This window comes from Zea mays, chromosome 5, assembly GCF_902167145.1.
Source record: "Zea mays cultivar B73 chromosome 5, Zm-B73-REFERENCE-NAM-5.0, whole genome shotgun sequence".
Lineage (NCBI taxonomy): Eukaryota > Viridiplantae > Streptophyta > Magnoliopsida > Poales > Poaceae > Zea > Zea mays.
The window spans coordinates 4,830,874-4,939,009 of NC_050100.1; the positions used below are offsets into that span (position 1 = coordinate 4,830,874).

Genomic DNA, 108,136 nt, shown 5'->3' on the forward strand with positions numbered 1-108,136 from the left:
AAACACATTAGTCATAGCATATATAAAAGAGACATGATCAAAGGTATACTTATGAGCTATGTGTGCAAGTTTAGCAAAAGAAGTTCCTAGAATCAAGAATATTGAGCTCGTGCCTAAGTTTGGTAAAAGTTTGTTCATCAAGAGGCTTGGTAAAGATATCGGCTAATTTATTTTTAGTGTTAATGTATACAATCTCGATATCCCCCTTTTGTTGGTGATCCCTAAGAAAATGATACCGAATGGCTATGTGTTTAGTGCGGCTATGCTCAACGGGATTATCCGCCATGCGGATTGCACTCTCATTATCACATAGAAGAGGAACTTTGGTTAATTTGTAACCATAGTCCCGCAGGGTTTGCCTCATCCAAAGCAATTGCGCGCAACAATGGCCTGCGGCAATGTACTCAGCTTCGGCAGTAGAAAGAGCGACCGAATTTTGCTTCTTTGAAGCCCAAGACACCAAGGATCTTCCCAAGAACTGGCAAGTCCCCGATGTGCTCTTTCTATTAATCTTACACCTCGCCCAATCGGCATCCGAATAACCAATCAAATCAAATGTGGATCCCCGAGGGTACCAAAGCCCAAACTTAGGAGTATAAGCCAAATATCTCAAGATTCGTTTTACGGCCGTAAGGTGGGATTCCTTAGGATCGGATTGGAATCTTGCACACATGCAAACGGAAAGCATAATGTCCGGTTGAGATGCCCATAAATAAAGTAATGAACCAATCATCGACCGGTATACCTTTTGATCGACGGATTTACCTCCCGTGTCGAGGTCGAGATGCCCATTAGTTCCCATGGGTGTCTTGATGGGCTTGGCATCCTTCATTCCAAACTTGGTTAGAATGTCTTGAGTGTACTTTGTTTGGCTAATGAAGGTGCCCTCTTGGAGTTGCTTGACTTGGAATCCTAGAAAATACTTCAACTCCCCCATCATAGACATCTCGAATTTTTGTGTCATGATCCTACTAAATTCTTCACATGTAGATTCGTTAGTAGACCCAAATATAATATCATCAACATAAATTTGGCATACAAACAAATCATTGTCAAGAGTTTTAGTGAATAAAGTAGGATCGGCCTTGCCGACTTTGAAGCCATTTGCAATAAGGAAATCTCTAAGGCATTCATACCATGCTCTTGGGGCTTGCTTGAGCCCATAAAGCGCCTTAGAGAGCCTATATACATGGTTAGGATACTCACTATCTTCAAAGCCGGGAGGTTGCTCAACATAGACCTCTTCCTTGATTGGTCCATTGAGGAAGGCACTCTTCACGTCCATTTGGTAAAGCTTTAAGCCATGGTAAGTAGCATAGGCTAATAATATGCGAATTGACTCAAGCCTAGCTACGGGTGCATAGGTTTCACCAAAATCCAAACCTTCGACTTGTGAATATCCCTTGGCCACGAGTCGAGCTTTGTTCCTTGTCACCACACCATGCTCGTCTTGCTTGTTGCGGAAGACCCACTTGGTTCCTACAACATTTTGATTAGGACGTGGAACTAAATGCCATACCTTATTCCTGGTGAAGTTGTTGAGCTCCTCTTGCATCGCCATCACCCAATCCGAATCTTGGAGTGCTTCCTCTACCCTGTGTGGCTCAATCGAGGAAACAAAAGAGTAATGCTCACAAAAATGTGCAACACGAGACCGAGTAGTTACCCCCTTATGAATATCCCCGAGGATGGTGTCGACGGGGTGATCTCGTTGGATTGCTTGGTGGACTCTTGGGTGTGGCGGCCTTGGTTCTTCATCCTCCTTGTCTTCATCATTTGCATCTCCCCCTTGATCATTGCCGTCATCTTGAGGTGGCTCATCATGTTGTTCTTCCTCTTTATCAACTTGAGCCTTGTCCTCATTTTGGGTTGGTGGAGATGCTTGCGTGGAGGAGGATGGTTGATCTTGTGCATTTGGAGGCTCTTCGGATTCCTTAGGACACACATCCCCAATGGACATGTTCCTTAGCGCGATGCACGGAGCCTCTTCTTCACCTATCTCATCAAGATCAACTTGCTCTACTTGAGAGCCGTTAGTCTCATCAAACACAACGTCACAAGAAACTTCAACTAGTCCTGAGGACTTGTTAAAGACTCTATATGCCCTTGTGTTTGAGTCATATCCTAGTAAAAAGCCTTCTACAGTTTTAGGAGCAAATTTAGATTTTCTACCTCTCTTAATAAGAATAAAGCATTTGCTACCAAAAACTCTAAAATATGAAATATTTGGCTTTTTACCGGTTAGGAGTTCATAGGATGTCTTCTTGAGGATTCGGTGTAGATATAACCAGTTGATGGCGTAGCAGGCGGTGTTGACCGCCTCGGCCCAAAACCGATCCGGTGTCTTGTACTCATCAAGCATGGTTCTTGCCATGTCCAATAGAGTTCGATTCTTCCTCTCCACTACACCATTTTGTTGTGGGGTGTAGGGAGAAGAGAACTCATGCTTGATGCCCTCCTCCTCAAGGAAGCCTTCTATTTGTGAGTTCTTGAACTCCGTCCCGTTGTCGCTTCTAATTTTCTTGATCCTTAAGCCGAACTCGTTTTGAGCCCATCTCAAGAATCCCTTTAAGATCTCTTGGGTATGAGATTTTTCCTGCAAAAAGAATACCCAAGTGAAGCGAGAATAATCATCCACAATAACTAGACAGTACTTACTCCCGCCGATGCTTATGTAAGCGATCGGGCCGAATAGGTCCATGTGTAGGAGCTCCAGTGGCCTGTCACTTGTCATGATATTTTTGTGCGGATGAAGAGTGCCAACTTGCTTTCCTGCTTGGCATGCACTACAAACCCTTTCTTTCTCAAAGTGAACATTGGTTAATCCTAAAATGTGCTCTCCCTTTAGAAGTTTATGAAGATTCTTCATCCCAACGTGGGCTAGTCGGCGATGCCAGAGCCAACCCAAGTTAGTCTTAGCAATTAAGCAAGTGTCGAGTTCAGCTCTATCAAAATCTACCAAGTATAGCTGACCCTCTAACACTCCCTTAAATGCTATTGAATCATCACTTCTTCTAAAGACAGTGACACCTACATCAGTGAATAGACAGTTGTAGCCCATTTGACATAATTGAGATACGGAAAGCAAATTGTAATCTAAAGAATCTACAAGAAAAACATTGGAAATGGAGTGGTCAGGAGATATAGCTATTTTACCCAATCCTTTGACCAAACCTTGATTCCATCCCCGAATGTGATAGCTCGTTGGGGATCTTGGCTTTTCTCGTAGGAGGAGAACATCTTCTTCTCCCCTGTCATGTGGTTTGTGCACCCGCTGTCGAGTATCCAACTTGAGCCCCCAGATGCATAAACCTACAAAACAATTTTAGTTCTTGACTTTAGGTACCCAAACAGTTTTGTGTCCTTTGGCATTAGAAACAAGAACTTTGGGTACCCAAACACAAGTCTTGGAACCCTTGTGTTTGCCCCCAACAAACTTGGCAACAACCTTGCCGGATTTGTTAGTTAAAACATATGATGCATCAAAAGTTTTGAATGAAATGTCATGATTATTTGATGCATTAGGAGTTTTCTTTTTAGGCAACTTATCACGGGTTGGTTGCCTAAAACTAGATGTCTCACCCTTATATATAAAAGCATGGTTAGGGCCAGAGTGAGACTTTCTAGAATGAATTCTCCTAATTTTGCTCTCGGGATAACCGGCAGGGTACAAAATGTAACCCTCGTTATCCTGAGGCATGGGAGCCTTACCCTTAACAAAGTTAGACAAATTTCTAGGAGGGGCATTAAGTTTGACATTGTCTCCCCTTTGGAAGCCAATGCCATCCTTGATGCCAGGGCGTCTCCCATTATAGAGCATACTTCTAGAAAATTTAAACTTTTCATTTTCTAAGTTATGCTCGGCAATTTTAGCATCTAATTTTGCTATATGATCATTTTGTTGTTTAATTAATACCATGTGATCATGAATAGCATTGATATCAACATCTCTACATCTATCACAAATAGACACATGCTCATCGGTAGATGTAGAGGGTTTGCAAGAATTAAGTTCAACAATCTTAGCACGTAATATATCATTCTTATCTCTAAGATCGGAAATTGTAACATTGCAAATATCAAAATCTCTAGCCTTATCAATCAATTTTTCATTCTCATTTCTATGGTTAGCAAGAGAAATATTCAACTCATCAATCCTAGCAAGTAAATCAACATTATCATCTTTAGGATTGGAAATACAAACATGAGAATCAACCTTAGCAATTAATTTAGCATTTTCATTTCTAAGGTTGGTAATAGTGTCATGGCATGTGCTTAGCTCACTAGATAATTTCTCACATTTTTCTACCTCTAGAGCATAAGCATTCTTAACCTTAACATGTTTTTTATTTTCCTTGATTAGGAAGTCCTCTTGGGAGTCCAAGAGATCATCCTTTTCATGGATGGCACTAATTAGCTCATTTAGTTTTTCCTTTTGTTCCATGTTAAGGTTGGCAAAAAGGGTACGTAAGTTATCCTCCTCATCACTAGCATTTTCATCACTAGAAGACTCATATCTAGTGGAGGATTTAGATTTAACCTTCTTTTTGCCGTCCTTTGCCATGAGGCACTTGTGGCCGACGTTGGGGAAGAGGAGTCCCTTGGTGACGGCGATGTTGGCGGCGTCCTCGTCGGAGGAGGACTCGGTAGAGCTCTCGTCGGAGTCCCACTCGCGGCATACGTGGGCATCGCCTCCTCTCTTCTTGTGGTACCTCTTCTTTTCTCTCCTCTTGCCCTTCTTGTCGTTATCCCTGTCACTGTCACTTGATAATGGACATTTAGCAATAAAGTGACCGGGCTTACCACACTTGTAGCAAACCTTCTTGGAACGGGATTTGTAATCCTTCCCCTTCCGTTGCTTGAGGATTTGGCGAAAGCTTTTGATGATTAAAGCCATCTCCTAATTGTCGAGCTTGGAGGCGTCAATTGGTTGTCTACTTGGTGTAGACTCCTCCTTCTTCTCCTCCGTCGCCTTGAATGCCACCGGTTGTGCTTCGGACGTGGAGGGTTCATCAAGCTCGTTGATCTTCTTTGAGCCTTTGATCATACATTCAAAGCTCACAAAATTCTCGATTACTTCCTCGGGAGTCATTAGTGTGTATCTAGGATTACCACGAATTAATTGAACTTGAGTGGGGTTAAGGAAATTGAGAGATCTTAGAATAACCTTAACCACCTCGTGGTCGTCCCACTTCTTACTCCCGAGGTTGCGCACTTGGTTCACCAAGGTTTTGAGCCGGTTGTACATGTCTTGTGGCTCCTCCCCTTGGCGAAGACGGAAGCGACCGAGCTCCCCCTCGATCGTTTCCCGCTTGGTGATCTTGGTGAGTTCATCACCTTCGTGTGTGGTCTTGAGTAAGTCCCAAATATCCTTTGCATTCTTCAACCCTTGCACCTTGTTGTATTCCTCCTTACTTAAAGAGGCGAGGAGTATGGTTGTGGCTTGGGAGTTGAAGTGCTCGATTTGGGCCACCTCATCCTCATCATAATTTTCATCCCCTACGGATGGTTCCTGTGCACCAAACTCAACAACATCCCAAATACTTTTGTGGAGTGAGGTTAGATGAAATCGCATTAAATCACTCCACCTAGCGTAATCTTCACCATCAAAAGTTGGTGGTTTGCCTAATGGGACGAAAAGTAAAGGTGTATGTTTAGAAATGCGAGGGTAGCGTAGGGGAATCTTACTATACTTTTTGCGCTCTTGGCGCTTAGAAGTGACGGATACCGCGTCGGAGCCGGAGGTGGATGTTGATGAAGAATCGGTCTCGTAGTAGACCACCTTCCTCATCCTCTTCTTCTTGTCCCCACTCCGATGCGGCTTGTGGGAAGAAGATTTCTCCTTCTTCTCTTTGTGGTGAGAAGAGGATTTCTTCTCCTTCCCTTTGGAGTGTGAAGAAGACTTCTTCCCTTTGGAGGAGTCCTTCTTCCTCTCCTTCCTCTTGGTGCGGGACTCTTCCGATGAAGTGCTCCCGTGACTCGTAGTGGGCTTGTCGCCGGTCTCCATCTCCCTCTTGGTGTGATCTCCCGACATCACTTCGAGCGGTTAGGCTCTAATGAAGCACCAGGCTTTGATACCAATTGAAAGTCACCTAGAGGGGGGTGAATAGGGCGAAACTGAAATTCTCAAAAATAATCACAACTACAAGCCGGGTTAGCGTTAGAAATATAATAGAGTGCGTAAGAGAGGGTGCAAAACAAATCGCAAGCGAATAAAGAGTGAGACACGTGGATTTGTTTTACCGAGGTTCGGTTCTCGCAAACCTACTCCCCGTTGAGGAGGCCACAAAGGCCGGGTCTCTTTCAACCCTTACCCTCTCTCAAACGGTCCCCCGGACCGAGTGAGCTTTCTCTTCTCAATCACTTGGAACACAAAGTTCCTACAAGGACCACCACAAGATTGGTGTCTCTTGCCTCAATTACAAGTGAGTTTGATCGCAATGAAGAATCAAAGAAAGAAGAAAGCAATCCAAGCGCAAGAGCTCGAAAGAACACAAGCAAATCTCTCTCACTAGTCACTAAAGCTTTGTGTGGAATTTGGGAGAGGATTTGATCACTTTGGTGTGTCTAGAATTGAATGCTAGAGCTCTTGTAAGTGGTTGGAAGTGGAAAAACTTGGATGACTTGAATGTGGGGTGGTTGGGGGTATTTATAGCCCCAACCACCAAACTAGCCGTTTGGTGCAGGCTGGCTGTCGTATGGCGCACCGGACAGTCCGGTGCACACCGGACAGTCCGGTGCCCCAGCCACGTCACCAAAACCGTTGGGTTCCGACCGTTGGAGCTCTGACTTCTGGGCCCGCCTGTATGTCCGGTGGCGCACCGGACATGTACTGTAGAGTGTCCGGTGCGCCAGCATGGGCGTGTCTGACCTCTGCGCGCGCTGGCGCGCATTTAATGCGCCGCAGGTAGCCGTTGGCGCTAGAAGTAGCCGTTGCCCCGCAGTTACACCGGACAGTCTGGTGTACACCGGACATGTCCGGTGAATTATAGCGGAGCAGCCGAAGCGAATTCCCGAGGCTGGCGAGTTCCGGAGGGCGCTCTTCCTTGGAGCACCGGACACTGTCCGGTGTACACCGGACAGTCCGGTGAATTATAGCGGAGTCGCCTCTGGAATTTCCGGAAGGTGACGAGTTTGAGTTGGAGTCCTCTGGTGCACCGGACATGTCCGGTGGTGCACCGGACACTGTCCGGTGGCACACCGGACAGTCCGGTGCGCCAGACCACAGGTGCCTTCGGTTGCCCCTTTGCTCTTTTGTTGAACCCAATACTTGGTCTTTTTATTGGCTAAGTGTGAACCTTTGGCACCTGTATAACTTGTACACTAGAGCAAACTAGTTAGTCCAATTATTTGTGTTGGGCAATTCAACCACAAAAATTATTTAGGAACTAGGTGTAGGCCTAATTCCCTTTCAGGAACCAATGGGCATCTCGACCTCGACACAGAAGGTAAGTCCGTGGATCAAAAGGTATACCGGTCGATGATAGGCTCTTTGCTATATTTATGTGCATCTCGACCGGATATAATGCTTTCCGTATGCATGTGTGCAAGATTCCAAGCCGACCCTAAGGAAGCTCACCTTACGGCCGTTAAACGAATCTTGAGATATTTAGTTTATACTCCTAAGTTTGGGCTTTGGTATCCTAGGGGATCCACTTTTGATTTGATTGGTTATTCGGATGCCGATTGGGCGGGGTGTAAAATCAATAGAAAGAGCACATCGGGGACTTGCCAGTTCTTGGGAAGATCCTTGGTGTCTTGGGCTTCTAAGAAGCAAAATTCCGTAGCTCTTTCTACTGCCGAAGCCGAGTACATTACCGCAGGCCATTGTTGCGCGCAACTACTTTGGATGAGGCAAACCCTTAGGGACTACGGTTACAAACTAACCAAAGTTCCTCTTCTATGTGATAATGAGAGTGCAATCCGCATGGCGGACAATCCCGTTGAGCATAGCCGCACTAAACACATAGCCATTCGATATCACTTTTTAAGGGATCACCAACAAAAGGGAGATATAGAGATTTCATACATTAATACTAAAGATCAATTAGCCGATATCTTTACCAAGCCTCTTGATGAACAAACCTTTAACAAACTTAGGCATGAACTAAATATTCTTGATTCTAGGAACTTCTTTTGTTGATTTGCACACATAGCTCATTCATATACCTTTGATCATATCTCTTTCATATGCTATGACTAATGTGTTTTCAAGTCTATTTCAAACCAAGTCACAGGTATATTGAAAGGGAATTAGAGTCTTCGGCGAAGACAAAGGCTTCCACTCCGTAACTCATCCTTCGCCGTCGCTCCGAGCAACTCTCCATCTTTGGGGGAGAGAGCATAAGTCCAAAGCAAAAGGACTCCAGCTTTGGTATAATCTTCACTCATATTTTATTTTCCAAAGGGGAGAACATAGTTAACAAGGGCTCAAATGACTCCGTTTTTGGCGATTTATGCCAAAGGGGGAGAAAGTGTTAGCCTAAAGCAAAAGGACCGCACCACCACCTAATTTTAAAAAGAGTTTTTCAATTGGTATGATTTTTCAAATTAGTATCTCATTGTGTTCAAAAAGGGGTTTCAAAATCAATATCCTAAAACCCTCTTGAACACTAAGAGGAGGATTTCATTTAGGGGGAGTTTTGTCTAGTCAAAGGAAAAGCATTTGAAACAGGGGGAGAAAATTTCAAATCTTGAAAATGCTTCGCAAAAAATCCTATTTATTTACCTTTGACTATTTGCAAAAGAACTTTGAAAAGGATTTACAAATAAATTTGCAAAAACAAAACATGTGGTGCAAGCGTGGTCCAAAATGCTAAAAATGAAGAAACAATCCATGCATATATTATAAGTATTTATATTGGCTCAATTCCAAGCAATCTTTGCACTTACATTATGCAAACTAGTTCAATTATGCACTTCTATATTTGCTTTGGTTTGTGTTGGCATCAATCACCAAAAAGGGGGAGATTGAAAGGGAATTAGGCTTACACCTAGTTCCTAAATGATTTTGTGGTCGAATTGCCCAACACAAATAATTGGACTAACTAGTTTGCTCTAGTGTATAAGTTATACAGGTGCCAAAGGTTCACACTTAGCCAATAAAAAGACCAAGAATTGGGTTCAACAAAGAGAGCAAGGGATAACCGAAATGTGCCCTGGTCTGGCGCACCGGACTGTCCGGTGTGCCACCGGACAGTGTCCGGTGCACCAGGGGACTTCACTCTGAACTCTTCACCTTCGGGAAAATCCAGATGCGCTCCGCTATAATTCACCGGACTGTCCGGTGTACACCGGACAGTGTCCGGTGCCCCAAGGAAGAGCAACTCTGGAACTCGCCAGCTTCGGGAATTTGCTCCGCTATAATTCACCGGACATGTCCGGTGTACACCGGACTGTCCGGTGAGCCAGCGGAGCAACGGCTACTTCGCGCCAATGGTCACCTGCAGAAGCATTAAATGCGCGCCAAAGCGCGCAGAAATCAGGCACGCGCGAAGTGGCGCACCGGACACTCTACAGTGCATGTTCGGTGTGCCACCGGACATCCAGGTGGGCCCAGCAGTCAGAGCTCCAACGGTCGGAACCCAACGGCCTGGTGACGTGGCTGGCACACCGGACACTGTCCGGTGTGCACCGGACTGTCCGGTGCACCATGCGACAGACAGCCCCACCAAACGGCTAGTTTGGTGGTTGGGGTTATAAATACCCCCAACCACCCCACATTCAAGTCATCCAAGTTTTCCACCTTCCAACCACTTACAAGAGCTAGGCATTCAATACAAGACACACCAAAGTGATCAAATCCTCTCCCAATTCCACAAAAGCGTTAGTGACTAGTGAGAGTGATTTGTTGTGTTCTTTTGAGCTCTTGCGCTTGGATTGCTTTCTTCTTTCTCATTCTTTCTTGAGATTCATACTCACTTGTAACCGAGGCAAGAGACACCAATTGTGTGGTGGTCCTTGCGAGAAGTTTTGTTCCCGGTTGATTTGAGAAGAGAAAGCTCACTCGGTCCGAGGGATCGTTTGAGAGAGGGAAAGGGTTGAAAGAGACCCGGTCTTTGTGACCACCTCAACGGGGAGTAGGTTTGCAAGAACCGAACCTCGGTAAAACAAATCCGTGTGTCACACTCTTTATTCGCTTGCGATTTGTTTTGCACCCTCTCTCTCGTGGACTCGATTATATTTCTAACGCTAACCCGGCTTGTAGTTGTGATTAACTTTGAGAATTTCAGTTTCCCCCTATTCACCCCCCTCTAGGCGACTTTCAGGAAAACAAAACACTAATTGTCAAATCCAAGCCATGACTCATCCATATCCGTAGACGCGGACTATTCGAATAGGTTTTTAACTTTGCACAGAGGTGTACACTTTACCCACTAGTCCGGTTTCTACAATCTCACCGTCGTGAGATCCGAATGCCGAATCTCTCTCTTTCCTTGCACGTCCTTACCTTAACGATTATACCGGAAGGAGTCAGAACACCACCATGCCCAAACCGGACAAAACATTCCCCCTTCTTATTCTCCCAGTGCTCCCCAGCCAGCATAACCCTGGGGTTTGGACCGTACAAGTTCAGATCAAGTGACTGCCCATACAGTCTCGAGTGGTTGTACTTGATAAGAGTATAGGTAAGGAGTGATGACAAACCGGTCCTTAGGCGAGAGGGACAATCCTTCATGCTCACACCTAAACCAGCTGGGCCATCACCTTAGGCTCTCCCCTAAACTAGGGAGTCCCTGATCATCCCGCTCAAGGGTGATAAGGGTGATAACCCTTCATCATATCCATTTTGAAAAACATTTTCTTTTGAAAACTCACACCTTTTATCAAATCATTTGTAACAAATATGTCAAGGAGTATAAAGATTAATTGCGGCAAGCGACTGGGTGGCCATAATAACTTGTCTGAAAATCATACCATGCATAAAATAACAGGCTGAGGGTTGTGGTTGAAAAACATAGGTAATTTATGCATCAAAGGGATTCAATGAGCTTGTCATTGCTTTATCCGGCGAAGGGGTGAGAGCTCGCGGAACTGGATTCTAGCTCCACCGCCTGGCGTAGACTTGCAGAACTGGCCTTCACGAGACGGCACGAACGCTCCGGTAACTATGGAACATGAACAAGCAAACATACAAACCAACAAGTATACCAACAAATATTTAGTATAGTGGTTAGAATAGTGATATATGGATGGGTAAAGTCTTGAGCATAATCTGTGTCATGTGTGTTGTATTACTGGTGATGGAGCGGAGGTGCTTACCAGGAGAGTGGATTGGAGGCGAAGCGACATTATGTGCGTAGCCTGCAGAGCGAAGTAACTGAGTGGGTGGGGGTTTGCCTTGGCTGAGGGTGTTGAGTGTGTGGAGAGGGAGAGGGTAATTGGGTCTATTTATAGCTAGGTATATGTGGTGCAGTACAGTAGAGTTCACTATTGGTGAGAATAGTGACGAATGAATCGTCTGACTTAGTCTGAATAGGGAAATTATAGGTAGAATATGGGACAAGAGTATTTTGGGAGTTTTCTAGAATATGAACCATGCTCAAGGGATGACATGGTTGGATAGGGAATAATTTGATAGAAATTTAGAAACAAGAATTATTGGAATATGAGTTTGGAAGCCTGGTTCGAAGGAATCTCAAAGTTAAGCATGCTGAACTTGGAGAAACTTGGGATGTGTGACCAGATGGGAAGTTCTTATTGGAAGTAAAATGATAGTCACTGGAGTTCGTATGACTGGAATATTGGTCTGGCTGGTCTTAGGTGAGCTGGACAGCATGATGGATGAGCAGTTGAAATTTGGGGTGATCGGATGATCAATGAATAGTAACGATGAATAGTAACGGTGAATAGTGACGACAAAAAAGAGACGATAGATATCATCGATGAATAGTCGTATGAACGAACGATGAACGATGAATAGTGACTATGAACGAAGGATGAATAGGAACTATGAACGAACGGACGAACGATCGATTGATCGAACGAACAAACGATCGGAATTTCGGCAGCATAACGGCTGAACAGAGATTATTTGGACGAACGAACAGATGAACGATGAATAGGGACTATGAACGAACGATGAACGATGAATAGGAACTATGAACGAACGATGAACGATCGAATGATCGAACGATCGGAATTTCGGCAGCATAACATCTGAATAAAGATTATTTGGACGAACGAACGGACGGACGATCAAACGATTGGACGAACGGATGAATGAACCATGAACGATCGGACGAACGATCGAACGATCGATCGAACGAACGAACAAACTAAGAACAAGTGGACGAACGATCAAAGAACGACCGAACGATCCTTGTGCTAGTGTGTGCTTGTGTGGGAGGTGGAGTGAGCGTGTGGGGAGGGAGGGAGAGAGTTACCATGAAATGGCTTGGGGTGGCTTGAGAGGAGGCCCTTTCCCCTCTATTTATAGGCTCGGTGGGGGATTAGGGGGAGGAGGCGAGGATTAGTGGGAGTATGCGAGGATTAGTGGGAGATAAGCATGTATTTGTCTCGTATAAGTGAAATTAGCTTGTAGAGCTCACCGTATGACACCGGAGGCATATGTATACGTATGGGCACGAGGAAAATTATGAAGAAAAATATTTGTAGGGACTTTAAAAATGATTCTGAAGGTATTTCTCGGGAGGGAAATATTTGGAGAATTATCGGTGGAATATTTGGGCATTATTTCTGGAAAGAATCAGAGGGGATCACTAGGGAAATTTTTGTAGGATATTTTGAGGAGGATTTTAGGGAGAATGTAGACCACTATATTTTATTTGTTGATATCAACTTGCAAACACAAACGAAATTAAAATTCATTTTGAATTTAGAGCGAGTTTGAGAAAATTTCAAGATTTGATTTTTTGGGATGCTACAAACCGTTGTGGGGGAAAGAAATTTAAAAGGAGAAATTTTGCTAACATGTCGTGGTAGTGTGATATATGGTGGAAATTTAGAGGAGACCGCTGCAGACAGCCTAAAAGAAACAATGGTCTCCTTACTAGCTTAGTTGCATTCTTGAGGACTCTTGGCCACTAAATCCTTATCGACGGGCTCTACTAACCAACATGCAAGATGATGAATGGCTACCACACTCTCCCTCAGGGATGCCATTGAGTATACCATTGTCCTGCCTACAAAAACACAATTAAGGAGGATCATGCTTGTGCCACATCATTAGAAGTCCCCTTTGTGGGGGATGGATATCTCCCGGGTCACCAAGAAGTGGACTTGCTTCTTGGGCCGCCTGAAAGGCCCCAATAAGTCATCCAAGGGACACATCGTGGGCCTCGATAGAAGGTAACTGAAGCCGACTTAAACTCCCATGTATCAGATTAGCGAAGCCAATAGAATGTCGCAAGACTCGGTCTGCACATGCAGGTGGGCGCGAGCTTTGCGAAAGAGCCAAGTCAATGCTGGAAGACTCAGCGTAATCACAACATGTAGTGGATAGACTCGCATAAGTACTCTGATCTGTACACGGATATCTCCTCAGATGGCTATATAAGGCTGAGGGGGTACCCCTACAAAGAGGTTAGAGCCCGCTAAATCGTTAAACGACCATCATCTCCTACCTCCAGCAATCACCTTTAAACCTTTGAACTCAGAGCAATACAACCCCCAAAACCCATAGGACGTAGGGTATTACACCTCGTGGCGACACGAACTTGTATGACTCGTTGTGTTCCATCGTGCCCTGCACGAATCATCGAGCTTGAAAGTCGCCTAGAGGGGGGGTGAATAGGCGAAACCTGAAATTTATAAACTTAAACACACGCTAAGGCCGAGATTAGCGTTAGAATTAAATCCGAGTGCAGAAGATTGTTTCTCTTGCCGCAAGTTTCTCAAATGATGCGGATGACATTTGGGAGCAAACTTAAATCAATATTGGCAAGGAAACTTTAGAGAGAGGAAAGGGGGCAAAAAATCAAACGAGAATCAAGGTGAGTAGACACGGTGATTTGTTTTACCGAGGTTCGGTTCCAAAGAACCTAGTCCCCGTTGAGGAGGCCACAAAGGCTGGGTCTATTTCAACTCTTTCCCTCTCTCTAAAATGGTCACTTAGACCGAGTGAGCCTTCCCTTAATCACACGGGTCACTAAGACCCCACAAGGACCACCACACACTTGGTGTCTCTTGCTTAGCTTTACAAAGCACTTAAGAATTAGAATGAGAAAGGAAGAAGACAATCCAAGTGACAAGAGCAACAAAAGAACACAAGCGATCCTCTCACAAGCCCTTAAGCACTAGCGTTGATTTTGGGAACTTTGAGTGGATTGATTGCTTTGATTGTGTCTTGGAGTGTTGCACTTTGCCCTTGCAATGACTGAGAAACTCAGAATGCTTGAATGGCTTTGAATGAGGTGGTTGGGGGTATTTATAGCCCTCAACCACTTCCTAGCTGTTGGCAAAGGCTGTTGGCGATGGACGCACCGGACAATCACTATTCACTGTCCGGTGCGTGCCACGTCAGCGTGTCCATTAGGGTTTGGAGCAGTTGACCGTTAGAGTCGTTTGTCTTTTTGCTGCACCGGGCAGTCCGGTGACCTCTGACTTCTGTGCGGCACTGTTTGACATTGTGCGCTTTTGCAGTCGACCGTTGGCACGCAGGGAGCCGTTGCTCCGCTGGCTCACCGGACAGTCCGGTGGCACACCAGACAGTCTGGTGAATTATAGTGGAGCGCGCCCAGAAGAAACCCAAGAATGGCCTATTTGTTTGCTGGCTGGCCTGGTGCACCGGACAGTGTCCAGTGCACCATTTTTCAGCACACCCTATGTCTTCAATTTTTGATTGAGTCCCTAACTGAATTTCTTTCTTAGTTTGTGTTGAACCTTATGCACCTGTGATAAATGATATCTAGACAAACTAGTTAGTCCACGTGGTTTGTGTTGGACGTCAACCACCAAAATCGATTATAGGAAATGATTAAGTTCATTTCCCTTTCAATCTCCCCCTTTTTGGTGATTGATGCCAACACTAACCAAAGCAAATATGAAGTGTAGAAATGTAACTAGTTTGCAATTGAGATAGATGTGCATAGGTTACTTGTAATTAAACCAATGAAAGGCTTTATGCATATGAATGGATTGCTTTTCTCTAATTTAACATTTTGGACAACATTTGCACCACTTATTTGTTTTTGTAAATCTTTTGCAATTAGTCAAAGGTATAGGAATATGATTGCAAGAAGCATTTTTAAGATTTGAAATTCCTCCCCCTATTTCAAATGTTTTTCCTTTGACTAAATAAAAGCTCCCCTGAATGAATTCTCCCTTAGCTTTCAAGAGGGTTTTTGAAATAGATACCAAGTGATATTATATCAATTGAATTTTTTTCATACAAACTGAGTAAGATACCAATCAAAAATTGACTTAAGGATACCAATTGAAAATTAGATACCACTTGAAAATTCACTTTGAGGCTAACTCAAGTACCAATTGAAATAAACATTAGTGAAAATTTTGAAATGGTGGTTCGGTCCTTTTGCTTTGGGCTTAATACTTTCTCCCCCTTTGGCATTAATCACCAAAAACGGAGAACTTGAGAGCCCTTTTGTATTTTCTACCCCTTTGGGGCCTAATATTTTCTCCCAAATGATAAGATAAATATGAGTGAAAGGTCATATCAATTGAGAGTTAATTAAGTAATGACAAAGGGTAAATGATACCATCAGAGTTGGAGTGGAAGCCTTGTCTTTGCCGAATACTCCATTTCCGTTTCAATCTAAGACTAATCATAGATATATACTCGAAAACACATTAGTCTTAGCCTTGGCACAAGAAGAATAAGAAATATGCATTTGTACCAAATGAAAGAGATATGATCAAAGGTATATACATGAGCAATGTGTGTAATGTTTTAATCAAATTTCTGAGAATCAAGTATATTTAGATCATTCCTAAGTTGCTAAAAGTTTTCTCATATAGTGGCTTGGTAAAGATATCAGCTAATTGGTTGTGGGTGCTAACATAAGCAATTTTGATATCCCCTTTTGTTGGTGATCTCTCAAAAAGTGATACCGGATGTCTATGTGCTTAGTGCGGTTGTGTTCAATGGGATTATCCGCCATGCGGATGACACTCTCATTATCACATAGGAGAGGGACTTTGCTAAATTTGTAGTCATATCCCTAAGGGTTTGCCTCATCCAAAGTAATTGTGCACAACAATGGCCTGCAACAATGTACTCGGCTTCTGCAGTGGAAAGAGCTACTGAATTTTGATTCTTTGAAGCCCAAGACACCAGGGATCTTCCCAGAAACTGACAAGTCCCTGATGTGCTCTTTCTATCAATTTTACATCCGGCATAATCGGCATCAGAATACCCAATTAAATCAAAGGTAGATCCCTTGGGGTACCAAAGCCCAAACTTAGGAGTGTAAACTAAATATCTCATGATTCTTTTTACGGCCCTAAGGTGAACTTCCTTAGGATTTGCTTGGAACCTTGCACACATGCATACTACAAGCATAATATCCGGTCGAGATGCACATAAGTAAAGTAAAGAACCTATCATCGACCGGTATACCTTTTCATCCACGGACTTACCTTCCGTGTCGAGGTCGAGATGCTCATTGGTTCCCAAGGGTGTCTTGATGGGTTTGCCATTCTTCATTCCAAACTTCTTAAGTATGTCCTAAATGTACTTAGTTTGGCTGATGAAGGTGCCCTCTTGGAGTTGCTTGATTTGAAATACAAGGAAATACTTCAACTCCCCCATCATAGACATCTCGAATTTCTGTATCATGATCCTACTAAACTCTTCACAAGTTGACTTGTTAGTAGACCCAAATATAATATCATCAACATAGATTTGACATATAAACAAGTCTTTTGCAACAGTTTTAGTGAAGAGAGTAGGATCGGCCTTTCCGACTTTGAAGCCATCAGCGATAAGGAATTCTCTTAGGCATTCATACCATGCTCTTGGGGCTTGCTTGAGCCCATAAAGGGCCTTTAAGAGCTTATACTCATTGTTAGGGTACTCACTATCTTCAAAGCCGGGAGGTTGCTCAACATAGACCTCTTCCTTGATAAGTCCATTGAGGAAGGCACTTTTCATGTCAATTTGATAAAGCTTAAAGCCATGGTAAGTAGCATAGGCAAGTAATATACGAATTGAATCAAGCCTAGCTACGGGTGCATAAGTTTCATCAAAATCCAAACCTTCGACTTGTGAATATCCCTTTGCCACAAGTCGGTCTTTGTTCCTTGTCACCATACCATGCTCATCTTGCTTGTTGCGGAATACCCACTTGGTACCTGAAAGTCACCTAGAGGGGGGGGTGAATAGGCAAAACCTGAAATTTATAAACTTAAACACACACTAAGGTCGGGGGTTAGCATTAGAATTAAATTCAAGTCCAAAAGAATATCTCTCTTGCTAGGAGTTGCTCAAGGGTTGCGGATGACGTATGGGAGCCAACTCAAATTCACACTAGCAAGGAAACGTTAGAGAGGGAAAAACAAATCAAACAAGAATCAAGGCAAGTGAACACGATGATTTGTTTTACCGAGGCTTGGTTCCAAGGAACCTAGTCCCCGTTGAGGAGGTCACAAAGACCGGGTCTGTTTCAACCATTTCCCTCTCTCAAACGGTCACTTAGACCGAGTGAGCCTTTTCCTTAATCTCTCGGGTCACTTAGACCCTGCAAGGACCACCACACACTTAGGTGTCTCTTGCTTCGATTACAAGTCACTTGAGAAATAGAAGGGAAAAGAAAAAGGCCAAACCAAGCGACAAGAGCAACAATGAACACAAGTGATCCTCTCACAAGCCCTAATGCACTAGAGTTGGATTTGAGGCTTTGAGTGGATTGATTGCTTTGATTGTGTCTTGGAGTGTTGGGCTTTTGCTCTTGCAATGAATGAAGAATTCATAATGCTTGGATGGAAGTGAATGAGGTGGTTGGGGGTATTTATAGCCTCCCAACCACTTCTAGTCGTTGGCTGAATTCTGCTGGCGATGGGCGCACCGGACAGTCCGGTGCACCACCGGATAGTCACTGTGCACTGTCCGGTGCGCGCCACGACAGCGCAATCGTTAGGGTTCTGAGCAGTTGACCGTTGGGGACGTTTGTCTTCTCGCTGCACCGGACAGTCCGGTGCCCTCTAACTTCTGCGCTTCTGACTCTTTTGCGACACTGTTGCTTTTGCAGAGTCGACCGTTGGCGCAGAGAATCGTTGCTCCGCTGACTCATGGGACAGTCCGGTGGCACACTGAATAGTCCAGTGAATTATAGCGGAGCGCGCCTCCATTTTCTCGAGAGTGGCTGGTTCTATATGGCCCTGGTGTACCGGACACTGTCCGGTGCGCCATTTTTCAGCACACTCTAGGTCTTGCTCCATTTTTAATTGTCCCTAACTTGATTTCTTTCTCCATTTATGTTGAACCTTATGCACCTGTAATATATGAATTCTTGACAAACTAGTTAGTCCATGTGTTTGTGTTGGTCATCAACCACCAAAATTAATTATAGGAAATGGTTAACCCTATTTCCCTTTCAATCTCCCCCTTTTTGGTGATTGATGCCAATACAAACCAAAGCAAATGAAGTGAGTAGAAATGTAACTGGTTTGCAATTTGAGATGATTGTGCATAGGTTACTTAGAGTTTAAACCAATGAAACATATGAATAAGAGTGAATGGTTTGGCTTTCATTTATTTAATATTTTGGACCACAGGTTTTGTTTTTACAAATCTTTTGGAAATCTATTCAAAAACTTTTGCAAATAGCCAAAGGTATAGAAATATGATTGCAAGAAGCATTTTTAGGATTTGAAATTCCTCCCCCTGTTTCAAATGCTTTTCCTTTGACTATATGAAAGCTCCCCCTGAATGAAATTCTCCCCTTAGCTTCCAAGGGGGTTTTTGAGATAGATACCAATTTGAAATCTTATTTTCACATATTAATTGAAAATTAGATACCAAATAAAAATACACAAATTGAAATTAACAAATTGAAATTTATTTCGAATTTTTTTGAAATGGTGGTGCGGTCCTTTTGCTTTGGGCTTAATATTTTCTCCCCCTTTGGCATTAAGCGCCAAAAACGGAGAACTTGAGAGCCCTTGAGCATTTTTCTCCCCCTTTGGGGCCTAATACTTTCTCTCAAATGGTAAAAATAAGTATGAGTGAAGATTCATACCATTGAGAGTGACATGAGTAACGACAAAGGGTAAATGATACCGTCAGAGTTGGAGTGGAAGCCTTATCTTTGCTAAAAACTCCATATCCCTTTCAATCTACGACTAAGTATAGAAATACACTTGAAAGAACATTAGTCGTATCCTTGGCACAAGAAGAATAAGAAATATGCATTTGCACCAAATGAAAGAGACATGATCAAAGGTATACCGTATACATATGAGCTATGTGTGCAATGTTTCAATCAAAATTCCTGGAATCAAGTATATTTAGCTCATTCCTAAGTTTGCTAAAGGTTTTCTCAAATAGTGGCTCGGTAAAGATATCTACTAATTGGTTATGAGTGCTCACATAAGCTATTTCGATATCCCCCTTTTGTTGGTGATCTCTCAGAAAGTGATACCGGATGTCTATGTGCTTAGTGAGGCTGTGTTCAACAGGATTATCCGCTATGCAGATTGCACTCTCATTGTCACATAGGAGAGGGACTTTGCTCAATTTGTAGCCATAGTCCCTAAGGGTTTGCCTCATCCAAAGTAATTGCGCACAACAATGGCCTACGACAATGTACTCGGCTTCGACGGTGGAAAGAGCTACTAGCTTTGTTTCTTTGAAGCCCATGACACCAGGGATCTCCCCAAAAACTGACAAGTCCCTCATGTGCTCTTCCTATCAATTTTACATCCGGCATAATCGCCATCGGAATACCTAATTAGATCAAAGGTAGATCCCTTGGGGTACCAAAGCCCAAACTTATTAGTGTAAACTAAGTATCTCATGATTCTCTTTATGGCCCTAAGGTGAACTTCCTTAGGATTTGCCTGAAATCTTGCACACATGCATATAGAAAGCATAATATCTGGTCGAGATGCACATAAGTAGAGCAAAGATCCTATCATCGACCGGTATACCTTTTGATCTATGGATTTACCTCCCGTGTCGAGGTCGAGATGCCCATTAGTTCCCATGGGTGTCTTGATGGGTTTGCCATTCTTCATCCCAAACTTCTAAAGTATATCTTGTATGTATTTTGTTTGGCTGATGAAGGTGCCCTCTTGGAGTTACTTGATTTGGAATCCAAGGAAATACTTCAACTCCCCCATCATAGATATCTCGAATTTCTGTATCATGATCCTACTAAACTCTTCACAAGTTGACTTGTTAGTAGATCCAAATATAATATCATCAACATAAATTTGGCATATAAACAAGTCTTTTGCAACAGTTTTAGTAAAGAGAGTAGGATCGACTTTACCGACTTTGAATCCATTAGTGATAAGAAAGTCTCTTAGGCATTCATACCATGCTCTTGGGGCTTGCTTGAGCCCATAAAGTGCCTTTGAGAGCTTATAGACATGGTTAGGGTACTCACTATCTTCAAAATCGGGAGGTTGCTCAACATAAACTTCTTCTTTGATAGGTCCATTAAGGAAGGCACTTTTCACGTCCATTTGATAAAGCTTAAAGCCATAGTAAGTAGCATGGGCAAGTAATATTCGAATTGAATCAAGCCTAGCTACGGGTGCATAAGTTTCATCAAAGTCCAAACCTCTGACTTATGAATAACCTTTGGTCACAAGTCGGGCTTTGTTCCTTGTTTAAAGGGGAATAAGGTTTAACCTTTTCCTATAAATAATTTTGGTGGTTGAATGCCCAACACAAATAATTGGAATAACTAGTTTGCTCTAGATTATATATTCTACAGGTGCATAAAGGTTCAACACAAACCAATAAAAAGATCAAGTTAGGGCTCAAAAAGAAAGGAGCAAAAGAAACTGAATGGTGCCCTGGTCTGGCGCACCGGACTGTCCGGTGTGCCACCGGACAGTGCCCGGTGCACCAGGACCGTACAACTCTGAACTCGCCACCTTCGGGTTTCTGAGGCCGCGCTCCGCTATAATTCACTGGACTGTCCGGTGTGCCACCTGACTGTCCGGTGCACCAAGAGGAGCAACGGCTACCAGCGCAACGGTCGACTGCAACGGACACCTACGAACGCTACAGTGCGCGGACAGTTCGCGCAGAAGTCAGAGCAGCCGCTAGAGGCGCACCGGACAGTGAACAGTACCTGTCTGGTGCCACCAGAGGACAAAGCTCCAACGGTCGAAACCGCCCGAACCCTAACGGTTGGGTGACGTGGCTGTTACCGGACTGTCCGGTGCGTCCATCGACAGCAGTCACCCCCAACGGTTGTTTTGGTGGTTGAGGGATATAAATACCCCCCAACCACCTCCACTCCAACCATCCAAGCATTCATCACTCCTCATTCAATACAAGAGCAAAGTACAACACTCCAAGACACAAATCAAAGCCACCAATCCGATCAAAGTCCCCAATTCAATTCTAGTGTTTTAGGACTTGAGAGAGGATCGTTCTTGCGTTTCTTTGTTGCTCTTGTTGCTTGGTTGGCTTTCTTCTTTCTCTCATTCTCATTCTCAAAACCTTGTAAGCGAAGCAAGAGACACCAATTGTGTGGTGGTCCTTGTGGGGTCTAAGTGACCCGAGAAATCAAGGAACAAAGCTCACTCGGTCTAAGTGGCCGTTTGAGAGAGGGAAATGGTTGAAAGAGACCCGGTCTTTGTGACCACCTCAACGGGGACTAGGTTCTTTAGAATCGAACCTCGGTAAAACAAATCATTGTGTTCATCCACTTTACTTTTTGGTTGATTTGTTTTTCCCCTCTCTCCTGGACTTGACATTTGTTCTAACGCTAACCCCGGCTTGTAGTGTGTTTAAAGTTGTAAATTTCAGATTTCGCCTAACCACCCCCCTCTAGGCGACTTTCACTTGTCACCACACCATGCTCATCTTGTTTGTTGCGGAATACCCATTTGGTACCTACAACATTTTGATTAGGACGTGGAACTAAATGTTATACCTCATTCCTTGTGAAATTGTTGAGCTCCTCTTGCATTGCCACCACTAAGTTTGGATCTCTTAGTGCATCCTCTATCCTGTATGGCTCAATAGAGGAAACAAAAGAGTAATGTTCACAAAAATGAGCAACTCGAGATCTAGTGGTTACCCCCTTATGAATGTCACCAAGGATGGAGTTGACAGGGTGATCTCATTGAATTGCTTGGTGGACTCTTGGGTGTGGTGGTCTTTGATCCTTAATTTCTTGATCATCTTCCTTGTCTTCATTATCTTCATCTCCCCTCGATCAATGTCCTCCTCTTGAAGTGGCTCATCTTCTTGATTTTCATCTTCATCATCTTGAGCCTGATCCTCATATTGAGTTGGTGGAGAAGCTTGATTGGAAGATGATGGTTGATCCTATGTTTGGGAAGGCTCTTCGGATTCCCTTGAACACACATCCCTAATGGACATGTTCCTTAGTGCGACACACGGAGCCTCTTCATCATCTAGTTCATCAAGATCAACTTGCTCCACTTGGAAGCCATTAGTCTCATCAAACACAATGTCACAAGAAACCTCAACTAATCCAGTGGATTTGTTGAAGACTATATATGCCCTTGTGTTTGAGTCATAACCTAATAAAAAGCCTTCTATAGCTTTAGCAGCAAATTTGGAACTTCTACCTCTTTTGATAAGAATAAAGCATTTGCTCCTAAAGACACTTGGTGTCTCTTGCTTAGCTTTACAAAGCACTTAAGAATTAGAATGAGAAAGGAAGAAGACAATCCAAGTGACAAGAGCAACAAAAGAATACAAGTGATCCTCTCACAAGCCCTTAAGCACTAGCGTTGATTTTGGGAACTTTAAGTGGATTGATTGCTTTGATTGTGTCTTAGAGTGTTGCACTTTGCTCTTGTAATGAATGAGAAACTCAGAATGCTTGAATGGCTTTGAATGAGGTGGTTGGGGGTATTTATAGCCCCAACCACTTCGTAGCCGTTAGCAAAGGCTGCTGGCGATGGGCGCACCGGACAGTCCAGTGGCGCACTGGACAGTCACTGTTCACTGTCCGGTGCGCGCCATGTCAGCGCGTCCGTTAGGGTTTGGAGCAGTTGTTGGAGCTGTTTGTCTTTTTGCTACACCGGACAGTCCGGTGCCACACCGAACAGTCAGGTGACCTCTGACTTCGCGTTCTGACTTCTGCGCGGCACTGTTTGACATTATGCGCTTTTGCAGTCGACCATTGGCGCGCAGGGAGCCATTGCTCCGCTGGACACTCCAAGACACATTCAATAGATCAAATCCTCTCCAAGCCTCCAAATCAACTCAATTGCTTGGTGACTTGAGAGAGGGTGTTTTGTGTTCTTTTGTTGCTCTTGTTGCTTGGAATGCTTTCTCCTTCTCTATTCTTATTCTCATAAGTGCTTAGTAAAGCTAGTAAGAGACACCTAAGTGTGTGGTGATCCTTGCGGGGTCTTAGTGACCCAAGTGATTAAGGAGAAGCCTCGACCGGTCTATGTGACCGATTGAGAGAGGGAAAGGGTTGGAATAGACCCGGCCTTTGTGGCCTCTTCAACGGGGACTAGGTTCTTTGGAACCGAACCTCGGTAAACAAATTACCATGTTTACTTGCATTGATCTTCACTTGATTTGTTTCCCCTCATTCCTCTCTATAAAAGTTCCCTTGCTCATATTGATTTGAGTTTGCTCCCAAACGTTATCCGCATTAATTGAGCAACTCTAAGCAAGGAGAACTATCTCTCGAACTCCAATTTAAGTCTAACGCTAACCTTGGCCTTAGTGCGTGTTTAAGTTTATAAATTTCAGGTTTTTCCTATTCACCCCCCTCTAGGCGACTTTCAAACACATACCGAAATATGCTCCGCAACAACAACATCATCGGGGACATAATTGTCTTTCAAGTAGCCCCAAATTTCAGAGACCCATGCATCGAGGTCTACATGAGCATTCTTAGTTAGATTTGAGGCCCTACTATGGGTGATCCATCATTGCAAGTGGGCAGGGCATTTCTTAACAATGTTGTTGGTGGCCACGAACACTTTTGCGCTGGCTAGGCCCTCCTTGCTCAGTTTAGCGGGTTGAGACGTTGAGTGGTGGTTTTGTGGAGCCTTAGCCCGAAGGTCATAGTAGACATATATGTCTGAGTTGAAGTAAGTGTGGTGAGTTCATCGCCTATCATGTTTTTGCCCTAGGGATGTACCTATAGTGCATGATATCGAACAAGAGGACTAGTTGTTTCACTTTGATGGCATAGGCTACCTGATGCTTTTTGTTACATGCACAAATCCTATGAACCTAGTTAATAACAAGGTAAGAGTCACCTTTGACTAATAATTGGTAAACCCTGAGGGAGATGGCAAATTTTAGCCCCACGATGAGCGCCTTATACTCAGCCATGTTATTAGTGGCAAAGAAATGATGATGTCTGACGTAGTGGATCTGTTCACTAGTTGGGAAAACCAGAAGAAATCTATGTTAGTGTTATCGCGCTAACTAGTACCAGTGATTCCATCTAGAGTTGGTTTGCAAAGGACTTAGGCTGGCCCTAGGTCTAACCCTGGAAAGTCTAATGGGGTCCATTCTGCCATAAAGACTATGATCGCCTGACTCTTCACTAAGTGGTCGGGGACAAATTTGAGGTCAAACTCCGCTAGTTTGGTTGTCCACTTTTGCAATGCGCCTGTTAGCATGTTGATTGTGCAGCGCCACTCTTGGTGTGAAGGAGGTTACCGCTGAGATCGACTTCACATGAAAGAAGTGTATAAGATTTTGGGATATGGCTAGGACCATGTAGAGCCACTTTTGCATCTTCGGGTAACAAGGCCTAGACTTGGGGTAGAGGGCCACTAGGGAAGTGGCCCTAGGCCCCCAAAATTCGGTAGGCCTCTCTTTGTCGCCTTTCTATATGGGCACCTTGGTTTGGCCTAGTAATAAACTGAAAATGACAAGAAAAACAAAGCTCACAAACCTTAAAAATACTAAATGGTGTTGAGTTGGAAAATTGTTGCACTAAGTTTGTAGAAACCTTAATCTAATGTTGATGTAAATGATCTAATTTATGAGTTGAGGGTTTTGAAGTTAAGTTTACTATAAACATCAATGTCTTCTATGCAATTTTTGAGTGTGTCAAAAATATGGATTGGATATATTTATTGCTTATCAAATCTTATTTATCATGCCTATGGTCGTGGAATCAGCTGAGCTTTTTCAAAATTGAAATTATCGAATAAATATTCAAGCTCTAAAACGTCTCAAGAACCACTGAACGATTTGACAATTTTATGTATTAAGAAGAAATTACTATATGAGGTTGATATTAACACCACCATTGATGACTTTATATTAAGAAATGTTAGAAGAAAGTTTTAAGATATTATACGAATAATTTTATAGGTTTTTAATATGATATTAGTTTATACTGATAAAATATGTGTGTGTATTAAGTAAGTAAAATTATATTTATATAGAAGAGGCCTCGATCTTTGAATTTGTCCTAGGTCTCTAAAATGTCATCCGACTTTGTGGGGTACCTAATATTGGCATTGTGGATGTCGTAGCAAATACACCGGTGTACTAAAGGTACCTAAGGATTGCTAGGGCATAGAGAGTGAGCCATGACACCATAGATTATGCATTATCAAGTCATGACATTACAAGTCTAATGCACAAGGATTTTTATTAAGGTTTGGACCATAGAATGCATAATATCCTACATGATCTTCTTGATGATGGGTTACTGAATGAAGAATGTATACAAGATTACATGAAAGGTTTGTGCTTGTCCTTGCATGAACACAACGAGAGAGAGAGGAAGGAGATGTCGCAGTTATAGGGGTGGAACCTCGATGCCAAGATCTATAGCACTGGTCTCGGCATTATGACCTACGATGTTAAGGTATTGCCACATCAGGGCCACATGTGTGTCCACGCTGCTGACGACGTGATGCCTCAGTGCGATAACCTATAACATCAAGTCGCGTAACCTTGGCGATGTGGAGGTCACGATAAAATCCAAACACGATAATAACTTTATTAAAGATGTAAACATAAAATTTTTGATAAAAAAGATAAATAAAATAAATATCATACACTATACGATGATGGTTTTCAGACTAACCTAGATAAGACATGGTGATGATGTCTTTGCAATATAGTTTTTAGACTAACTAAAAGCTACTCCTAAGTAATAGTTGACATGAACTTACGTTTTTTCCTTTTTTTTCTAGTAGATGTGAGGATAAACTAATATAAGCACACTATACCAGTCTAGTTTAAAACGGTGGGTCTAAGATATATAGACCATTCGAAATTGTCTTGCTCACTTGTCGCGACTCCGGCCCATTTCATTCCATTTCATTCCACTCTACATTTTCACCCTGCAAGTCTCCTGTTTCAGCTCTCTTCCCTTCACTCCATCGGCTCGTCTGTACAGCATCCCGTGTAGCGTGTATCCACCTCGTCGCCACCTCAATCCTCATTCCCCAATCCCGTCCGCTTCTCTCCCCGTCCCTTACCTCGCCCAGGAGGGGAGCCTCCCGCTTACAAACCCTAGCCTCTACTCCTCTGAGCTTCCACCGCTCCGCTCCCCATGGAGGACGAGGACACCGGCCCCGGCGATGGGGGCGAGGCCTCTCCTCCGCACCACGTCGCGGCGTCGAGCGACCGGGCGCGCGACATGGTGGCGTCCCCGACCAGCTCGCGCTCTGTGACGCAGACGGTGAACGGGTCCCACCACTTCGTGATCCAGGGCTACTCGCTCGCTAAGGGCATGGGCGTGGGGAAGCACATCGCCAGCGAGACATTCACCGTGGGCGGTTACCAGTGGGCGATCTACTTCTACCCCGACGGGAAGAACCCCGAGGACAACTCCACCTACGTCTCCGTCTTCATCGCGCTCGCGTCCGACGGCACCGACGTGCGCGCGCTCTTCGAGCTCACGCTCCTCGACCAGAGCGGAAAGGGCAAGCATAAGGTGCACTCGCACTTCGACCGCTCCCTAGAGTCCGGGCCGTACACCCTCAAGTACCGCGGATCCATGTGGTAATGATCTAGGAGTTTGTCTCCTTATCTCTTGCTGCCTGAAAGCAGCTTGCGTTGAGTAATGAGTTTACAAGGAGTGGCTAGCTTGGTCACCGCACACCTGCAGAATTAGTTTGATATGAAACAAGTTGGTTGCTGTCAGGTGTCAGGAGATATTCTTAGTCATTAGTCTACATGATACTGAAGGCTTGGCCTGATGCATTTTGCTCAGAGCTGTCTCACTAAGTAACAAGGCCGCAGGTTCAAAGGAGCCTCACCGCTTTTGCAGGGAGGCTTGTCTCGGTTTATCCCTTTCCCAGACTCCGCTATCGTGCTTTTGTTTAGGTGCCTGATTTGAGTTTACTTGATTTCATTCAGTTGTGCTGTGTGCCTGTGGTTCTGTTGTGCTACAACTGTGATCACGCAGATGCCTGCAATGATGTATTTGTTTCAGTCTCATTCGGTTGCTTCCCTTTTTGTGTTAATAATTAATATTTCCTTTGCCCAACCCATTGACCTGTAACTGCTCAATGAGGTTATCCAAAAAATAGTCATGTTACATCACTGCATCAATCAAAATCCATTTTGGAGTGGCATTTGTTTGAATTAATGTGACCAGAGGTAGAATTAATAAAATTAATGTTCCCATGAAGAAACAGTACCATGTTTCTGTCAGACCTGTCATTATTTCTTGTCCATGCTAATAGTATTTATTCAGTGTGGATATTTAGTCCAGGTTTCTAGTTACAAGGGAGTACTTACTAATTTTTTTGGAGATATCTAGCTGTTCCTCTGTATTTTCTTTGAATGGTTGATTAGTGTTGCAAATGAGATATCTTAACGTAGTGCATTAGTTTCAGTTTCCACACTACTTAGAGTTTGTAGATAAACTACATGTTGTATCTTGGAGTCAATGAATTGATGGGAAGGATCTTCTCTGACAAAGGGAACTTCTGGTGAAGGTGGTAGAGACTAGAGAATCTTAACCGATATGCTTACATCTGGGCTTGAAAATCAATGAAAGTGTGAACTTTGTGTGCCTGCTGTTTATTAGGATAGCTTTATGTTGGTTGTCTGGGTTCTCACATCCTATGATAACCAGTTGTCCATCATCCCCTCACAAAGGTGCAGCTGTGCAAGTATATTAATATCGTCCTTTTCTGGCGCTCATATATGCCCAAGTAATTCATAAATAGTACACACATATCTCTTCCAGATTGTTTAGTTTTTCATTATAGAGTGTGCCTGCCTGTTTGATTTTACTTAGACTTTTACTCCCTGCATTTGACCAAGTTTGTTTCTGAAAAATACCCATATTTGATTGTCCTGATTTAAATTTTCAGGGGCTACAAAAGGTTCTTTCGGCGTACTGCTCTTGAGCAATCAGATTTTCTTAAAGATGATTGCTTGAAGATAAACTGTACTGTGGGTGTTGTAGTATCAACTATGGATTATTCTAGGCCACATTCAATAGAGGTTCCAGAGTCTGACATAGGCTTTCATTTTGGAACGCTTTTGGACACTCAGGAAGGTGTAGATGTTATTTTTAGTGTAGCAGGAGAGAAGTTTCATGCCCATAAGTTGGTATTGGCTGCCCGATCTCCCTTTTTTAGATCTGAATTTTTCGATCATGAATTGGGTGAAGAGAAGAACGGAACTGATACGGGGGATGAAATCAAAGAGATCGTTATTGATGACATGGATCCTGTAGTGTTCAAGGTATCTTCATATTTTGGTGTCAATGTCATCCATCCATTTCCCTGTTGACAAACTTGGGATTTTATTTTCATCCACGCAAATATTCCATGTTGCAGGCTGTGCTTCATTTTATCTACAGGGACAATCTTGTTAATGATGACGAGTTGTCTGCATCAAGCTCTGACTGCTCTATCTTTGATCGTTTGTCCGGGAAGTTAATGGCTGCAGCAGACAAATATGAGTTGCCAAGGTTAAGATTGTTGTGTGAATCTTACTTGTGCAAGCATATTTCTGTAAATTCCGTGGCAACTACTCTAGCATTGGCTGATCGGCACCATGCTATGGAGCTTAAATCCGTTTGCCTCAAATTTGCTGCCGAAAACCTGTCAGGTAATAAGACACAACATGAAATATGTTTAACATTCACATGTCGTTTGTAGATATCCTTTGGATTGACATCTTTTGGCATAATTTTGATTTGTGATTTATAACTTAATAGATTTAGATTTGGATAATAAAGAGAAGGCTCTGGGATGCATAGTTTTTGTTATATAAACAATTTAGTATGTTTTTTTCATGGGTCAAGTTGCTAAGGCCCTGTTTGGAAGCGGCCTAGTTTTTAAGAATCCAGTTTCTATCTCCAATTTCTAGGAACTGGTTTATGGAAGAAAACTTTGATGCATGATTTACCTAGGCTTGGCATGGCAAGTGTTGCATGCTGACGAAATGTTTCTCATTGCATAGTAAATTGCATGTGCGTACGATGACTGATTTGTTATTCTTAGCATAGCTGTGAAACTTGGTGGATAGTATTGTGCTAAAATAGTACCGATGGTTATGGTTGTTGGATTACGAGTGATGATAACTCTCTGAACTTAAGTCATTTCTTGCTTCTGTTTGGTCCATTATTATCATGCACTTTCACCGTATTTCACCTTTCGCCTGTTTGTCGCTTTGTGGTGCCGGTGCCTAAATAAGTCTGTTGAACTGTGTATAACATTCCAGATGCCCTTATGTATCTGCAGCTGTGATCCGGACTGAGGGTTTCGACTATCTCAAAGACAACTGCCCATCTCTGCAGTCAGAGATACTGCGGACAGTTGCCGGGTGTGAGGAGCCATGTAGCAGCGGCTTGAAAAGCCAGAGCGTGTGGGCGCAGCTCTCTGACGGCGGCGACACCAGCGGGCGCAGGGTGAGGCCAAGGGTCTGAGACGCAAACCCCGGAAGCACTGACCTTTGTAATCAAAAGCTGTTGTGGTGTAAATGGGACGGCTTTTCTTAATTTTCACTTGAGACAACGATTTAAATAACATGATTGACGTGTTTGTGGTGCTCGCAGTCATTATTTGGTTCTGAATTCTGAGTCTGCCGCACATTAAGGATATTCTCTTTAACCGAGCGAAATGATTTCTTATCGTGTCGTCATCAACGTCTACGTCTTCACAGGCTGTTATTTCTAACTTCCGAGCCTGTCCCGCTTTCAGGCTGTTTGTTAACCAAGCGTAATGACGTCTGATAATGTCGTCACGAACGTCAACGTGCAAGCAGACGCTATGATGAAGTCAGAGGGGTCACCCGGGTTGACAGAAGGATAGTCGCTGACGAGATTAGTACAAAACTATACCGATACAATGCGATAGCCCCTGACAGAACGTGACAACCCTAATTGTAGCTCGAGGTTTTGCTCAACCAAATGTAGCCACCAGGAACTCCTTGTAAATGCTCATGAACTTGGCCACGAAAGCTGCAAAAGGGGGAAAGGGTGAATAAGTTATGCATGGCCTCTGTACTAATAATCATCACGCAAATCTGAGACACGCATACACTAAAAGCATATTCATATACAGGTACCAAATGATTTTGTTCCAGAACAACGGCAAGATTGCATAAAATACACATACAGGCTTACGAGCATTAACAGAAAAAAGTTAAGAACGTACCTTCCAGATGAAAAATAGCCTTTGATCCAAGGCGCATCTTGTGCTCCTGCAAACATAAGGGCTTACAAGTTAGAACTGTGCGATTGCAAGAATAGCACCACGTTAAATCAGCTTAAATATGCCATGAGGCTGTGGTTTTCCGTTATTTGAGAATCCAGGGTGTGATGAACTAAAATTAACAGTGGAATATTGTTTTAAATTATTTACTCACGTAGTGTGCGGCCCAGCGACAGATTTCATATTTCAGATCAGCATCTAACTTCCTCAGTAACTCTGCTAGCAACTTCTGCAGTACTCAAGGGAGAGAGTTCAGCTTCACCATGCAAGACAAGAATGGGAATGAAGGAATGAAATAAAGCACTGAATAAGCATTAATCACCTTCAAAATACTTTCGGGTGGGATACAATTGACGAGTAATTCATAGAATTTCTGGCGTACATCAAATAGCCTGAAATGTTCAGAGCCAAAATCAGATAAAATCAAGTCACTTGCATATATTATGATACAGAAAAAAAAAGTAATTTCAACAAATCCAGAGCAGAAGCTCCACTCATTGAAAGGACAACTTTCTCAAATCTATATTCTGTTTCACAGCATATATTCAATTTTGTAAATATATATAGAAGACCAGTGAAAACATTATGTGCCAGTGCCATATTAATAGATTAGACAAATATGCGCTGGCAGGAAGCATGGAAAACTAACAATGAAGTAACTCAAGGAAAATATAGACCAAAAAGGGTATCTGAACCTATTTCAGTTGGTTGAGGGTGTGAAAGTATATCCAAACCTCCCAAGTTCAAGTCCTCATCGTGGCAAATTTTGGTGCCTAGTTTAATCCCTTCGAAAAAAACTATAGACCAAAAATATTACATAAATATAGAACCGCATGCATGATGCATCAAAAGAGATGTCCTGTAAATAGTGTCATTATATCAGTACCTAAAAGTGCAATGATATTGAGCTATAAGAATCATCTGTTACAAACTCTAAACAGAAATTGCCAAAAACAAATACAAATTAGAGCTTTCCTATCTGTTTGGAGAAGACTGCACTGTAGCAAAGGTCTAGCCATGTGGTGAATGCATTGCACTTTCAGCAAACATAGCATAAGAGAATCTAGTACAAGTTTGCAGATGGACACATTTTCATCCTTCAATTTTAAGATGATGAATAAAACCATACAACAAGAATTATAAGACTTAAATACTTCATACAGCAGAGTTAAAACCTTTTAGGGCTTTGTTCTGTCAGTATATCCGTGGCTATTTCAGACACGTATTGCTCCCAATCAAGAGGAGGCGCCACTTGATTTGATGTAAATGGGTATCTAAGAGCCAAAAAAAATGAAAATGACAATAGTCAATTTTAGCAGGAGGTAAAGGTTAACATAACTGTAAAAGTAGAGGTCCACAAATCAGTAAGTAAGAACACTGGATAACAAATCTTACTGTTGAACTTTGCAAGTCTCAAAAAACAGTATAGCACGTCTCAGATTACGGTTTGATTGTGCTGCGATACGAGCAGCAAATCCAGCTGGAAGAATCAGGTTTTCTTTCTTCCCAATGAATTCTAGAACTTGGACAATCTGGGAAATGAAGAATGGTGTCAGACTTTATTTACATAGCTTGCCTTATCTGTCAACATTTTGGACTTAAGGGAGCAAATCATTAGGAAATGTCAAAAAAAACGGCCAGGGAGGGAAAGACCGCCCTACCGGTATTATATTAAGAGACCGAAACATGATCCTGACCGAGAAAATCCCCGAACCCTGACCCCCCATCACTAGCGGGCCGTCACTGCCCACTCTGCAACGGCCCAACCGAAGGGTGGCACGTAGGACGTAATCCGAGAGCGGGTGAGGCACAGCGAGGGAATTTTTTTATCCAAGCCTGAAATTCGCCCCCCGAGGGGGATCGAACCCAGGACCTAGAGGTGCTACTCGGAAGCCTTAACCATTACGCTAGAGGCCCTTTCGCAAGCATTAGGAAATGTCAACAATGCTTTTCAACACCCTTATGGCATGCTGTGGAGTCAATCAACAACCAAGACAATGAGGCAACATATGAAGTAAAGTAAATGTTAAATGAAAGTTTGGGGCATCAATCACTAACCTGATCTTCACTGGGTGCGTTTACTCGCACATTTAAGCAACGGGATCTTACAGCCTCTGTCACTTTTGAGGAGCTGTTACAGCATAGGATCAGTCTGCATGATGAGCTATACTTCTCCATAGTCCTACGGAGGGAATGCTGGGCTTCTCTTGAGAGCTTGTCAACTTCATTTAACACAAGGACTGGAAATTCAGATAAATTGTGTTAAGTTCCTCTCATGAGGAGGTATAAAATCAACCTAAATATGTTGCATGTTCATGTCTGAGGTGTTGGATCTATGCTATTTGAGGTTTATTATTTTGAAGGAAAATCATTAGTTGATAGCTGATAAGTAAACATACTAGCATCATATGAGACAACTGCATACTATACAGAGACAGTACTTTATGAAATCATGCACAACACTGAATATCAGAAAGAAAGAAAAAAGGTAGCAGCAACTATTTGTGTTTCATCTACGATTCATACTTAAATAAACTGTGAACACGCATGTAATTATTTGTTTTTGTGACGCCCACAACAAATAGGGCATTGGACTAGGTGACTAGGTGTACTAGCTAACAAAGATGTGTATGAACACAAACAAGGTAAGCACCAACCTTTAAATGCTCTCCTTCCTTTGGCATCAATTGGCCTGTTCTTGGCCATCTCTTTAATGATCTCCTGGACAACATACCTGTCCTGAAAGCCAGCATCACTGGGGTTCATCTCTACATGGTGAGCACTTGACAACATCGCCAATTCTATCTCAAGTGTCCTTGTTCCAGTCTGAAGAACAAAAATAGCAACTCAAGGCTCCAGACAAATAATAGCAAACCCAAATTCAACAAACCACAAGATGTTGAAACATGATGTATGAACATACACGTACAACTACCACCTACTGCAAGAGAAACATCTAAATTGTGGTCCTTCTCTATTGCGGTGTTGTGATAGTCAAGATCACATAAAAGGGAATTTCTTATTTACATCCTACCTGACACTGGTACCTTCCCTTATAAGTAACACTATTAACGCACATGTCACTTCTTTAAGTATTTCAATGCATCATCTGAAATGTGCTAGTGTCACTAGTAAGGAAGAGGACGGGGCTATCAAATAACTGGACTTACATCAATTTTCCATGTCTTATTCTCCAGCTTAACCTGCAACAGAGATAAAAAAACCACCCCAAAAAAATGTCAACACCGAAGCATGCCTCAACATGGTAAAAATCTATACAATAAATAGAAGACCCAACAAATTTATAAATAAAAAAATATACACCTTCTCCGCGCCGGCGCCAAACATCTGCTTGATGAGCGCGAGGATTAGGGTTTTCTTCCCGGACCCCGACGGCCCATAGAACAGCAGGTGCGGGCAATCCTGCTCCGACACCTGACCGAACAAAACCACACGTGATTAGAACGGCACAAAAAATAGGGGAACCCCTAGATTAACCGAATACGCGCAGATCACGGGCACTTACGAACTTTCTGAGGTTCCGCGCAACCTGGTCGTGGACGGTGACCTTGTCTAGGGTTTTCGGCCGGTACTTGTCTACCCACAACATCCTCGCCGCTCGCTCGTCTTCACCGCCTCGCCTCGCCGCTAGAGAGAAGAGAGAGATTTGGGGACAGGATTGAGAGGGGGATGGGAGGGGTGTGGCGGGAACCCGGGACTGATGGGCGCGCACTCAGCCGTTGCGACTTGCGAGACAGCAGTTGGCAGACAAGGGTTTTTGCGGGCTTTCCGGCTATCTCTTTGACGGTAGTTGTGTTCTAGTATTTGTCAGTAACCCTGATGCCGGGCCTGCACCAACGAAGTGAGGTGGGCCGTGAGCTTGGTTTCGTCCGATGCTCGTGGAAAACTCCCCAAGAAAGCCCAGTTTTGCAAAGATCTGTGGTGGAGGAAAGGCAACGGCTATATACCCGTTAGAACACCTCCTAGAGAACCCTAACAAATTGTTGCAAAAACCTCAGATTAGGGGCAGTTGTAAAAAAAATACTTAAAACATTCCACCGCCAAGGCAGTCTGCTAAAACCTTCACCTTAAAATTTTTGAAACAGCCAACATGGGCTAGCAGCTATCATAGACTGAATGGCCCCTGCGCCTCCAGCATTTCGTGCGCCGTTGGCAACATGTATGCTTTCTTTCTTTCTGAAAGCGTCAATGCAAACCGGTAGAAGTGATTGTTACTGAGACAAGTAACAAATTGACAGAACTATTATTGAGACAATTAACAAATAGATAGAACTATTACTAAGACAAGTAGCACACTAAGACAAGCAAACTGGTAGACGTGACACACTATTACTGGTCCACCAAACTAAGAAAAGCAAAGACACTTTCTTTCCATATTGAAGCACCTAGTGGAACTTTCTGTCTTTCCAGATGCAAGCATCTAGTACCTGCACATGTAAGCACATTCAGTCACAAGTACCAAGTAATTGTGTAAGGAGATTACGTCACAAGTACTGAGTAATTGGAAACTCCAAATGGGTCACTAATCAGGGTGGGAAAATAAACACTTGACTTCATTCCGTACCGACATCTACTGCTTCTACAATGTTTTTGTATCTATGGATTATGGTTGTAGTAGTCCAAACAATTGGTTTTAGTTCGAAACGAAAAGTCCAAAAGGCATGTGCTCTCGATGGCCAATAATAAAACCATGTAGCCTGGTTTAGCAATGCAGTGAAGTCTGAGAACAGATTTCACTTAAAGTTTGGTTTAGCATCGCAGTAAAGTCTAAGAACATCAGTAATGCATCTTCCACCAACATTACATGTGTATTGTGGACATCCATTTTGGTACATATGTGGACAGCGTACTGTTCAGAACTTAAATGGTACGTGCTAAATTCAACTGCAAGGTGCATGTTCAGGCAGCAATGCAAGCTGAGCTAATACAAGCTACATTCGTAGTGGCAACAAAACAGACGGATCCAACAATAAGTTTTGCGAAAGTAAATTTCATAACTAATTGAAACAAGAGTATTCATTAATCCGACTGTCGATAAATCCAATAAAAAGACTTGATAGATTTAACTTAAACTAAATGGGCCAGTTACTAGTCGGGACAGAATTCCATTGTCAACAACGTTTGTAGTATCCAATTTTCCCACCATTAAGAAATACACCACTTCATTGTCTTTCAGTAATGTTGTGTGTACCGCCGATGCAAGGTGTCGACAGATTCGACGCACCAGAGCGTGCGACCAGCATGCCACACTGCCACCGGTCGCCGAAGCCTATCCCGCCGCCTGCTCCACCGCCTCACAAGCCTCTCCCAGTCTCCCTTCGACTCCTTCCATCGCTGCTCGAGCAGCTTCGACGCGCGAGGCAACAAAAATGCGCGGGAACAACTCCGTGCGTGCGCTGCGGCGATTGGGGGAAAAAATCTGCGACACGAAAATTTGCGGGACCAAAGACAGTGGATACGGGACGCCAAGCTTTTACGGAGAAGATGGGATAATCGTTGGAGCGACAGAATGGGGGTTTTCTTCTATAAACTTTATTTGGGCTGTTTAATACCATCTGATGGGGTGCTCTTAGATAGTAACATTCTATATCCGTATTTATAAAAAAAAAATTCTACACATTAAGTTACCCATATATAGTGGCAGGCATATGACTTTACCCGTACTCATACCCTGGACAGGTTTTTTTACCCATCAGGTAACATGTACCCACTATGGTTAACTTCAAATAAGTTTCAAACTCTAATACGGCAATCAATTAAAATGTTAAACAAACATATAAGTTCAATCTTAGATACAACAAACCATATGATTACATAACTTGATAGTTAAGCAAACAATAGTGGTACGGTGCTCTATTTTTTGTATAGAGTACTTGCTCAATTCTTCTTTTTATCTTGCTCTGTTTTTTTTAGTACGGAGTACGTTTTGTGAGTCTGTAGTGTCCCAAACAAAGGAAACAACGCTCCACTCTCTCTCTCTCGCAGCAAACATAGCGTCAAGATTAAAGACAGAATTTACAAATCAGGAAACAAATCATAGCAGCACCAGTGGTCTAGTGGTAGAATAGTACCCTGCCACGGTACAGACCCGGGTTCGATTCCCGGCTGGTGCAAGTGCAATTATTTTTTCAGTTCCTTTTTTAAACTTATAGTTTTGTCTTACACGCTGCTGATTGCTGAACTCATAAACGGGGTCCTGGTAATTTCGAAATCAAACCTTGCAGTTTATTTTAAGTACCCGTCACATCGCACGACGGGAGCATGGAGCCAGATGAAAGGACAGAAACGTTTTCCCGGTTCTGTTCCTCTCTGAAAATGGAAGACACGTCGCAACGAAGCTAAAAAAAGGCAGGGGGAGGCGCGTGCCTGACGATAGTAGCTAGCTAGCACCATCGAGTTGAAATGAAAAACACGGAGACAACATCGTTTTCCAATCCAGGAGCGTGTTGAATGCCCGATTGGTGATCCTGCCACGTGGTCGGTAACCAGCAACGTGCCGGGTGAAGTGCAAATCAACCCGCCGAAAGCAAAACTCCGTTGGGTTCGCAACGACTCCACCGACGGCCTAGGCGTGCGTATACCTCCTTGGCTGGCTGAGGCAGCGACCCGACCCGCTGCCTCACTCTGGGAATCTGGAACGGGAGGAGCCCACGCTCCCGCATATCAACAAAAAGCCTGTGCCCCAGTGACGCCAATGGCTGATGGATTCGCTGCCGGTTCGTCTGCTCTGCTCGCACGCAGTGGGCGGCAGCATGACACGAGGCGGCAGCAGCGTACGTCGGGGGGGGGGGGGGGGCACGTGCAACATGCACTCGCTGGACTCGAGACTGTGGCACCTCTTCGTCCGGACGTGCACCGTGATTTGAATCGGGGGGCGTTTCCGTAAATTGGTCTAACGCAACGGACGAATCACGAATCCGGCAAGTCGCCGGCCACTTGGGGCCTTGTGCTATTCCCTGGTACGCCTGTCCCCTCTCATTTTTTTGCCCGATTATTAATTTGCACAGTATTATAAATGGATCGGGCGGATTGAACTACCATAGCATGCACGTCTACGTGCCCTTTTCGTTCTACGAAGTGCACGTCATCTCCGTTTTCTGTTTGTTTGTACATACGTACTCCAGGCGTTCGGCCTTCGGCGTCCTGTCCTGCCAGTAGAGTTAGTAGACGTTGAACGCCTGGACTGGGGGAGACGCGCGTGCCAGGCGCCAAGGCCCAGCCCAGCCCGTCCGGGAAACGCGCAGAGCGAACAGCAGCGAGCGGACAGGGACACCGGAGGAGCGCCCCGCCCCCACGTGGGCTCCACGAGTCAACCCGGGAAGCGTGTGCCACGTCACCGAAACGCTCGCGCGTCGAGATGACCCAACCGCCCACTTCCTCCACTCCCCACCTCCGCCTCTGCTTCGCGACACGGCGGCGCTATCCATGCACCGTCCGCCCATCACATCGGCGTAACTCCCACCGATTGCTGCTGCTGTTGGCGGTCCCGAGCCGGCCGCGGAGTTCTTGCCGTCTGCCTCCTCTATAGTACCTCATCTCTGCTCCGGATTCAAAAGCTCCTATTCTTCCACCGTTTGCCTCCTCCCGCGTCTTAATTGCGGTCACTGTCCAGCCGTCGATCTCCCCCCCCTCTTCCTTTCCTCGTTCGCTTCTTGCGATTTTCGTCACTCGCATGTGAAACCTCTCCCTCCCTCCCTCTCCCGCCTCCGTGTTTCTGTCACAAGGATCGGGTGGGGCGGAACCTCGAAACCGCGTTTCGTGTACAGCCTGCCACCCTTCGCACCTCCAACCATCTTCCCTCCGTTTCTTTCAAGTAGCCCTTCCTTCTCAATCGCTTCTCCGCCAAAAAAATCCTTTCTTGTCTGGGGTCCAGCTTTGTCACGAGCCACTGCATCCAGGAGGAGGAGGCGGCGGCGGCGTTACCTGCCCTGCTCCGGTCGACTGGCTCCCGGGAGTTCGGAGCCGAGATCTCGCCAGGCCCCGGTCGGCGGCGGCGTTGTGGGAAACAGGATGGGGGATCTGCCCGCGCTGCGCCTGTGGCTCTGCTTGCTGGCGGCAATGGCGGCGGCCGCGTCGGCGCCGTGGCCGGCGGATGCGCTGGGGATGAACTGGGGCACGCAGGCCACGCACCCGCTGCCGCCCAAGATCGTGGCGCAGCTCCTCAGGGACAACGGCATCAAGAAGGTGAAGCTGTTCGACGCCGACCAGGGCACGCTCAGCGCGCTCGCCGGCACCGGCATCGAGGTCATGGTCGCCATCCCCAACGTCATGCTCGACACCATGACGGACTACGACACCGCCAAGGAGTGGGTGCGCCGGAACGTGTCCCGCTACAACTTCGACGGCGGCGTCACCATCAAGTGAGAACCTCTCTTCTTTTTCTTCTCCTCCTCCTGCTGGCTGCTGCTGCTCATTCATGCATGTTCTGTTCTGTGGTGGCTCGTTCGTTAAGCTTCGCTTACCGCTGTGCTCGTGGCCTCGTGCCCGCCGTCGCTCTTGATGGCGCGACGCAACCGTGCAGGTACGTGGCCGTGGGCAACGAGCCGTTCCTTGCGGCCTACAACGGCACGTTCGACAAGGTGACGTTCCCGGCGCTGCAGAACATCCAGAACGCGCTGAACGAGGCCGGGCTCGGCGACACCGTGAAGGCCACCGTCCCGCTGAACGCCGACGTGTACATGTCCCCGAAGGACAACCCGGTGCCGTCGGCGGGGCGGTGGCGCGCCGACATCGCCGACCTGATGACGCAGATGGTGCAGTTCCTGAGCAACAACAGCGCGCCCTTCACGGTGAACATCTACCCGTTCATCAGCCTGTTCCTGAACGACGACTTCCCCGTGGACTTCGCCTTCTTCGACGGCGGCGCCGCGCCGCTGGTGGACCCGGGCAGCGGCGTGTCGTACACCAACGTGTTCGACGCCAACTTCGACACCCTGGTGGCGGCGCTCAAGTCGGTGGGGCACGGCGACATGCCCGTCGTGGTGGGCGAGGTCGGCTGGCCCACCGACGGCGACAAGCACGCCACCAACGCGTACGCGCAGCGGTTCTACAACGGCCTGCTGAGGCGGCTGGCGGCGAACGCCGGCACGCCCGCGCGGCCGAACCAGTACATTGAGGTGTACCTGTTCGGGCTCCTGGACGAGGACGTGAAGAGCGTGGCGCCGGGCAACTTCGAGCGGCACTGGGGCATCCTCCGGTACGACGGGCAGCCCAAGTACCCGATGGACCTGAGCGGGCAGGGGCAGAACGCGATGCTGGTGCCGGCGCGCGGCGTGGAGTACCTGCCCCGGACGTGGTGCGTCGTCAACACCAACGCCGGCAACATGGACAAGCTCGCCGACAACATCAACTACGCGTGCACGTTCGCCGACTGCACCGCGCTGGGCTACGGCTCCACGTGCGGCGGCATGGACAGCAACGGCAACGCGTCCTACGCATTCAACGCCTTCTTCCAGGTGCAGAACCAGAAGGAGGAGGCCTGCGGCTTCCAGGGCCTCGCCGTGCCCACGCAGACGGACCCGTCCACCGCCGCCTGCAACTTCACCATACAGATCGCCACCACCTCGGCGGGTCACCGGCGGCCGCTCGGCGTGGGCGTGCTCGCCTTCGCCTTGGCCCAGCTGGTGCTGCTCCTTCTGCATTGATTAGGGATAGGCTGGCGCGTTTTTTGCTGTTACTCATGTTTGGCTGGCATTTGGATTATTTGGATAGGACTGGTACACTACTGCAGTTTGAGGTTGCTGCCTGCCTGGCGCCATTCGATTAGTTTGTTGGGTTTTTTTTTCTTTGGGGGCTGAAATAATTGGAGTGGTAGAAAGTGTTGTACTGGAGATACTGTACATGTATACTGCTTCAGGTTCAGGATTATAAACAACAGCAGATGACTGAAGACTTCAGTTCATCGTTCATGGGCTAGGACGCAGGGCTGCAGGCGATCCAGGCTTGCTTGGTCCTAAAGACTAAGGCCTTGCTCGTTTATGTTGGTGGGTCGGAACGATTCTGAGCCAGTTTGTTTCTCTAATTTATGTAAACTTTGATTAGCTGGAACGATTTCGGCTGCAATCTAACATAAACGAACAAGGCCTAATGCTGTCCACATGGCCTGAATCGAAACCCGAGATGCGAAGGAGATCTGGAGATGCACATGGCCTCGAGATCCAGCGCCGAACATGGTCTAGTAGACGCACAATGCTTTTCTTCCGTTGGTGGTTCCTGACATCCTTGTTACCGTGGTGAACGAACAATGACAAAAAAGAAAGAAAGATAGAAATAAACAATTCAAGAACTTTGTCGTGAAACGACGTCGGTTCACAACACGACACCTCATTCACATATATGTACAGTTAGTGATAGGATTAGCAGTCTTTTGCAATCCCATAAGTTTTTAGTGGTCAGTTGTCTCTTCACTCATAAACAAATATTCGCCGAAGAACAACAAAGACGCCAAGGCCTTTGTACCATCAATTGGTAAGCATGGCGAGAATTGATTTACCTTCTCGCACACAGCACATTTTATGATCCGTTCTTCGCTCTTCGTCGCTTTGGTGGAGTTCGTCACACCATTCGCCACCATGGTCATTATGGACAGCGCCACATAGTCTTTTTAACGCATTGGGTTTACGCGATCGACCCTATATCATCTAAAGGTGCTAAGTATCGTTAGGTGGTTTATTATAATGTTTGGTGATTAAATCAACGTCAACCTACTTTTTGGCGACTCTGTTAAGGACATCGCATGAGGATCTATTATATCGGCCCTCAATGGTCGGTTCAAAAGATAGCTCTGTCGTATCTTCCAGCACCATCATTAAGCTGACTTGGGAAACCCTGTCGGCCGAAGAACAACTGAAGTTTGAAGAGCACAAGGAGCAATTGATCAAGGAAGCACAAGTAAAGTTCTTGACCAACTTCAGAGTGGACAGGAACATCAAGGTCGTTTGACAACGGGGCGACTGATCTGGCTTCACTCCGACCTGCCACGACTACCTACAAGGTAAGCGAAACAAACGAAATACAATCTCTTAGAGCTTACATAGATGAGTAGCGAGACCAAATGCAATAGATTAAAGGGGTATGCAAAATGACTATAAAAGGCTTGTGCACGTATTTGATAAATCTACCGTCACAAATTTTCCCTCGCACGAGGTTGAATCAGGAGACAATACATGTGATTCATTGGCTGCAGATTGTCATGACCAGTCACAACCCCTTTATGGGATGCCGACGGACATGTACCCTGGACAACCATAACATCATACGCAAATCGAGGGTAAATCCGCCGATTTGCGCACGACTGGACTGTTCGCACGTGAACGCAGACTATCGAGTCAGCGACGGTCGATCCCGTTGTAGAACCGAATTACTGAGATCCGCACCCGAGCCGCCATGTTCTGCGCAAACCAGAAATGAGCAATTCGGACCGTCCGCATATCTAACCGGACGGTCCGGTGCAGAGTACATAGAACCCTATGAGGATGATTATTATCCAAATGCACATCCGTCTCAGCTAAACCTCCAATCACATCCTACAACGTCCAACGCCTTAATATAACGTCCAAAACACGTTGAGACGAGTACTTTCCAGCCCCTCCTAGAAGACCAGAAGGGAATGACCAGTCTCATGAGCCGCATAGGGTAAGTATTAATGGACCACAAACCCCAAACCAGTGGGGAGGGAAACAACATATTGATATCAAAAAAACCACACCTATATTGGATCGGAGAGTCGGTGGACTCCCACCGGTTGTCATTGACGTAGTGAGGAAATAGATAGCTGGGGCATTTCGAGATAAGCTCGAACTTAGCATGATCCCTTGGGGCAGTCATAACAGAGGCCCTATGATAGCCGATTTAACTATCACCCATACCCACAGAGAACTAGGATACCCGAATTTGCGAAATTTTTGGGTGACTAGGATGAGAGCACGTGCGAACATATAGGCCAGTTCCTAGCACAATTAGGAGAATTGACCGACACATAGGCGTTCCGTGTTTATTTATTTTCATTATCACTAATAGGAACTGCATTCGCATGGTACGCGACGCTGCCTCCTAATTCTATTTTTTCGTGGAGAGATTTAAAACAAAAATTTCATGATTATTTCTTCTCTGGCGATTATGAGTTAAATCTGGTAGACCTGGTGGCCCTGTGACAAGGGAAAGATGAATCGGTTAATAATTACATTCAAAGGTTCTAGGACATAAGAAACCGATGTTTCTATATTCACTTGTCAGAAAATAGCCGGTTCAAAAGAAACAACAAGAAGATGTTAAATTTACATTTTATTTTGACAAGACAAGTGTGATAAAATATTCGATGAGTTAATTAAAATGGCAACATTCAACCGAACACTCTAGCTGATATTTCAGCTATTAGCTATTTTTAGTAAATTAGCTAATAGCTAGCTAGCTAATTCTACTAGCAAATTTTTAGACAACTAATTATTAACTCATTCAAACACCACTTAGCGTAGCAATCGCCCATCGTCATCCATGTACGTCTGCAGCCTGCAGCTGCAGGTGATGTCCGGCCGGGATCGGGGGATGGATATGGACTTTGTTGGGCTGTGGCTACCGCCTACCGGTATCCGCGCGAGTGGTCGGGGCGCGCTTCACGCCCGCTGGGATCGGTGGAGACGACGTCAGACGTGGACCCGGAGTGGACATAGAATCGATGAGGACTGAGGAGACGGGGGTCTCGGCGGCTGCTCATCTCGGCCGGCCGCGCTTTAATTTATTTGGCTTTGGCCACGGCCCGGCCGGCCCTCTGCGTAGCTACGGCTGGCTAGCTGCGCTACGCGCGCGCCAGAGCTTGCATGCCGGGCCGCCGCCCGCCTTCCTTGCCGGCAAGGAGCCGCCGGAGGGCTAGCGGGGCGCGCGCTGAGCTGCCTAGCGCAGCTAGTGATCTGGCCAAACGTCGCTACGACGCGTGCGTGCACACTGCAGACCCATTCGACTCCATGAATCGTTATTTCTCGATCGGCGCTCATGTCACCCACCATCGCTCTAACTTCTTGGGGTAGTTTGGTGGACATGTATCTCTTGTTATTCAATTTTGAATAACAAGTGCATAGGGATCCGCTCTATTTCCATGTCTACCAAATTAGTCCTTATTAGTATATACCTGTCTGTTAGTATATATATACCTGTAGCAGGCTAGCTAGCTCTTTGTTAAGGTTCCATGCATGTATACAAATGCGTCATGCGTGGGTGGGGCAAGATGCATACATATACATGTGTGTAGTGCCTGTTGCTATCGAGTTGCTATAGTGGAGTGGTACTTTGCTAGCTTCGCGACACCTTCATCGAATATATTATATTATATCTATATTTGCCATCATCTCGTGTTTGCTTTGTCTGTTTACGAAACAGAAGGGTCTTGCTAGCTTAGTTTGGGCGAGCCAGAACCGCTCCAAAGGCCCATGTGCATGTGCATGTGCGTGCATGACCTACGGATACGGAATCCATCACACTGATACTGCCCTTGACCTGCACAGTGTGCGTGGCCATCAACGACGACCCATAATTTAGAGAGTAGAGACCCCTAGCTAGCGAGTCGCGCCGATCGCTTTCCGCCGGCGGCCGCCCGTCGTCAGCGCGTGCATCACCAATACGGCCGGCCCCCGGCGCTCTCGGTGTATAAATAGTGGACGATAGGCGCGGCCGGGTGGCGGCTATATGCCTGTGAGTGCCTCCGGCTCTCTCGGTGCAGACGTCCGGGACTAGTACGTGGATCGGGCCGGGGGCAACTCGAGTCGTCAAGAAGGCTGCTACCTGCTAGAGGATGGAGATGGGGAAGGCGGCGGCGGTGGTGCTGGCGGTGAACGGCAAGCGGTACGAGGCCGCCGGCGTGGACCCGTCGACGACGCTGCTTGAGTTCCTGCGCACCCACACGCCCGTCAGGGGGCCCAAGCTCGGCTGCGGCGAAGGTAAGTACGTTGCCCGTCCGTCAGGCCGTCACACTTCTGCCTTTGCCTTTGCCTTTGCCTTTGCCTTTGTGGACTCGCAGCTAGAGAAAGAATCTTCGTCGTCGTCGTAGTAGTAGTTAGTACGTGTAGTGTAGGCTTCACCGTATGTTCACTGCACCAGATTTAACATGCAACCGCAGGCCGTGCCGTGACGTGCTCATATGGATGTACATTTGAAATAGCGAGTAGCATATAGAGGCTGCTGGTCTGGTTGCCCTTTCCAATTTTCTTGGGACGTCAGCCGTCTTACGGACGCGCCATGAAGCTGAGAGCCCCCACCCCACCCAGTCCCAGCCATCTAGCCTGCTTTCTTGCCAAAACACACCCAAGGGCAGACGAAGAAACCAAACATACAGTCGCAAGGCTCACAGCACCCAGATTGAAGACCACTCTGTTTTCGGCAGGCCCGCAGCACCTAGATCAAATTCCTGCTCTTCAGGTCTTCGTCATATATCAGCAGAACACCAGCAAAAGCAGCAAAGAAGGAACCCTTTTTTTCCTCGAAATTTCAGGCTCAGTTATTGCGACCTTCCATCACAAATTGGCACCTTTACACCCTGCATATCAGGTTCGAGGCGGTCAGGTCCCAGATCTGTAACTAACAAACACATCGGGAACAGTAACTGCAGGGTGTGCGCTTTATACAGCAGTACAGCACAACTGTGCCGACCTTAAGCAACTTGCATTTTTTTTATGTTGATCTAACGATGCAAAGATTTTCTGCATGCTTAGAGGGGAAAGGAAGCTAACCTCTAGCATCTTCTCTCCTTTTTTTGTTGAATTTTTTCGTTGTTACAGGTGGCTGCGGAGCATGCGTTGTGCTTGTCTCGAAGTACGACCCAGCCACCGACGAGGTGACCGAGTTCTCAGCGAGCTCCTGCCTGACGCTGCTCCATAGCGTGGACCGGTGCTCGGTGACCACCAGCGAGGGCATTGGCAACACCAAGGATGGCTACCACCCTGTGCAGCAGCGCCTCTCCGGCTTCCACGCCTCCCAGTGCGGTTTCTGCACGCCCGGCATGTGCATGTCCATCTTCTCTGCGCTTGTCAAAGCCGACAAGGCGGCCAACCGGCCAGCCCCACCGGCCGGCTTCTCCAAGCTCACTTCCTCGGAGGCTGAGAAGGCTGTCTCTGGCAACCTGTGCCGCTGCACAGGGTACAGGCCCATCGTCGACGCCTGTAAGAGCTTCGCAGCCGATGTTGATCTTGAGGACCTGGGCCTCAACTGCTTCTGGAAGAAGGGTGATGAGCCTGCAGATGTCAGCAAGCTGCCAGGCTACAACAGTGGTGACGTCTGCACTTTCCCTGACTTTCTCAAATCTGAGATCAAGTCCTCAATTCAGCAGGCTAACAGCGCTCCAGTTCCTGTTTCTGACGATGGCTGGTACCGTCCTAGGAGCATTGACGAGCTTCACAGGTTGTTTCAATCTAGCTCCTTCGATGAAAATTCCGTGAAGATAGTGGCTTCAAACACTGGGTCTGGAGTGTACAAGGATCAGGACCTTTATGACAAGTACATTGACATCAAAGGAATCCCAGAGCTTTCAGTCATCAACAGAAGCAGCAAAGGAATTGAGCTTGGATCAGTTGTGTCCATCTCTAAAGCTATTGAGGTGCTGTCAGATGGAAATCTCGTCTTCAGAAAGATTGCTGGTCACCTGAACAAAGTGGCTTCACCGTTTGTTCGGAACACTGCAACCATAGGTGGAAACATAGTCATGGCACAAAGATTGCCATTCGCATCGGACATTGCAACCATACTACTAGCTGCAGGTTCAACAGTCACAATCCAGGTGGCTTCCAAAAGGCTGTGCTTCACTCTGGAGGAGTTCTTGCAGCAGCCTCCATGCGATTCTAGGACCCTGCTGCTGAGCATATTTATCCCGGAATGGGGCTCAAATGATGTCACCTTTGAGACTTTCCGAGCAGCACCTCGTCCACTTGGCAATGCTGTCTCATATGTCAATTCAGCTTTCTTGGCAAGGACTTCATTGGATGCAGCATCAAAGGACCATCTCATCGAGGATATATGTCTGGCGTTCGGTGCTTATGGAGCTGATCATGCTATTAGAACTAGAAAGGTTGAGGATTACCTGAAGGGCAAAACAGTGAGCTCGTCTGTCATACTTGAAGCTGTTCGGTTGCTTAAAGGGTCTATTAAACCATCAGAAGGCTCAACACATCCTGAGTATAGAATTAGCTTGGCTGTCAGTTTCTTGTTTACCTTCCTATCCTCCCTTGCCAATAGCTTGAATGAATCTGCAAAGGTTAATGGTACCAACGAGCACTCACCAGAGAAGCAACTCAAGTTGGACATCAATGATTTGCCAATACGATCAAGACAAGAAATATTTTTCACTGATGCATATAAGCCAGTTGGCAAAGCAATTAAGAAAGCTGGGGTAGAGATCCAAGCTTCAGGTAGACAATCTTATCCCAATACACAGATAAACATGTTCATAAGTTCACCATACCCTTTTTCTTCAGCATACTCCACAACGAAATCATTTAGTGATCCACCCTTCTGTCATTTGCATCTTAACATTTTTAGCGCAGAAAACTCCAACAAGCTCCATCCCTTAACATTTTTAGCGCCTGCAGTTTCTCTACAAGATAACGCCTTTAATAATATTCCTTTTACTGACACAGGGGAAGCTGTGTACGTTGATGATATCCCTGCTCCCAAAGATTGCCTCTATGGGGCATTTATTTATAGCACACACCCTCATGCACATGTAAAGTCAATCAACTTTAAACCATCTTTGGCTTCACAGAAGATCATCACAGTTATCACTGCAAAGGATATTCCCAGCGGTGGACAAAATGTTGGTTATAGCTTCCCGATGATTGGAGAAGAAGCACTTTTTGCAGATCCAGTTGCTGAATTTGCTGGTCAAAATATTGGTGTTGTGGTAATGTTTCCTAAGTTCCCTTTCACATTTCACAAAACTGTTCTTAAGTTTATGTCTATCCAACCTTGCTGCGTCATGTTGGTTTTTCTATCACTCAGATTGCTCAAACACAGAAGTATGCCTACATGGCGGCAAAGCAAGCCGTCATTGAGTATAGCACAGAAAATCTGCAGCCACCAATTCTGACAATAGAAGATGCAATCGAACGAAGCAGCTTCTTCCAAACCCTCCCATTTGTAGCTCCTAAGCCAGTTGGTGATTACGACAAAGGGATGTCTGAAGCTGATCACAAGATTTTATCGGCAGAGGTGCATACTATGTAATGTTTAAAGGGAATGTACAGTTGACTTTCCCACAAGGCCAAACCACTCATGCTTGGTATTTTGTTTCTACAGGTAAAAATTGAATCCCAATACTTTTTCTACATGGAGCCACAAGTGGCGCTAGCTATTCCTGATGAAGATAACTGCATAACCATCTATTCTTCAACACAATTACCTGAGTCCACACAAAATGTGGTTGCAAAGTGCGTTGGCATTCCATTTCACAATGTCCGCGTAATCACCAGAAGGGTCGGAGGAGGCTTTGGTGGAAAAGCATTGAAATCAATGCATGTAAGTACTAATAAACTAGAGTTAATGTTGAAATTTTTATTTTTGATTACCAATCCACTGCCAACTAATATTCATAATGTGATCAGATTGAGACAAATTGTGCAACGGATAACTATCAATTTTCTCTTTGTTAGGTTGCATGTGCATGTGCAGTTGCTGCATTGAAGCTACAACGTCCAGTTCGGATGTACCTCGATCGCAAGACAGACATGATAATGGCAGGCGGGCGGCATCCTATGAAGGTGAAGTACTCTGTTGGGTTCAAGTCAAACGGCAAGATCACAGCCTTACATCTTGATCTTGGGATCAATGGTGGAATATCTCCAGATATGAGTCCAATGATTGCAGCACCTGTCATAGGTTCTCTCAAAAAGTACAACTGGGGCAATCTTGCATTTGACACCAAGGTCTGCAAAACAAATGTCTCATCAAAATCGTCAATGAGAGCTCCTGGAGATGCGCAGGGCTCTTTCATTGCTGAAGCCATCATCGAGCATGTTGCCTCGGCACTTTCAGCCGACACTAATACCATAAGGAGAAAGAACCTTCATGACTTTGAGAGCCTTGCAGTGTTCTTTGGAGATAGTGCATGTGAAGCTTCTACATACAGCCTTGTCACCATGTTCGATAAATTGGCCTCCTCTCCAGAATACCAGCACCGAGCTGCAATGGTGGAACAATTCAACAGAAGCAACAAGTGGAAGAAGCGTGGCATTTCTTGTGTGCCTGTAACATATGAGGTGCAGCTTCGGCCAACTCCAGGAAAGGTGTCTATCATGAATGATGGTTCCATTGCTGTTGAGGCTGGAGGGGTTGAGCTAGGCCAAGGGTTGTGGACAAAAGTGAAGCAGATGACGGCATTCGGACTGGGACAGCTGTGTCCTGACGGCGGTGAAAGCCTTCTAGACAAGGTGCGGGTCATCCAGGCCGACACATTGAGCATGATCCAAGGAGGGGTCACTGGTGGGAGCACCACTTCTGAAACTAGCTGTGAAGCAGTTCGTAAGTCGTGTGTTGCACTCGTCGAGAGGCTGAAGCCAATCAAGGAGAATCTGGAGGCTAAAACTGGCACAGTTGAATGGAGTGCCTTGATTGCACAGGTGAGGATAAGCTTTGTAAATTCCAATTTTCTCATTGCCATGCCAAGAATAACATCTCATTGTTTAAAACTTTGCCTCCTTCCTTTGAGTCATTAACAAATGACAAGCAATAGCAGTAGTAATTAAGGGAGGAGATCCTACAGTTCTGAGGAACACAGTATTTGTTAGTACTTCAATTGGCCATGTCATTTTGCTGATCACTTGCAGGCAAGTATGGCGAGCGTTAACTTATCGGCACATGCATACTGGACCCCTGATCCAACTTTCACAAGCTATTTGAACTACGGAGCCGGCACTAGCGAGGTACCCCTTATCCAAATTGCACGATAAAGCACAGCAAGCGCAGTTAGCAAGCCAAATTGGTGGAGGCTGCAGCTCAAATTCTACCCAATGCTGACACGTGATTGGAAATTTCAACACAGGTGGAAATTGATGTCCTGACAGGAGCAACAACAATTCTAAGGAGTGACCTTGTCTACGATTGCGGGCAAAGCTTGAACCCTGCTGTCGATTTGGGCCAGGTCAGCCCCAAAACAAAAGCTGGTGCTGGTCCTATTGATCACTTCATCAAAGGAAATACGCTGCTCCTCTAAACATTATTCTTCATTAACACAGGTGGAAGGTGCATTCGTCCAAGGAGTAGGCTTCTTCACAAACGAGGAGTACGCAACCAACTCTGACGGGTTGGTCATCCACGATGGCACATGGACGTACAAGATCCCCACGGTCGACACCATCCCAAAGCAGTTCAACGTTGAGCTGATCAACAGCGCCCGTGACCAGAAGCGCGTCCTCTCTTCCAAAGGTGAGCCTTTTCTCACAATTCAGTCCCCTCCCCTCCACATCCCTGCAGACCGTGTTAGCTGCAATTTGAACTCACCTGACATAATGTGCTTCTGATCTCTGTTTGCAGCATCGGGCGAGCCTCCGCTTCTCCTAGCTTCCTCTGTGCACTGCGCAATGAGGGAGGCCATCAGGGCCGCCAGGAAGGAATTCTCGGTCTGCACTGGTCCAGCGAACTCCGCCATCACGTTCCAGATGGACGTGCCCGCAACGATGCCTGTCGTCAAGGAGCTCTGCGGCCTGGATGTCGTGGAGAGGTACCTGGAGAGCGTGTCGGCTGCCAGCCCAACAAACACCGCTAAAGCATAGATCCAGTAGGCGCTCTACCCATGGTGTGAGGGCTTAATCAATCTGTAAAACACTAAGCGGCGTGACATGCCGAGCTTTCAGTGTTAGCTATGATGTACAGAAGAAGAGGTACCAATGGCGAGTTGTGGCCATGCGAATCAGGATTCAGGAATCATGAACAATAGAGGGGGGGAAATAAAGTAAATAAGTGTTGCGCAGGCGAATGTGGGGACGAAATCATGTGATTTCAACTAGAATTTGAAGAAATTTGCTAGGTTCGTACTACTTACCTTCTGGATATATGGGGTCAGATTGGATGGACCAGCCACCTAGGTTAAGCCTCGTCGCGACTTTCGCTGGCAGCTTCTCCCCCGCGCGCTGGGTGGATGGAGGATAACTTCTCTCCCGGCTATGTTTTGCCTCACACTCCCCGCGCGCTGTAACCTGTAGGCTGGCGAGCAAGTGATGGCGACATCGCGCCTATTCGAACTATGGGGTCAGTGGCGGGGTTGAGAACTTGAGATCAGACTCTACTTGATTTCGCGGGATGTGTAGCTGTGTGCTCTTGCCCATGACGCACGAGAGAGCTGATGCTGTGTGGGTGTTGCCGGATCGCCGCTGCCGTTGGGTTAGGCCCAATGTTTGGCATGGCCGTGGCGGAGGATTTCGGCCGCCAACGCCTGAACCCTGCAACTGCAACCAAGCCTCGGGTAGCCGGCGCTGTCGGCTCTTGACTCTTGCTTCCCGCGACTTGGTCTCCCCTCATTCTCAGCCGGGTTCATCAGAAGCGTTCACTTTTGATCTAACGGATGTCACGCACGTGCAGGTCGCCGCTTTGGTTGATATACTTGCCTCACGCAATTCAAAGTTCTGATTCAAGGTTCGATCAGAGTTAAACTAAAGGTTTAACTTGAGTTATGGAAAAAGTATCAATATTTCAAACTCTAAATACATATACTACGAAAAATTGATATAACAATTCACTAAAAATTCAAATACTTTTGGTGAATAAGTAGAAAAATAAGACACTATAAAAGTAGTTATTTTTAGTTGTTACGATTATGATATGTTCAGATTATATAATCTATGTGTTACATTATATAATCTAGATAGATTATAATGCCAAACAAACAGACCCTAACAATAGGTTGCTAAAATTTATTAGTTTAGTTACTATAGATCAGGCCTAAAAATAGTTACTGGTCTGGATCATATCAACTAATTAATGATCAGGTGACAGACAGTCAGACAGATTCATCAAGAGCTTAGCATAAAAAAATTAAAATATTTTCGATATAATCTTAACTTATCAAGTTAGGGTTATTTGAATGTATTATAGTTAATATTAAGATATTAAAATTAGTTAAAGACGTCTAAATAATTTACCTAATAATTCAACTATTAGCTATTTTTAGCAAATTACTAATATTTAGCTAACTAATTTTACTAATAATTTTTTTAGCCAACTACCTATTAGGTCTAATGTATTCAAACACCCCAAGAGGAATATTGAAATGTAAAACAAATCTACATATGATTGTTCTGGTCTCTGATTGTATATTTACAATTATTGTACGCCTTTCATAGATAGAAAACAAATAAATTATAATATATATTTTTTGTAATCCATAACAAGGTTATCTTCAGCATATTGTTAAAATACTATTTTATAATATAAACTGTAATGTTTATATAATAAAGTTTGAAATATGAGATACGATATATAAGTTGGTGACAACATAAGGACGGAACCTTCTATAGAGGACACTTCCTAATCTGCATAATCAAATGCTTCTAGAGGGGTAGAACGCATCCTAGTTCGGATAATCAAATGCTTGGAATTTCAGGAATGTGAACCTACATGCTTCGAGAGAACGAATGTAGATGTCTGGGAAGGTAGGCATGAAAAAGAACAACTTACCTGTTTACAGTGAATAGCAGAACGAAATAGCACTAGTTAATTTTGCAAACACGAAGCATTGAAACATATAACTGACTGACAAATGAACTATTGTTATTAGTTGACAAATGTGTTCAGTACCATTTAAACAAACTACAACGGATTGATCCAAATACAGTAATGTGCCAGCAGACCAAAAGCTGTATCGCTAATGGAAGATACATCGGTATTACTTGAGATGTTAAGGGCTAGTTTGGAAACCACGATTCCCAAGTGATTTTTATTTTCCCATAAGAAAATGAACTATTTTTTTTTGGAAAAATAAAAATCTCTTGAGAAATTGGGGTTTCCAAACTAGCTCTAAGTAAACAAAGTTTGATGTGATATAGGTAGATTTTTAGCACAAGCAGAACATGTGTATAACTGTAGACACGAGGAAGAACATAATTTCACCCTTTTGCAAGTTATAGCAACACATTTTTTTCTGATATTTTTTTTTGGGATTGTTCGGTTAGGGCTAGTTTGAGAACCCTATTTTATTTTATTTTTTTTTCAAAAAAATTAGTTTACTTTTTCATAAAAAAATAGGATCCTTTGGAAAAATAAAGTTTCTAAACTAGCTCTTAGAGATAGATTGAGGAGGATTGAAGGATATTATATCTTTTTCTAGACAAATTTAAATAGAAAGTAATTAGATCCCTCAATTCCTCCGGTTTAGGTGAAACGGAACATGCCCTTGATATTTAATTTTTCCCCAATCTCCTAATGGAACCTATGATATACCCATTTGCAGAGTTATAGCAACTCTAAGGGCTCAAAACCTAATCCATCGAACATGAATCGGGAACTCGGAGTGAAGGATGCCCCATAAACTCGAAAACTTCATGCGGCAGCATAAGAAAATGGTTGTGTTTTCCAAGCAAAAATCGAATTGCATTGCAAAAGTGCTTCGGTGGGGAAAAAATAAATGAGAATTTCTACCTTCAGCCCTAACGGCCTCATCCTCATTGGGATTGTTGGTCCAGCGCAGCTGATTCATGGATCGATACCAAATCATGAGCTGACAAATCTTCCCTTCAGAGGCAAGGCAGAAGAAACAGTCGGTAGCATCGGCGGCGAGTGTGCGGGAGTCCGGTTGGTCAATCTTGGAGGCGTCATCGTCGGCACGGTGGTCAATCTTGGAGGGACACGTGCTTGGGCCTTGGGAAACAAGCAAGCTAGTAGTAGAAGAAACAAAGGCGCCATTGATGAGAAGACGGAAGGCTGGTTTGCATTTGCCGCTGAGATCTGGTAACGCCTCGCCTCGTCAGCATCTCTATAAACGTAGAATTCAGTTGCTGGCCCCGTTGCTCCTCCACCTGGGCTTCTCTCACCAACACCCGCGATGTCATCCTCCTCGCCGCCGCCGCCGCACGTCGTCGAGGACATGCCCCATGTCCTCCAGCTTCTCAGCGACGGCACGGTGGTCCGCTTCGCCGACTACGACACGCTCCCTCCCCCGTCCGTGCCTCCCGCGCCGCTGCCCGTCCGGTGGAAGGACGTCGTGTACGACGCCACCCACGGCCTCAAGCTCCGCGTGTACAGTCCCAGTCCGCCGGCCTCCTGCGGCAAGCTGCCCGTGCTGGTCTACTTCCACGGCGGCGGGTACGTCCTCGGCACCTTCGCGCTGCCCAGCTTCCACGCCTGCTGCCTCCGCCTGGCCGGCGAGCTCCCGGCCGTCGTGCTTTCCGCCGACTACCGCCTCGCGCCGGAGCACCGCCTCCCCGCAGCCCTCGACGACGCGGCGGCCGTCATGCGCTGGGTGCGCGCCCAGGCCGTCGCGGCGGGGGGAGGGGACCCCTGGCTCGCCGACTCGGCTGACCCGGGCCGGGTGTTCGTCGCCGGCGACTCAGCGGGCGGGAACATCGTCCACCACGTCGCCGTCCGCCGCCTCGGCTCGGCGGCCTCGGGCGAGCTCGACCCGGTACGCGTCGCCGGGCACGTCATGCTCTGCCCGTTCTTCGGCGGGGCCGAGAGGACGGCGTCCGAGTCGGAGTTCCCGCCCGGCCCGTTCCTGACGCTGCCGTGGTACGACCAGGCTTGGCGGCTGGCGCTGCCGCCGGGCGCCACGAGGGACCACCCGTTCGCGAACCCGTTCGGGCCGGAGAGCCCCGCGCTGCTGGGCCTGCGCGACGTCGCGCTCCCGCCGACGCTCGTCGTGGCCGCGGGGCAGGACCTGCTGCGCGACCGCCAGGCGGACTACGTCGCGCGGCTCAAGGCGATGGGACAGCACGTGGAGCATGTCGAGTTCGAGGGTCAGCACCACGGGTTCTTCACCGTGGAGCCGGCCAGCGACGCCAGCAGCGAGTTGGTCCGGCTCGTCAAGCGCTTCGTGTATGGCGACGGCGACGGCAACTCCATCTAAACTGGACTCATGAGCCATCATGATCATGACCTTTGTTGTTAGCTTAGCACGAGTACTCGCGTGACACGAACAGAGCTGAAGTTGGCCTAACCTGCCACGCGCACCAAGCTGGATGTTCGATCAGCGACAAGCCATGTTAGGTACGGCGCCACCATCAGTCCACCAGCACTGTTCGAATCTGACATCAGTTGGCTTAGGCCTATGTTTCCTCCAGCTTTTTATCAGTTCAGATATGAACAGCTAGGAAAGTTTTATTTCACAGTGTCATCGTCGATCTCGCCGATTAGTAAATGAATAAATTTGTGCATGCTAGTAATTGCTAAAGACATGTTTCGTCAACGAGGAGACCTGTCTGGCTGTCCGCCTGTCCCCGACGAAATAATCACCCGGCGCGGCGACCACACGAAGAAATGGCGAAACTCAGCAGCAGTTTCCGCCACCGAATCGCGAAACATCCTAGCGCTGGTTTCCGGCGTTCCACATGCAAACGGCCGCGAAAAAATTATACACGAGACTGCCGTGGCTAGCTACTGTTTCCTGCCGCCGGCGACGTGAAATTCGCACCGGCACCGAATTCTTTCCTCGCACGACTTTCCGCGGCTAGTGGCCGTTCGCCCGTTCACCCTCGACATGGTGGGAGCGTGACGCCGAATCACACAACCGCCAGGCCACCAGCTCCGACTCGTTGCAGTTGGCAGTTGCTGGTGCAGCAGGCCGCAGCGCCTTTCCCTTCCATTTCGCCTTTGCTCCGCCTCCGTGTTAGTTAGTTTCAGAGTTTAGTTAAGTCTGCATCTTTCATTTCAGTGTCTGTAAAATAATAGTTGGCTGAGTCAGGGAGCTGTCCTGATCGCCACGGAGTGGAGGTCCGCGCAAAGCGTGCTCACGTGAGAGTTCATGCCGGTCTTCTCGCCCACTGATGGTGTGCGCGGCGTGGTAGTCATGGCGCCAAATACGGAAGACGCCAGAAGACTGGACTGCATGTGTTGCATCTTATAAATGAAAAAAACCAAAAAGGCGGCGGCTGGTGCGATTTGTTCTGGCCGTCCAAAAAAAAACATCGTCTGAGTACTCTCTGTTTTTCCTCCCAGCGATTTTGTTCGTCTTCTTCCTCAGTTGTTCGACGCCAGCGACAGCGGGTGTTCGGGAGGCGATCGGGACCTGACACTCCGCTCCCCTCCGGAATCGATGTCCTCGTCTCCTGCTCGGTTTGGTACTTTGGTTGGCGTACGGCGACGTGGAAAGCTCACCCGTATAGTAGTAGAATAATGCAATGAGATGGAATGGCCCTCCTGTCATCTCCCCCAGTCACATCTCGACTGAATTATTCAATTCTCAATGCTGCTGAGCAGCTGCTGTGCCGCCGCCGCCGCCTTCTCCTAATCCAGCTGCTCCAACCTAGCTCACGTCGCTTCCAACAGACGCCACCAGTCGTCGCCCGCCCTCGCCCTCGTCTCAGTGTCAAAGCAGGAGGCGGCGGTGCCGCGCGCCCCGCCAACCGTTAGCTCCCGAGTCCCGACGGCGCGGCGGAATCGGGGCTTGGGACTGGGGAGGCGCGAGTCCCCGGGCGCTTACTTCATGCCTCCATGGATCCGGTCGCGGACCCGTCGCCGTCGCGGCGATCCCTGAAGCGGCGGCCGCCAGCGCGGTCGCCGGAGCTGTCGCCCAAGGCGGGTCCGGGGGCAAGGGAGGCGGCGGCGGCGGAGGAGCTGATCCGTAGGGTGGAGGAGCTGGAGGCAGCGGCGGCGCGGCTGCGCGGGGAGAAGGAGGCCGCGGAGGACGCCGCGCGGGGGCTGCGGCAGGAGCTCGACGCCGAGCGGGCCTCCGCGGAGACGGCGGCCAGCGAGGCCATGCTCATGATCGAGCGCCTGCAGCGGGAGAAGGCCGCCGCGCAGATGGAGGCCCGCCAGTTCAAGCGCTACGCCGAGGGCCGCGAAGACAGGGAGCGCGAGGTCCAGGACGAGCTCGCGTCGCTCTCCGACCTCGCCGCCTCCTACCACTCCCGCCTCCAGTCCCACGGCATCGACCCGGACTCCTTCACCGACGAGGACGATGAGGAATCATACGAGGAGGTGGGCGCCGAAGACGTGGAGCAGATCCACATGGCTGCGCTGGAGGTGAAGCCGAACGCCCGCGAGTCGACCAATGGCATGGTGAAAACCATGGTCGTTGGCAACGATGGCGAGGAAGAAGTGGAGGACGCCGAGGAGGAGCCGTCGTCCCCAGTGGAGAAGGAATTCGAGTACACGGTGGACGTTACCTGCGCGAGCACAACGAAACCAGCTACATCTGTGGTTGCAGAGTATGTGGGGGACGGGAACTCGGGGGGATTGTATGCAAGGGTCGAGGCGCTGGAGGCGGACAGGGTAGCGCTGCGGAGGGAGATTTCCGTGCTGCGGGCCGAGAGGGCACAGCTGGTGATGGCCAGGGAGATGGCGCGGCGGCTCTGCTGGGAGATGGTTGCTGAGCAGAGAGCCATCGTGAAGAAAGCAGTAGTCCCTGCGAGCAGTTTCTCAGTACTCGGGATTTGCAAGGTATACATTTTGCTAACAACATTGGCCATTGTCATCGAATTCTTTTCTGTTTAAGTAGCATCGATTTTGTTTCTTAAAAGGGTGCTAAGTTAGGCACATTTGGAGTATTCAGTCACATTGCAATGATTGACTTGGTAGAAAGATTTTCATGTGATTTCTTACGGTGAGTTAGAGGAAATAGTCTTTTAGGGAAGTGAGCTGAGGTGTTATACCGTAGAGTGACCTGATTACACAAAATCAGGGTTTCAGTGTTTTTCTTCTTCTCATATTCAGGGATGACGTAGTGGACTACATGGCTTATAGGCTGAACTTGCACAGTGAAGTACTTCTGTAAAACTCAAAGTGCTTCTAAAATCAAAATATTGAGAGAAAATTTAATTTTTAAGTTTATGTGGTTTTGGTTCTTGGAAAAGTAAAGCAGTTCTCATGGCAGAAATATTTTGCTCTTTTGAATTCCTTGGTGTACACAGGCAAATATTAGCATATTTGAAGAGTTGCCATTTTGATCATCATCTTCGTTTGTACTTTTTGGGTCAGATCTATTAAAGCATCAACATTAAATTTACAAGCTTTTGGTTTAGTTGTTTGGGGCATAAAAGGAAGTTGTCCTGTTATTGTACCCCATATGTGTGTTGTGCAATTAAATTAAGATCCATTGCTGAAGTTGATGTTTGAGTTACTAGACAATGTTGCTCGTGAGGTATTTAATATTCTCCTTGTATCCATTGACGGTATACTAATAACATCTAGTTTGCACATAATGGCGTACATATATTTTCAGTTAACTCTGTAGTCTGCTACTTTATGTGGGTGTTGCGTTTCAGGTCAGAAGGCCCAACTATAAATGTTGATGTACCTGAATGCTGTAAATGGTTTGCTGGTTTGGTCATGCTAAGACCGGGGATTATTCCCTATAATTCTAAAAATATTTTTTTTGTTAAATTTAATACATGCCCACAATGAGGTTCACAAAATGACGCTTGAGTTGCGTTGATGGCATAACAAGTATTTTATATTGTTCTACCTCATATGCATTACACACACTTCAGTAAATATCCATTAATGTAGACCATAATGAAATTACTAGAAAGTTATATCCTCGTATTGTACTGTTTATATATTGATGTTTTGAATGGTCACTACACCTTTTTATAGAAACTTGGTGAAGTGAGAGGAGCTCATTTACCACTGTTCCTGAATATGCGAGTAAACTGTTTGAGACATTTGAGCTTATTTTTAGTCAACCATTTGTTCAAGTTAGATTTTTCTTCAACATGTCAAGGCATGTTGCATAGTATTGAGTACTGAAAAATGATACAATCAAGGGAAATTTGGATCCATACCATTAAAAGATCACCACTTTGGATCCATACCATTACTATCTCACTTACATGTGGGTCCACATGAGTCAATGACATGTGTGGTCCATGGTATATATCTAAAGTTTGGATCTTTTAATGGTATAGATCCAATTGTTCCTACAATCAAACTGCAAATACATTACAATAAAATTTAGTTGCTGTCACAGTTCCAAACCCTTTATATATTGATGTTTTTGCTATCATTTATGAATTTGCACGCCCATAGCATTGCCATGGTCCGTCCTTGAGAAAAATAACAACCATCTTCAATATCTTTTCTGCAGTGGGTGCTATCAACACTGTTCTGGAGAAACGGAAGGTCTACAGCCAAGTAGGTTATGTGTGATGGTTTCATCGTCATCGCGTATATATAGTGGCCCTTTGCACTCTGAAGACGAACTGAACTGGTGCTGTGGATATTTCGTAGGTATACCTTTGGTCTGTCGACTACGTTCCTTGGCCTCCTGCTGCTTCTCGACAGATCCACGTTGTTGAGTCCCTGGCGGCGTCTGCCAAGGCCACAAAGATGACTAAGGCCTTCTCCATACCAGCAGGCAGCAGCCAAATGCTCGTAAATCCATAGATTTAAACAGTTGAGCTTTATTGTGCATGTGTATTGGTTCTTTGGTGTTTCTTTTTTCCTTTTGCCACGTACAGTAATTGGAGCTGTACGTTTCGGTTGTGAAGCTTTGAGGTGCTGTATAGTGTGTTATTCAGACTACTAGGCTTGAATAGCCTGTAATTTGGGGCTAACTGGCATGCTCTGTATAGTGTGTATATCATCGTAAGTTGTGGAACTCCATGTTGTTTTGAGTGGTGGTGGTTTGACGCCAGTCATGTTTTTTTTTCCTGCCGCCAACAATTGATGTCAGCGTTGCCGCTACAAGATGTTTCACTTCTCATTGCTTAAGTTTCTTGCTGCACGAAATCGGCGTTGTGTCTTCTTTTAGGGCAAGTCCAGTTTTCAACCTAACTTCTATGTCAGTTTGGTTTTCAATCGTAGAAACTATCAAATTAGGCATTACATGTCCTTCAGTTTTTCAAAACCAGACGAACTCTTGCTCTGGTTAGTTTTAAGGTGGTTTTTAATTATAAAAATAATAAAAACCGTTTTAGGCTCTAAAAATCCACATCTAACTTATCGTGGACCATAAAAAAAAATTGAATACTCATTCAGTCCCAAAATAAAATTTGTTTGGATAAATAGTAGATTCATGCAATAGTTAATGCATGTGTTTTATACGTGTGCAGTAGCGAATCTAGCCGATAATATGATCGGGGTCATCAAGAGCAGCTTTGCTATATCATATAAATTTTTATGAACTTTAACAGTATTTTACTAAAGGATTTATAAAATTTATCGGGGTCGGCTGACCCCGATAAACCCCCCTAGGTTCGCCCCTGTACGTGTGTATAGATTCATCGTCATCTATATAGACATAAAAACCAAGAGCTAAAATAAATTATTTTAGAACTAATTGAGTAGTTTCTTCTAAGGGTTGTTTGGCGTCTCCATTTTTTCAAACGATTCTCATTTTTCCAAGAAAAGATGAATTAATTTTCTTTGAGAAAATAAAAATCTCTTGGAAAAATAGGGTTATCAAATTAGCCCTAAATGTGTTACATATTTGTCAGGTTCTATTAGAATTTTTTATATTTTTTACTTTTTAAAATAATTATTAAGAGTACCACAACAAACAATAAAATAATATGAACAAAATTAAATAAGTTGTAAACAGTTCTAAATATATCATAAATGGATTGGTAATATTAAAGTAAATAAATTGACACCTTTTTAGATATATTAATTTCAGCGTGTATATAGACATTATCTCTACTACTCTATAAGGCTTCAGTGTAGGCGTGCACACTTTGTGTTCTGCCTCCGACACCCTCTCGCCCGCCCTCCGTCAATCACGCAAGGTCTGCCACCCGACCACCCCATCCGCAGCGCCAACACCTCCGTCGGCCGCCAGATCCGGATCCCGTCCCCATCATCAACGCCTCCGCCCCCGTCAAGCTCCCTCTACGCGTCTGCCTCCTCCTCGGCCTGGATCCGCGGCGGCCCTAGAGCGCGGGCGCGCAGGCACGGCCGGCGCGGCTACACGGCGGCGCGGACGCCGCGTCCCCGGCCCCGGTCATGGCGCGGGTGCAGGAGACCTGCCATGGCGGCACCGGTCCCAAGCCCTAGCCCTGGTGGCGGCGCGGCATCAAGCCCCGGCCCCACCGGCGGGCGTGGTCCCGACGGCGGGCGCGATCCCTGCGCAGGCCTTCTCCTGGTACGCGGTCTGCAGCTGGTCCTCGAGCCTTGCGCCCCTGCGCATCTCCTCCTCATGGCTGGCCTTCTCTGCGGCTAGGAGGCCCTAGAGACGCTCGACCTCGGCGCGGAGCATGGCGGCCTCGCTCTCGTTGGTGGCGACGACTTGCTCGGCGGCGGCGACCTCCTCGCGGGCCTGGACACAACTAGCCGTCGCCTTTTTTGATGTGACGGTAACAATCAGCAAACAAACCGTGAATAACAATCCTCACCGAACTCGCAGCATTCTCTCCTCTAAAGCTCCCGCTGGGCAGCTCTCTGCAAGACATGCTGATATACGACACCGGCGACATTCGCCAGCCGCCCTGCGCCCCGTTCGTGAAGAATGCGTCAGCCATGTTCAGTTTCTCGCAGGGCTGCCTTTGTTGGAGGCAAGAAGTGCCCGCAGATATCTGGGTACGCTTCCTCTGTTTCTTTACTGGTAGTGTCATCCTTTGACGTTGTTTCTTTTGGGTCAGGTTTCGATGATGCTTTTTTGCTAACGCTTGACACAAACTTCTTCAAGTGCTTAATGTAATCTGGATAGAGCTCGAGATTGCAGTGGCCACCACCACTTAACCACACTCCCATAGCTGTTTTCCATGGGAGCAGTCAACGATATCATCTGATGTACCCTGGTGCAAGAAAGTATTAGGTTATGTTAGTCAGAGCAGCAATAATCTACCAAAGCAACTATGATACTGAATTATAACAAACATTGGTTTCTTAAGATGGATATTAGAACTCACATGAATGACAAGTACTGGACAATTTACCAAGCCAATTTTATCGATGTTCTACAGCAAGGAGACAAAAGATCAGTTATTTAGCAACCAACCAACCAATGACTCCAGAAAACAAAAGAATCAAATATACCTTGTAAATGTCAAACCAAAACGTCCGCTTGACAGGATATATTACTCTTAGTCCAGATAAAATAGGACTATGCAAAACCACAGCTCGCAAGTCTGGCAACCGGGAAGCAAGATCAATGGTCGGACCACTTCCAACAGATTGACCATATAAGATTATATCCTCATCTGCTACACCATATTTTTCCTTGAGGCAGTTATATGCTGCTTCAATGTCTGCATATGTATTACACTCAGTGGGTTGTTCAATGGAAGAATAAACTGTCTATTAAGATATGGTTAGGGAGAAAATTATAGTTGCTACATAAGTTATTAGTTAAGCAATCAAAATAAAAGAATAAAATATACCTTCCCTGTAGATCTCCCATAACCAGAATAATCATACCTGCAGCGACATTTATGTCTGTTAAAATCACTTTCAGGGAAAAAGATTGTTCCTAACTTCAACCACAATTGCTTATTTAGCAAAGAGGTTAAACATTGTTCCAAATGGAACTCAGGACAGAAACCAGGCACATTAAAATGCTATGATGCAGATATGAAGTTAATCATATTTCCTTGGGATGGAAGAGCAAGCAATGTTGGATATGCTTTGCAGAAAGAATTTGTAAATGATGCAGATGGTAATTATGTTGTTCATCAATAAAGTTACAATAACATAAAACTTTGGAGTTACCAAAGCTTTTCATGATTACAAATTACAACCATGGAAGAAAATTTTCTTCAGCAGTCACAAAGTAAATCTCCATGTCCTACAGCAAAATTATATATGGGAAAGGGAAAAAATAATCCCTTGAAATCCAAATCTGATGCACATCTGGCGTCTCCCTGCCTAATGCAATCCACCTAGAAAGACCCACTAATCATGCCTCAAAATGCAAGGCACCACCTCATCAACATCGAAAAAGTTCAAGGTGTACAATCCAAGATGCATCCACAAAAATATATTATCTTGCCTCTCTGGCACACCTGCAAAGTCGGTACAGTCCCTATCTGGTGCATAACTAATAATCTATATAGCCTTTCATTTTTTTCCTTTTCATGTGAAAGAAATTACTCTTGCATGAACCGTAAGGAACCCCACCAATTAATCTTGCATTCAGCACTCCAAAGCCCAACCTATTTCTTTCGTTGAACAGGATCTGTAAGCAAATGCACTAGATGCAAGTGTCTCGTTAAGATAATCAATCGAATTTGAGGGAGAAATCTGTAAATCAAGGTTTACTGGTATGAATGTTAGGGTAAGCCAAGAGAGGTTCACCAATTGGAGTTATTGTCTGAAGAACCTACCTGGTGGATCTTCAGGTATCTGGATCAGCTTCGGTACAACACAAAGAGCTACTGCAGACAGACCTTGGTTGGAGGCAACTATGGCCTGCTCAACACAAGTACATTTGAACCAAACCCTGACTATTATAGGTAGATTAGACTAGACACGCACAAGTTCTCTCTCTCTCTCTCTCCAAATTAAGCACCCTCATAATCTACCATCTTTCTGTAGTGCTTTGTTGTGGCACCGCCTCATGCATGGGCACCAAGGTCCTCTCGACGCTCGACGGCATTCAACGGCACAAACAAGATCCGTGCCTACGCACACTGCGCGAAAAACTCGGTAAGGAGGAGTGGCACATGCGATGGAAAGCTCCTGTTGACTGTCCGATGTCTGAACCATGCACGCGTTAACATGTTTTCAGGAAGAGATCGCTCTGCTCCTGATCAACCTGGACGGCATCAGCACGAACCGCATCTACGTGACGAGCCAAGGCGCGCACGCCCGGAGCGGAAGGAAGAAGGAGAGCAGGACGTCCGACGTCCACATCATCCCTGCAGGGCTCGGCGAAGCAGCAGCCGCGCTCACGAGACAGGAGTACCATCTAACTCCCAAGGACGGGAACCTGCAGAGCCAGCAGCTGCTGCTGAACGGCAACGTCCTGGCAACCGACGCCGACGGGGAGATCCCGGAGCTGGAGCCCGTGCAGGTGGAGGGGACGCAGCCCATAACCGTGGGCCCTTACTCTATCGTGTTTGCTCACGTCCCCAGCTTCTACGCTCCTGCGTGCCTGTAGCTAGAGTTTTCGACTGGATTTTTTTTCAGCCTTTCTCGGTGTGCATCTCGTAGGTTAGGTAAGTCTGTCCGGGTGAACGGCGAAGCTTGTTCATCTCTGCCCATAGTCCGTGAAGTGTAAGCTGCTAGGCTGGAAGGTTTGTGGTTTATGATTGTTTGGGAAAGGAGTGGTCAGATATATAATGTGTGAGCAAAAGAAGGAAGGAAGCTGGAAATGAGATAATAAAAGAAAGGGTTTTGAGTTTTAGTCTCATTTTGTTTGAGAGAGCAGCAGAAAAAGCGTGGATGGAACCATGTGAAGAAGAAAGAGACGGGAGGGCACAACCGCACGAGACGCCTCCACCCGGAATTCCGGTTGCCGAAGACAAGGCAAAAATATGTACAAGGACACAAGCAGGGATCTCAGCCTAATCAATAGTAACAAGTTACGTGCTGCACAGATCCCCAGCTCAAAATTACCACAAAAATGTTTTCAATCCTTTTTTCTTTTTTGTTTTGAGTTTAGTAGATGGTTCTGTAGAGGGAGACTAGAGAGCCAGGTCTAGGACCCAGCGAAAGCAACTTCCACCGCACAAGGTGGTAAACAGAAACGGGCTGCGAGCTCAGGAGTCTGCGGACGGCTTGATGGCGTCCGCGCCGGCGCTGTGGCTGGAAGCCTTCTTCATCTGTAGGGCGGTCTTGTAAGACGGGGCGATGGGAGGCTGCACGGGGTCCAGGCTCCGGTACGAGCCACCGTCCGTGCTGGGCAGCGGGTACGAGCGGTCGGAGTCGTAGCCGCTGAGATCCCCGCAGGGCAGGAACGGGATGTACACCTTGTTTGGTCCCTCTAGCCATCCGCTTCTGCAATCTGCGCATGACCTATCTGCTCACCGTGTGGTGTATTGGTGTGCCCAGTCGGGGGAGCAGAGTGTTGTACGAGCATTTGGAGACCTCACCTAGATCGCCAGCTCCTGAAGGAGTACCACTTTCTCTAGCAGGTGGTATAGGTCTTCCTCCTTGAACCCTTCAGGAGGTGAGTAGTTCTCACAGACCGCAAACGCCTCTGTTTGACAAAATGGAAAAAGGATAGACAAAATGGATAAGAAGACCGCATACCCATTTTCCAACTGAAAAGGATAATATGCGCATCGTCCTTGTTATACTACATAGGGAATATAACTGACAAGGCTGCCTAACAGAAATGTCCCAACACATGCATGTTCAACAGCTAACGACGATCGGCACCATGAGCAGCTACGCGAACCACTCAAGGCTGAGAAAGCATACAAGGAGCTCGTGCGTGACTTATTTTGTAAGATATAACACTTACCGATGCTTGAGTTCCGGCTACTTTTTGGCTTGGCGAACGTAACTTACGAGAACAGTTTTAGCTACATAAAGCCACATGTATGAATAGAGTCCCCAATCAGCATCTCATCATAACATCAAACAACAACAGTCACGAAACCATAGCTAGCAAGGCTTCCATACTGAAGATGATGGAGAACTGTAGAACAGGAAAGCCTCGTGAAAAATCTTAAAATCTTAACTTGCCGAGCAAAATGAACGTTACCTGGCAGTACAGGAGACTCGTATCTTTACCCCGAAATATCTTCGCCACAAATTTTTCACCAACTTTGAGTACATGAGTCACGATAGTCAATGCCTAATTGCACGGTGGTACATAAATTAAACAGAGAACATAAGCTACCGTGACAATTCAAAATGAAGACGATAAAGTTATCCCGTAATTGACATAAAAGAGCATGTAGTTAGAAAGGCGATTCTTTAACATAGCTGCTACACCGGTACACCCAAACTCAAAATTGAACTTATCCCTCCTAACCCCCCCCCCCCCAATAATGTGAATCATTGATGATAGAGCATGGTGACCCAAATTGGATATTGATCGCCAGATAAATAAAACTTACCGCGAGTACACAAATTATGTCTTGCTAATTGTTCCTTCTTTATATATTTGTTTTTAACAAAGTAAGTTTGATTAATTTTGTTAATGTAAACATAATTCCCCTATGTCACCATATAGGTGCATCCTGACAAAAAAAATCCCTTCCTAAATGTTTCCTCCAACGGTTTCTCGATACCATATTTGAGGGAAAGTGAGGGTGACTTAGGATACGATTAAATATAGGATGTTGGATAGGGGTGCTCCTCGAGGGAAAGTGAGGGTGATTTCTGTTCGCAACGCGGAAAGTCGCGCCCTCTGTTTGTGACGTTGGAAAGTCGTTGCCATCGTCCAAGTTCGTCGTCATCACTAATTGTTGCATGCTCGAGCCGTGTGCGCCTGACGTCCGAAGCTGCACCGAGTGCCGCTTCTCCTTCGTACGTTGCTCCGTATCGAGTTCGTCCGCGTAGTGATCTTCTCCCTGTCGTGCTTGTCGTCGCTACGTCGTGGTAAAAAGGATTAGATTAGTGTATGGTTGTCGACATATTTGTCTGTCTTTACAAAATTCTAAATTGACTCTTTAGAAATAATTTGTGTAATATTGATAATGTTTACCACACAGATTTTACATATCATAGTGATATTTATCGTTCCGTTTATATATTTCATACAAATTTTTTTACTCTCGTCGCAACGCACGGGCACTCACCTAGTATATATATATATACATATACATATACATATAAAAATATGTATTTTTAAAAACTAAAACGTGTAACAGAAGAAGTACTAGTCTGCTAGTTTCATAATTTTATATTTTTTTGAAAATATATTAATTGTAAATTTATAGAAATTAAATCTGTTTTTATATATAAAGTAGAAAACCACCTTTGCAACTAGCAAGGGGACCAAACTCGTCAAGTTTTGATATTTGCAGGATGCCGGTTGTTTAGTTTAATAGATCAAAGTTGAAAGTTAGACTGACGTACAATAAGTTGAAACTTGAAAAAAAAATTGAATGTTGCTCTTTTTTAATCGAACCACACGGCCAAATTGGTCTTGATTTTCTTATGTGTGTTTGGGTTCATTTCGTCCACTGAATTTTCTAAGTGTTACTGTGGATGGTACTTCAAAGGCCAGACATATATAATAAATGTAGAAGCGATATATAACCTTTTGAAAATACTGCAGCTTGTCTATTCGACATTGATGCAGCGATGCCGATGCTTATACAGTTACACCAAAGACTTTTGGAGAAGGCAAATCACCATCTGTCCATCTCGAACTGTTTGTGAAGCATGAACGACATTTGGAAAAAGAAAATCAAGCACAAATGAACGGAGGATCAGAACAACTTCTGCATCATGTCTACTAGTCACCTGGCATCTGAACATCTGGACGCAGACGAAGCTAAGCTCCCATCCCATGGAAAGAAGAAATTTACAAGTGATGCTGCGTGACCTCATGAGCAGCAGCGACGAGGCAATGCAAGTAAAACCGCTGTGCGTGTGAAATTTGCCCGCTTGTGGAAATTTTGCACGAACAGCGCCAAAAAAAAAAGAAGAAAATTGTCGTACATACACTCACTCTATGTAGTACTTACTAGTAATAATACAGTAATAGATAGCTTGTGATTAGAACAAGGGGTTGAGCTCCTGGATGGCCTGCATGGTGCTGGGGGAGAAGATGAAGCCCGGGGACAGCAGCATCCCGGCGGCGGCCATGGCGGAGGACGGCAGCAGCAGCGTAGTCGTTGGTGGCGCCGGCGCTGCGGCCTGCTGGCGCTGCCCGAGCGTGAGCAGGAGAGGGTCGCCGCCGCCCTCCTCGGCCGTCGCGGCCGGCGAGACGGTGCCGCTCGGCAAGGACGACGTCGGCGCGGCGCGGGGGCGCTTGCCGGTGAGCCGCTGCACGACGGTCATGAACTCCTGCGGGCTGGCGTGGATGACCCTGGGCGTGTGCTCGTACACGATCACCGGCGGCTTCTTGGCGGTGGTGGAGGCCGGCGGCTTGTTGGACGCCGGCGAGGAGCTCCGGGACGACGACGACGACGACGGCGACGACGACGTCACCTTCAGCGGCAGCGGCCGTGGCCCTAGGAGGCCGCCGCCAGTGGCAGTGGGTCGCTTGGGAGGGGGCGACGACGACGCATCGGAGGACGGCATGGTTGCCACGGTCATGGTCATGGCAGCTGCGCTCCTGCACAAAGTAAAGCTTCTCGCTTCTGGGTATCTGTACGATTATACGTGGCCACCCGATCTGCAGCAGGCCAGTCGTCGTTGGTCTGTTCGACTGGCGACGTGTGCAGTGCTCCACGGAGTACGCAGCGATGTAGGGCAACACGCGCGGGGGCTTTATAGATGATGAGCCGTTGAGGGTGGAATTAACCAAGCGAGCGATGCAAGTGGCGGTGCGATGTGTGACAGCGTGAGTCGGGAGCATACATATACATGTCCAAAGTCGCCGGTCAAGTACGGCATGTGACCGTTGACATCTACCGGGCTTCAGAAGAAGTCAGAATAGTTCCATTAGGAAGGTGTCACTGCTGAAGGAGGTAGGTCAAGTGGCTAACTTTTGCATTGCATGATTGCTTACGTTGTTGTTTCCCGTGTTCGGCCGGCGTTCGTATCGCGTGATAGACTGATAGCTCCCTCGAGGTGTTCATGTTGTTCATTTAAGGGAATTTTCCCTTTATTTTCTTTATGGAAAATAGAAGAAATGAATTTTTTTAAAAAAAAAGAAGGAAAGGCCAGCCGAGCTGGGCCACTTCAAGGGCCATGGGCCGAGCAGCCCAGCCGGCTGGCGTGGGAGAGCAGCCAGGGATCGAGCGGCCAGGAAGAGGTGGCCGAACGGCCAATGGCCAGAACCAGATAGAGATGGGCGACTCGGCAGCAGCCGAGTGAAGGGCGGCGGCGGTGGTTTCAACGGCTGCTCCGCTCTCTACGGCTGGTTCGGCCAAGGCTCATGCGGATCCGGTTGTTATCCTCCTCTCCTATGCTCCTTAAGTATGGAGACAAGCCCCTGGCCATTCTCTCTCGGTAAAAAATAAAAACGCAGTTCCCTGTTTCTCTTCCTCCTCACGATTCCAGTTTCGGTGCAAATCGATCCCTTCGATTCTTGGTGTTCTGGTATTCGTCTTGTTGGTGGAAGAGAGTGGAGGTGGTGCTGTGCACGTGCTGTGCGGCATTAGTGTGTTGCTGTGCAGTTCCAGTGCGCCTGTGTGGTGCTCTGTATGCTCTGATTGTTGTCCACCGTGGCCTGGTGCTTGGGCTCCCTGCTGCGCGGTGTTCGTCTTCTCGGGCTGGTGCCGTGGACGTCTCCCTCGGCTCCGGCAGCGGCTCTAGTATCTCCGTCAACCTCCCGCCGTGCAGGCCCGGACGTGGGCGGCGGAATTGGTTTTCTGGGACAGAACTTCGTGTTCGCTGAGCTGGTCTTCCCACGTAGACAATCTACGTGCTGTGAGTTACCCGTTGCCTCACTTTATTTATTGAGTAATTTTGTGCAATCTGCTAGTATTATTTATTTGGGTGTGATTGCACAATTTGTGGGCGGATTAAATGCTCGATGATGATAGCGGTGTAGTGAGACAACGTGACAGTCTGGGTTTTAGTGTGTTGTTAATTTTCAGCATTGATATTATTTGTGCCTAGTCATCTTTTACTATTGTGCAGACTGATTATTTAAGTTCACTATTATTCCTTACTTTTTGTGCACACTGTTTTGATCTTGATATTCATGCTTGATTTCTAGGCTCATAATATTTGATCTAAAACCCTGATTTGGTAAGATAGGACTGTCACGTTAGTCGAGGATCTTTGATCACCCTTTAGCGTTGGAGGGCTGTTTATTGCAGCAACCCGCTATTTTGAGAGCAATATTTTAATTTAAACAATCATGTTTATTTGTTTGATCTGCCTTCTTCATCTACTAGCCATGTTTAATTTGCAAATGGATTTGAGTAGCTATATTACATGTTTTCATGTTCTAGAATTGCTACTGTTCATTGCTGTTATAATTACATATGGCATTTATCTGAGTGATATGCTTGTTTTATTCGGAATTAGTATATTTAATATATTTAAATATGAAGGAAACATGTCACTTATTCCTCTAAATTTACAACAATCCAGAAAACCAATCCGTATTATGGCCTCCAGTTCTGATGTCATTAAGCCTGAAGCGTTCGACGGCGCAAGCTTTAAGCGCTGGCAGATTAAGACTCGCATGTGGCTCACTGACCTAAAATTATTTTGGGTAGTGACATTGGCTGTTCCCCAGGCTGCATCAGATGATTCTGATGATGCAGCGAAGGCCGCCGCACTAGCGGAGAAGGCCAAGTGGGACGAAGCCAATGAGGCATGCTTGTCTCGTCTGCTGAACGTCTTGTCGAACCGCTTATTTGACGTGTACTCTCGTTTCACCTCCGCCAAGGGTCTATGGACTGAACTTGAGAACGAGTTCTCTGAAGTTGACAATGGCAATGAGTCATTCACAACGGAAAACTACCTCAACTATAAAATGGTTGAGGGAAGGTCTGTTATGGAGCAGCTACAGGAGATTCAACTCCTTGTTAGGGACTTGGTCCAATATGGTTGCGTCCTACCAGACAGTTTTCAGGTGAATGCAATACTGGCAAAGCTCCCGCCTTCTTGGCGAGACTTTGTGACTTCACGCCGCCACATGAAGAAGCAATTGACTCTCACTGAGTTGTCAGTTGCGATTAATGTGGAAGAGCGTGCAAGGTCCAGTAACAAGCCATCCCAGCAACTCCAGGCTCACGTTGTTGAGAAGGGTGGAGATAGAAAATTCCAGAAGAAGAAGAACTCTCCACAGAAGAATATGAACCAACCTAAGTCCAAAAAGATGAAGAAGAAGAAAAAGGAGGACTTTATCTGCTACGTTTGTGGTGTCTCCGGGCATACAGCTCGGAGGTGCAAACTTAGGAAGGGAAAAGGTCCTCCACCTTAGCGCAAAGAAGGGAACGTGGTGGTTAACTCCACCCCAGGGTATGCACTTCAGGCCTTTATGGCAAGTCCATCAGATGACTGGTGGATGGATTCCGGTGCTACTGTTCATATTTGTGCTGATCGATCCATGTTCTCTTCATTCCAGGGATACAACAGCGCACCAGTCTTGATGGGAAATGGTGTTCCGGCAGCAGTTCGAGGTACTGGACAGGTCTACCTGAAGTTAACTTCAGGAAAGACGCTCGTTCTGAAGGATGTACTCTATGTGCCATCGATGAGCCGGAACCTCATATCAGTGTCGCTGCTATGTCGACAGGGTCTCAAATTAGTGTTTGAGTCTAATAAAGTGGTCCTGTCTAAGTTTGGTACTTTTGTTGGAAAGTCATATGAGTCAGGCGGTTTGTTCCGTCTTTCTGTTTTGAACAATCATTCTTCTTACCATGTTAATGTGGTCTGTAATAACGATTCCATTAATAATATATGGCATTCCCGTTTGTGTCATGTGAATTTTGAGGCCATTAAGAGATTAAGTGACATGTCTTTAATTCCTGAATATAAACATGTTAAAGGTGTAAAATGTGGTATTTGTGTGCAAGCCAAGCAGCCTAGAAAACCGTTTCATACGGTTGAAGGCAGAAGTACCACTCCTTTAGAACTAATTCACTCAGATATCTGTGAGATGAATGGTATAATCACAAAAGGCGGTAAAAGATACTTTCTTACCTTGATAGATGATGCTACCAGGTTCTGTTATATTTACTTACTCAGAACTAAAGATGAAGCACTAGAACACTTTAAGATCTATAAGACTGAAGTTGAAAACCAGCTAGACAAGAAAATTAAAAGGTTACGGTCTGATAGAGGAGGTGAATACCTTTCCAACCTTTTTGATGAGTACTGCAAAGAGTGTGGAATCATTCATGAAACCACTGCTCCATATTCACCTCAGTCAAATGGGGTAGCTGAAAGGAAGAACCGAACGGTGTGTGACTTAGCTAATGCTTTGTTACAAAGTTCGGGGATGCCTGACATCTGGTGGGGCGAGGCAGTACTCACAGTGTGCTATGTCCTGAACAGGGTGCCGCCTCGCAACCGTGAGGCCACGCCCTATGAAGGATTTAAAGGAAGGAAGCCAGATCTTTCGCATCTTCGGACTTGGGGTTGCCTTGCAAAGGTGAATGTCCCGTTGCCGAAGAAGAGAAAGCTAGGCCCTAAGACCGTAGACTGTGTCTTCCTGGGTTATTGTAGCATCCCAAAAATCCTAATCTAGGTTTGAAACCCTAATCCACCTTTTTCCCTCCCTTCACCCTCTAATTCTAAGTTCTTCACTAAGTTTTTCTTTCATCATATGCATACATTTTGTTTGATCACAAGCACCTCACTTAGATTCTATTTTCTAAACACTTAGAGTATCCACAAAATATTTCTTTTCAAAAGAAAAAGGGACAAAAAGGGGAAATAGAAATTAGAAAGTAAAAAGAAAAAAAGGGGAAAAGCTCTCCCCCCCCCCTGCTGGACCGAATTCCGGCCCAAGCCCGCGACCCCCCCCCTTTCCCACGCGCCCGCGCTCCCCGCTTTCGGCCCAACTGCGGCCTGCCTCCGCGCGCGCGCGCCAGCTCGCTCCTCGCCCTCGCTCTCGCTGACAGGCCGACCCCACCCGTCAGTCACTCTCTCTCACGCGCTCGCTTCCACTGGCAAGACCGGCCCACCGGTCAGCCGCTTCGTCATCCTCCCCGCATACGACGCCCCGCCGTCCCTTCACCGCCGTCCTTCACCGCCGTCTCTTCACCGCCGTCTCCTCGCCGCACAGGAAAGTTTGGCACCGCTCCGTCCTCCTCCCCTTGACCAGCGTCCTCGCCAGTACCGCCCCGCCGTAGCGTCCCCTCGGCGGCGCTGTGCGCCATTAATGGCGGCACCGGGAAGCTCGCCGGAGTCAGGGAGCTCCACCGCTCCCCCCGCCCCCGCGCGCCTATAAAAAGCTCGCCCCGAGCCCCTCCTTCCTCGCACCAGCCCCGGCCATCCTTCCCCCCCCCTCGCCCGAGCCAAATTCGGGAGGCGCCGTCGTCTTCTTTCTCTCCGGTGAGTTCCTCCCCTCTCCTCTCTCTCCCTCTCGGTTGGCGCAGCAAGCGATTAAGCTAGCCTAGCAGCTTCCTCTCTTTGCCGCAAACACAATACATCACTCCCCCACCCCGATTGCTCACCCAGAGCCCACCGGCGGCGATCCCCGCCGCGGAACTCCGCCCCCTCCCCGTAGGCAGCCCCCTCTCAACCCTCTCCGGCCAAATTGAGCCTACCGTTAGAATCGCCAGCACCTCCCCGTGCTAAGGCATCTGCTCACTGTCCAAAAACCGGGCCACCGGCGGCGAACCGCCGCCGAGCCCACCGGCGGCCGGGTCCTCCCCGCGGACGGCCGGTTCATCCCCCCCCCCCGTCAACCTGACGCCGTTCTCTTCCCCCTCCCGTTCTCTCTGGCACGTGGGGCCCACGGCGACGCCGTCACCTGCGCGCGCCCGCACCGTCCCTTGCCCTGGGCCGCAACTGGGCCGGCGCATTAGCGCCCACGCGCGCTCGCGCCCGGCTGGGCCAGAATCCTTCCCCCCGGCCCACCAGAGCTGAAACCCTTTTTCCTTTTTCCTTTTTAGCATTTTCCCTCCTTTAATTAGTCCCCTCAAAATTTTATGCACCAAAAATTATCAAAAGTAATTTCTAAGGCCACATACAATAATGATGTTAGAAAATGACACACTATAATTTGTAAATCCCTGTTGATGTATTGTTTTATTGCTTGTTTTCCTAGAAGAAGCGGGGACCGTTGATCCGGAACCCGTAGCCCCGGAAGAGGGACCAGAGCCCGAACTTCCGGAAGTAGGTCTTCTGTGCCAGGAAAGCTTCGACGAAGGCAAGTCCATCCTTCCCTTGATGCATAAATTTCCTATTCTCTCTACCACTGCCTAGGCCGGGAGCTATGGGGGAATATTGCATTGTGAGTAAGAGATGGCCCGCATTAACATATTATTTCCGATTACGAAATGTGGATCTGGAAGTAGGGCAAAGTGTTTCTTCAAAAAAAAACCTCTTTCTGAGAAGTTATGCGATGAAGGGTACTCACCCTCATCACCTTGAGAGTGGGATGATCAGGGACTCCCTGGTTTAGGGGAGGGCCTAAGGTGTTGGCTCAGCTGGTTTAGGCGTGAGCAGGAGGATTGTCCCCTCATATAAGGACCGGTTTGTCATTCTTCACTACCTGTACTCCTTTATCGTACAACCACTCGAGACTGTGTGGGCAGTCACTCAATCCGAACTCGTGCGGTCCAACCCCAGGGTTAAGAAGGCTGGGGAGCACCGGGAGGATAAGGAGGGGGAAAGTTTTGTCCGGTTTGGGCATGGTGGTGGCCTGACTCCTTCCGGATAACCGTTAAGGTTAGGATGCACGAGTAAGGAAAGAGATCCGGCATTCGGGTCTCGCGACGGTGAGATCGCAGAAACCGGGCTAGTGGGTAAAGTGTACCCCTCTGCGCAGAGTTGAAACCTATTCGAATAGTCCGTGTCCACTGGTATGGATGAGTCTGGTGTGGTATGACAATTAGCACTCTTTCTCTAAGTTTCTTATCAAGGAAAAGGTGTGTTTAAATGGGTTTTGAAAAAGAAAATGAAGCCACGGGAGCAGGAAGCTCAGTGGTGGTTGAGTTTTTGGTTACTGGTAATACCACGGGAAAACCTTCAAGCAACTACCTCTCTCTAAGAAAATGATGAGCGACTACAACTCCACCAAATTGAGCATGTACATCATAGGTCTCTTTCTCTCTACGGGAGCGGGGGTGGGCTTGCGGAATACCTAGTGTATTCACCCAGATTTATTTATGTTTTTCAGCAGCCGAGGACTTCTTTTCTGCTATGCTTGATTAAGAGGGCTGTGTCTGCACCCAGTTCTGCCTGTGGTTTGGGCTAGTGTATTTTCCTACTACGCTTCTCTATTTGGCTCTCTCTCGAGCTTGTACCCCGGTATTGTAATAAATTTATCTAAACTCTGTACTATTTGAAGTAAGGAATGTGTTTACTAGCCTCCCGGGACTAGTAATTGTATCACATTTGAGTCCCAAAGGATCGGGACGCTTCAGGTGGTATCAGAGCCCATAGGACTGGCCGTAGGTCGCAGCCCTAACCCTAAAACTTACTCTAAAAAGAAAATACCTCTTACCTCAAGAAAAGTTTTCTCTTCCCTTCCCCGATTTTAACAAGACCCTTCTTTTCCTATTCCAGATGGAAGCCTCTCTGGCCATTAAGTCATCCTACTGCTCGGAAGTGGAAGGGTTCCCACGCCTCTTGCGAAGCTGTGCGCTCCGCATGGGAATCCGTAAGAAGCCGGAATACGTCTGGACGGAACATCTCGAGGGCGGAATGATAAGATGCTCTATGGCAGTCTACCTGGGGGAAAGCCAAAGCTATCCCAACCAACGTTCCTTCCAAGTCACTTTTACCGGAGCCCATTTCCTAGATGCTTGCCAAAATGTCGCCCGAAAAGCCCTCCGACAGCTTTGTCAGAACTACAACAAAGTAATCATTGAAACCCCCCTTCGCTACTTTCCACCCAGCAACAAGAATACCCCCACCTGGAGGAAAAGACTTCAGGCCCTATCAGGAGGAGATCCTATTGAGAATGATCCCACCATTGTCTACATGGCAGGATACCTTCATACCCTTGATAACCAATATGATGACCTCGCCCTCCACTGCACCTCCCTAACCTCCCAGGTGGAAAGCCTGGAGCAGAAAGTCAGGGAACTTTCAGAAGAAAAAGCGTCCCTTCAAGAGAGCCTCTCGCTAGCTGAAGGCGAAGAGGCCAATACCCGTGAAGCTTACCGCACCCTCAAATTGGACTACGACAAGAAACTGAAGAAGCTCGCCCCCGCAAGAAAAACCCGCAAGAAGACCAAAAGCCAAGGATGTCAGACTGAGCAGCAGGAAGAGAACCCTCCCAGGAACCAGTCCGACCCCGAGAACATGTCCCTGGCCAGTCTTGATGACCTTCTCTTGGAATTTGGTGACACCTTAGAGAAAGAGTTCGGGGGTACCCTAGGTAGCACTCGTGTGTAATAAGCTTGTGGTAGGGGTGTGCTATGTAATGTAATGGCTTGATGTAATGAATAAAATAACTAGTAAAAAAATGGCATGTGCATAATAGCAACTCTCTTCCCATGGCAGATGGCTTCGGATAGAACCACGCCTACCGCCTCCGGGATTGGAGCAAGACTTCCTCTAGGAGCTGAGGGAGAGGCTGGCGGAGAAGGGGGTGAGACCCACCTCCCCGCACCTCCAGAACTGCCACTAGACTTAGCCCAAATTCTGGCCAATCAAACCAGACTCATTGAAGTCCTCACTCGAAGCCTGGAGAACCAGCGCCCAGGCGGTGGAAGGCCCCAGGACAGGATGGGAGAATTCCTGAGACTGAAGCCGCCCACGTTCGTGGGGTCCAGCAATCCCCTCGATGCAGATGACTGGCTTCGCACAATCAAGAGGAAGTTGGAAGCCATCGCTTGTCCTGAGAATCAACGTGTTCAGCTGGCAGCTCATCAGCTTTCAGGAATGGCTTTAGCATGGTGGGACACTTTCAGTGAAGCCATCAGAGACGCTACTTGGGCAGAATTTGAAGCAGCCTTCCGTGAGCACCACGTACCCCAGGGGATAGTGCAACTCAAGGAAGATGAGTTCCGGGAGCTAACCCAAGGCGGAAGAACAGTCAGTGAATATGTGCACAAGTTCACAGAGTTGGCCCGCTACGCGCCCGAGGATGTCAGCACCGAGGCCAGAAAGATGGCTCGTTTTCTGAGAGGGTTAAGACCCGAGCTTAAGACCATCCTCGCCAGCCAGGACTTCCACAGCTTCTCTCACCTTTCCAACAAAGCTATTCAAGTGGAGAGAGCAAAAGAGGAAGAAAAAGGGCACATCAAGAGAAAGTTCCAGGTCCTCCGAGCACAACAGCAAGAACGTCACCAGAGAGCTCGACCCTTTGGGCTCCCACCCAGGGGTCCAAGCTTTCATAAACAATCTGGGCCCTCTCCATCACGCTATAGTCAGCAGAGTCAGAGCTCCCATCAGGCACCTTCCGTTGCAAGCAACCAGCCACCAGCAAACGCCTGTTGGCACTGCGGGGACCCCAGTCATTTCAAAAACAACTGCCCCCAGTTGAAGGCACCAGGGCCAACCTACTCCAACTCGGTGAATGGCCCCAAGGTTCCATCAGCACCCACCCCCAAGGCGCTCCCCTCCAACAGCCAGCAGAGCAGGACTCAGTACCAGGGCAGGGCCCGGGTCAACCACGTCGACGCGCAGGAAGCCCAGCAAGCCCCGGGAGTAGTGCTCGGTGAGTTCCTCGTTGAATTTACTCCCGCTTCTGTGCCTTTTGATTCAGGAGCATCCCACTCATTTATAGCCGCTAAGTTTGTGGAGAAACATGGCATACCCTCTACACCTCTAGCTATCCCTTTGGTCACCCGAACCCCGGGGTCAGACCTTCTGTGCAAACTCAGGTGTTCCCAAGTCAGAATTCTTTTAAGTGGGGTAGTGTTCCTGGCAGACTTAACCATCTTGCCATCCCAAGGAATTGATGTAATCCTAGGAATGGATTGGCTAGCTAAGCACAAGGGTGTTATCAGCTGCGCAAGCAAGACTGTTCTTCTCGTAGACCACCAAGGAAAGGCAGTTTCCTGTCAAGCCCAACCGCCCGCAAATGACCCAATGATATTTAATCTGGCAGTAGAAAGCATGTCTGTAATCAAGGAATTTGAAGATGTATTTCCAGAAGAGCTGCCCGGGATGCCACCAGAAAGAGAAGTAGAGTTCTATATAGATCTCATTCCCGGCACTGCACCCATTACAAAGAGACCATACCGCATGGCCCCCACTGAGTTGGCAGAATTGAAGCTTCAGATTTCGGAACTACAACAAAAAGGGTACATCCGTCCCAGTTCGTCTCCCTGGGGAGCACCCGTTCTTTTCGTTACCAAAAAGGATGGGAGTATGAGGATGTGTATTGATTATCGATCCTTGAACGAGGTTACAATCAAGAATAAGTACCCTCTTCCTCGGATCGATGACCTCTTCGACCAAGTACAAGGAGCCAAATACTTCTCCAAGATAGACCTCAGGTCAGGGTATCACCAACTGAGAATCAAAGAGGCAGACATTCAGAAAACTGCATTCGTCACCAGATATGGGCAATATGAGTTCACAGTAATGCCATTTGGACTAACCAACGCACTCGCCTTTTTCATGAACCTCATGAATAAGGTGTTTATGGAAGAATTGGATAAGTTTGTCGTGGTCTTCATCGACGACATCCTTATTTATTCAAAGAATCGCAAGGACCATGAGCATCACCTTCGAATCGTCCTCGGAAGACTCAGAGCGCATCAACTCTATGCGAAGCTCAGCAAGTGTGAGTTTTGGTTGGAGAAGATAGCTTTCCTAGGGCATATCTTGACTGCAGAAGGGATAGAAGTGGACCCATCCAAGGTAGAAGCTGTCTCAAATTGGAAGCAACCATCCAATGTCAGCGAAGTACGAAGCTTTCTGGGAATGGCAGGGTATTACCGCCGTTTTATCAAGGGATTCTCCAGCATAGCAAAGCCCTTGACCGAACTTCTCAAAAAGGACAATAAGTTTGTGTGGACTCCCAAGCGTGAAGAAAGTTTCCAAATCATTAAAGAGAAACTTATAACTGCACCAGTCCTGACTCTGCCAGACATACACCAGGATTTCGTCATCTTTTGTGATGCTTCCAAGCAAGGCTTGGGGTGTGTCTTAATGCAAAATGAGAAAGTCATTGCTTATGCATCTCGCTTACTCAAGCCGCACGAGCAGAACTATCCTACCCACGATCTGGAATTGGCAGCCATAGTGCACGCCCTAAAAATTTGGAGGCATTATCTGATTGGGAACAAATGCCACATCTTCACTGATCACAAGAGTCTAAAGTACATTTTCACGCAGTCGGACCTCAACCTCCGTCAAAGAAGGTGGCTCGAATTGATCAAAGATTATGACCTCGAAATCCACTACCACCCCGGAAAGGCCAACGTGGTAGCTGACGCCCTCAGCAGAAAACCCTTTGGGATTAAGGGAGCAAACTTTCTGGAAGATTGGAAGAAAGAATCTGCTCAGCTAAATGCATGTCTGGGAGACAACGGTAGCCTGGAAGTCAAGCCCAATCTAGAAGATCTCATATGCAAGGCCCAACGCATGGACGCAGAAACAACCAAGCTTATGGAAAGAGCACGAAAGGAGCAACTTCTGGACCTCAGGGCAGATAATCAAGGAACCCTCTGGTTCAGGGATCGCCTGTGCGTGCCAGTGGGAGAAACACGAGAAACCCTGCTCAATGAAGCCCACAACTCAGCTTACTCTATCCACCCAGGGACCACCAAGATGTACCTAGACCTTAAGGCCAGATATTGGTGGAAAGGGATGAAGAGAGAAATAGCACAGTATGTGGCCCGATGTGACACCTGCCAGCGAACAAAGGCCGAGCATCAGAAGCCTGCAGGCCTACTTCAACCCCTCCCAATACCCGAATGGAAGTGGGAAGAAATAGGCATGGATTTCGTAACCGGACTACCCAGATCACAAAGAGGAAATGATTCCATATGGGTAATCATCGATCGTCTCACCAAGGTGGCCCATTTCATTCCAGTAAAGACCACTTTTGGAGGAGCAGCCCTTGCCCGATTATACCTTAAAGAGATAGTCAGGCTACATGGCATTCCACGGAAGATAGTATCAGATCGAGGAACGCAGTTCACTTCAAAATTTTGGAAGGGCCTTCAGCAAGCAATGGGCACCAAGCTAGATTTCAGCACTGCTTATCACCCCCAATCAGATGGTCAAACAGAAAGAGTCAACAAAGTCCTCGAAGATTTACTCAGGGCCTGCGTGTTAGCCTTCGACAGAGATTGGGAGTCTAGTTTACCGTACGCCGAGTTCTCATACAACAACAGCCATCAGGCCAGCATCAAAATGTCACCATTCGAAGCACTGTATGGAAGAAAATGCCAGACTCCCCTAATGTGGTCCAATGTAGGGGAAAGAACATTAGAAGGACCCGACTTTGTTAAAGAAGCCGAAGAAAAAGTTGCTTTGATCCGCAGAAGGTTACTTGAAGCTCAGAATCGACAGAAGAGTTACGCAGACAATAGGCGAAGGGAGCTCAGATTTGAGGAAGGAGATTTTGTTTATCTCAAGGTTTCCCCGATGCGTGGTATCAAAAGGTTCCAGATGAAAGGAAAGCTAGCACCCCGTTTCGTCGGTCCTTACCCTGTCATTTCCCGAATAGGACCTCTGGCATACCGTCTTGAGCTGCCAGAATCCATGTCAGATATTCACAATGTGTTCCATGTGTCTCAACTGCGCAAATGTCTAAAAGTACCAGAAACCCGTATTGAGGCAGAAGCAATTCAGATTCAAAAAGATCTTCAGTACCGGGAAAAGCCAGTGAAGATTCTCGACTCAGCAGTCAGAAGGACCCGCAATTCAGAAGTGAAGCTCTGTAAGGTTCAGTGGAGCAGAGATGGAGAAGAAGAAGCCACCTGGGAAAGTGAGGACTCTCTGAGGAAGGAATACCCTTACCTTTTCTCGAGCCCCGTCTGAATCTCGAGGGCGAGATTCCTTTAAGTGGGGTAGGTTTGTAGCATCCCAAAAATCCTAATCTAGGTTTGAAACCCTAATCCACCTTTTTCCCTCCCTTCACCCTCTAATTCTAAGTTCTTCACTAAGTTTTTCTTTCATCATATGCATACATTTTGTTTGATCACAAGCACCTCACTTAGATTCTATTTTCTAAACACTTAGAGTATCCACAAAATATTTCTTTTCAAAAGAAAAAGGGACAAAAAGGGGAAATAGAAATTAGAAAGTAAAAAGAAAAAAAGGGGAAAAGCTCTCCCCCCCCTGCTGGACCGAATTCCGGCCCAAGCCCGCGACCCCCCCCCTTTCCCACGCGCCCGCGCTCCCCGCTTTCGGCCCAACTGCGGCCTGCCTCCGCGCGCGCGCGCCAGCTCGCTCCTCGCCCTCGCTCTCGCTGACAGGCCGACCCCACCCGTCAGTCACTCTCTCTCACGCGCTCGCTTCCACTGGCAAGACCGGCCCACCGGTCAGCCGCTTCGTCATCCTCCCCGCATACGACGCCCCGTCGTCCCTTCACCGCCGTCCTTCACCGCCGTCTCTTCACCGCCGTCTCCTCGCCGCACAGGAAAGTTTGGCACCGCTCCGTCCTCCTCCCCTTGACCAGCGTCCTCGCCAGTACCGCCCCGCCGTAGCGTCCCCTCGGCGGCGCTGTGCGCCATTAATGGCGGCACCGGGAAGCTCGCCGGAGTCAGGGAGCTCCACCGCTCCCCCTGCCCCCGCGCGCCTATAAAAAGCTCGCCCCGAGCCCCTCCTTCCTCGCACCAGCCCCGGCCATCCTTCCCCCCCCCTCGCCCGAGCCAAATTCGGGAGGCGCCGTCGTCTTCTTTCTCTCCGGTGAGTTCCTCCCCTCTCCTCTCTCTCCCTCTCGGTTGGCCCAGCAAGCGATTAAGCTAGCCTAGCAGCTTCCTCTCTTTGCCGCAAACACAATACATCACTCCCCCACCCCGATTGCTCACCCAGAGCCCACCGGCGGCGATCCCCGCCGCGGAACTCCGCCCCCTCCCCGTAGGCAGCCCCCTCTCAACCCTCTCCGGCCAAATTGAGCCTACCGTTATAATCGCCAGTACCTCCCCGTGCTAAGGCATCTGCTCACTGTCCAAAAACCGGGCCACCGGCGGCGAACCGCCGCCGAGCCCACCGGCGGCCGGGTCCTCCCCGCGGACGGCCGGTTCATCCCCCCCCCGTCAACCTGACGCCGTTCTCTTCCCCCTCCCGTTCTCTCTGGCACGTGGGGCCCACGGCGACGCCGTCACCTGCGCGCGCCCGCACCGTCCCTTGCCCTGGGCCGCAACTGGGCCGGCGCATTAGCGCCCACGCGCGCTCGCGCCCGGCTGGGCCAGAATCCTTCCCCCCGGCCCACCAGAGCTGAAACCCTTTTTCCTTTTTCCTTTTTAGCATTTTCCCTCCTTTAATTAGTCCCCTCAAAATTTTATGCACCAAAAATTATCAAAAGTAATTTCTAAGGCCACATACAATAATGATGTTAGAAAATGACACACTATAATTTGTAAATCCCTGTTGATGTATTGTTTTATTGCCTGTTTTCCTAGAAGAAGCGGGGACCGTTGATCCGGAACCCGTAGCCCCGGAAGAGGGACCAGAGCCCGAACTTCCGGAAGTAGGTCTTCTGTGCCAGGAAAGCTTCGACGAAGGCAAGTCCATCCTTCCCTTGATGCATAAATTTCCTATTCTCTCTACCACTGCCTAGGCCGGGAGCTATGGGGGAATATTGCATTGTGAGTAAGAGATGGCCCGCATTAACATATTATTTCCGATTACGAAATGTGGATCTGGAAGTAGGGCAAAGTGTTTCTTCAAAAAAAAACCTCTTTCTGAAAAGTTATGCGATGAAGGGTACTCACCCTCATCACCTTGAGAGTGGGATGATCAGGGACTCCCTAGTTTAGGGGAGGGCCTAAGGTGTTGGCTCAGCTGGTTTAGGCGTGAGCAGGAGGATTGTCCCCTCATATAAGGACCGGTTTGTCATTCTTCACTACCTGTACTCCTTTATCGTACAACCACTCGAGACTGTGTGGGCAGTCACTCAATCCGAACTCGTACAGTCCAACCCCAGGGTTAAGAAGGCTGGGGAGCACCGGGAGGATAAGGAGGGGGAAAGTTTTGTCCGGTTTGGGCATGGTGGTGGCCTGACTCCTTCCGGATAACCGTTAAGGTTAGGATGCACGAGTAAGGAAAGAGATCCGGCATTCGGGTCTCGCGACGGTGAGATCGCAGAAACCGGGCTAGTGGGTAAAGTGTACCCCTCTGCGCAGAGTTGAAACCTATTCGAATAGTCCGTGTCCACTGGTATGGATGAGTCTGGTGTGGTATGACAATTAGCACTCTTTCTCTAAGTTTCTTATCAAGGAAAAGGTGTGTTTAAATGGGTTTTGAAAAAGAAAATGAAGCCACGGGAGCAGGAAGCTCAGTGGTGGTTGAGTTTTTGGTTACTGGTAATACCACGGGAAAACCTTCAAGCAACTACCTCTCTCTAAGAAAATGATGAGCGACTACAACTCCACCAAATTGAGCATGTACATCATAGGTCTCTTTCTCTCTACGGGAGCGGGGGTGGGCTTGCGGAATACCTAGTGTATTCACCCAGATTTATTTATGTTTTTCAGCAGCCGAGGACTTCTTTTCTGCTATGCTTGATTAAGAGGGCTGTGTCTGCACCCAGTTCTGCCTGTGGTTTGGGCTAGTGTATTTTCCTACTACGCTTCTCTATTTGGCTCTCTCTCGAGCTTGTACCCCGGTATTGTAATAAATTTATCTAAACTCTGTACTATTTGAAGTAAGGAATGTGTTTACTAGCCTCCTGGGACTAGTAATTGTATCACATTTGAGTCCCAAAGGATCGGGACGCTTCAGTTATGCACATAACAGTGCAGCTTATAGATTTCTAGTGGTCCATTCCGAGACAAGCGAAATCGCTATAAATGTAATAATGGAGTCTCGGGATGTGACATTCTTTGAGAGCATCTTCCCTATGCGGGATAAGGAAGTAGTAGCCCCAGATGGTCCATCTCGGACATATTCTCTGCCCTCGAGTGTCCATGACCAGACTCCAGATTTGGAGTTAAGGAGGAGTAAGAGACAAAGGACTGAAAAGTCTCTGGGTGACGATTATATTATTTATCTAGTGGATGAAGAACCACGCTCCCTCACAGAGGCATATACATCTCCGGATGCAGAGTACTGGAGGGAGGCTGTCCGTAGCGAGATGGATTCCATCATCTCGAACGGAACTTGGGAGATAACTGATCTCCCAGCTGGTTGCAAGCCTGTGGGCTGCAAATGGATCTTTAGGAGGAAGAGGAGACCCGATGGTACTATTGAAAAGTACAAGGCCCGTCTTGTGGCTAAGGGTTTTACTCAAAAGAAAGAGGAGGATTATTTTGATACTTATTCTCCGGTGGCTCGATTGCCCACAATCCGTGTGCTTTTAGCACTGGCAGCTGCTTATAAACTTCTTGTCCATCAAATGGACGTAAAGACAGCATTCCTAAATGGAGAGCTGGAAGAGGAAATTTATATGCAGCAACCAGAAGGATTTGTGGTTAAAGGACAAGAGAGCAAAGTGTGTCGCTTGATTAAATCCTTATACGGTCTTAAACAAGCTCCCAGACAATGGCATGAGAAGTTTAATAATACTCTGACCACTGCCGGGTTTTGTGTAAACGAAGCCGACAAGTGTGTGTATTATCGCTTCTCTGGGGGCAAAGGTGTCATCATGTGTTTATACGTTGATGACATATTGATATTTGGGACCGATTTGGAGGCTATCATGGAGACAAAATTATTCCTCTCCAAGAACTTTGATATGAAGGACTTGGGTGAAGCTGATGTTATACTGAACATCAAGCTGATAAAGGGTGAGGATGGGATTACTTTGTCACAATCCCATTATGTGGAAAAGGTCCTGACTCGCTTTGGACATATGGACTGTAAACCAGTCACCACGCCCTATGATCCATCCTACACGCTCAGTAAATATGAAGGCGAGCCTGTGAACCAGCTACTATATTCGCAGATCATCGGATCTCTCATGTACCTGAGCAGTGCAACTAGACCAGATATCTCATATGCAGTATGCAGACTGGCTCGTTATTCGGCCAGTCCAGGAGATAGACACTGGGTAGCCTTGTACAGAGTGCTTCGGTATTTGAAGGGAGCGATGAATCTTGGTATTAAATATACCGGATTTCCGTCAGTACTTGAAGGATTCAGTGATGCAAACTGGATCTCTGACTCGGATCAAATGAAGTCTACAAGTGGCTATGTGTTCACTTTAGCTGGTGGGGCCGTGTCATGGAGATCGTCTAAACAATCAGTGTCGACACGTTCCACTAAGGAGGCTGAATTAGTTGCACTTGATTCAGCAGCATTGTTGGCTGAATGGTTGAGAGACCTATTGTCAGACCTTCCAATGCTAGCAAAGCCGATACCGGCTGTCCTAGTATACTGTGACAACACTTCTGTGTTGCTGAAAGTGAACAGTAGAAAGGACAACCAAAAATCCTCGAGGCATATCAGAAGACGACTTGATTCATGTCGGCATGCTAGAGAGACGGGTGTAATAACCGTAGATTACATCAAGTCTGAAAGGAACCTTGCTGATCCTTTCACCAAAGGGCTGGCTCAAAAGCCAATCCAAGCAGCGTGTATGGGAATGGGACTCGTACCCTGTTAGCGGTTTCAACTGCGGATAACTGTCCTGTGTGACCGGAGGTCCCGAGATCCAGGCTCCAGGAAACGAAGCACTGTGAAACCAAGAGCACAACAAAACAAAGAGTCTCATGAGCTGCTGTGCTCTTTCTGTATGGCAGGTTGAGCAATATGCTCTTAATGAAGTCAATGCTATAAGCAGGGAAATTGTCCTACAGAATTTCCTTAATGATTTCACCTATATGAGCTGACTGTGGGGTCGCAGTCCGGGAGAGAATGGGATTATCTCTCTAGTGAGCTCATGAATAGATATCAAAGGGCATGACCGTAACGCCCTGCCCCGTAAGAGAAGGAGATAATCTGCCTAGTACTATGTGCCTTTTGTGCGAAGACTCTCACACTAGGGTTTGTGGATCAAGGCGTAGTCCTCCGCTTACTCGTGCAGGGTTGGAACACACTGGGATAGGCTTTGGTTCAAACCTAACAAGTACCTCTGCCGAAAAGTAGTATATAAACAGTACGGGAGCTCAATGACATTGATCAGAAAATAAGAGTGAAAATGGTGGGGATTGTTGTTCATTTAAGGGAATTTTCCCTTTATTTTCTTTATGGAAAATAGAAGAAATGAATTTTAAAAAAAAAGGAAGGAAAGGCCAGCCGAGCTGGGCCACTTCAAGGGCCATGGGCCGAGCAGCCCAGCCGGCTGGCGTGGGAGAGCAGCCAGGGATCGAGCGGCCAGGAAGAGGTGGCCGAACGGCCAATGGCCAGAACCAGATAGAGATGGGCGACTCGGCAGCAGCCGAGTGAAGGGCGGCGGCGGTGGTTTCAACGGCTGCTCCGCTCTCTACGGCTGGTTCGGCCAAGGCTCATGCGGATCCGGTTGTTATCCTCCTCTCCTATGCTCCTTAAGTATGGAGACAAGCCCCTGGCCATTCTCTCTCGGTAAAAAATAAAAACGCAGTTCCCTGTTTCTCTTCCTCCTCACGATTCCAGTTTCGGTGCAAATCGATCCCTTCGATTCTTGGTGTTCTGGTATTCGTCTTGTTGGTGGAAGAGAGTGGAGGTGGTGCTGTGCACGTGCTGTGCGGCATTAGTGTGTTGCTGTGCAGTTCCAGTGCGCCTGTGTGGTGCTCTGTATGCTCTGATTGTTGTCCACCGTGGCCTGGTGCTTGGGCTCCCTGCTGCGCGGTGTTCGTCTTCTCGGGCTGGTGCCGTGGACGTCTCCCTCGGCTCCGGCAGCGGCTCTAGTATCTCCGTCAACCTCCCGCCGTGCAGGCCCGGACGTGGGCGGCGGAATTGGTTTTCTGGGACAGAACTTCGTGTTCGCTGAGCTGGTCTTCCCACGTAGACAATCTACGTGCTGTGAGTTACCCGTTGCCTCACTTTATTTATTGAGTAATTTTGTGCAATCTGCTAGTATTATTTATTTGGGTGTGATTGCACAATTTATGGGCGGATTAAATGCTCGATGATGATAGCGGTGTAGTGAGACAACGTGACAGTCTGGGTTTTAGTGTGTTGTTAATTTTCAGCATTGATATTATTTGTGCCTAGTCATCTTTTACTATTGTGCAGGCTGATTATTTAAGTTCACTATTATTCCTTACTTTTTGTGCACACTGTTTTGATCTTGATATTCATGCTTGATTTCTAGGCTCATAATATTTGATCTAAAACCCTGATTTGGTAAGATAGGACTGTCACGTTAGTCGAGGATCTTTGATCACCCTTTAGCGTTGGAGGGCTGTTTATTGCAGCAACCCGCTATTTTGAGAGCAATATTTTAATTTAAACAATCATGTTTATTTGTTTGATCTGCCTTCTTCATCTACTAGCCATGTTTAATTTGCAAATGGATTTGAGTAGCTATATTACATGTTTTCATGTTCTAGAATTGCTACTGTTCATTGCTGTTATAATTACATATGGCATTTATCTGAGTGATATGCTTGTTTTATTCGGAATTAGTATATTTAATATATTTAAATATGAAGGAAATATGTCACTTATTCCTCTAAATTTACAACAGTTCAGACTTCTCTATGAAGTGTTTTTCACTACTCTGCCTTCTGTTTTCACGGTAGCTTCTTTTTATATATATATATATATCCGTAGCAGGCGTCATGTCGTGGACTTTCGTGGAGTGGTTCTGGATGATCTTCGACCATGCGACAGAAATTTGTACAGTGTTATATATATAATATATTTATATTATAAGTCTATTTGTTTAGCTTTAATTTATATCGATTTCTACTATTTTTATATTGTTTTTATCTTTATTAATTGCAGAGCCAGCTTTAATCTGAAGCGAATAATCCTAACAGTAACCGTCTAACCGTAACCGTGACTGATTAGTTAAACTACTACACGTCGTGTGTCGATTCTCAAATCTGACACGTACTGTGGGTATTCTTATGCATGCCTTCTTTTTTAAACGGAGAGGAAAAGTAGCGACGGGATCGGATGACTTGACTTTTACGAGGTTCACATCTGGGCACGCAGTGACAAGTAGTACGTCTTACCGGCCTTCTGTGACCGATGGTCGTCGCCTGTTGTCTCCGTCTCCGTGGACGACGACTGCAGAGCTCAGGACTGCTGCTAGTCAAATAATGTATTTAAGACGAACTCGAGGGGGAAAAGAGAGAGAGAGAGAGAGAAGAAGAAGAGTAGCAGCAGCTATAGTAGTGTAAACTTGGAAGACACAACACAGCACAGGAAGACCGGGCGTACGTCGTTCTGAACAAGGAAGTCAACCCGCCGTCTACTGAAAGAAAACAGCGTTCTATCTCTCAGGCAATCACCTGTTCTTCAGAGTGTTGCGGCTGCATCACATTGATTAAAAAACGGCCAAGACGGCACCGGCTAACCCACGACATACTACCTGTGTACACGGAATGCGATCGCATGTTCAAAGCTGCTGAATTTGGACCCTCATTAAATAACGTGTGCACTGGAAGCTTTCAGAGAGCTGTATGTATTCGATGTGTACAGCCCAATTCCACAACATCCGGTCATAAAAGAGAGTAATTAAAACACGACACAAACTTGACACATGAGTGTCATTGTTAGGCTATCTCCCCACTAGACCGTAGACCGTGAACGGCCATGTAAAGTATCGTTTTTCATTGTATGGTGCACTGTTTATAGAGTAAAGTTTAAAATAGAAAGTGAGCTAGAAAGTGAAATAAGGAGTCTGTTGAAGATAGCCTTAGAGTCCGTGAGGTCATATTTCTACACCAAGACGTATTCTAAAAAATGTCTCGAAAGAAGAAACTATCCCTGGTTCAGTTATCCATTTTCTAAAAATATGGCTAGCCCCTGTCCCCTAGAGTAGGATGGCCCTCAAAGTTACAACATTACATTCAACCCTTCTTCTGATAGTCTTATGTCTGGATAAGACTCCTATCTATCATATTAAAGATGATGAATGATGTTATAGTCAAATAGACACATTGTTGTCGAGACATAAACAACAGTCGTACTTAAGACCACTATTTAATATGTGCATTGTCCTTGTAGCCATGCCTGAATTCACTAGAGCACCATGAAGTATTCTAAAATACAGATTGATACACCAGTTACTAACTACCTCATATTTGACGACGTAGACTCGGTACCTGTCGCTATGACGGGTCATACTTGCCTATACGCCAAGTCATATTTCCCACGGTTGTAAGACATCTCCAACATTGTAGCATGACTAAAGGCATGCCATTACGTACGACTCTATGACCATAACAAGAGTTGTTGAATCTCTGTTGGGTACGTAGGGCCTATCACGTAACAAACATGTAACCCTTTCTCTTCCCCTGGTCTGTAAAAGAGAGGATAATAGCAACATAGAAGGGGATATGATTTAGGACGATCCAACTTGGTTCAATCCGACTAACTTGTAAAGAGCATACATAGATGTGAACTAGAGACCGATAGTCTAGAACTCTCACCATAACCAAATACAAAGGGGGAGATAAGGGGGTCAAGGTGCTCAGTTAACGCGACTCAAACCTCTCTAAATTGTCCAGATGTTGCTAACCAGGCTACACCTAGGATCAGAGTACATCCATCCTATGCTCCATGCTCTATTCGTAACTTTTCCTCTCGTTTGGGTATGTCCGATACCTCAGTGTCGTACCATGATGACATTTGGCATGCCAGGTAGTGGTAATCATCTTTCTTGGATTTTAGTGCACAATGCTATATTGTGTATCCATGGAGATGCTATACTGCCCACTCAATAGAGCAATCATCTTCAACACCTGCTCCAACAACTCTAATCATGAGCCACGACATAGACGACGTCACAATCCAGATCAGTCTTGTCCTTTGCTACCTCCATTGAGAGGACATGCCCTGGTGGGGATGATGTGGTGCTGTTCTCGCAAACCTTGCATCGACCAATGCTCATTCTGAAAAACAAACGCCCTAGGAGCATCACACTACATGCACTCATGGGTAATGGGTAGCACGACCATCCAACACATTCCACTCCCCTAGCATCGTATTAGGACCATGGCGAGGCAACATCCAAGCATGAAGGTTCCTCCTAGCAATTGTCATCCCATCGAGCTCGTTGGTGCCTCGACTTTGGTGTTGATGGAATCATTGAGCCTCTCAATGTTTGGAAGCTATTGAGAGCACCTAGAGGGGGGGTGAATAGGTGATCCTGTAAAATTCAATCTTATAGCCACAAAAACTTGTTAAGCGTTAGCACAGTTAATGCCAAGTGGCTAGAGCGAAGATCTTGCACAATATGGTAATCACAAGAAGTTCAACACAGAGAAGGCACAATTATTTATCCCGTGGTTCGGCCAAGTACAAAACTTGCCTACTCCACGTTGTGGCGTCCCAACGGACGAGAGTTGCACTCAACTCCTCTCAAGTGATCCAATGATCAACTTGAATACCACAGTGTTATGCTTTTCTTTTCTTATCGCGTTTGCGAGGAATCTCCACAACTTGGAGTCTCTCACCCTTACACTTGAAGTTCACAAAGAAGCACGGAGTAAGGGAGAGAAGCAACACACACAAATCCACAGCAAAATGCGCACACACACGGCCAAGAATCGTGCTCAAGAGACTATCTCAAAGTTCTCACTAGAACGGAGCTCGAATCACTTAGAATGACAAACGAATGCGCAAAGACTGAGTGTGAATGATCAAGAATGCTCTAAGGTTGCTTCGTTGACTCCTCCATGCGCCTAGGGGTCCCTTTTATAGCCCCAAGGCAGCTAGGAGCCGTTGAGAGCAAATCTGGAAGGCCATCCTTGCCTTCTGTCGTCGGGTGCACCGGACAGTCCGGTGCACACCGGACACTGTCCGGTGCTCGATTTCTTTCCTTAAACAGCGCAGCCGACCGTTGCAGATCTGGGAGCCGTTGGCGCACCGGACATGTCCGGTGCACACCGGACAGTCCGGTGCCCCCTTCCGACCGTTGGCCCGGCCACGTGTCGCGCGCAGATTCCGCGGCCGACCGTTGGCTCACCGGACAGTCCGGTGCACACCAGACAGTCCGGTGAATTTTAGCCGTACGCCGTCGGCGAATTCCCGAGAGCGGCCACTTCACGCCGAGTCAGCCTGGCGCACCGGACACTGTCCGGTGCACCACCGGACAGTCCGGTGTGCCAGACCGAGCTGAGTCTTGGCTGTATACATCCAAGCTTTTTTTGCACCTATCTTCTTTTCTTCTTCTTTCTGTTTCTAACACTTAGACAAGTATATTAGTACACAACCAATGTACTAAGGCTTAGAAACATACCTTTACTCATGATTTGCACTTTGTTCATCCATGGGCATAAACTCACATTTAAGCACTTGTGTTGGCACTCAATCACCAAAATACTTAGAAATGGCCCAAGGGCACATTTCCCTTTCAATCTCCCCCTTTTTGGTGATTTATGCCAACACAACATAAAGCAACTAGAACAAGTGCAATATCACTTCAAATAAAACTCAAATTTATTTTGATTCATTTTTGGCATATATGGATCATCCTTTGCCACCACTTGGTTTGTTTTTGCAAATCAAACTCAAATCTCTATCTTTAAGTCAAACACACATGTTGAAGCATAAAGAGAGTCATTCCAAAAGAGATTGATCAAAGATTTCAAAAACTCCCCCTATTTCCCATAATCAACACTTTTTCCCAACAAGAAGCCAACTCTTTGACAAAAGAGACAATGCAAGAGTTTTGACAAACCAAAAGCTCTATTCTACTATTTTCAAAGTTTCTCAAGTGGGTAGCTGATCCATCTATTGCTTTGGCCTTTATTTTCTCCCCCTTTGGCATCAAGCACCAAAACGGGATCAATCTTGGCCCTATAACCCCATTGCCTCACCAAAATCTTCAATTAAGAGCAAATGGCAATAAGAGGTCATGAGGTGAACTTGGAATAAGTTACCCTCTTATCGGAGTGCAGTGGAAGTCTTTCATGGTCCAAGTCCACCTTTTCCCTTTCAATTCTCCTTCGAGACTAAATCAAGCAAACTCAAGCATATGGTTAGTCTCAAAGGGTCAAGTTGTAACACATCTCCCCCTAAAACTGTGCATCACTTTGCAACGGACTTGTGAGGTCCAGGGAGTGTTTGTACAACTTGAGCACCATACTAAACACCAAAATGCATAAGGAACACGATCAAAGGCATAAACACATGTATGCTATAAATCAATCCAAGTTCCGTGAATCTAAGACATTTAGCTCACTACGCAACCTGCAAAAGGTCTTCTCATCTAGAGGCTTGGTAAAGATATCGGCTAGCTGGTTCTCGGTGCTAACATGAAACACTTCGATATCTCCCTTTTGCTGATGGTCTCTCAAAAAGTGATGCCGGATGTCTATGTGCTTTGTGCGGCTGTGTTCAACAGGATTTTCCGCCATGCGGATAGCACTCTCATTATCACATAGGAGTGGGACTTTGCTCAGATTGTAGCCAAAGTCCCTGAGGGTTTGCCTCATCCAAAGTAGTTGCGCGCAACACTGTCCTGCGGCAACGTACTCGGCCTCAGCGGTGGATAGGGCAACGGAGGTTTGTTTCTTAGAGTTCCACGACACCAGGGACCTTCCTAAGAATTGGCACGTCCCCGATGTACTCTTCCTATCGACCTTACATCCAGCATAGTCGGAGTCTGTGTATCCAACCAAGTCAAAGGTAGACCCCTTTGGATACCAGAGCCCGAAGCAAGGCGTAGCAACCAAATATTTAAGAATTCGCTTCACCGCCACTAAGTGACACTCCTTAGGATCGGATTGAAATCTAGCACACATGCATACGCTAAGCATAATATCCGGTCTACTAGCACATAAATAAAGTAAAGACCGTATCATTGACCCGTATGCTTTTTGATCAACTGACTTACCTCCTTTGTTGAGGTCGGTGTGTCCGTCGGTCCCCATCGGAGTCTTTGCGGGCTTGGCGTCCTTCATCCCAAACCGCTTTAGCAGATCTTGTGTGTACTTTGTTTGGGAGATGAAGGTGCCGTCCTTGAGTTGCTTCACTTGGAACCCAAGGAAGTAGTTCAACTCGCCCATCATTGACATCTCGAATTTCTGCGTCATCACCCTGCTAAACTCTTCACAAGACTTTTTATTAGTAGAACCAAATATTATGTCATCGACATAAATTTGGCACACAAACAAATCACCATCACATGTCTTAGTGAAAAGAGTTGGATCGGCTTTCCCAACCTTGAAAGCATTAGCAATTAAGAAATCTCTAAGGCATTCATACCATGCTCTTGGGGCTTGCTTAAGTCCATAGAGCGCCTTAGAGAGCTTACACACGTGGTCGGGGTACCATTCATCCTCGAAGCCAGGGGGTTGCTCCACGTACACCTCCCCATGTGAAGAGCGCTTTCCTCAACGGGCCAATAAAGGAGGAGGTGTACGTGGAGCAACCCCCTGGCTTCGAGGATGAACGGTACCCCGACCACGTGTGTAAGCTCTCTAAGGCGCTCTATGGACTTAAGCAAGCCCCAAGAGCATGGTATGAATGCCTTAGAGACTTCTTAATTGCTAATGCTTTCAAGGTTGGGAAAGCCGATCCAACTCTGTTCACTAAGACTTGTGATGGTGATTTGTTTGTGTGCCAAATTTATGTCGATGACATAATCTTTGGCTCTACTAATAAAAAGTCTTGTGAAGAGTTTAGCAGGGCGATGACGCAGAAATTCGAGATGTCAATGATGGGCGAGTTGAACTACTTCCTTGGGTTCCAAGTGAAGCAACTCAAGGATGGCACCTTCATCTCTCAAACGAAGTACACGCACGACTTGCTAAAGCGGTTTGGGATGAAGGACGCCAAGCCCGCAAAGACGCCGATGGGGACCGACGGACACACCGACCTCAACAAAGGAGGTAAGTCTGTTGATCAAAAAGCATACCGGTCAATGATAGGGTCATTACTTTACTTATGTGCTAGTAGACCGGATATTATGCTTAGCGTATGCATGTGTGCTAGATTTCAATCCGATCCTAAGGAATGTCACTTAGTGGCAGTGAAGCGAATCCTTAGATATTTAGTTGCTACGCCTTGCTTCGGGCTCTGGTATCCAAAGGGGTCTACCTGTGACTTGATTGGATATTCAGACTCCGATTATGCTGGATGTAAGGTCGATAGGAAGAGTACATCGGGGACGTGCCAATTCTTAGGAAGGTCCCTGGTGTCATGGAATTCTAAGAAACAAACCTCTGTTGCCCTATCCACCGCTGAGACCGAGTATGTTGCCGCAGGACAGTGTTGCGCGCAACTACTTTGGATGAGGCAAACCCTCAGGGACTTTGGCTACAATCTGAGCAAAGTCCCACTCCTATGTGATAATGAGAGTGCTATCCGCATGGCGGAAAATCCTGTTGAGCACAGCCGCACAAAGCACATAGACATCCGACATCACTTTTTGAGAGACCACCAGCAAAAGGGAGATATCGAAGTGTTTCATGTTAGCACCGAGAACCAGCTAGCCGATATCTTTACCAAGCCTCTAGATGAGAAGACCTTTTGCAGGCTGCGTAGTGAGCTAAATGTCTTAGATTCGCGGAACTTGGATTGAATTGTAGCATACATGTGTTTATGCCTTTGATCATGTTCCTTCTGCATTTTGTTGCTTATTATGGTGCTCAAGTTGTACAAACACTCCCTGGACCTCACAAGTCCATTGCAAAGTGATGCACATGTTTAGGGGGAGATGTGTTACAACTTGACCCGTTGAGACTAACCATCTGCTTGAGTTTGCTTGATTTAGTCTCGAAGGAGAATTGAAAGGGAAAAGGTGGACTTGGACTATGAAAGACTTCCACTGCACTCCGATGAGAGGGTAACTTATTCCAAGTCCATCTCATGAACTCTTATTGCCATTTGCTCTTAATTGAAGATTTTGGTGAGGCAATGGGGTTATAGGGCCAAGATTGATCCCGTTTTGGTGCTTGATGCCAAAGGGGGAGAAAATAAAGGCCAAAGCAATAGATGGATCAGCTACCACTTGAGAAACTTTGAAAATAGTAGAGTAGAGCTTTTGGTTTATTCAAAACTCTTGCATTGTTTCTTTCGTCAAAAGGTTGCTTCTTGTGGGGAGAAGTATTGATTATGGGAAATAGGGGGAGTTTTTGAAATCTTTGATCAATCTCTTTTGGAATGACTCTCTTTATGCTTCAACATGTGTGTTTGACCTAGAGATAGAGATTTGAGTTTGATTTACAAAAACAAACCAAGTGGTGGCAAAGGATGATCCATATATGCCAAAAATGAATCAAAATAGATTTGAGTTCTATTTGAAGTGTTTTTGCACTTGTTCTAGTTGCTTTATGTTGTGTTGGCATAAATCACCAAAAAGGGGGAGATTGAAAGGGAAATGTGCCTTTGGGCCATTTCTAAGTATTTTGGTGATTGAGTGTCAACACAAGTGCTTAAATGTAAATCTATGCCCATGGATGAACAAAGTGCAAATCACAAGTTGAAAGGATCACGATGCCCAAGAGGGGGGGTGAATTGGGCTTTTCTAAAAATCAACACTAATTAAAACCTAAGCAAGAGCTAAACAAGAGCCCAACTTCACCCCAACAACTAGCACTAAGCAAATAATACTAGAAATGTAACAAAGCTAAGATAATACTTCAAATACTTGCTAAACAAATACACAATGTAAAGTGCTTGAATTAAGTGCGGAATGTAAAGCAAAGTTTAGAAGACTCCTCCAATTTTTCCCGAGGTATCGAAGAGTCGGCACTCTCCACTAGTCCTCGTTGGAGCACCCGCGCAAGGGTATCGCTCCCCCTTGGTCCTCGCAAGAACCAAGTGCTCACTACGAGATGATCCTTTGCCACTCCGGCGCGGTGGATCCCTCGAGACCGCTTACAAACTTGAGTCGGGTCACCAACAAGATCTTCACGGTGATCACCGAGCTCTCAACGCCACCAAGCCGTCTAGGTGATGCCGATCACCAAGAGTAACAAGCCATAGACTTTCGCTTGACCAAGAGAAGCCTAATGCAAGTGGTGTGTGCTCTAGGTGGCTCTCACTAGCGCTAATGAGGAACAAGCGCGGATTATGATTCTCTAATCTCCTCACTAGGCTTTTGGTGCTTGCAATACTCTACCAAGGTGCTGGAATAAATGTGGAGTGCAAGACATTGAATATGGTGGGTGGAGGGGGTATAAATAGCCCTCACCCACCAACTAGCCGTTATAGGCAATGTGCTGCACGATGGCGCACCGGACAGTCCGGTGCGCCACCGGTGCGCCAACGGTGCGCCACCGGTGCGCCAACGGTCACTTCCAACGGCTAGTTCTGACAGCTAGCCGTTGGACTCATGGCGCACCGGACAGTGAACAGTCCACTGTCCGGTGCACACCGGACAGTCCGGTGCGGTGTCCGGTGTGCCACTAAAATTCATCTCCGAAGGCTGCGCTCTCGGGTTTCTGCGACTGGGAAACTCTGCTGAGGACCAGCCTGGCCCCACCTGGCAGAGGGTGCACCGGACAGTCCGGTGCACACCGGACAGTCCGGTGCCCCAAAGCCAGAAACACTAAGTCTTGTTTTTCAGCTGATTTTCAAATCGGTTTTCGTTCTAACTTGTGTGTGAGTTCTAGAGTGACACCTAGCACTGTATATGAGTGTGATTGTGCACCAACACTACACTAGAACTCTCTTGGTCAAACTACTCATCGACAACCCCTCTTTATAGTACGGCTAAAAGAGAATAAAAGACCTAACTAAATCGCGAGTGTCCACATCTCCTTGACACTCGGACTCCTTAGACCTTCATCTTTTGTTCCATCGTTTTAGCCGTCGCTTCGAGTTCTTATCTCCGGGATTGTTTTCACCGTTGTAGTACTTTTACCTGTCATGCGACCTAACTTACCATTTGTCTCTGCAAAACACACGTTAGTCACATATAATATTACGTTGTCATTAATCACTAAAACCAACCAGGGGCCTAGATGCTTTCACAAGTAAAGGTATGTTTCTAAGCCTTAGTACATTGGTTTTGTGTACTAATATACTTGTCTAAGTGATAGAAACATAGAGAAGAAGAAAGAAGAAGAGTTGGCTGTGTACAGCCAAAAGACTGCTTCGGTCTGGGGCACCGGACTGTCCGGTGGTGCACCGGACAGTGTCCGGTGCGCCAGGCTGCCTCGGGCGAAGACGCTGCTCTCGGGAATTTGCCGACGACGTACGGCTAAAATTCACCGGACTGTCCGGTGTGCACCGGACTGTCCGGTGAGCCAACTGTCGGCCCGAGCCAACGGTCGGCCGCGGAATCTGCGCGCGACACGTGGTCTGGCCAACGGTCGGAAAGTGGCACCGGACTGTCCGGTGTGCACCGGACTGTCCGGTGCGCCAGATCTGCAACGGTCGGCAACGGTCGGCTGCGCTGTTTAAGGAAATAAATCGGGCACCGGACAGTGTCCGGTGTGCACCGGACTGTCCGGTGCGCCCGACGACAGAAGGCAAGGATGGCCTTCCAGATTTGTTCTCAACGGCTCCTAGCTGCCTTGGGGCTATAAAAGGGACCCCTAGGCGCATGGAGGAGCACACTAAGCATTCCTACAACATTCCAAAGCACCAAGACATCGATTTCGCGCATTTGGTTCATTGTGATAGCATCTAGAGCTCTTGTTGAGTTGTGAACTCTTTGAGTTGTGTTGCGAGCTCTTGTTGCGACTTGTGTGCGTGTTGTTGCTCTGATTTTGAGTCTTGTGTGCGTTGCTAGTTCCTCCCTTACTCCGTATTTCTTTGTGAATCTCAAGTGTAAGGGCGAGAGGCTCCAAGTTGTGGAGATTCCTCGCAAACGGGATATTGAGAAGAAAAGCATAACACTGTGGTATTCAAGTTGATCATTGGATCACTTGAGAGGAGTTGAGTGCAACTCTCGTCCGTTGGGACGCCACAACGTGGAGTAGGCAAGTTTTGTACTTGGCCGAACCACGGGATAAATCATCGTGTCCTCTCTGTGTTGATCTTCTTGTGATTATCATATTGTGCAAGATCTTTGCTCTAGCCACTTGGCATTAACTGTGCTAACACTTAATCAAAGTTTTGTGGCTTAAGTTTTAAGATTTACAGGATCACCTATTCACCCCCCCTCTAGGTGCTCTCAATTGGTATCAGAGCCGTTCTCTTCAAGAAAGGGACTAACCGCCCGAAGAGATGGATCCTAAGGGGAAGGGAATCGTGATCAAGGATAAGGAGAAGGAGTCCTTCGTCAACGAGCCCAAAGAAGACAAACCTACCGACTCCGGCTCGGGCCATAGACGGAAGGAAGGGAAGAAGAAGAAGACAAGGCGCATCAAGGAGATCGTCTACTACGACGACAGCGACGAATCTTCCTCTTCCCAAAAGGACAACGACGACAACGACTATGACAAACAAAAGACGGTTAACTCAAACTTTTCTTTTGATTATTCGCGCATTCCGCATAGTTCAAATGCTCATTTGCTCCCCATTCCACTTGGCAAGCCTCCTCACTTTGATGGAGAGGACTACGGATTTTGGAGTCACAAAATGCGTACTCACCTATTTTCTCTCCATCCAAGCATTTGGGAGATTGTGGAAAGTGGAATGAAGTTTGATAGCTCGGATAGTCCTTCGTTTATTAATGAACAGATTCATAAAAATGCACAAGCTACTACTGTGTTGCTAGCCTCTTTGTGCAGGGACGAGTATCACAAGGTGAGCGGCTTGGACAATGCCAAGCAGATTTGGGACACCCTCAAGATCTCTCATGAGGGGAATGATGTCACCTTACTCACCAAGATGGAGTTGGTGGAGGGCGAGCTCGGACGATTCGCGATGATAAGGGGCGAGGAGCCGACACAAACATACAACCGGCTCAAGATCCTTATCAACAAAATAAGGAGCTACGGAAGCACGCGATGGACGGATCACGACGTCGTCCGCCTAATGCTAAGGTCATTTACCGTTCTTGATCCTCACTTGGTGAACAATATTCGTGAAAATCCTAGGTACATCAAGATGTCGCCCGAGGAAATTCTTGGAAAATTTGTAAGCGGGCGGATGATGATCAAGGAGGCGAGGTACGTGGACGACGCGTTGAATGGCCCAATCCATGAGCCTCAACCCATTGCTCTCAAGGCAACAAGGAGCAAGGAGGCGCTGCCCAGCAAGGTGGCGCAAATTGAGGCGGCCGGTCTTAATGATGAAGAGATGGCTCTCATCATCAAAAGATTCAAGACGACACTAAAAGGTCGCAAGGGACAGCCAAGCAAGACTAAGACCAAGGGAAAACGATCATGCTTCAAATGCGGTAAGCTTGGTCATTTTATTGCTAACTGTCCCGACAATGATAGTGACCAGGAACACGGGAGCAAGAGGGAAAAGAAGAAGCATTACAAGAAGGCCAAGGGCGAGGCACATATCGGAAAGGAGTGGGATTCGGATTGCTCCTCCTCCGACTCCGACAATGAAGGACTTGCCGCCACTACCTTCAACAAGTCATCCCTCTTCCCCAACGAGCGTCACACATGCCTTATGGCAAGGGAGAAGAAGGTATGCAATCAAAACAATGTCACTTATGATTCTTCCAGTGATGATGAGTCTAGTGATGATGAAATAGATTACTCTAGTTTGTTCAAGGGATTGGATAGAACTAAAGTAGATAAAATTAATGAATTGATTGATGCCTTGAATGAAAAAGATAGACTCTTAGAAAAACAAGAGGACCTTTTGTATGAAGAGCATGACAAATTTGTAGAAGCACAAAAATCTTATGCTTTAGAAGTTAAAAGAAATGAAGTGCTTTCTAGTGAACTATCTTCTTGTCATAAAACCATTGCTACTTTAAAGAGTGTTAATGATGACTTAAATGCTAAACTAGAAGTAGCTAGTAAATCTAATTCTTGTGTAGAACATGTTGAGATTTGCACTAGGTGTAAAGATTTCGATGTTGATGCTTGTAGTGATCATTTAGTTTCAATTTCCAAATTAACTGAGGATTTGGCTAGTCTTAATGCCCAACTTAAGACTAGCAAGAATGAATTTGATAAACTAAAATTTGCAAGGGATGCCTATACGATCGGTAGACACCCCTCAATTAAGGATGGACTTGGCTTCAAGAGGGAAGCCAAGAACTTAACAAGCCATAAGGCTCCCATTCCCACTAAGGAGAAAGGGAAGGCCCCTATGGCTACTAGTGCTAAAAGGAACCATGCCTTTTTATATCATGATAGGAGACAAACTAGAAATGCGTATAGGAGTTATAATGCATATGATGATTTTAACTCTCATGCCATGTTTGCTTCTAGTTCTTCCTTTATGCATGGTAGAAATATGTCTAGGAAAAATGCTATGCCTAGAAAGAATGTTATTCATGCTCCTAGGAAAGTAGTGAATGAACCTTCTACAATTTATTATGCTTTAAATGCTTCCTTTGCTATTTGTAGAAAGGATAAGAAAATTGTTGCTAGGAAGTTAGGGGCAAAATGCAAGGGAGACAAAACTTGCATTTGGGTCCCTAAGGATATTTGCACTAACCTTGTAGGACCCAACATGAGTTGGGTACCTAAGTCCCAAGCCTAAATTTGCCTTGCAGGTTTATGCATCCGGGGGTTCAAGCTGGATTATCGACAGCGGATGCACAAACCATATGACGGGGGAGAAGAAAATGTTCACCTCCTACGTCAAGAATAAGGATTCCCAAGATTCAATTATATTCGGTGATGGGAATCAAGGCAAGGTAAAAGGGTTAGGTAAAATTGCAATTTCTAATGAGCACTCAATTTCTAATGTGTTTTTAGTTGAGTCTTTGGGATATAATTTATTATCTGTAAGTCAATTATGCAATATGGGATATAATTGTCTTTTTACAAATGTAGATGTGTCTGTCTTTAGAAGAAGTGATGGTTCACTAGCTTTTAAGGGTGTATTAGACGACAAACTTTATTTAGTTGATTTTGCAAAAGAAGAGGCCGGTCTAGATGCATGCTTAATAGCTAAGACTAGCATGGGCTGGCTGTGGCATCGCCGCTTAGCACATGTGGGGATGAAGAACCTTCACAAGCTTCTAAAGGGAGAACACGTGATAGGTCTGACTAACGTTCAATTCGAAAAAGATAGACCTTGTGCAGCTTGTCAAGCAGGTAAACAAGTGGGAGGAGCGCATCACAGCAAGAATGTGATGACCACTTCAAGACCCCTGGAGCTGCTGCATATGGACCTCTTCGGACCCATCGCCTATCTGAGCATAGGAGGGAGTAAGTATAGTCTGGTTATTGTAGATGATTTTTCCCGCTTCACTTGGGTGTTCTTTTTGCAGGATAAGTCTGAAACCCAAGGGACCCTCAAGCGCTTCCTCAGGAGGGCTCAAAATGAGTTTGAGCTCAAGGTGAAGAAGATAAGGAGCGACAACGGGTCCGAGTTCAAGAACCTTCAAGTGGAAGAATTCCTTGAGGAGGAAGGGATCAAGCACGAGTTCTCCGCTCCCTACACACCACAGCAAAATGGTGTGGTAGAGAGGAAGAACAGGACGCTCATCGACATGGCAAGGACGATGATAGGAGAGTTCAAGACCCCCGAGTGCTTTTGGACGGAAGCCGTGAACACGGCTTGCCACGCCATCAACAGGGTCTACCTTCATCGCCTCCTCAAGAAGACGTCATATGAGCTACTAACCGGTAACAAACCCAATGTATCTTATTTTCGTGTATTTGGGAGCAAGTGCTACATTCTAGTGAAGAAGGGTAGAAATTCTAAGTTTGCTCCCAAAGCTGTAGAAGGGTTTTTATTAGGTTATGACTCAAATACAAAGGCGTATAGAGTCTTCAACAAATCATCGGGTTTGGTTGAAGTCTCTAGCGACGTTGTATTTGATGAGACTAATGGCTCTCCAAGAGAGCAAGTTATTGATCTTGATGATGTAGATGAAGAAGATGTTCCAACGGCCGCCATGCGCACCATGGCGATTGGTGATGTGCGACCACAGGAACACTTAGAGCAAGATCAACCCTCTTCCTCAACCATGGTGCATCCGCCAACTCAAGATGACGAACAGGTACCTCAAGTGGAGGCGTGTGATCAAGGGGGAGCACAAGTTGATCATGTGATGGAGGAAGAAGCGCAACCGGCACCTCCAACCCAAGTTCGAGCGATGATTCAAAGGGATCATCCCGTCGACCAAATTCTGGGTGACATTAGCAAGGGAGTAACTACTCGATCTCGATTAGTTAATTTTTGTGAACATTACTCCTTTGTCTCTTCTATTGAGCCTTTCAGGGTAGAAGAGGCCTTGCTAGATCCGGACTGGGTGTTGGCCATGCAAGAGGAGCTCAATAACTTCAAGAGGAATGAAGTTTGGACGCTGGTGCCTCGTCCTAAGCAAAATGTTGTGGGAACCAAGTGGGTGTTCCGCAACAAACAAGACGAGCACGGAGTGGTGACGAGGAACAAGGCTCGACTTGTGGCAAAAGGTTATGCCCAAGTCGCAGGTTTGGACTTTGAGGAGACTTTTGCTCCTGTGGCTAGGCTAGAGTCCATTCGTATCTTGCTAGCATATGCCGCTCACCATTCTTTCAGGTTGTACCAAATGGATGTGAAGAGCGCTTTCCTCAACGGGCCAATAAAGGAGGAGGTGTACGTGGAGCAACCCCCTGGCTTCGAGGATGAACGGTACCCCGACCACGTGTGTAAGCTCTCTAAGGCGCTCTATGGACTTAAGCAAGCCCCAAGAGCATGGTATGAATGCCTTAGAGATTTCTTAATTACTAATGCTTTCAAGGTTGGGAAAGCCGATCCAACTCTGTTCACTAAGACTTGTGATGGTGATTTGTTTGTGTGCCAAATTTATGTCGATGACATAATCTTTGGCTCTACTAATAAAAAGTCTTGTGAAGAGTTTAGCAGGGTGATGACGCAGAAATTCGAGATGTCAATGATGGGCGAGTTGAACTACTTCCTTGGGTTCCAAGTGAAGCAACTCAAGGATGGCACCTTCATCTCTCAAACGAAGTACACGCACGACTTGCTAAAGCGGTTTGGGATGAAGGACGCCAATCCCGCAAAGACGCCGATGGGGACCGACGGACACACCGACCTCAACAAAGGAGGTAAGTCTGTTGATCAAAAAGCATACCGGTCAATGATAGGGTCATTACTTTACTTATGTGCTAGTAGACCGGATATTATGCTTAGCGTATGCATGTGTGCTAGATTTCAATCCGATCCTAAGGAATGTCACTTAGTGGCAGTGAAGCGAATCCTTAGATATTTAGTTGCTACGCCTTGCTTCGGGCTCTGGTATCCAAAGGGGTCTACCTGTGACTTGATTGGATATTCAGACTCCGATTATGCTGGATGTAAGGTCGATAGGAAGAGTACATCGGGGACGTGCCAATTCTTAGGAAGGTCCCTAGTGTCATGGAATTCTAAGAAACAAACCTCCGTTGCCCTATCCACCGCTGAGGCCGAGTATGTTGCCGCAGGACAGTGTTGCGCGCAACTACTTTGGATGAGGCAAACCCTCAGGGACTTTGGCTACAATCTAAGCAAAGTCTCACTCCTATGTGATAATGAGAGTGCTATCCGCATGGCGGAAAATCCTGTTGAGCACAGCCGCACAAAGCACATAGACATCCGGCATCACTTTTTGAGAGACCACCAGCAAAAGGGAGATATCGAAGTGTTTCATGTTAGCACCGAGAACCAGCTAGCCGATATCTTTACCAAGCCTCTAGATGAGAAGACCTTTTGCAGGCTGCGTAGTGAGCTAAATGTCTTAGATTCGCGGAACTTGGATTGAATTGTAGCATACATGTGTTTATGCCTTTGATCATGTTCCTTCTGCATTTTGTTGCTTATTATGGTGCTCAAGTTGTACAAACACTCCCTGGACCTCACAAGTCCGTTGCAAAGTGATGCACATGTTTAGGGGGAGATGTGTTACAACTTGACCCGTTGAGACTAACCATCTGCTTGAGTTTGCTTGATTTAGTCTCGAAGGAGAATTGAAAGGGAAAAGGTGGACTTGGACTATGAAAGACTTCCACTGCACTCCGATGAGAGGGTAACTTATTCCAAGTCCATCTCATGAACTCTTATTGCCATTTGCTCTTAATTGAAGATTTTGGTGAGGCAATGGGGTTATAGGGCCAAGATTGATCCCGTTTTGGTGCTTGATGCCAAAGGGGGAGAAAATAAAGGCCAAAGCAATAGATGGATCAGCTACCACTTGAGAAACTTTGAAAATAGTAGAGTAGAGCTTTTGGTTTATTCAAAACTCTTGCATTGTTTCTTTCGTCAAAAGTTGGCTTCTTGTGGGGAGAAGTATTGATTATGGGAAATAGGGGGAGTTTTTGAAATCTTTGATCAATCTCTTTTGGAATGACTCTCTTTATGCTTCAACATGTGTGTTTGACCTAGAGATAGAGATTTGAGTTTGATTTACAAAAACAAACCAAGTGGTGGCAAAGGATGATCCATATATGCCAAAAATGAATCAAAATAGATTTGAGTTCTATTTGAAGTGTTTTTGCACTTGTTCTAGTTGCTTTATGTTGTGTTGGCATAAATCACCAAAAAAGGGGAGATTGAAAGGGAAATGTGCCTTTGGGCCATTTCTAAGTATTTTGGTGATTGAGTGTCAACACAAGTGCTTAAATGTAAATCTATGCCCATGGATGAACAAAGTGCAAATCACAAGTAAAGGTATGTTTCTAAGCCTTAGTACATTGGTTTTGTGTACTAATATACTTGTCTAAGTGATAGAAACATAGAGAAGAAGAAAGAAGAAGAGTTGGCTGTGTACAGCCAAAAGACTGCTTCGGTCTGGGGCACCGGACTGTCCGGTGGTGCACCGGACAGTGTCCGGTGCGCCAGGCTGCCTCGGGCGAAGACGCTGCTCTCGGGAATTTGCCGACGACGTACAACTAAAATTCACCGGACTGTCCGGTGTGCACCGGACTGTCCGGTGAGCCAACTGTCGGCCCGAGCCAACGGTCGGCCGCGGAATCTGCGCGCGACACGTGGTCTGGCCAACGGTCGGAAAGTGGCACCGGACTGTCCGGTGTGCACCGGACTGTCCGGTGCGCCAGATCTGCAACGGTCGGCAACGGTCGGCTGCGCTGTTTAAGGAAATAAATCGGGCACCGGACAGTGTCCGGTGTGCACCGGACTGTCCGGTGCGCCCGACGACAGAAGGCAAGGATGGCCTTCCAGATTTGTTCTCAACGGCTCCTAGCTGCCTTGGGGCTATAAAAAGGGACCCCTAGGCGCATGGAGGAGCACACTAAGCATTCCTACAACATTCCAAAGCACCAAGACATCGATTTCGCGCATTTGGTTCATTGTGATAGCATCTAGAGCTCTTGTTGAGTTGTGAACTCTTTGAGTTGTGTTGCGAGCTCTTGTTGCGACTTGTGTGCGTGTTGTTGCTCTGATTTTGAGTCTTGTGTGCGTTGCTAGTTCCTCCCTTACTCCGTATTTCTTTGTGAATCTCAAGTGTAAGGGCGAGAGGCTCCAAGTTGTGGAGATTCCTCGCAAATGGGATATTGAGAAGAAAAGCATAACACTGTGGTATTCAAGTTGATCATTGGATCACTTGAGAGGAGTTGAGTGCAACTCTCGTCCGTTGGGACGCCACAACGTGGAGTAGGCAAGTTTTGTACTTGGCCGAACCACGGGATAAATCACCGTGTCCTCTCTGTGTTGATCTTCTTGTGATTATCATATTGTGCAAGATCTTCGCTCTAGCCACTTGGCATTAACTGTGCTAACACTTAATCAAAGTTTTGTGGCTTAAGTTTTAAGATTTACAGGATCACCTATTCACCCCCCCCCTCTAGGTGCTCTCAGGGATGCACCATAGTTGAGGAAGAAGGTTGATCTTGCTCCAATTTTTCCCGAGGTCGTACATCTCCAATCGTCATGGTGCGTATCGCGGCCGTTGGAACATCTTCTTCATCTACATCATCAAGATCAACAACTTGCTCTCTTGGAGAGCCATTAGTCTCATCAAATACAACGTCGCTAGAGACTTCAACCAAACCCGATGATTTGTTGAAGACTCTATACGCCTTTGTATTTGAGTCATAACCTAACAAAAACCCTTCTACAGCTTTGGGAGCAAATTTAGAATTTCTACCCTTCTTCACTAGAATGTAGCACTTGCTCCCAAATACACGAAAGTAAGATACATTGGGTTTGTTACCGGTTAGTAGCTCATACGAAGTCTTCTTGAGGAGGCGATGAAGGTAGACCCTGTTGATGGCGTGGCAAGCCGTGTTCATGGCTTCCGACCAAAAGCACTCGGGGGTCTTGAATTCTCCTAGCATCGTCCTCGCCATATCAATTAGCGTCCTGTTCTTCCTCTCTACCACACCATTTTGCTGTGGTGTGTAGGGAGCGGAGAACTCGTGCTTGATCCCTTCCTCCTCAAGGAACTCCTCCACTTGAAGGTTCTTGAACTCGGACCCGTTGTCGCTCCTTATCTTCTTCACCTTGAGCTCAAACTCATTTTGAGCTCTCCTGAGGAAGCGCTTGAGGGTCCCTTGGGTTTCAGACTTATCCTGCAAAAAGAACACCCAAGTGAAGCGGGAAAAGTCATCAACAATAACTAAACCATACTTACTTCCTCCTATGCTCAGATAGGCGACGGGTCCGAAGAGATCCATATGCAGCAGCTCCAGGGGTCTTGAAGTGGTCATCACATTCTTGCTGTGATGCGCTCCTCCCACTTGTTTACCTGCTTGACAAGCTGCACAAGGTCTATCCTTTTCGAATTGCACGTTAGTCAAACCTATCACGTGTTCTCCCTTTAGAAGCTTGTGAAGGTTCTTCATCCCCACATGTGCTAAGCGGCGATGCCACAGCCAGCCCATGCTAGTCTTAGCTATTAAGCATGCATCTAGACCGGCTTCTTCTTTTGCAAAATCAACTAAATAAAGTTTGCCGTCTAGTACACCCTTAAATGCTAGTGAACCATCACTTCTTCTAAAGACAGACACATCTATATTTGTAAATAGACAGTTATATCCCATATTGCATAATTGACTAACCGATAGCAAATTATATCCAAGAGACTCTACTAAAAACACATTAGAGATAGAGTGCTCATTTGAAATTGCAATTTTACCTAACCCTTTTACCTTGCCTTGATTCCCGTCACCGAATATAATTGAATCTTGGGAATCCTTATTCTTGACGTAGGAGGTGAACATTTTCTTCTCCCCCGTCATATGGTTTGTGCATCCGCTGTCGATAATCCAGCTTGAACCCCCGGATGCATAAACCTGCAAGGCAAATTTAGGCTTGGGTCTTAGGTACCCAACTCATGTTGGGTCCTACAAGGTTAGTGCAAATATCCTTAGGGACCCAAATGCAAGTTTTGTCTCCCTTGCATTTTGCCCCTAACCTCCTAGCAACTATTTTCTTATCCTTTCTACAAATAGCAAAGGAAGCATTTAAAGCACAATAAATTGTAGAAGGTTCATTCACTACTTTCCTAGGAGCATGAATAATGTTCTTTCTAGGCACATGATGAATAGCATTTCTCCTAGACATATTTCTACCATGCATATAGGAAGAACTAGAAACAAACATGGCATGGGAGTCAAAATCATCATAAGCATTACAACTCCTATAAGCATTTCTAGTTTGTCTCCTATCATGATACATAAATGCATGGTTTCTTTTAGTACTACTTGCCATAGGGGCCTTCCCTTTCTCCTTGGCAGAGATGGGAGCCTTATCGCTTGTTAAGTTCTTGGTTTCTCTCTTGAAGCCAAGTCCATCCTTAATTGAGGGGTGTCTACCAATCGTGTAGGCATCCCTTGCAAATTTTAGCTTATCAAAATCACTTTTGCTAGTCTTAAGTTGGGCATTAAGACTAGCCAATTCATCTTTTAATTTGGAAATTGAAACTAGATGTTCACTACAAGCATCAATATCAAAATCTTTACACCTAGTGCAAATCATAACATGTTCTACACAAGAATTAGATTTATTTGCTATTTCTAACTTAGCATTCATATCATCATTAATGCTCCTTAATTTAGAAATTGTCTCATGGCAAGAAGATAATTCACAAGAAAGCATTTCATTTCTTTTAACTTCTAGAGCATGAGATCTTTGAGCTTCTACAAATTTATCATGCTCTTCATACAATAAATCCTCTTGTTTCTCTAAGAGTTTATCCTTCTCATTCAATGCATCAATGAGTTCATTTATCTTATCTATCTTAGATCTATCTAAGCCCTTGAATAAGCATGAATAGTCTATGTCATCATCATCACTAGACTCATTATCACTAGAGGAAGCATAAGTGGAGTCTCGAGTACTCACCTTCTTCTCTCTTGCCATCAGGCATGTGTGACGCTCGTTGGGGAAGAGAGATGACTTGTTGAAGGCGGTGGCGGCGAGTCCTTCATTGTCGGAGTCGGAGGAGGAGCAATCCGAATCCCACTCCTTTCCGATATGTGCCTCGCCCTTGCCCTTCTTGTAATGCTTCTTCTTCTCCCTTTTATTCCCTTGGTCCTGATCACTATCATTGTCGGGACAGTTAGCAATAAAATGACCA

General features: G+C 46.4%; 7 protein-coding genes, 1 long non-coding RNA gene and 1 other non-coding gene across 16 annotated transcripts; 7 read left to right on the top strand and 2 right to left on the bottom strand.

The window, feature by feature from the left end:
* The first annotated feature begins 26,363 nt into the window (after positions 1–26,363).
* On the top strand, positions 26,364–30,135 carry LOC100272712 (uncharacterized). Of its 2 annotated transcripts, none has more exons than XM_008683168.4 (4): positions 26,364–27,079; positions 28,402–28,777; positions 28,873–29,146; positions 29,762–30,135. In XM_008683168.4, the coding sequence occupies exons 1-4, from the start codon at positions 26,628–26,630 to the stop codon at positions 29,785–29,787; spliced, it is 1,128 nt and encodes a 375-aa protein (XP_008681390.1). In that variant the 5' UTR covers positions 26,364–26,627; the 3' UTR covers positions 29,788–30,135. The 2 variants fall into 2 exon arrangements, with proteins under 2 accessions (XP_008681390.1, NP_001140637.1); NM_001147165.1 differs by having other exon boundaries at positions 26,459–27,079; positions 29,782–30,087.
* A 175-nt stretch (positions 30,136–30,310) lies between these two features.
* LOC103625817 (replication factor C subunit 5) lies at positions 30,311–34,677 on the bottom strand. Its single transcript, XM_008646217.4, has 11 exons — positions 34,280–34,677; positions 34,078–34,188; positions 33,924–33,956; positions 33,411–33,579; positions 32,812–32,993; positions 32,149–32,285; positions 31,929–32,027; positions 31,076–31,145; positions 30,908–30,982; positions 30,697–30,742; positions 30,311–30,500 (listed from the first exon to the last, which is right to left on the bottom strand). The coding sequence occupies exons 1-11, from the start codon at positions 34,361–34,363 to the stop codon at positions 30,442–30,444; spliced, it is 1,065 nt and encodes a 354-aa protein (XP_008644439.1). The 5' UTR covers positions 34,364–34,677; the 3' UTR covers positions 30,311–30,441.
* A 2,139-nt stretch (positions 34,678–36,816) lies between these two features.
* On the top strand, positions 36,817–36,887 carry TRNAG-GCC (transfer RNA glycine (anticodon GCC)). The gene has a single exon. It is a non-coding gene; the product is annotated as a tRNA-Gly (tRNA).
* A 1,720-nt stretch (positions 36,888–38,607) lies between these two features.
* On the top strand, positions 38,608–40,675 carry LOC100272893 (uncharacterized). The gene is made up of 2 exons (NM_001398273.1): positions 38,608–39,134; positions 39,296–40,675. The coding sequence occupies exons 1-2, from the start codon at positions 38,785–38,787 to the stop codon at positions 40,416–40,418; spliced, it is 1,473 nt and encodes a 490-aa protein (NP_001385202.1). The 5' UTR covers positions 38,608–38,784; the 3' UTR covers positions 40,419–40,675.
* A 3,612-nt stretch (positions 40,676–44,287) lies between these two features.
* AO2 (Indole-3-acetaldehyde oxidase) lies at positions 44,288–50,818 on the top strand. Its single transcript, NM_001111839.2, has 10 exons — positions 44,288–44,702; positions 45,540–47,162; positions 47,391–47,653; positions 47,752–47,961; positions 48,049–48,267; positions 48,402–49,367; positions 49,575–49,670; positions 49,790–49,888; positions 49,983–50,172; positions 50,281–50,818. Exons 1-10 carry the CDS (start codon positions 44,558–44,560, stop codon positions 50,517–50,519), a joined length of 4,050 nt encoding a protein of 1,349 aa, NP_001105309.2. The 5' UTR covers positions 44,288–44,557; the 3' UTR covers positions 50,520–50,818.
* Positions 45,240–51,372, bottom strand: LOC111589299 (uncharacterized). The gene is made up of 2 exons (XR_002748299.1): positions 50,789–51,372; positions 45,240–45,298 (listed from the first exon to the last, which is right to left on the bottom strand). It is a non-coding gene; the product is annotated as an uncharacterized lncRNA (long non-coding RNA).
* Positions 51,373–53,678: 2,306 nt separating this feature from the next.
* LOC100274216 (putative carboxylesterase 15) lies at positions 53,679–55,055 on the top strand. The gene has a single exon (NM_001148588.1). It carries the CDS (start codon positions 53,783–53,785, stop codon positions 54,800–54,802), a length of 1,020 nt encoding a protein of 339 aa, NP_001142060.1. The 5' UTR covers positions 53,679–53,782; the 3' UTR covers positions 54,803–55,055.
* Positions 55,056–55,865: 810 nt separating this feature from the next.
* On the top strand, positions 55,866–59,523 carry LOC100277002 (uncharacterized). The gene is made up of 3 exons (NM_001150677.2): positions 55,866–57,333; positions 58,979–59,025; positions 59,122–59,523. The coding sequence occupies exons 1-3, from the start codon at positions 56,386–56,388 to the stop codon at positions 59,222–59,224; spliced, it is 1,098 nt and encodes a 365-aa protein (NP_001144149.2). The 5' UTR covers positions 55,866–56,385; the 3' UTR covers positions 59,225–59,523.
* A 1,041-nt stretch (positions 59,524–60,564) lies between these two features.
* On the top strand, positions 60,565–64,179 carry LOC100217207 (uncharacterized). Of its 7 annotated transcripts, none has more exons than XM_008683099.3 (6): positions 60,565–60,973; positions 61,062–61,184; positions 61,266–61,407; positions 63,168–63,281; positions 63,364–63,474; positions 63,557–64,174. In XM_008683099.3, the coding sequence occupies exons 1-6, from the start codon at positions 60,860–60,862 to the stop codon at positions 63,979–63,981; spliced, it is 1,029 nt and encodes a 342-aa protein (XP_008681321.1). In that variant the 5' UTR covers positions 60,565–60,859; the 3' UTR covers positions 63,982–64,174. The 7 variants fall into 7 exon arrangements, with proteins under 7 accessions (XP_008681321.1, XP_008681323.1, XP_035823661.1 ...); NM_001143565.1 differs by having other exon boundaries at positions 60,686–60,973; positions 61,052–61,184; positions 63,557–64,179; XM_035967768.1 differs by lacking the exon at positions 63,168–63,281 and having other exon boundaries at positions 60,566–60,973; positions 61,052–61,184.
* Positions 64,180–108,136: the final 43,957 nt, after the last annotated feature.

Excerpts from the sequence above, each read along its gene's own strand:
- LOC100272712 (NM_001147165.1), top strand. The coding sequence starts at position 26,628 with ATGGAGGACGAGGACACCGGCCCCGGCGATGGGGGCGAGGCCTCTCCT. Across the intron at positions 28,778-28,872 it reads TGGATCCTGTAGTGTTCAAG|GCTGTGCTTCATTTTATCTA; the intron begins GTATCTTCATAT and ends TCCATGTTGCAG. Across the intron at positions 29,147-29,781 it reads TGCTGCCGAAAACCTGTCAG|CTGTGATCCGGACTGAGGGT; the intron begins GTAATAAGACAC and ends ATGTATCTGCAG.
- LOC103625817 (XM_008646217.4), bottom strand. The coding sequence starts at position 34,363 with ATGTTGTGGGTAGACAAGTACCGGCCGAAAACCCTAGACAAGGTCACC. Across the intron at positions 34,189-34,279 it reads CGCGGAACCTCAGAAAGTTC|GTGTCGGAGCAGGATTGCCC; the intron begins GTAAGTGCCCGT and ends TTGTTCGGTCAG. Across the intron at positions 32,028-32,148 it reads GAGACTTGCAAAGTTCAACA|ATACCCATTTACATCAAATC; the intron begins GTAAGATTTGTT and ends TTTGGCTCTTAG.
- LOC100272893 (NM_001398273.1), top strand. The coding sequence starts at position 38,785 with ATGGGGGATCTGCCCGCGCTGCGCCTGTGGCTCTGCTTGCTGGCGGCA. Across the intron at positions 39,135-39,295 it reads GACGGCGGCGTCACCATCAA|GTACGTGGCCGTGGGCAACG; the intron begins GTGAGAACCTCT and ends GCAACCGTGCAG.
- AO2 (NM_001111839.2), top strand. The coding sequence starts at position 44,558 with ATGGAGATGGGGAAGGCGGCGGCGGTGGTGCTGGCGGTGAACGGCAAG. Across the intron at positions 48,268-48,401 it reads AAGCATTGAAATCAATGCAT|GTTGCATGTGCATGTGCAGT; the intron begins GTAAGTACTAAT and ends TCTCTTTGTTAG. Across the intron at positions 49,889-49,982 it reads CTGCTGTCGATTTGGGCCAG|GTGGAAGGTGCATTCGTCCA; the intron begins GTCAGCCCCAAA and ends TCATTAACACAG.
- LOC100274216 (NM_001148588.1), top strand. The coding sequence starts at position 53,783 with ATGTCATCCTCCTCGCCGCCGCCGCCGCACGTCGTCGAGGACATGCCC.
- LOC100277002 (NM_001150677.2), top strand. The coding sequence starts at position 56,386 with ATGGATCCGGTCGCGGACCCGTCGCCGTCGCGGCGATCCCTGAAGCGG. Across the intron at positions 57,334-58,978 it reads CAGTACTCGGGATTTGCAAG|TGGGTGCTATCAACACTGTT; the intron begins GTATACATTTTG and ends TCTTTTCTGCAG. Across the intron at positions 59,026-59,121 it reads AACGGAAGGTCTACAGCCAA|GTATACCTTTGGTCTGTCGA; the intron begins GTAGGTTATGTG and ends GATATTTCGTAG.
- LOC100217207 (XM_008683099.3), top strand. The coding sequence starts at position 60,860 with ATGGCGGCACCGGTCCCAAGCCCTAGCCCTGGTGGCGGCGCGGCATCA. Across the intron at positions 60,974-61,061 it reads CCTGCGCAGGCCTTCTCCTG|AGACGCTCGACCTCGGCGCG; the intron begins GTACGCGGTCTG and ends AGGAGGCCCTAG. Across the intron at positions 63,475-63,556 it reads CACACTGCGCGAAAAACTCG|GAAGAGATCGCTCTGCTCCT; the intron begins GTAAGGAGGAGT and ends ACATGTTTTCAG.